The following is a 126,661-nucleotide window of genomic DNA, read 5'->3' on the forward strand; positions in this document are numbered from 1 at the left end:
GAGCGAGGTCTGCTAGGATGAGAGATGTGTGTGGTGGGGGGGTCAGGCTCAGCAGGAGTTCAGGGGAGCGATTTAGCTCAGACTGGTGTTTGGAGCCCTAAGTAGAAATGAGACGCTGGTGGGGGGGGCGCATTTAAGAGTAAGACCAGGAGGAAGCAGCAGAGGGAGATGCAGGGGAGAGCAGGGGGAAAAGACAGAGAGCAGCGCCCCAGGGTAAGAGCTTCTAGGAGGGGCCAGACCACTGCCAAGGGTCAATCAAGAAAAAGTCTGAGAACTGACCACTGTATTCAAAACACAGGAGTTGGTGATGATAGTGCAGGTGTGTGTGAGGGGAGAGAGGATGCTCAAGAGAAACTAGGAGGCAGAGCGGGGATGAGAGCTGCAGACTCCTGGCACTTTTGTAAAGAGGAGCAGGGAAAGGGACAGGTGTGAGGTGCAAAGCCTTTTGTTGTGTTTTACCAAGGGACAGATGACAGCGTCTTAAGTAGGTGAGAGGCGGGCTTTCAACAGGTTTCTCTGGGTCCGTCTCTAGGGAGAATACGAGTCCCATGACCATGACCGTCCACTTGGTTCTCCAGGCTCACCCCAGGAAGCGTCTGGGGAATGAGAGTGTGAGGAGTACGGGAAACCCTTCGGATTGTCCAGGTGAGGTGTGAAGGCTTGGCCAGGCCTGGAGTCCTGGGTCAGAGGTTGCCAGCTGGGTGGTGTGGGGAAGGGGAGGACGAGGGGAATGCAGACCTGAGTCTGGGTGCCTACCTGGTGCCCAGGTGAGGTCCTACAAACGCAGATTAGGGCCCTGTGGATGCAAGTAGGATGTGGCCCCTGAGGGCCGTGGAGAATGTTCAGACGCGGCTGTCAAGATCAAATGCCACCGTTATTAAGACCCACGGAGGTTGGGAATTCAGAAATGAAGGTCACGGGCGACGTGGGCAAATGCAGTGTCCTTGTCTAGGCCGAGGAATGAACTGGAACAGAGGGAACCCCCAGCTAGGGTAGACAAGACTTCCGTGCAATAGGATCTTGGATTCCGCAAGGAGAGGAGGGCAGCTGGGGCCGGGGAAACTAAGCTGAGCCGGATCGTCCGGGGACGTTGGCTGGGTTCTCTGCTCCCGCCCCTCAGGTCACCGGCGACCCTTTCCCACTGTCCCCTAGACCAGCGGCTCTCGGACTCGCGCTCACCTCCGAATTACCCAGGGTTTGTTCGCACAGACTGCTGGAGTTTCGATTCCGTGAGTTTGGGCTGGGGCATTTCCGACAGGTTTCCGGGGCGCTGCAGCGCATGGACCCCACCTGGGAAGCGCGGTCCCGGGAGCCCACTTAGACCGAGGGGCCACCGCTCCGGGCCGACCGGGCACCGCCTCCGGTTGCCGGGCAGAGCGGGGCCGCGCGCGCCTCCATTGGCCGCAGGTGGGCCGCGCCCCGCCCGACAGGTAGTCCGCCCCGCGCGGAGCCATTGGGTCGCCGCCGCGGGGACCCCCGGGGATTGGCCCAGGTAGCGGCCCCGCCTCACCCTCATTGGCCGCAGGTGCCACCGCCCCCGCCCCGGGACCGCCCGTCCCGCCGATTGGCCGCCCGCTGGGCCTCGGGTCGGCCATGTTCGGACCACCCCCCCGCATCCCCCCCCCCCCCCCCCCCCCCCCCCCGCCGCCGAGCCTGACGCCGGGATTCCGTGCGCGCCCCTCGCGCGTCCCCGCTGGCCGTGCCCCCGTCCCACCCAGCCCGCCACCCAAGTTCCGCGGAGTTGGCCGGACCCACGCCCCTGGGTCCCGGCGCCGCGCGCGCCCTTCCGCGTTCCGCCGCCGGCCCCACCTGGCGCCCCGGCCGGCCGCTGGGTCCTTGCGCCATGGCCCGAACGCCCGGGGTGCGGCGCTGACGGCGGCCGGCGGAGCTAGCCATGCCCAGCAGGACCGGCCCCAAAATGGACGGGAGCGGCTGCCGCGTCCGCCTGAAGGCGCACTACAGCGGGTGAGCGCGTTGCGCCCGACGGCGGGGCCGGCGGGCCGCGGGCAGAGCCGGGCGCGGGGAGACGGCCCGGACCGCGCCTGCCGTCGGGGACCGTGTCGCTGCTACTGCGGCGCGGGAGGGAGGGGGCAGCGAGGCCCCTGCGGGCCCAGGGGCGCCCCGGGAGGTCCTGACGCGCCATCGCCGTAGAGGCGGCCCGGGACGCGGCGGGTGCTCGAGGCGCCCTGGAACGTCACTCGCGGGAAAGCTCGCGGGGAAGGTGGGGTCTCCGGGTCCCCTGGCGCCGAGGCTCGGAGCGCTGCGGGTGCCGGCGGCCGCGCCGGTCCCTCCCCGCCCCGGCGAGGTTTCCCCCGGCTCGGACCCGCCCGGAGGCCGTTGCGGCTCGGGAGGCGGCCGTCGCCGCGCGCGCTCCACAGCCCTGGAAGCAGCATTGGCATGTTCCCTGCAAAGTTGGCTGGACGTTAAGGCCACAAACCTGTAAGGACTAAAGCTTTTGCCAAATGAAAACTGCGGGCAGAGTTTTAAAAAATCAGGTTTCCTAAACTTTTCCCAATTTACCCGGCCAGAGGTCTCCGTTTACGAAAAGTTTAACGACCCAGGGGAAGGTTAGGTGCCGTGAGCAGCCCGCGGTTGCGCGAATTGGGGCGGGGTGGGGGTCCCTGGAAGTCTCCAGGCGCGGTTCTGTTGGGACCGGATCTTTCGGACTCTGACCAGCTCGCGTCCGCGCGCGGCGCCCTGGGCTCGACTTGCTCGCTGTAAAATGGGGCGAGCGGGCACCTCACAGGGGTCAGAGGCGGGGAGCGCCTGGCCCCACCCGGGGAGCACGCCGCGCTTGGCTGTGGTGGGGCGGCGCCCCGAGGCGGGGATCCTGCCTCCGCCCCGAGCACCGGCGCTCGGGGGCGCTCGAGGGAGAGCTCAGCACCGCTGCTGCTGCTGCTTTACGTGGTGCATCCTCCAGGCTGAGGAGGGGCTTGGGGTTCTTGATTTCGCGAGGGCACCTTGTTTGGGGTCTCAGGTCGGAACGCTCTTGTCCCTTCTGCCATCCCCACCTGGGAGCGGGATATATGTGGGAGAGTTGGTGACAGGGCTCTAGGGAGGAATGGTTTCTGGGGGAGGGATGTCCAGCCCACCAGAAGAGGTCTTCTGGCCTGGAAGGGTGGTTTGCCTGTTAAAACTGGTTCTCAGACTCATCCGAGCGCCAGAACATCTTGGCTTGCTGGTTGGTGACTGTGGAAGGCCTGTCGCCGTATCAGAAATAGTCCTCTTACCACCCAGGAACCGTGAGATTGAGCAATAAGTCACTTTGTGAACAATCCGAGTTGATCCTCAGTGAGAGGAAGTCCACACCCCCGCAGCCCAGGGTGGGTGGGAACTGGACCCCCCAGCCTGCCCCCAGGCTGGGTTCAAGTAGGCACCTTCAGGCACTGAGGGAGGGATGGAGGCAGGCCAGGTGGGCCTTGGACGGAGTTGCCCGGGGCCCTTGGGGTCCTGGACTGAACCACCGCCGCCCCCACCCCTGCCCCTTCCCGGCCTCTGGAGAGCGCTTTGGTTACCGCCAGCAACGGGACCTGCTGCGTCTAGTGCCCGGGGCCGACAGGGCCCCACTCCTCCAGTTCCTCCCATTCCCTACCCCCTCTCCTCCCTCTCTCTCCACCCCTTCCCCCTTCCTTTCACTCTCCTCCTCTCCCACCCTTCCCCTCCCTCTTCCCCTCTTCCTTTTCCTCCGCCCACATTCTTCCTTTGTCCCTTTGTGGGACACCCCCCCCTTGTCTGCCCCAGGCTGCACTGAGGTTCCTGCCCTACCCTAGCTCCTCACTCCCTCCCAATGCCTCTGCCCAGGTCCCTCTGCCGGGGGACTTGAAACCTCGCCCCTCCGACGTGGGAGGGGTAGGCCTCAGTGCAGTAAACCACCCACCAAGATCAGCACTCCTGTATCCAAACCTCGAGGGTCCAAGTGGAGTTCTGTCTCCAGATGGGATGGTTGCTGCCGTCTCGCTGCTGGGAGGTGGTTTTGGGGCAACGGCTGCAGCTGAAGGTCAGACCCATTGAAGACGCCATTCTGAAAAATAGGGGGCCCCCAGCGTGGCCTTTGGAGGATGTGCCGACACCAGGGTCTAGCAGGGTCTGAGCGGGGTCCAGCAGCACCTGTGTTTTGAGGGGATTTCCAGGTGATGCACACTGGAGTTAGAGACCCTGCTTTGCCAGGTTGAGTCTCAGACGCCCACTTTTCTGAGCTCACAGGCACAACCACGCAGGGTCTTCCCTCTTTCCAGCTCAAGCCTGGGCTACTGTTTGTACCCTCAGCTTTGGGGGGAGGTCTGATGAAGCCAGTAAGCTTAAGCTGAGCACACTGTGTCCAGCCCCCCTGCACCCCTCCTCTGTGACCTTCTGAATTTGAACCTGGCGTCTGAGCAAGTGCTTGCCCGGCTTCCACTCTCTGTGCCTTCTGATACCCCTGCCTCATTCTTTACCCCCGCCCCCATTTAGGCACATCCAGGTGCAGGATAGATCTTTCTGTGCAAGGGCATTCATTGTAGTAATTAAAAAACAAGATTGTGGTCAGTGGTTCAATGGTGGGGGGGGAGGGCTGTGATATTTTGTTTGAGAAAATTTTCATCTATGTAATCAGTAACTCAGTATTTAATTTTATTTAAATGTGGTCCTTGGTGAAACATGTCCACCCTCTTTGCCTCAGGGACATCCTGATCACCAGCCTAGATGCAGCCATGACCTTCGATGAGCTCTGTGAGGAAGTGAGAGAGATGTGCAGTCTCCATCAGGGGCACCCGCTCACCCTCAAGTGGGTGGACAATGAAGGTAGAGCCCTTGGTCTTATGTCTGTCAGACTATAAATCTCTAAATCTTCCGTGTGTATGAAATTAGATCAGCCCCTCCCTGGGGAGATTGGAATTATGGAATTCCATAGTTATGGAACTACGGAATTAAGGTAGTTAACAGCCATCTTCCCTGGTAGGGACGCTGGGAATCACTTCCTGGAGAGGTTGGTTGAAAAAGAAGCTGGGTTGGGCGTGTGGGGAAGGGCACCCTGGGAGGGGCTGCGAGGGTCTCCCTGTCCCCCCGGGGCCAGCCCTTACCCTCCTTCTCTGCTGTTCCGCTCTCCTGTTCTGGGCTTTCCAGTGGGTGATTTGGAAGGATAGGCTCGTTCTTACTTCCCTCTTCTCAGGGAGAGCTGGGGGGTAAGTAGCTAGGGCCCCATTGTGCCCTTACCCCCCTTGTTCCCTCCCCCCCCTCAGTCAGACACACATCTGAGAGAGCTTGGGGGGTGGGGGTGCAGTCCGGCTGCCAGCCCAGGACACGGGGGAGCGGCAGAGTCGGCCCCCAGGGGCGTTGGTTCTGTGCGTTTCTATGTTCCCATCCAGGATGGGGGCAGGGAGCCTTTCTTTTCATTTAGGACTGACCTAAGAAGAATGTCCTTAATCTTGTCCAGGCCAGGAAAATTAGCCTGGTGTAGCTCTGCCAGTGGACTTCTCGGGGCTCATTCTGGGGATCTGCCGGTTCTGATGGGGCCCCCGGTGCTGCTAGCCGTTCTTGGGTCTCCCAACTCTGCAGTGGGCGGCTGGTCACGAGCAGCCAGACTTTGCCCTTCCCAACCTGAGTCGCACCCCTTTGCCTCAGGCCTTTGGTGGCCTCAGCGATGTCTTTTGCCCCGCCTAGGTGACCCCTGCACCGTGTCCTCCCAGATGGAGCTGGAGGAGGCCTTCCGCCTGGCCTGTCAGCGCAGGGACGAAGGGCTCATCATTCACGGTCAGTGGCAGCTGGAGGGATGGGGTGACCCCACTGTGGTCTGGGGAGATGGGAGCCCAGCATGGTTTCCAGACAGCCTAGGGGGCTAGAAAACACAAGGAGGATTGTGGTTTAAAGTCTCGGGATGCTGGAGAATTTAAGAGTGTCGAATATAGCGCAATTTGGGTTTGTTTCTTCTCTTACATCTTATTAACCCAAATAAAAATTGCTGTAGGTCGTAAAGAGTCAGAAAAGCTCCTTCTCACTGGACACAGGGGCCTGGGTTCTGGTTGCTGGTCCTCGTTGCCTCCGTTCCCTGGAGGCCGGGATCGCTGGGTGCATCAGAAGCCTGGGCTCTCCTACCGGCCTCCACTTTTTCAGAAGCTGGAAGGATCCCGGCCCAGAGCGTATGGGGGCAGGCGGAGGAGGAGGCAATCCATAGTACACTCGGGGGGGGGCGAGACCCTCCCTGTCCCTGTCTCCTGGCCCACAGCTGTCTTCAGAGAGGCTCAGAGCTGCGTTACAGATTTGAGTGGTGGCAAATACGAATTGTTGTGATTTCAGTATAGCCTAAATTGGGGGTTTCAGGCTGCCCTCCAGCACTCTCGGGGTTCTGTAGGGTGTCTGAGCATGGTTCTGACCAGCCATGTCTGCATTCACTCCTGTGTAGCCTAGACTTTTGGCCGGGCCGGTGGGCAGGGACGGCGAGCCCAAGCCCAACACTGCTGGAGCCGGAGCTCCCTACCCGCGGTGTTCTCTGGGACCATCATTCTCCCTGGTGTGGGGCTAGGCGTTGGTTGCAGGATCCAACTTCTGCAGCTCTGTATGTAAATGGGGTTTGCACTGAGAGCCCTTGCCCGGCCCACCTTCTTGATTGTGGTGCTGAGCCTCTCAACACTGACAGTGGGTGCTTTCAAAAGCCAGTGTTATTTTCCAGATAAGGAAGTGGTTGCTTCAGCTAAGTTTTAATACTTTTTAAGCTTCTGTTTTAATAAGCTGTGAGGGAAGCCCAGGGTATGTTTTAAGATATTTAATTTTGAACTCCACCTTGAGTGCAAAATGGAATCTAATGTGCTTTCAAAAGTCCATTTTGAAGTAGTGCAGCTCCTAACTTTCCTTATTAATTTACCACTGCGAGTCAGGAGGCTTCCTTGGGCAGCTCTGGTCTAGGGCCCCACACTGCTTTTCCCCTGGAATTTTTCAGTGCACTTTGAAGTCCTTTATTTATTTGACAGAGAGAGACACAGCGAGAGAGGGAACACAGGCCGGGGAAGTGGGAGAGGGAGAAGCAGGCTTCCTGTGGAGCAGGGAGCCCGATGCGGGGCTCGATCCCAGGACCCTGGGATCATGACCTGAGCTGAAGGCAGATGCTTAACGACTGAGCCATCCAGGCGCCCCCTTGAAGTCCTTTAAAAGGTGTTTTGGGCTTCCACGGTTTTGCCACAATGAGTGTCTCCTCAGAGCAGGTTGGCCAGCAACGTGGGCTTTGTGTGCAAGTCCGTCTGGTCAGCCTGACTCACGCTGGACCTTCCACAAGATGCACTGAGTGACAGACTGCTCTTTCTCTCTCTCTGTCCAGTGTTCCCCAGCATCCCCGAGCAGCCAGGCATGCCTTGTCCGGGAGAAGACAGTGAGTACTCCCATTTTCCTATGAGTCTTGTTGCACGTTGCGGCTTGAATTTCTTGATCCATTATGTCAGGACGGTGCAGACGGGTGCCTTTTGTGGCCCACGGCTTAGGAACATTTATCTTTGCGAAGCGACCGAAGGCAGAGTGAGCGGTTGATGCGCCCTGTAGCGGGGTTTTCACGGGTGCACCTGCCTTTGCCTGTGTGTGTGTTCTGGCTGACAAGTGCTACCGTCAGGACACTGGCTTGGTCTGTTAGTGCCATAATGAAGAGTGCAGGAAATGCCCTCATCTCCCCGAGCAGGGAGGGGCCCGGGCCGGGACAGCTGGATGCTGCTCCCAGGCATCCGCCCCAGCTACCCCCAGACCTGGTCATTTACCCTCTCCCCAGCCCACACCAGCCCCCAGAGATGTGGTGGGAACATCCTTTTCATCTCCACGTGGGTCTGTTGATACGGGAGGAAGTCCCAGGAGCAGTGGGTCCAGAACAGAGCTTCTGACCTTGTCCTGGGACCGTCGGACCCCAGGCAGGTCAGAGCCGTTTTGCCCGCTCTGTCCTTGAGGGAAGAGCACCCATGTGGGGCATAAATTATTCACCAGCCACCCAGACCCTCCTCTGGCCTGGTGCTGTGGCGTCTCTTATCACATGAGCAAGGACCTCGGGACCAAAGGTAGCTGTTGTTTGGTCTCAGGGACCTGGCTCAGCCCGGAGCAGATTCGGGCAGAGGCCATGCGGAGCTTGTTGTTCACTGGGCCCCAGGGGAGATGGTAAGTGGGCAGTCGTGTGCATCAGTCTTGGGTTTAGAAAAGCAGTGGGGCTGAAGATAGATTTGGGGGCCCTTAGCATAGAGGAAAGAGTGGCTGGGATTGGGGTCTGGCCCTGGGGCTCCCAAAGAGAGTAGGGGACCCCAAAGGAGCATCCAGCAAGGCCGTGGGGCCACATGGACCGCGGAATCCTGGCCACAGTGGAGTGGTGGTCTGGTGAGGCCAGAACGGCCCAGGCCTGGCTGGATCTGTGGCCACGGCCAGCCGATGTGGGGGGTGGACACGAGGGGCGGTTTCGGGGAGAGCGTAAGGAGGCGCAGGGACACATTCCTTCCTTAGTCCTGCTTTCCTGCTTGTGCCTCTGCAGGGGGCGGTGCACAGGCTGGGTGGGGGGCCACGGGAGCCCCAGGACGTCCTAGCTGGAAGGCAGATGACAGGCCAGATAAACACGCAAATGCTCCCTGTCAGACGGTGATCATTGTAGCCGGGGGCAGGGGAGGGTGTGGGGGTGGGAATGGCGGGGCCTGGGAGGGGGCTGCAGCTTGAGAGTTGGAGGCTGGGAGGCTGCACTGAGAAGGTGTCCCGTGGGAAAGAACGTTCTAGCAGTGGCCCCTCCGGGGAAGTGGAGGCCAGCCAGGCCCTCCTGGGCCAGGGCAGTGGACACTGGTGTGCTTGTATGGCTTTGCTGAGTGAGGGACTTGGGAGCTGCTGGGCTGTGGGTCCAGAGAGGTTTGTGAGATGGGACACGCAGTGGACGCCAGGAGGGCCTGGGGGCCACGAGGGGCAGACGTGGTGATGCAGAACGGCCTGCAGGGGCCCCTGGCAGCCACGGAGGAGCCTTCGAGGGGAGCCAGCCTGGACTCCCCACCACGGCTGGCCGCAGTACAGGACGGGGGCGCGAGGTCCCTGCCATGGGAGTGGCCGGGAAGCGACTGCGTCACTGGGGGGGAATGTAGAGAATGTGACCTTCAAGAAAGCACTGTCCTGGGCCCGCCAGCCGGTCCTCGAGATGCTTACCAGGGGCGGCTCTCAGGCTTTGGTGACCACTTGAGCTCTGTTGATCATTCCACCGGCCCTGGGAGGCGGCCGAGTCTCAGGGAGTGGCCGAGGGCGTCTGTCCCTGCTCCTGGATCCCTGCTCCACACGTCCACACCCGAGCACCAGGCGCACAGAACGGCCTCACCTTGCGGCCAGGGCCTACCTCAGGGGGATCCTGGACTCCTGGGCTCTTTGAGTGTAGGTGTTCTCCCCAGTACTTTACTCTTTTGGCTTGATTTTAACACTAATCTTGGATGATCAGGACAAGTCTGTTCTGGTCACTGATGGCCACGGTGGACAGGTGTGCTGTGTGGTTTTGGTGCCTGTGTGGGCATTCATGTTCAGTTTTTTGGCCTCGAGCAGCATGCCTAATGCCAGGGGAGTGAGAAGGGTCAGACAGTGCCACGTGAATGGCACCCTTGAGCTGTGTCAGGACCCCGTGAAGAGGGCTGGATAGACCCAGTCGGCTGACTGTGGCCAGAGATGGACAGGCGGCAGAAATGGAAATGGGGTCCCATGGTGGCACCTGGGAACATCCAGCAGGCCACCTCGCACCATCTGGGCCTGAGTCCACTTTCCCCTAACCACCTTCCAGCACCTTCTATCCAGGTTGTGAATCTGGATTTAATCGGTTCTATAGACCGATTGTGTAAAGTGGGGCACCTGGGTAGCTCAGTCGGTTGAGCGTCCGACTCTGGATTTCGGCTTAGATCATGATTTCGGGGTCTTGGGATCAAGCCCCGAGACAGGCTCTGTGCTCAGCGAAGTGTCTGCTTGGGATTCTCCCTCTGCCCCTCCCCCATGTGCATGTGCATGCATGCACACTCTTGCACGCATGCTCTCCCTCCCTCTCTGGAATAAGTCCATCTTTAAAAAATTGTGTAAAGTACACGTAACATAAAATGTACTATTTTAACCACTGTAAAGTGAATGATTCTGTGGCATTTAGTACACTCCGTGCTGTTGCAACCACCACCTCTACCTACTTCTGGAACCTGTCTGGAAGGAAAACCTCACACCCATCAGCGGCCACTCCCCATTCATCCTCCACCCAGCCCCCAACAGTCTCTTGAGGATTTACCTGGTTTGGACTTCCTATAAAGGAATCATATGGTTTGTGGAATTTTGTAACTGGGTTATTTTACTTAGCATGATGTTTTCGAAGTTCATGCCTGTGCTAGCATGTGTCACAATGACATTCCTCTCTTTTCCCAATTTTTTACTGTGGTAAATTACATATAACATAAAACTTACCATCTTGACCATCTTTAAGTGTGCGGTTCATTGATATGAATTACATTCGCATTGTTGTGCAAACATCACTACCATCCACCTCCAGAACTTTTCTCATCTACAACATTGCAGCTCTGTCCCCATTAAACCCTAACCCCCAGCCCCTGGCTCCCACCTTCTGTTCCGTGATTTTGACTACATTTGGTTTATCCATTCATCCATAGAAGGACACTTGGGTTGCTTCCCTGCTTTAGCTCTTGGGAGTCATGCTGCCGTGAATGTGGGTGTGCAGATATCTCTTCGAGACCCTGCTTTCGACTTTTGGGGGGGGTATATACTCACAAGTGGAACTGCTGTATCGTACAGTCATTCTATGTTTAACTTTTTGAGGAACCTCCACACTGTCTCCCATACTGGCTGCACCAGTTTGCATTCCTACCAGCAGTGCATGGGGTCCCTATTTCCCCACATCCTCATCTACGCTTGTGGTTTTCCTGCCACCCCTGTGGGTGTGAGGTGGTCTCTCATTGTAATGCTGATTTGAATCTCCCTGTTGGTGAGTGATGTTGAGCATCTTTTCTTGTGTTTATTGGCTATCTGTATGTCTTGGAGAAATGTCTGTTCAAGTCCTTTGCCCATTTTTGAGTTGGGTTGTTAATTTTTTTGTTGCTGGGTTTTGGGAGTTCTTTTTCTATTCTGGGTTTCAATCCCTTATCAGCTATATGATTTGCAAATATTTTCTCCCATCCTGTGGGTTGGTGTTTAACTCTGTGGATTGTGTCTCTTGATGCACAGAATTTTTAAATTTTCATGAAGTCCAATTTGTGTGTTTTTGCTTTTGGTGCCTGTGGTGTCACATCCAGGAAATCATTGTCAAATACAATGTGGTCAAGTTTTATCCTGTATTTTCTTTTAAGAGTTTTATAATTTTAGGCCTTACATTTAGGTTTTTGATGCATTTTGGGTTAATTTTTTTATATGGTGTGAGGTAGGGGTCCAACTTCATTCTTTTGCGTGTGGTTATCTGGTTTTCCCAGCACTGTTTGTTGAAAAGACCAACCTTTCCCCATTGAATAATCTTAGTGCCCTTGCCAAGAATCATCAGACACCATGAGAGGGTTGGTTTCTGGGCTCTATTCTCTTGGGCTTCCTATGTCTGTTTTTATGCCAGTATCACATTTTTTTGGTTACTGTGGTAAGTTTTGAAATCAGGGAGTGTGAAGCCTCCAGCTTTGTTCTTTTTCAAGATGATTTGGCTATTCTGGGTCCCTTGAGATGATTTTTAGGATGGGTATTTCTATTTCTGCAAAACATGTCTTCATAGGGATTGCTTGGAATTTGTAGGTTGGTTTGGGTGGTATTAACACAATGATAGCATTCAGCCTTCTAACCCATACACATGGGATGTCTTACTTTCATCACATTTAATTTCTTTCAGCACTGTTTTGTAGTTTTCAGTGTGCAAGTCTCTCACCTCCTTGGTAGGCTTATTCTTAAGTATTTTATTCTTGATACTGTTGTAAAATGGAACTGTTTTCTTAATTTCTTTTTTGGAATTGTTCATTGCTCGGGCATAAAAATGCAACTGAGTTTGTGTGTTGGCTTTGCATCTTATTTTACTTAACTTGTTTATTAGTTCTGACAATTTTTTTGTGGCATCGTTAGGGTTTTCTGTGTCATCTGCAAACAGAGATCATTTTACTTATCCCTTTCCAATTTATGTGCTCTTATTTTTTTTTTTGTCTTGTCTAATTGCTTCTGCTAGAACTTCCACTACTGTGTTGAATAGAAGAGTGGGCATCCTTGTCTTGTTCCTGATCTTGGAGGAAAAGCTTTCACTCTTTCACCACTTAGTGAGATGTTTGCTGGGGGATTTTCACATGTGGCTTTTACTCTGTTGAGGTAGTTTTCATCTGTGCTATAATGAGGCATGTATATGGTCTTCGTCCCTGGTTTCTGGCAGAGCTCCTAAATCCCTTGGAGTCTCTTGAGTGATAGGAGTGTCTTTTGTCATTCATTAAGAGTTCCTTTGGAACACACTAGAGTTTATGCTAATGAGGTGATTTAGGGTGGGACCTCTAGATAGCCTCAGGATGGAGTGGTGACCAGAAAGACCTTGTGGCTAGAAGATTGGAGCTTCCAGCCCTCCCCTCTGACCTCTGGGGAGGAGAGAGGGGCTGCAGGTTGAATCAGTCATGCCTATGAAAGGAACCTCCATAAAACCCCAAAAGGAGGGTTCACAGAGCTTCTGGGTTCATGAACACATGGAGATGTGGGGAGACTGGCTTGCCCAGAGAGTGTGGAAGCCCCGTGCCCTTCCCCCATACTTTTCCCTAAGCGCCTCTTCCATCTGTCTGTTCCTGAGTTAATCCAGCCACTCTAGCAAATTAATCACACCCACGAGGGGATTGTGGCGATGTCTAATCTATAGCCATTCTGTCAGAAGCACAGGTGACAGCCTGGATTGGTGACTGCCATCTGAAGTTGGGGAGGAAGGCAGTCTTGTAGGACTGAGCCCTTCACCTGTGGGATCTTCTACCATCTCCAAGTAGATGGTGTCAGAACTGAGTTAATTGTGTGGTGGTTTGGGGAGAAAAAGACACATGGTGACATCTGTGCCTTGTTTGTTGAGTATTTTGCTTTTTTGTTTTGGAAAGTTGAGGGGATCCTGGGTGGCTCAGTTGTCAAGTGGCTGCCTTCAGCTTGGATCATGACCCCAGGGTCCTGGGTCGGGCTCCCTGCTGTGAGGAGCCTGCTTCTTCCTTTCCCTCTGCCCCTCCCCTTGCTTGTGCTGTCTCTCCCTCTCTGACAAATAAATAAATAAATAAAATCTTAAAGAAAAAGAAAGAAAGTTGAGTAGCTTGTCAAAAGGATATGGAACTTAGTTGCAGTCAGGAACTCTGTCATTTAGAAATTCTGCAGCAAGTTCAGCCTTAACTCTTCCAACACTTTTAGGCCTAAATAAAAACTGCCTATTTATGTGTTTGTTTGTTTTTATTTTAATTTTATTTTTTTTAAAAGATTTTGTTTGTCAGAGAGAGCACAAGCAGGGAGCGGGGCAGAGGGAGAGGCAGGCTCCCCGCTGAGCAAGGAGCCCCGATGCGGGACTCGATCCCAGGACCCTGGGATCACAACCTGAGCTGAAGGCAGACGCCCAACCACCCAACCGACTGAGCCACCTGGCACCCCTTTTGTTTGTTTTTAGAGCGAGCTCATGCATGTGAGCAGTAGGGAGGGACAGAGGGAGAGGGAGAGAGAATCCCAAGCAGGCTCCATGCCCAGCACAGAGCCCAACTTGGGGCTCAGTCTCATGACCCTGAGATCATGACCTGAGCTGAAATCCAGAGTCAGACACCCAACTGACTGAGGCACCTGGACACCCCCAAAATTGTCTATTTAGATTGGAAACATGGAGTGTCCATTTCTGTAACATGAATCTGTCCAAACCCAGACGACAACTAGTCTGGTCTCCAATGACTAGAACTTGACATGTGTGTAACACAGATGAGAGAGATTCTGTGCTCAGCTGGAAGTCAGGCTGTGTGAAGGATCCAGGTTGCCCAGGGAATTCCTGACGTGGTTCCAGCGACCTTGCAATCCCCAGTGTCTCCATGAACCCCCTCAGCAGCCCTTTCTCTGCCAACATTTCCTCTATCCCCCCTTCTTTTCTGGCTCATCGCCCTTCGCTGTGTTGGTCTCCTCCTTGTTTAGTGAGTGTTTTTATCGTGAAAGGATTTTCAGCTTTTCACATACCTTTTTTGTGTCTGTGGAGATGATCATGTGGAGTTTTCCTCCGTTCTGTTCGTGTGTATTGCATCGAACCGTGTTTTGTCTATAGAGCTATGCTCGCGTTCTAGGGGCAGATCCCACTTGGTCCTGGGGTGGAACCCTTTCACTATGCTGCTCAGTTCTGTTTGCCAGTATTTTGCTGGGGATTGTTGCATCGATGATTGTGAGAATATTGGTCTATAGTTTTCCCTTCCTGTAGTGTCTCTATCTGGCTTTGGTATCGGGTTATGCTGGCCTCCTAGAACAAGTTAGGAGAGTTCCCTCTTCTTTAGTGTTTTGGAAAAGTTTGAGAAGGATTGGTGTTGATTCTTTAAATATTTGGTAGAATTCGCCAGTGAAACCGTCTGGTCCAGCGATTTTCTTTGCCTGGGGATCTTCGACTACAACCTCTACTAATTATAGGTCTGTTTATATTTCCTGTTTCTTCGTAATTTTGGCTGGGCAGGTTTTGTGTTTCTGGGAGTTTACTCATTCCACCTAGGCTGTCCGGTGTGTTGGAGGCAGTTCACATGCTGTTTTGCAACCCTTTTATTTCTATAGAATCAGTGCTAGGAATTGTACCACTTTAATTTCTGAGTTCAATAATTTGAGTCTTTTTTCTTTCTTAGTCTGTCTAGCTAAAAGTTTGTCAATTTTGTCAATCTTTTCAAAGAACTAACTTTTGGTTTCATTGATTTTTTTTTTTCCCCTATTTCTCTGTTTCCAATTTTGTGGATCTCTGCTCTAATCCTTCTTACTCCCTTCTGTCTGCTGGCTTTGGGTTAGTTTGTTCTTCTTTTTCCCATTCCTTAAGTCATGAAGGTAGCTGGCTGGCAACCGGTTGCGGTTGAGGTCACGGTTTACGGGTTCGCCGTCACAGCTGCAAGGCCCCCACCACCACCACCACGGTGGCCCCGCGTCCCAGAGGGGTGGTCACAGCGCTTCTGGTCTCATGTGTCTCTGAGTGTTTTATTTCCCTTGTGATTTCTCCTTTGATCCATTGGTTGTTCAAGACTGTGTTGTTTAATTCGTAGACATTGGTGACTTTTCTAGTTTCCTTCTGTGATTCCTATCTAACTTCATCCTGCTGTGGTCGGAGAAGACACTGTATGTTTATCTTCTTTTTTTTTTTTTAAAGTTTTTTATTTATTTATTGAGAGAGATAGAGAATGGTAGAGAGAGAGCATGAGAGGGAGGAAGGTCAGAGGGAGAAGCAGACTCCCCGCTGAGCAGGGAGCCCGATGTGGGACTCGATCCTGGGACTCCAGGATCATGACCTGAGCCGAAGGCAGTCGCTCAACCAACTGAGCCACCCAGGCGCCCTGTATGTTTATCTTCTAAAATCCACCGAGACTTGTGGCCACAGTGCATTCTGTCCTGGAGAATGTCCCCTGAGCTCCCGGGAAGAACGCACACGTGTGTGTCTTGTCAGGTCCTGTTGGTTTACTGTGCGAAGCCCTCTCTGTCCTTTATTCTCTCCGTCTGGCTGTTCCTTCCTTTTTATGACTGAATCATATTTCATTGTGTGGCTTTCCTGCAGTTTGCTTATCCCTTTGTGTACGGATGGACACTCAGCTGCTTCCACCTTCTGGCCTTTTTGAATCGGGCTGCTGTGGCATCATGTGCAGGTTCTAGGTTCGAAAGTACTAAACTGGTAGCCTTGTTTTGGCCACACCATGAAGACTAGTCAGTTTGTATATGTTGAGGCATCATCAGGATAAACTGTCAGCAGGGCCCCATGGGGGTCCCCCCTTTGAAGGGGGCCTGACTTCAGTCCAGTTCTGGGCACCATGTGGGCTGACTTCTGGGGGCCCCATGTTGCCTGTCAGGTGCCAGTGACAGAGGTGAGCGTACTGGGGAGGTTGGGCTGGGAGGCCAGGCTCCCTGCTGTCAGCAACAAGGGCCCCATAGGAGCCAAGAGACCCAGGAGGGTCCCTCCCACCATGCGGCAGCATATTTTCAGGGCATTCCGGGACTAGGTATATGGCATGATAAGGAATTGAGAATCCTGGCAGTTTGGTTGGCCAAGGCTCTGTGGGGAACGGTATTCCCTGATGGGACCCACGGTGTGGCAAGCCCGTGATGGCTCTGGGTAGTTTGTTGAAGTGCAGGAATAACGTGGCAGCCCTGGTGTCTGAGGGAGGTGCACCTGCTGGCTCCAGGCGGCCCACGACCCAGAGGAGGGTGGATGGCAGCACAGAAGGGCTTTGTGGCCTCATGGGTCCCCTCCAGGCCACGGATGCCTTGGGCCTTACTCCCTGTGTTTCTCCCTGTGGGCATGGTTGTTTTGCAGCCATGCCCATCCTCAGGCTGGCCTGGCTCTGCGGGGGAACGCGTGCACACTGCAGACCACTTCTTCCAAACCCTCCTCTGTCATGTGCCTTTTAATGTCTCTGGTCACATGGAAATGTTAACGTTTGAGTTTTGCATGTTCAAATCTGTTAATATTTTCCTTTCTGGCTACCCCCAAGGGTAGAAAAATTTTGTTCCTTGTGTTTTGGTCTTTGATCCATCTGGAATGTGAGTCTGTGTCTGGGATAGTGTTGGCCTGGGTGCCTGGTGGGACACATTTCTGTCTTGAGTGGTCAGAGCTCTTGGCCCCAGATTCAGCAAACCCAAGTCTTTGAGCTCGGCTGGGGGCTCAGAGAGCCTGAGTTTCTTCACCTGTAAGATGCAGCAAATGTCTTACTTGGGGGCGGTGGGGACGTTGGTAATGCACCACACACGCCTGGGCCATGGCTCCTGAGCAGTCCCCTTAACTGGGGGTGTCACCAGGTGGGGGGGGGTGGGGCCGGTCCAGTGAGGGAGAGGCCCGGGGAAAGGCAGCAGGTACTTGGCGGTGGGAGGGGTCTGAGGTCCCCTCCCAAACAGGGAGGCCCCTCCCTGACCTCATGATGGTGTCTGCCCCTGGGGCTGCTGCAGGAAAGGGCCACGAGCTCAGAACAGAGTTGCCCCGTATCAGTCTGGAGGCCGTCAGTCTGCGCGGGAGGCGTCTGTCCTCTGACAGAGGATGCCTTCCGACTCTTTGCTCCTGGTGGTGGGCGCAGGCCCGAGTTGGCACATCCCTCCAGCTCCACTCCTGTCTTCATGCGGCTCCTTCCCCTGTATGTGTCTGTGACTCCTTTCTTGCCTGTAAAGTGGGAATGATGGGGCTGTGTATAGAGTAGTGTTCGCCCGGGGCACCCCGGGGGGCTCAGTCGGTAAAGCATCCGACTCTTGATTTCAGCTCAGGTCCTGATCTCAGGGTTGTGAGTTCAAGCCCCACGTCGGGCCCCACGCTCAGCCTGGAGTCTGCTGGAGACTCTCTCTCTCCCTGTCCCCCCCCCAGCACCCCCCAGCACCCCCCCCCGGCTCACGTTGTGTGCGTGCTCTCTCAAGTAAATAAAATGAAATAAAATCTGGGCGCCTGGGTGGCTCAGTTGGTTAAGCGACTGCCTTCGGCTCAGGTCATGATCCTGGAGTCCTGGGATCGAGTCCCGCATCGGGCTCCCTGCTCAGCAGGGAGTCTGCTTCTCCCTCTGACCCTCTTCCCTCTCGTGCTATCTCTCATTCTCTCTCTCTCAAATAAATAAATAAAATCTTTAAAAAAAATAAAAATAAAAATAAAATGAAATAAAATCTAAAAAACAAACAAACAACAGTGTTTGCAAAAGCGCCGAGCACCAGACCTTCTGCAGAGCAAGTGGTTATTCGGTGTCTCTAAGGAGCGGCTGGTGGCACTTGCAGGTGGCAGACTTCAACGTCATTAACAAGAGGGTTCCCCACCCTGGCAGTGAGAGCGGTTCTGGCCACCTGGTGCCTCTGCTACGGCCCTGAGGGGGCCACCTGGAGCTGGACCCTGCAGCCTCTCCCCCTCGTCAGGCAGGGTTGTCTCCGCCGCGCCTGACCACAGGCTTCGGGGACCCTTGTGGGTGGCTGCTGGCCCCGAAGTGTGCGGCTGGGTAGGGGACCCAGTGAGACAGGGTGGTCCCATGAGCTGGTTCCCACCCCGGGTCAGGTCCCCTTGGCCTCCCTGTGGCCTGTGGTGGAGACTCAGGGTGCCTGCCTGGTAAAGGGTGTCTGCAGCAAGGCTGGGCAGGGGTGGAGTGGAGTCGGTCCTGATTCGGCTGGGTTTCTGGGTCCTGAGGGTTCGTGGAGAATAGACAGATCTGGGGGGTTCGGTGGCCGCAGCCCCTGTCTTCAAGGCCACTGAGGCCTGGCACATGCTGTGCTCTGTGTCACTGATCCTGGCCTGTCCCGCACCTGAGTGACGGGGCGTCCCTGGATGGGCGGGGGCTCTGCGGCCTGCCCTCTGGGGAGAGGATCCCATGTTCTGAGGAGCTGGCAGCACCCAGCATTCCGCGGCGGCCTGTCTCGTCACCCAGGGTGGCTGTGGTGGTGGGTTCTGGGGCTGAGCCCAGCACCCGGCGTAGGACCCTCTGCAGTCGCAAGGAGGTTGTCCCTGGGCTAGGACCCCAAGAAGTGGGCCCCTCTCCAGCTGTGCGGTGTCAGGCGAGTGGGTGCGGCCCCCCGTGCTTCCTTTCCCTGTAAAGGGGTCTGTAGTAATGGCCACCTTGAGGGGCTGTGTGAGCATTAACAGTTTCGAAGGGCTCCAGGAACATGCTAAGCGCTCAGGAAGGCTAGTTCGCCCCCACCCCCAGCTGGTCAGGTGTGTTCAAGCCCCGCGTTGTCGTCTGCGGGAGGGGGAGGAAGTAAGCGGAGCCCCAGGGTGTGTGGGGCTCTCGGTTGACCGGTTGGTGGAGCAGGGACTTGGGCGCTGAAGCCCTCAGGAGCATCCTCCAGGCCCCGGGTGGGTGGGTTACCTTGGAATCCTTCTGAAATACGCCTGTTTGTCCCTGGTGTTGATAGGTATGTCTGTTGTTTTATTAAAAATCCAGTTTCATTCAGCTTTGTCTCAAATTACTTGCAACAAACCGGAAAAGCTAGTTATCCACCTAAAATAGGCTTCCATTAAAATTAGCAACCTGCCAGCGGAGCCTGGGTTTTCTAGAGTTCTTTGGAACTGGGTGTTTTGGTCTGGATTGGAAGTGCTCACGCTTGGCTGGAGGGCGAGGGTGGTGCCATGAAGCTGGTTGTAGGTGAGGGTTGGCAGTGGGCTGGGGAGACGTTCGCATCTCCCGTGGGGTCCACTGCAGACATGGTGGTGCTTCAGTTATTTTACGATTTTGTAGTCTCAGGGGTCTGCAGACTTTCTGGGAAGGCTCAGGCAGTAAATGCATTGTCCGTGCTGTAGCAGCTCGACTACCATAGTCAAATAAATGAGCCATGATAAACTTTATTCACGGGCACTGAAATTTGTGAAATTTGTGTTTCGTGTGATTTCCATGTGTCTTGAGAACTTACAAGCCGCCCTTAGCGTCGTGTTGCTCTGAGCACTGAGCCCTGCTATTCACCAGGCCTCGCTTCCAGTGGCAGAGATTTGGGGCCCTCGGCCTCGAGCGGCGCCTCTAAGTGTTGTGTTCAAGAGGCACACAGTGGATGAAATGCCCGTGCACGACTGGTTGGCCACCAGGTGATTGGAGCTCCGAAGGGACTTCAGGCCCCACCTCGAACAGCTGAAGGAGCTGGAGTTCGAACCCAGAGCTTTGGCCCTGAGTCTGTGCCATGCACAGGAGTGAGCACAGATCTGGGAGCCTGGCGCCTGCAGATAAGAGATGGGCGGGGGTGGTTCAAGCCAGGAGCGTGCATCTCCCGGGCCTGCGGTGTGTTGACCACACTGTGTGTTTGCTGGAGGGTGGGGGGAGAGGTTTGGCCTGACCTCCCAAGCCCCTGGGACCACGTAGAGTCAGTGCCGTGCAGGGCTGGCAACTCCGGGGAGGCTGGATGAGCGCCCCGACCTAGGCTGCTCCGTCTTTTTCCTGGATTTTTTTTGGAATTGGAGGGAATTGGGGTTGGGCTCCCATCCAGCCACAATGGCTGGATCCGTGGCCTCTGCCCTCCCACCCCTCCCAGGCCACAGCCCCCAGGCCTCGGAGCCCGTGAGCATTTGTGTGGGTGCCTTCCCGGCCTCCGTGGACGCAGGCCGGAGGTCACCCGCACTCAGGTGGCCGCGCTTCCCCACACTCCACCCGGGGGCCTGATCCGGGGGGCCCGGCCGGCTGGGCTCTGTTCCCACAGACACAGCATTCGAAAGGCTCTCGGGCTGAGCCACCCTCCTTTGGGCCGCTGCCCCGTGTTCTCTTTCAGGACCGTCCTAATGCAGAGATGCTTGTTTTCATGTGACGTCAGCTCCTTGGTATCCAGGCCGTGTTTTAGTTGGTGCCTCAGCTGCCGGCTCCAGCTTCCCAGGGGAGCCGGGTACCACCCGGCCTGGAGACATGAGGAGGCAGGGATGTGAGAGGCGGGGGACGGGCCGGCCAGCCTTCCTTTAAATATCTGCTCCTCGCCTGTGCACGCACCCTGCCCATTGTGGGTCCGCGGGGAGTGGAGGGCAGCGTCGGCGCACTAAAGGGAAGGAAGATGCCTCCCTTCACGCCCACCGCTCCGTAGAGCATAAAGAACCCTGTGCGGAGCAGGCGGGAGAAGAAAGCCCGGTGAGTAATGCACGTCGCCTGTGCCTTTCTGCCCGGCGGTGCAGGCCGTGTGCACGGCGGCCGTGCTGCCCAGAGGCTGGGTGGGGGGCAGCGGCCTGGCCCGCAGCCTCGGCGCCGCACAGATGTCCCAGGCACGGGCGCCGGTGCCGCCAGCCTGGGGCAGGGATGCGGCCGCAGGGCTCCGAGCCGCGGAGGGGGGTGGGGGGCAGAGCGGTGAGAGGCTCTTGTTTCTGAGGTGACAGATTTTTAGCAAAACAGGCCCTGGAGGAGCGCGCCCTGCGGGCGGTGTGGCCGATGCAGGGGGTGCCGGAAGGAAACATGTCCCCGGGAAGCCAGGCCTGTCAGCGCGGCTGGGCAGCCCCGGGACCAGCGGTGTCGTGTGCCTCCGGCGGCCCCGGCGCGGGGACTCTGGCTGAGGGCAGCGTGGCCGTGGTGCGTGCTGCTACGGGGTGGATGTGTGCTCCTCCGTGGCCAGTGTGAGCCCCGCTCGCTCCTCAGTCTGCGCTGCTGCAAGCCGGGGGGCCACGGGGCCGCGATGCTGGAGGCCGGAGCCCCGGCACCTGCTCCCTGCACCGAGCTCCGCAGGGCTGCTCCCACTGTGTGCTCCTGCCAGTCCTGGCCCCGTGTTGGCGTTGACGACAGCGTCGTGGCGGAGTCTGGGTGGCACGGCCAGTGTTGACGTGCCCAGCTCACTGCACCGGGGTCCTCGGGTGTCGGCGATGAGCGTGGTGCTGGCGTCCGGTTTTCCGTTCTGAGATGGTCGGAGGTAGACCCAGCTGCACCCGGGGGCTGCTCGGTGGCTGGTGGGGATGTGGGCATGTGGGTGTTTTCTGACGTCCATTTTGCAAGGTGTTTTTGTAAAAAACCACCCCAGCAGGCACCCCCCCCCCCACCTTGGGCTGACGGGGAGCTGATGGCCTGGGTGGACGGGCCGCTGGGGCGGATGGCCCCTTGTGTGGACAGTGCTGGGGTGCCGGGGAGGCCTCCGAGCGAGCCCGCCCCTCCCCCAGGAGCAGGAGGGACCGTCGGCCGCTCTGCCGCTGGCCCGGGTCGCAGGGGTAACTCATTAGTTTTGGATCCTTGAATTATGAAATTCAGGGTGTGTTGATGGGTGCGTGGGAGAGAAGAGGGAGCAGGGGTGTTGGCTCACGTGTGTGCTTGCCAATGAGGAGAAATTAGCTGTGTCATAGTTTCTTGGGATGTCTGGGACATCTTGGCCTCTTTCCTTCCGTGTGGTCACGCGCTGCTAGTGCACGGCCGATGTGAACCCTCACTGAGCTGTGCTGCTGGGGGGACCCCGAGCATGGCCCGGAGCAGGTGGCTTCTGGGCCTCGGGGACTCGGCAGGGTTTCGAGCCACGAACGGGGCCAGGTTGGGGGAGCAGAAGCCCCGAAAAGCCCCACGGTGTGTTGCTGCTGTCAGGTGGGGCTGTGGAGTGTGTCACCCGTGTCTGTCCCGCTCAGATCCGCGTGGAGCCTCCTGTTCCTCCTGTCTTAGTGCATCAGCCACCAACAAGGTGCCTCACAAAGTTCAGAGCCGCTGACGGTTATGTAAGGAGTTGTATGTGCTGTTGGCCCCACTCTGAGGTCCTGCTAACCTTCCAGACGTCACCCCTGAGTCAGTCACGTGGAGCAGCTGAGAGCCTTGGACGGCTCCACCTGCCCGTGGACGCCATCCTCGGCCCTGTCCGTCGGTGTCAACATGGTGGGGACACGGGGTCGTCTGTGTTCTGGTGGAGACTCCCAGCTTCAGAAGCTGTCCCCCCCACACACACTTCTGTCTCGTTCCCTCTGGTGTTTGGGGAGTGGCGGGGGCTACGTCTCGTCTCCTGGGCGTTTCTGACCACCCAGATGTTACAGAGCCGAGCCCGTGGAGGTCCAGCCATTGGGTTGAAGCTCAGGTCAGCAGGTGCCTGGGGTCAGGCTCCTAACTCCTGCGGATCCAAAGACGAGGCAGCAGCTGTTCCCGTTACTGACCGGGTGCCGTTTCGGGGATGCGTTGAGCCGGAGGCTGTGCGTGGGTGAGGGCCAGGCCCACGGAGGGTAAACCCCACTCCAGGTTTGATGTGTCTTTGGTGTTTACATTCAGAGAATGTAACCTTCTGTGCCTCCCCCTCCTTGCTCGTGGTGAAAGAGGAGTTTAGGGTCTGGGGTCTGGGTAGGTCTGGCCTGTTTTGCCTAATCCCTGCTGCCACTGGGCCTTTGCTTGTGCTGTTTCCTTTGCTCTTGCCGGGTAAATGGCACTTAGGGCCACTGCCCCCGCAACCACTACTCCATAAGAGTTAGCTGGGCCTTGCGTGCCCTTGTAGGCCCCCGGCTCCCGGCCCAGGGGCCTGGTGCGAAGCAGGCCCTCTGTAAGTGTGTTATGGGAGGGACAGAAAAGCTTTTTCCAAAGTAAGCCTCCTGAACCAATTGCTCATCCAGTGTTCAGATTGCTTTTGGTAATAAAGTTATGACACAGAGATGGCACCGCAAAACCCCCACAGGTGTATTTGCAATAGCAGCTTATTTTTAGGATTCTCCTAAAGACGTAGAGTAGGGCACCTCACTACGACTGGCGTCTTTTCCCTTTTCTGTCTCTGAGGCCTCCAGGCTGACCCAGCCGATTACCCTCCACACTGGGTGACTGCGGGGCGGTCTGCCGTTTCCCCGAGCAAGGTTCAAAATCAGGCAAGGCAGGAGTGCCATGTTGAGAACTAACAAACCCTCTTCCAGAGGTTATTTCAAAGGTGCCATTAGTATTGCTCAGATAGCTGTGCGGGCTGACTCAGCTTCACGTTGGTGCATGCGTGCTTACTGCGTGAATGGGACATTGTACCCCCAGTGTCCATGGATGGAGGGGACCCCGAGTTAATGTTTTATTGCTCAGTTTGGTGGTTTGAATGTGTCTGGGTTTTTTGTGTGTGTGTGTGTGTGTGTTTTTTTTTTTTTTTAAGTTTGCTTCTCTTTTTAAGCTTCTTCTATGGGAAATTTAAAAAGGTTTGATTTGTGACAAGATGGAGACTCTCCACGTGTGCGTGGAAAGCGGGGGGGAGGGGTCAGTGCCCGCTTGAACAGCCTGTTCTCTCAGCCCCAGACGCTCCTGTGCCGTGCCTCTGTTTACTCAGATTGTAGAAGGAACTGAACAAAGTCATGTCGAGCACAGAAAGGCTGGGCGTGCCTTGTCTTGGTCAGGAAACCATGCTGTTACTGCTAAATGCGTGTGTATAAAGTTTGCGTTGTATGTTATTTTCATATATTGAATTTGATTTTGAGTTGACTTTTTTTAAAGATTTTATTTATTCATTAGACAGAGAGAGACACAGCGAGAGAGGGAATACAAGCAGAGGGAGTGGGAGAGGGAGAAGCAGGCTTCCCGCCGAGCAGGGAGCCCGATGCCCCAAGTTTGACATATTTCTATCTTAAGGTATTGAATAGTCCTATGTGGTTTAAAAAGAGAGAACAGATGTCCCTGCCCCTCCCTCCCACCTCCTGGAGGGGCTCGCTTTCAGTCAGCCTGAGCAGGTTCTTCTTGGCATTTTTTTCCAGATTGCTAAATAACACATTTATGCTGCTGTTAATAGACTTTTCTGTTTGGGACATTACCTGTTCCCCTCTGTCTCTGGAATGGGTCATCTCTCTCTTCCTCTGCCCCCAAAATAGGTTAGGTCACCATTTATTGTTTAATCACCCAGCGTTTACATTATGGTGATTTGCAAAAGTATTCATAAGCCACTAGCATTATATTTTTTTTTCTTGTGCAACTTTCAGTTTTTCTTGGGGATAATAATTGCCTTGCTTTTTTTCCCCCCTTGGTGTTTTCTGGAAGTCTTGTCTCAAATTGGCCCGTAATTTTTCCAGGAGGGCAGCCCTCCCTTGATGCCTGTGCCACATCCCTCCTGGTGCCCTGGGGCCTCAGCACAGTGTGTCCTGAGCCCTCCCTTTGACATCATCCTGGGGATCCCCATGCCCCTCTTCTCTGCCTGCTTCCTCCATCCCTGGATCCCCCACCCCCTTTCTTGGCTTAATCTCTGGTTCAGACATCCTCCCAGACCTTCCAGGAAAGGGGGCCCTGAAGATAGATTGTTTGAGATCTAGTTTGAAAGTGCTTTTACTCTAGCTGGACGTTTCATGGTAGTTTAGCTAGGTATAGAATCTGTACTGGAAACAGTTTTCCCCAAGCGTTTTAAAAGGATTGAACAGTGTCTTCCAGCCTCCAGTCTGATTGGGAAGTCGGGACCATTTTTACTTTTGTGTGTGTTATTTTCTCCAGAAAGTGTTCAGGATCTTTTTTTTTTTTTTTTTTTTTGTCTTTATTGTTTTCAGGTTTCATTATGCTGTGTCTTGATGTGGCCTTTCTTGTCTCTTGTGTTGGGAAGTTAACAGTGTGGGAACTGAAGGCATATTCAGGCGTGGGATGCTTTCGTTTATTTCTTTGATGATCTCCTCCCCTACTATTGTCTTTTTCCAAAGCTACCATGGGTCATTTGTTGGCACTCCCAGACCGGCCCTCTAATTTTCTTGTCTGTTTTCCATTTGTTTGTTTTATTTTCTGGAGATACTTTCCATTTTCAATGTCTAAACCGTCTGTTAAGTTTGTTGCCCTTCGTTTTTTATTCCGAGAGCACTTTCTTGTGCCCTAAAGGTTCCTTTTTTAAGATAGTGTTTTGCTCTTGTTTCCGAGGTGGGAGATCACACCGTTTCTTTGAGGTTATTAATTATGGCAAGAGGCCCCATGATATAAGGTAATTGTGTGAGTTCTCAAGCACTTGACAGTTCAAGGCTCCCCACGTGCAAGCTGGTGTCACCCACACAATGCCCAATGAGGGATTTGCTGTTGTCTCCATCCTGTGGTGAAAATGACACCTGAGGCACAGAGAGGTCAGGCGATTTTCCCAAATCACAGCCATGCACTGTGGAGCTGGGGCTCATTCCCCACAGGTGGGGCCCTAGTTCATGTTCTTTGCGACAGTGCAAGGTCCCCACTCTGCTATTTGCCAGCCACGTGACCTCGGTCACAGCCCTGTCCACCCTGTGGTTCAGACCGTGGTAAGTGGGGTGGTGACCATGGGCGTGGCTCCCCATCACTGTGAGGACTGACTTAGTGCAGCACCGTCTGAACTCGGAGTGGCAAAACACAGGCGAGGTGATGAGGTAGTGCTGTCGAGTGAGTGGTAAAGTCTTCTTTCTTGGTGTTTCCTTTAGCCCTTGACACAACTCTGTTTCCACTGAAGTTCTTTTTCTCAGTTTGTTTTGGCCTGGGAGGATTTCTGCAGCCCCTGGGTGACCTCTGGTCATCTGCCTGTGTTGACACGTGGGGTGCCGTAGAGCTGGTGGACATTGCAGTATGATGGCCAGGGCAGCATCCTGCCTGGGGAGGGGCTGGGGTGTCTCACCCCTGGGTAAGCAGACTGCCACCATCCCCCAGGCCAAGCCCGCACTCCACCGGCAGCAGTGGGTGAGGACGGGGCCTCCCTCTTTAGAGGTTGGGAACCCACACTGTGAGCACCCTACTTCCTGGTGCATGGAGCCTCCGACTCATGGGCCTTTTACGGTTCAGTTCTGCCCAGTCCCCTGCTGACCCCTGGGCCACCTGCTTTCCAGGTTCCAGCGTGGCGCTGCCCCCTCCTGTGCTTCTCTTTTTATTTGTGTTTTTCTCCCTCTGGCTTTGGTCTTGGGAGGGAGTGTGGGTAAATAATTGTGTTCCTGCTGCTGTGTTTATCTGGACACCATCTAGATTATACCTTCCTGAGGCTAAATTACACAGGAGAAGTGGCACTAAGAAAGGTCTTCACAGGTGGATGTGGGCGTGCGTGGATGTTGTGAATCAGCATGTCCGGAAGGCCCTGAATCACCATGGGACCAGAGGACGAGGGCAGAGCCTTAAAGGAAGGGGCTGTGACTTACTTTCCTTTGATGGCCAGTGGACTCGTGCAGGGCTGGCTCTCAAGCCCCTTTCCCCGAGTAGGTTTGAGAAGATGGAGCTAGGTGGACCCACAGGTGCTTCGGCCGCACAGGGGTGTGTGTGTGTGTGTGAATAAACTTATTTTGTAGAACAGTTTTGGGTTTTCAGAGAAATTGAGAAGATAATACAGAATACCAGCCTCCCCACGATTAGCGTCCATGTTAGTGTGTAGTCAGTTGCGGCAGACTACCCAGTACCAGTACGGCGTTACAGTTAGGTGAGGTCCACGCTTCATTCAGGCTTCCTTAGTCTTCCCGACGTCCTCTTCCTGTCCAGGGATCCCACATGACAGACATTCAGTTGTCACCTCTCCTTGGGCCCCTCGAGGCTGTGACAGTTTCAGACTTTACTGTTTTGGGATGACCATGATGGTTTTGAGGAGTGCTGGTCAGGTGTTTTGTAGAGTGCCCCTCAATTTGAGTTGCTCTGATGTTTTTTCTCACGGTTAGACTGGGGTGTGGGTTTCGGGGAGGAGACCCTTGGAGGTGCAGTGTTCTCTCATTGCATCGAATCACTGGTCCCTGCCCCCAACATGGCCTGTTACTGTGGCGTGATCTTGGTCACCCTGCTTGGGTGTGTCTGCCATGGACACTGCTGCCCCCTTTGGAAGGGTGTCCCCACAGCCCACACTGAGGGGAGGGAGGCATGCTCCCCCTCTTTGAAGGGGTGTCTGGAGGTCTGCATGGGAGCTTTGACTCTTCACCCACAACCTTTACTTCTGTGGACTCATGGATGTCAACCTCCTACTTGGGTTGCTCACGTTATTGCAGCTTTGGCCGCTGCAGTTGGCCCCAGGAGTGGTGACGGCCAGACCTGGCAGGAGGGGAGGGGCTGGGAGGGTGGGCCTGGAGCCCCTGTGGGGAAGGCAAGGTGGGGGATCTCTGGCCCCCCTTCCAGCCAGGCAGGAGGAGGAGCAGGGCGTGGAACTGCCCAGCCCTGGACACAGGCTCTCCTTCACATCGCGTCACCCCTGGAGCTCTGTGGGATGCTTAGTCTGGGGAGCGGTGACAAAGGCGGTGCCCTGATGAGCCTTCACGGAAGCTCAGTCCCATCACAGTGCCACTTCCAAACGGGGCAGTCTTCTGCTCTGTAACCCTGTTCGCTTCTCTTGCATTTCCTAATTCTGTGAAACGGTGACATAAAACAGGCTTGATCGAGGCTGTCCTGGTTCTAACTGAATTTCCCAGTTGGACATTGCATAGTTGTAGCAGGAAGGTGCCCAAGCATCTGTTCACACTGCTGTCCGGGCAGACACAGGCACAGGACTGCTGGAAGAGGTCCCATTTACTTCTGCGAGCCTGGCTCCCACCACTCAGTCTGTCCTGGCTGCCTGTTCCTGCTCTGGGGCCGTGTCTGGGGAGAGGGACCCCGTGCTGCGTGTCGTGAGGCGTACATGTGCAGGGCGGGGAGGCTGGGGGCTGCCTGTGTGGCCACTCAGGAGGACTGGGTCACTTGTATCTTTCAAGCGGCCGTCTGACCATCTGCCTTAAACGAAGGGGAGCGGATCTGGTATGCTGCGCTTACCTGGGCCTGTAAGGAAAACGGATCTGTGTGGAGACACGGCCGATCGTTTCGTGAATATGAGATTAATTAATCCTGGGATACAAGCAGCGGTGTGCTGGAAATGTTCTCTCTGGGGAGAGAGCAAGGCAGACCTGGTTTCCCTGGTGTAGATACTCCCACCTCCGCTGCTGGCACACGGTCGTCACGACATCACTGAGGGCAGCCCGCATGAGAGACGCACGCTTGCTCTGGAGAGCTGGACATGGCCCTACAGGGGTCCCCATAGAGGGGCTTCCATGGTCAGAGAAGGAGGTCGGGAAGGTGACGTGGAGACCGGGTCCCGTTCGGTGGGTCATGGCAGCTCTGAAAAGGACAGCTTCCGGATTGGCTCTGGGCTGTCCCCCTTCAGCATGGCGCCCATAAGGGTTCATAGTGAGCAGGGGAGCCGAGTAACAAGCAGCCTCCGGGGCAGACCCTGAAGGTGGCAGGTGGGGGGACAGTGTATTGCACCTGGGGCGCCCGCCCTGCCCAACTGTCTCTTCGTACTTTCCTCTTCCTGCATCTTACTAGGTCTGCATATGAAGGGCATTTAAGGCTGTCACACTAGCTGTACCTTCTTCCCGCGTCACTGCATCTGGGTCTTGGCCGGGACCCGGCGGCAGGCCCCTGGAGGGACAGGCGTTAGGGAGAAGGTGCAGCGACAAGCTTGGCCGCTGGGTCCGTGGTGCAGACCCGGGCTGCTCGGGGCCCGTCTCCAGCACAGAGCTCTAGCCCCTTCAGTCTCGTTCCAGCCTCCAGCCCTCCAGCCAGCTGCCACACGATCCTCCATGAGCTCACGAAAATTACCGAGGACCTCAAAGACCTTTCAGATATGTGGTTTTCATCGAGCGTGGGCTGTATTTGAAACTTAAAATGGGAAATACTAATTCATTCAAACATTTTAAGCCTGTCACATGTTAATATAAGTAATGTTAACAAAAGATTTAATTTTAATGAAAAATGACTCCTCTCCAAAAAAAAATAATAATAATAATCGCATGTGAGGGTGGCCATGTTCCTGGGAACCTCAGGGGTGTCTGGTGCAGGGCAGACGGCCGGATCCCCTGCATGCTTCTGCATCAGCCCGACATGTGGGGTTGAAGCGTACAAGGAAACTGTAGCATTTCAAAAAGCTTGGAGTGTTTGAATAGCCTTTTCAGATACACATGTGTATTCTTCTTTGGTATTTCTCTAAAACTCAACAAGTGGTTGTTTCTGACATGTTTGTTGCCATGTAGAATCTGAAACCATATCTTAGGTTCAAATCCTGCGATCTCTTACATTTGAATAAGTTCGTGACCCACGCATGCTTTTGTGATGTCACACGCTGGTCATCTGGAAAATGTCACTGAGTTATGCAAATCTCCTGAAGATGTGCAGGGAAACCCCCCTCCACTGTGTGGAGAGAGTGAAGGAGGCAGAGAATGTCCTACTGTGGGGAGAGCTTGCAAGCAGGGCTCTCCCATGGGGGTTCCCAGGACCCCCGGGGTCCCCAGTCTCCCTGGGCTCAGCCAGCTACATCCGTCCCCTTGCAGGGCAGGGCAGACATGGCTGGCCAGCCTGTAGCCCATGGTCTATGCCGGGGGTGTGGATGGGGGAGGAGGATGCTCAGGATGCTCAGGATCCACTGTCTCTGGGTGTCCCGCCCTCAGGTCACCCAGAGTTGGGTCTGCTTGGCCACACGTAATCGTTACCCCGGGGAGGTCAGATGTGGGGCCAGGTGCTGGACGTGGGGCGCTTCGCAGGTGTGCTGTTGGTACCCCACAGTGACCAAGCTGAGCCTGTGACTGACTCTCCGCACCCTACTCTGTGATTGCATGGGTAGGGCGGGATGGGGCGGGACGGCTCTGTCGCTGGGCAGGGATGAGAGGGGGGGTCGCATGCACAGAGGTTCTCCTGGGTGTCTGACCCAGCTCAGGTGGGCACAGCAGTGCCGTGGGGAGCCGCGTGGCAGGAGGGCAGGAACGGACTCGCGGGAGTGGCATGGGGGTCCTGAGGGAGCGGGCAGAGGCAGGCTGGGGTCTGCTGTGGGTCCCACCAGCCAGCCCTTAGTTTTGTGTCACTAAATTGCACTTCCTTGGATGGTATTTTGTTCTAACAAAAATTAATCAATGGTATTTTCGGTAATTTTGCATGCATACTTAAAGGGAAGACAAGGACCTGGGTCGTCCTGTGTTCTCACGACCCCCATGATTTTGGGGGTACGTGGCACAGTTAGCCAACACCTGGGGCCCAGCCGAAGCCGGTGACACACCCACAGAAGCCCGGGTAGTCGGAGTTGGTGCGCAGATGTGTTCCCAGAGCTTCAGAACCGGGGCCCCGAGGGATGGCCCTCTTGGGTCTTCCCTGTGGCCCCACAGCCCACCAGCAGGAGGGCCCAAACGCGCGTTCTTGGCCACGGTGCCTGCAGCCTCCCCCTTTACCAAACCATGCGTTTGTTTATTGTATTTTTTTGAAAATTCTTTTTATCTGAAGATGCCTGCTGCAAGCCGATGGCCCCGGTATTTTGTTTCAAGTACGAGGTCTTGCCGGTGGTTTTGGCATTCCCCAGCGGCTTTGCCAGACTCGGGCGTTCCTGCCGCCGTGCCGGGGTGTTCGGGGACCCTTCTCCAGCATCGGTTGGCGTTATGCCATAGGAAAGCGTGTCCCTTCTTCCCAGCCTATTTACAAACACCCATGCAATACCAGTGTGGCCTGGAAGATTTTCTAGAACTTCTAGTGTATTAAAAAACACTTCTGCCGTGATGGATGTTGAGGCTCAAAGCCTCCCACATCTGACCGCTGTGGTGTGCGCTCCGTGAGCTCTGACACTTCCCAGCGGTTTTGAAAGCCTTTCAACACTTCCCTGCCTGGTCGCCTCCGGGATCCCCACGCATACTGGGGGCCAGCCTGGAGCCAGCCTGCTCCTCAGGGAGCACCCCCTGCCACCCCCCAACCCGACCCCCCAGGACCACAGAGCCCCCACGCGGCCCTGGCCGGCTCCCATGTGGGCCCAGAAGATGTGGACGTGATGGGTCCAGAGCTAGGGGCCAGAACCAAGGTGGGGCTGGGGTTTCTCGGCTCACTGGTCTGTGGACTTTTTGTGTGTGTTTTTGGGGGTCACCTCGAATTCATCTGTTGTCCAATGAATGGTGGTGGTGTCAGCCTAGCCTGCTTCTGTTTCCGTAGTTTTAGGGTGTTTCCCCTGTCCTAGCTTGTCTTACTTATGGGCTGTGTGACACATTAACCTGACTTCAGACATAAAAACCACACAGAGGGATGGCTCCATTCCGTTTGCTCATTTCCCCGACCCGCACGTCTTCTCGTAAACACAGGAACGTGTGTGTTAGTGACTCTTGCTGCCTAGACGGTCTCCAGGTGTGTACGCTCTTCTGAACGTCCTGCACCCATCCGCGTTTCTAATAACAGGAATACGTGTGTGTATTTAGGATGAGAATAGAGATCAAAAGAAGTGATGAATTTTTAAATACCAATGAACACCTCAAGCACCGCAAAATCCAGAAAAATAGCATGAATTACACTCCTCAGTAAACATCTGCTTGGCGTAATTCTGTACTTCCTCACCTGGATTTTCGAACTGTGAACCCTGGCGGTGTCCTCAAGCGGCAGGTTTGCGGTGTTTTCTGTAGAGAAACCTCAGTGATGATGACCTCAGTATTCCCATGCCACCGTTGACAAAATTTTACTTTCTGGCCACTTACAAAATCCTTTATTTTCAGCCTCATAATTAATACTGTAATGTCACATAAATTTTGGGGATTTTTTTTTTCCAATGTTCAGTTTCCTTTAATGACCCCCATCTCCCTGAAGGGCGGGTACAGGCAGCTAGGCGATGGCAAGACATGTTCACTTGAAGATCTTGCCCTGATTAAAGGTTTTGCCCACATGCTGGAAGGCCCCCTCCCAGGAAAAGTACTCTCGAACCAGCGTCTGGGTCTCCTCGCTGCCAGGATCCAGTTTCTGCCATGTATATATGACTCGTAGTCCACCTGCCATTCTGGACTCAGCGGAAAGGCAAGCTCCTGGCCTCGGAAGACCCAAACTCCAGAAATGGAGCTGCTATTGTTGGTTCCAAAGAGGATGACACTGGCAAAGGCATTCTTCCTCAGCTTGTCCAACCGCTGGAACATTCCAGTGATGAGGTTGCAACTCATGAAGGTCTGGGTGAGCTCTTCAGGGAAGCAGTACTCAGCGTACCACAGAGACCAGCCACCCTTATCAAAGTGCTCCCCAAAATACGGCAGCGCCACAGAAAGAGTGTCCTCATTGGAGTACTTGCGCTTAAATTCGTCCAACACAAAGGTACTCTTGGGCAGGTGAGCAAAGGGGTCCTTGGCCTTCAGCTCAGCAGCCAGTGCCTGCTCACATTCATCCATCTCCTCCTCAGGAGCAGGGGCAGCAGCCTTTTTCTCCTCTTTCCGCTCAGCCTGGGGCTTCTGCTTCTCTTCCTGAGAACCCTTCTCTTTCCATGGGGTGTCCTTTTAGGCTGGCTCTCTGCAAACTTTTTAGCGTCAAACTGGGCCATCTTCTCGCAGAGCTTCACCTCCCCCAGGACGGCCCGGAACTGTGGCTGGTTGATGCAAGTGACGAACCAGCGGGTGGTATTGGGGAAAGCCTGGCAGAAAGAAGGCTCCAGGACCTGTTTATAGAGCCACACCAGGGTGCAGACGACTGTGATGTCAGCCAGTGTCACACGTTCGCCCACCAGGAAAGTCCTAGTCTTCAAGTGAGCATCCAGTAGCCCCAGAATTCGCCTCACTTCCTCCTTTGCATTCTCTGTGGTCTGCTTATTGTGGTGCATGATGCCCAAGGTGGGGAACACCCAGTTACCGGCTGGGGACACTATGTCACTATCAGCGAAGCTCACCCACTGCACCACCTGGGCTGCTGCCTCTGGAGTACTTCCCCGCAGCTCCTCATTGCTCACATAGTAGGCAGTGGCATTGCTCTCGAACACACAGAATCCATCGTCACCCTCAAATGCTGGAAACTTGCTGGCAGGCAATTTACGGAGAAATTCAGGGATGCGGTTGGTTTGGCCGAAGTGGAAGTGGGGTGGTGCAGAGTGCACGCGGACCTGAGCCCCACTGTACTGAGCAGCAATGAGAGCCTCGAAGGCCCTCCAGTTTTCAGGATATGTGTACAGGGTCCCAGCCGCCATGGTGATTCCGCAGAGAAAGGGGTTTTTTTGGGATTGTTTTGAAATTTGGGGAGAATCTCAGTTGCTCTCACGTGAGATCGGTAAGACTTTAGGACATTCCAAGTTTTCTTGTGGCGTGACTAGTCTGAAATGCTCTTTGGGATGACAATGCTGCATTGCTTTGTGTTCAGAGCCCTCCCTGGTGGGACACAATCTGTGAGTTTTATGTTCTCTGCATTCATGTTGTAATGTTTTAGAGAGGTGTGAAATGTAGGACCCGGTTTCGTAATTTTGTGGAAATGCACAAAACACAGCTCGCCACACAGAGGTGCCCACCAACACAGAGATTCTTATGTGTTCTAAGGCACGTAGTTCTTTATTATTATTAACTATCATTTGTTAAAAGATTTTATTTATTTGAGAGAGAGCGAGCACAGAGGGAGAGGGAGAAGCAGGCTCCCCACTGAGCAGGGAACCTGACGCGGGTATCGATCCCGGGACCCCGGGATCATGACCTGAGCCGAAGGCAGACGCTTAACGACTGAGCCACCCAGGCGTCCCCTTTTATTATTAATTATAATTTGTATTCAAAATAACTACTTCTGTTCAAAACTGGGAAGCAGTTGTTGGTCGTGCAAGGCGTCTTGGCGGACAGTGAGCCCCCAGCACGTGCGATGCCCCACATCCAGTCACCCTCCTCATGCATCTTCTTTGGTAATTGTGGCTTTAAAAGAAATCACGTAACATAAAATTTACCACTTAACCTTTTTTAAACGATTCTTTTGATATAGTCTTTATTGTTTTAGAGCGATGTAGGTTCACGGCAAAGTTGAGGGGAGGGCGCAGGGATTTCCCCTATATTCCCAGCCCCTGTTGGTGCACAGCCTGCCCCGTTATCTGCACCCCACAGAGGGTGCATTTGCGATGGTCGACAGGCCTGCAGGGACGCGTCGGCATCTCCCAGAGCCTGCAGCTGACTTTGGGGTCACTCTCGGTGTTGTGCAGGGTGTGGGTCTAGACAGGTGTGTGATGACACGCATCCATCACCGTGGCTTCACTGCCCTGTAAGTCCTCTGCTCCACCTGTTCATCCTCCTCTCCCAGCCCCTGGAAACCCCGCATCTTTTTACTGTCTCCATAGTTTTGCCTTTTGCCGAACGTCTTGTAGCTGGAATCCTACAGCTTCTCTCCCTTGGTGATATGCATTCAAATCTCCTCTGTCTTTTCGCGGCTTGCGAGCTCACCTCTGTGACACTCGATAACACCCACTGTCTGGATGGACTGCAGTTGTTTATCTGTCACCTGCTGGAGGGTATCTTGGTTGCCTCCCCGTTTTGGCAGGTGTCAGTGAAGCTACTCTTAACATCTGCGTGCAGGGTTTGGTGTGGACAGAAGTTTTCAGTTCCTTCGGGGAAATGCTGAGGAGCGTAGTCAGGGCACTGGATCGTATGGGAAGAGTCTGTTCAGTTCTGTAAGAAACCGCCAGACGTTCCCCAGAGCGGCTGCACCACGTTGCAGTCCACCAGCAGTGACTGGGCGTGCCCAGGTTTGGTGTTGCCACCGTTCTGGATTCTGGTCACTCCGACGGGTACGTTGTAACCGTTTCTGCATACGGTTCAGAGGGTTAGCTGCCTTTGTGGTTGTGCAGTAGGCCCTGGAGAGCTTTCTTCTTGTCGGTTGTCAGCACAGAGCAGTCCGTACGAAACGGGAAATAAAAGTGGGTTTGGAGCATCAGGGCTCACAGGGTAAGGCTTGGTCACGGGTAACTGAGTGGACAGCTGGGAAGGGGCCCTCCGCACGGAGAGAGCTGGACCGTCAGCCCCTTGGACGGGGTCCCGAGATGCCAGGGGGCTCTTGCGGCGAATGCACCTCAGGTGAAGCCTCTGCTCACGGGGATTGCAATGATGCCCTCGTTTTTGCTGTACTTATTTGGGTCTTATCCTACCGTCCAGAAAATTTTGGTGTTGTGTTACCCAAGGAATAAAGCAAGATATCTGAGTAATATGTGAATTATGTCATCAAAAAGATTCATCGTGTAAAGAACAAATGAGTGACTCAGAGGTGCTTTCTTCTGGACCGGCATTTTGGGAAGGGGGGAGGGTTTGCTGCTACGAGTGGTCTGCGGACACACAGCTGACTCTTAGGAACGGGGCACGGAGCGCCCTCCAGCCTCGGCGGGGCCCAGGGACAGGCATGCGGGGCAGGCTGCCTGGTGACTGGCACGTGTTGGCTGCCCAGACACATGGTGTGAAGGCATCCTTTGTTCGGACCAGAGCGGGGCTGGTTCTGAATAGCTGCTTTCTCTGCCTGCCCTGTGCAGTAGCGAGGGGGGCTCTGCCTCACATGCTGTCCAGGTCCACCTTGCGTTCTGCTGCTTCCCTCGGTGTGACCTCAGGAAGGTCACTTAGCTGTTTCTTCATCTACCTGATGGCCCTGGCCCTGCCTCCCTCACCTGGGTGACCCACCTCTGCAGGCTGAAGGAGCCTGTAAACAGGAGTCCTACTGGCCCTCTACCCACCCTTGACCCCCCTCCGGCCCCCCCACTTCTCTCTGGTCAGCAGCATCCCCTCACCGCCTTAGCCCTACCTCCCTCTGCCTGGACACAGCTTATGCCAGGAGGTCGGCATGCCTCCCCCATTCCCTGGTTTCCTACCCATCCCCCCGCCACCCCATCCCCCCGCCACCCCTCCCCCCTCCCTCCATCCCCCCTCACCCCATCCCCCCGCCACCCATCCCCCCGCCACCCCATCCCCCCGCCACCCCATCCTTCCCTCCATGTCCCCCCTCCAGTCTCTGCTCAAAGGCCTCCCCTTACATGAAAGCTCACCCCACCCCCACCCTGTGTGGCCTCTGCAAGGATGTGTCCTCTGTGGACGTTTACTGGACGTCTTTCAGTGAAGATGCTGCCAGGACAGTGGTGGATCTCATGACTCGACTCCCCCTCCTCCCACTGGGGGTGTTCCCAAAGGTCTCCATATCCTGGGACTGGTCAGGGGTGGGCTGCGTTGGTGCTGCCTGCTGCCTGGGTGGAATGTCACCTCTGCTGTCCGGGTCAGGCTGCGGGAGACCACATGTGCGGTTCAGCTGCTTGGGAGCCCCAGGGCTGCAGTATCTTCGCCCAGTGTCTCCAGAGGGACAGTGGTGACCGCAGGTGGACATGTTGGCAGCACCAGAAAGAAGGGACTTGGCACACGGTGCCTCTCCGGGAGGCCCCTCGCACACGTGGAAATGAAGCTTTGAGTCTTCGTTTCATTTCCCATCCCTGTTTCCACATGTGGTTCTGTCTGTGGGACCTGGGGTGGCCGGCCTTTGAGCATCAGGGGAAGTGCCTGGGATAGAATTTGCCCGGAACGGACCTCACAGCCCAGGACTCCGTGATTTGGGGGGAGGGGAGGGGGAGACAGGGGAGGGGCTTTTCATTTTTGCTTATAACATTTAGTTTCTTCGTGTTGGGTGCACTTTTTTCCATACACATATTTTAACCATATTAATTTCACTTTCTGTACAGTCTGCAGAACCTCATTTTTCTTGACATTACGATCTAATGTTGTGAATACCATTTTCAAAAAATGCCAAACGTGCATGATATGGATATGTTTTAATAAAAGGGTCAGAGAACCGTAGCTCATCATTGTTTTTTGGTTTGGTTGGTTTTGTTTTTGTTTTTTTTTGAATTGCGGTAAAACACACATGATATAAAACATACTGTTTTAACTGTTTTTAAATGTACAGTTCAGTAGTTAAAGTATATTGCCATTCTGGTGCAGCCATCACTGCCGTCTGTCTCTGGAACTTTCCGTCTTCCCGAACTAAGACTCTGCACCCATGGAACACTACCTTCCCCCACGGCGCCCCACGTGCCCTCCCTCCTTCCCTCCCTCCTTCCCTCCCGTCTCTTCTGGATTCGCAGACTCTAAAGTACCTGATGGAAGTGGAATCACACAGTGTGTGTCCTTTCGGGACTGGCTTATTTCATGAGCATCAGGACTCAGGACTCACCAGTGTGGCTGGTGTCAGCATCTCCTGCCTTCTGGAGCCTGGGTAGTGTTCCATGGATGGTTAAGCCACGTTTTGTTTATCCATTCATCCATTGGGGGACCCCTGGGCTGCTTGCACCTGTTGGCTGTTGTGATACAGGTGTCCCCTCGAGACCCTGCTTTCTGTTCTTTCGGGGACACACCCAGACGTGGAGGGCTGGACCATATGGTAATTCTGGTTTGATTTTTTGAGGAGCTGCTGAACTCTTTCCTGCAGAGGCTGCAGCATTTTGCGTTCCTACCCGCCAGCGTAAGCACTCCGGTTTCTTCGTATTTCCACTCAGCTGTTGGCTGTTTTTTCTTTTCTTTTTTTAAGATTTTATTTGTTTATTTTGAGAGAGAGCACAAGCAGGGGGTCGAGGCAGAGGGAGAAGCTGGCTTCCCGCTGAGCAGGGAGCCGATGCAGGACTCGATCCCAGGACCCTGGGATCACGACCTGAGCTGAAGGCAGACGCTCGCTGACTGAGCCACCCAGGCGCCCCTGCTGTTTTTCACAGTAGCCCCTGTGCTGGGTGTGAGATGCTGTCTCACTGTGGTTTTGATGTGCATTTCCCTGATAATTGGTAACGTCGAGCATCTTTTCGTGTGCTTTTTGGCCATGTGTGTATCTTCTTTGAAGAAATGTCTGTTCAAGACCTTTGCCCATTTTTTTTTTAAAGATTTTATTTATTTATTTGACAGAGAGAGACAGTGAGGAAACACGAGCAGGGGGAGTGGGAGAGGGAGAAGCAGGCTTCCCACGGAGCAGGGAGCCTGATGTGGGGCTCAATCCCAGGACCCTGGGATCATGACCTGAGCCGAAGGCAGACGCTTAACGACTGAGCCACCCAGGTGCCCCTGCCCATTTTTTAAATTAGGTTGTTTTGTGGCTTTTTTGTGGCTGGATTGTCCTGGTTGGGTTTTAACAACAGACCATACACCACACATGCTCATCTTTGCCTCTTTTGCTGGAACCCCCCCGATTCCCATGTGGAGGAAGCAGGACATACCGAAGGCACCGTGTTCTGGGGTGGAGGACAGATGAGCCAGTGTCTGCTGTGCCCTCGAAGGAAAAAAGCTTGTGCAGAGTAGAAACTGTGTGAGGAGGGGCCTCCGAGCGGTGGCGGATTGACCCCAGTGAGGTCCTTTCTTCTCCCGGACGCTAGCTCGCCTGCAGGGGCTGGCCAGTCCAGCTGCCCTGGTCGCTCGTCACTGGGTCTGTGTCCAGCCCTCCCCGTATGCTTAGTCATTGCAGCCCCCTGCCCCCCAGCACGTTGTCCTGCATGAGATGAGTCCCCATGAGCATAGGACGCTCTAGACCAGACCCAGCCCCGGACTCTGGCCCCCTCCGTGTGAGGGCGGCAGGGACGGTCCCCAGTGCTTCCTGGGATGATTCCACACAAGGGAAGACCCAGTTCAGCATGAAGAAGGGAGAGACACCCCTGGACACCCCAGCCGGGAGCAAAGCACTGGGTGGTCTGTGCTCTGAATGACTGGCCATTGCCCAATTGGCCCTTACCCTTTCTGACCCAGGTGCTGGGCCCCTGTAAGCCGAGGGTCACAGGTAAATGAAAACCACCTTCATTTTCCTAGCTTTTGGATTTTAAAAAAACCCTGGGGTCTGGTGGCCTGGAAGCTCTGTGGGTTTATTTACATAAAGCTCCTTCACATTGATGTTCTTGGAAGCAAACAAAACAAACATAATTTATTCACACATTTTAGCTGGTCTGGTTTTGTACAAAGGGAGCTTTTCAATTTAATTATTTTTTAGCATTAAAGGATGGTTCATCTGAGGAAGTGGAAGCCCTGGTTTTCAGGGTGCTCACACTGTGAGGACCACAGGGGAGGTGGGAGAGGGGCTGGGGGCTGGCGGGACACGAGGGATTTGGGGTGGGGGGGGATGGCTGAATTTCATTCCCAGCCAAGACATTAAACAGACCGAGTATCTTGAACCAACAGACCACAGACCTGTGCTCCTGACACACCTGCCTCCCTCGTGTGAGCGGGAGCCGCCTGTCACGCTCGCTTCCCGGTGTAAGAAACTGGGCCCTGCCCAGGGGCTCCAGTTACGAGCTGGCGCCTGGAGTCCGGGCTGGCACAGAAATGCCTGATGGCTTATTTTAACAGAAGCGCAAGAGAACATGCAGTGCCCTCCGTGAGGGAGGCTGCAGCAGCTGGAGCACCAGGACTGCCGGCATCCTCCCCAGCGTGATGGACATGGATGGGGCCTGGGTGCTGGGTGAACAGGTGCAGACAGGTGTGCATGTGGACAGGTGTAGATGTCGTAGAGACAGGTATGGACAGTGTAGACAGGTGGGGATGGGCCAACTCGGCTGCTCCCTGCCCCCCGCTTCCCGTGTCCTCCTTGCTGCCCCTCAGGCACTCACTTGGAGTCCAGCACCTCCTGGATCCTCAGGGTCCATGGGCACGTCAGACCTCCTGTGGGGGTGGGACCCCAACCTGCTCCGTGGGGGACCCCCTGGGTGTAGGCCTGTGGGAGAGCCCCAGTTAGAGAGGACTTGGGGTGTGTGGGGTGCCCTGGTCCCCCGTGTTTATCTCCCATTTTGAGTTTGAAGACCATGTCTCTTTCGGGATGCCCCTGCACCCCCACCCCATCTGTCACTTCCGGGGCAGCTCCCTCCCACAGGCACCTGCTGGCCCTCCGGAACCTTCTATCCGATGCCATCTTGGAGTGCTTCTCCTTTGCTACCACCTCCTGTCAGAGCAGCAGCCCCTCTCCGGGCCCCATCTCTGCCCAGAGATGGAAGGAGCCTGGCTGCACTGGGAGCTGTGTGGCTCTGGGGCCCGTGGCCTCCCTGTGCCGTCTCCTCCTGCGTGAAGGCAGCACGCACGCGCCATGCCAGTGCTAGCCCCGTGGGGGATGCAGCGGTCGCTGTGGCGGAGTCTCCGATGGCATCTTTCCTGAGGCTTCTGCTGCGGCCTCCCTTCCTGCCCCCTCGCTGCTCTTGGCCTCGAATTAACTCGTGCTGCTGTGGGTTTCTGAAAGCCCCACATCATTGATCTCCCTCACTCTGCCTTAGGAAAAGCGGTGTCCCGACTCGCCCATTTGTGTGGTGTCCCTGTGCCCCAACCTGAGCCAGGATGCGGACACGGGTCGTCTGCCCCGGCCTGCAGTGCCCAGTGGGCGGGAGCTCCTCCCCCGCGGTCAGGCTGCTGGGTGTGTTGGTCACCCGAGGGTCCGTGCACATCACCCCTGGACTGCAGGCCACCTCAGCCTGGCCCCTGGCCACACTGTCCCCGGGGGCCGTGCCGTGTGCCCTGGGGCTCTGGTTTCACACAGTGTGTGATGTTGTCTGCTTGACATCACTGTGCTTTCCGGAGCCGTACTGGTTCTGTGATGGTCCAGCTGTGAGTTCTGAATGTCTGGCACTCGGCTGTCCTGTTGGCTTCCTTTGCATTCCGGGTGGGAGCATTGTCAGCTCTCTGGGCGTGGACGGTCCTTCCATGGTTTGGTGGCTGCAGCGCCAGGCTGAGTGCTTCCAGGGGGAGGACATGCTGCTTAGGAAAGCTGCGCACCGGTGCGGGAGGAGGTGCCCGCTACGTGCTGGCCGAGGATTTGATGCCCACTGCAGGTGTGTGGGAGTGAGACCGCTTAAGGAGGTACAGAGGAAACACTCCTCCCAGAAGTGGCTGGGTTTCCAAGTTGCTCAGGAGATTCTAAGGAGGAAAAGGGCAGTTCGTGGTTTGTGCATTCCCCCTCAGCACGTGCCTTCTGGTGCCCACTGCCCGCGGCATCCGGTCTCCGCTCCACGGGTCCTGCTGTGCCCACCTGAACCTCCCTGCTCCTCCTGTCCCAGTGCCCACATGGTCAGCACTACCTGGCCAGCGTGTGTCAGTCTTCCGGGCCATCTGGCTGCCCAGGCCCTTCCTCCCGGGAGGCGTTCGGTGGTCAAGCAGCCGGGGTGGGGGGGGGTGGGGGGGGCTGGCTGGCCCTGAGGCAGGCTGGGCGGCACAGTCCTGCCTGCATCTCACTCCCTGGTGGGGGCCTGGGGGTGGTCGTGAAGATGCCGCCTCATGCTCCCTCCCTCTGTTTGAGGCAGGTGGTTTCCATGTGTGCCCCAGAGACTTCCGCGGAAGCCTTAGGTCACTGGGTGCTAGGGCAGCGCCGGGGCTGTGTCCAGCATCCAGAGCAGCCACCGCTGGGAGGCCTGACCTCCGGGAGCCTCCATGCACTGGTCCCAGCATCTACCAGGCCCCACTTCCTGCTCTGACCTGGCGCCTCACTCTCTTCTCTGGGCCTCAGTTTCCTCAGATGGCAGATGTGGACACAAAGAACTTAATCACATGGATTTTGAGTGGATTAAGTGCAACAGTGTAGACACGCGCTCAGCGCCAAGCTTGTCTTCTGTAGGTGCTCAGGAGTGGGGGCCAGTACGTGTCAGTGTTGGTAATGACTTCTGTGAAGGTCGGTAAGGACCCTCCCGGAGGGAGCACGCAGTGGCTTTGGTGCCACCACTGAGAGTCGGGAATGATCGGTTGTGCGGCAGAGTTCCTGAGTCTGGGGATGTGGATCGGAGCGTCTCCCACGCAGAGGGTCGTGTTTGCCAAACCCATGAACCTTCTGGACTCCTGGCTTTCCCTGTAGCAGAGGCTCAGGGAGCGCTACGCTCAGCCTGCGTGTCACCTCACGCTCGTGTGCACACACATGCACACTCACACTCACCTCACTCCCACGGTCACACACTCACTCTCACACTCAGACACATTCACACCTCACAACTCTCATGCTCACACACACAGTCACGCACTACATACACGCTCACACCTCACATCACACATACTCTCACCTCACACACACTTGCTCACTCTCACACTCACACACATTTATGCTCACACATGCTCACTCTCACACACACCTCAACTCTCATGCTCATACACTCACACGGTCACATACATACATGCTCACACCTCACACGGTGTCACACAAACACTCACTCTCACCTCACACTTGCTTACTCTCACTCAGACACACTCAGACACAACACTCATACGCTCACCTCACACACGGTCACACACATGGCCACACACTCTCACAGACACACTCACACACCTCACACTCACACTGAGACACACACACCTCACACACTCATGCTCACACACAGTCACACACTCTAACACTCACACAGTCACACACACATGCTCACACCTCACACATGGTCACACACTCTCACCTCGCTCACACATGCACACACGCTCTCTCACCTGGGAACGCTTACACGGACAGACTTGTTTGCTGGCAGCAGAGGGAGCCTTCAGTGCGGGAAGCCATTACTTACACTTGTGTGGTATTTTGCAGTGTTTGGGGGGAAAGAACAACCAGAAGGGTTGATCGGCTACTGTATATGCAGAACTGGTTTGTGTAAGTTATCACAACAAAGGTGGTCCTAACAGTGCCTGTCCCCAAGCATGTCCTTTGACATCACTCCACAGTGTCCTGACAGGTGCCCGTGTGCACGGAGGAGGCTCGGGGCCGCCAGCCTCAGCGACGTGTCAGCTGGCACGGCGAGCAAGGGTGGCTTGAGGCCCAGCCAGGGAGCAGCGGAGTGGTCAGTAGGATGCTGCAGACCTACCAGGAGAACTGGTTCCAGGCCAATGGAGCAGGGCAGGGCTGGCCTGGCCACTGGGGCTCCGCCTCCTGCTGTCATGATTCTGGCTTCTCTCCAGGGGAGAAAGCAGGTTTCTCTTCCTCCATTTTTGACCAAGACCATGAGCTCTTCCCTACATCTGTTGCCCCTTCTGGGTCCTAAGCCATCTCAGACGCTTTGGAAGGGGCTTGATGCCCTGAGCACCCCGGGTCTGGCGTGGACTCAGACCGGTCCTGGCACTCCAGGGCTGAAGCTGCCGGGGGCAAGGTCGTCAGGTGGACATTGGGGAGGGATGGCAGAGCTGACACAGGCTGTGGTTCCTCAGCCCCAAGGAGCTGGTGGTTTTAGAGAAAGTACTTCCTCTGTTAGCCCTGGCTTCCGCTCATCCTGGGAGGGGCCGAGATTTCTGCTTCTTGGGATTTTGGAGGCTCATCAGCAGCCTGTGTGTAAACGTGTGTGCTGGGCACATGGCTGCCCAGGAAGGGCTGGGCTGTCTTACGTCCTGGTGTGACCGAGGGTTCTCTGGCCTCTCTGTGGGACTTTGGAGAAGCCTGGAAACAACTGGGCTATTGGAGGATGTGGGAGGTATGGCAGGTTCCCCCATCAGCGGCAGGGGTCCCTGGTGAGACGAGGTCCCCCAAGGACAGAAGTCTTCACTGGCTAACCCTGGAGTAGGTGTTCAGTGAGCAGCTTCTCACTGGAATGCTGCAGGCCTTCAGACCATTTCTCCAAACTTAGGAGATGCTTCAATTAAAGAAAAACACCTCTGGGGAAATGTGAACATGAGGTGTGCTAAATTTCAACATGGGCTGTGGCCCTGGCCCTGAATAGAGAATCCCCTGGAGCCTTCCCTGTGCACGGCGGGTCGGGGAGGGTTGGGGCTGCTCTGTTTGCACCCAGGTGGGCGTCATGGTTCTGTGGTGGCGATCAGGACTTCAGGAGCTGTGCTTTTTCAGAACCTGTCTGAGAGGGAGTCGGAGGTCAGCTTGAAAACCAGCTCCCCACTCCTGCCCTTGAAGCCCCTGGTGGGACTCCTGCCGACTGGGGCTTTTCAGTTCTTCTCTATCCAAGCAGAAGTAGAAGGACCGGTGCTGAGGTCGGTGATGGAGAATGATGGCCGTGCCTACCAGCCTCCAAGAACTTATCCAGACCACCTCTGTGCTGTCACTTCTGGACCAAATAACCAGGCTTTCACTGCTTTCAACCTAATAACACAACCATCTTTGTGGGCGTTGTGGTTTGGGGTTCTGTTAGAAATCTCCTGGAGCCACATAGCTCTGTGTGACCAGAAAGCTTCTTCGTCCCCATATGGCCCAGGGAGGGATGCCCTTCTCCTGAGCGCTGGGCTAGTAAATTAGGAAATCAGGGTCAAGTGCAGTGAGAGGTAGCTAGCAAAGGGGCTCTTTTCTCACTTTCTAAGATATCCTCAGCATGGCATTCTGGAAAATCTCCTCAGAGCCCTGTAGTTTTTTTCAATCAGTAGTTTTTTCGTTCATTCATTCATTCATTCATTAGTTCCTTCTCTTGCACATTTCCTGCACATTAACGGTGGTCCCCGTATGTCAGGGCTGGGTAGATGTGGGGTAGAGACTGGGAGAGCACTGACCTGAAGGATGCACTCCTGATCCCCCCTTGTTAATGAGCAAACATGCAGAAACAGATAATTTAAAGTTCTAAGTTATAATTAGTGTAAGTGGCCGCCGCAGCGGAGCCAACACAGAAATGCTGGGTGGGGCAGGCAGGCCCACACACTCAGGACAGCCCGCAGAAGCCTGACTCGTGCGGTGAGGCTCCGTGGGAGGAGCGGGCGGCGGGGGGTGGGCTGGGGGGTGTTTGTCAGGTGGGGGGGCAGCATGTGCAGAGGCCCTGTTAGGAGGACCCAATGGGCAGAGCAGCCTTGAGAGGCAAGGGAGGGGAGGCTACACCGGGTCTGTGGCCATCTGTTAATCATGCATTTCACGAGCCTCTAAGGAGTTAATCCAACAAACCTGAAACATGGGTATGACCTACTTCCTGCTCCAATGAGATTGAACGTCTGTGGTCCGTGTCTAGCTAAAACAGACTTTCAAGGAGCAGAAAAATCTTAGGATGTCTTTTTGTGGGAAAAGACAAAGCTCAGTATTGAGCACCCTGGTAGCGATGAGCCATGTCCACCAGGTGTGACCTGAGTGCCGGCGCCCGCTTGTTGAAACCATGAGCTCCTTCTGTTTTCTCAGAGCCCCCGCCCCCCATCCCTGTTGAATATTAACTATGCCCCGTGTCCTCCTAACACAATCAATCTTTACACCCCAGCCCAGAGGCAAACGAGGAGACACTCTCCTCCCACCAGCTGACCCTCCCTCTCCTCTTGTGACCTACAACGCCATCTTCTCTTGGTTCAATTTCATTTTGAGGTGGTAGAGGTTGTTTTGCTAAAATTATTTCAAAACCTGCCGCATGGAAAACCATGCACGTCAGGGGGACCGTCTGCAGTAGTGAGGATTCCACAGAGGCAACAACTTTTGTGCTGGTGCGTCTCGCCTTGTCCCCTGCTCCCCTGGGCAGTCACCAGCTGCCAGCCGGGACCTCTCATCTGTCCCTGCCCCTGGTCGCCCCGACTGGCCGCCCCTTCCTTCTGGTCTTCGAGGTCTGGGTTTTCTCCCAGGGCTCTGTCTCTGGATCTAAATGCCACATCCCATCCTCTTGGAGGACAACCTCACCCGGATGCCCGTGATGGGGAGCTCATGGGCAGTTTGCAAGGCAGGCTCCCTCCACTTTGGAGGACGTGCTGTGTTGGGACCTTCTCCCAGCCCAGGAGGCTGGACAGCTGCTTGGGGTGAAAGTGGGGGGAAGGAAGAGGAGCAGGCATGCTGGTCGTCTGCCCTCAGCTCTGCCCTCTCCTCTGCCCTGTAGACTGGCTGCCCAGCAGGCATGTCGTGGGCACGCTCCAGCTCACCTCCTCTCTTGCCCCCACTGCCTCCACCTGCCCCAAGAGGCAGGTGCCCTGGTCAGACTCCTCCCTGATAAGGAGGGGATCCCAGGTAGGGCCTGGCCAGTGGGGGGCTATGGACGGCCTCTCTCCGGGCAGCTCCTCTGTCTCTCACTGGCCAGCAGGTGTGGCATGGCCTTTCCTTGCCTCAGTTTCCCACTCTGGTGTGACCTGCACAGGGGCCGGAACTCGGTCGGTTTGGATGAGCTGATGTGCAGACACACCAGCCCCATGCTGCACACGACAGTGGCCACGGTGGATGGTGGGGGCCATTGTGGCCCTCCCCACCGAGGGGGGGTGGGGTCTGCAGAGGCCCCTGTGGCAGGGAGTCTTATTTGGAGTTTTTGGTCTTGCTAGAATTTCCATTAAATAAAGGATCACACTTTTATTTTGTCATTATTGATACGTGATCTTTACAGCATGCTTTCGGGCGGGGGGGTGGGCATGGGAGGCTCTCCCTGCGTGGTGCCATCCTGTCTCCTGGAGGCCAGGGGCTCTGGTGAGTTTGCCTTTCGTCCTTACATCTGACTTTTAAAATAAACAGGACAAGGAGGAAATAGTTACTTCATTTTGTAAAAAGACATTAAAATGATTGTGAAGGAATCCTGAGGGGCCCTTCTGGGACTGGCCCCTCGAGGGATGGGAGGGCCTTCTTCCCAGTGCTGGAGTCCCTCGAGCAATATGGAAATCCCACCCCCCAACGCCAGCGGATTTTAGTTTTGGCAACGCAGGGCTCCCCCCCCCATAAATTATTAAAGCCTTTCAAAAGGCTAAATTTCTAGGAGAAACAGGCCCTTTGTGTGTTTAATTACTAAAACTATTTTGAATCTCCAACATAATTTAAGAATCTAAAAAAAAAATGCACTGGCTAAGTCTTCTAGCTGGAGGGGTGCTGGCGGGCACCCTCCCTCCTCACTCTTCCTAGCCGGACCTTGGATTCCCCGGTGCAGTGGCTGATGCCCCAGCCTCTGTCTTTCCTTTGACCTTGTCCTAAAACCCCAGGGGTAACCTTCAGTGGGGGAGCCTTCGATGCTAATTTACTTGTTATCTTTGTAGTTTGTCCTTTTTCTTTTGTTTTCTTTCTTTCTTTCTTTCTTTCTTTCTTTCTTTCTTTCTTTCTTTCTTTCTTTCTTTCTTTCTTTCTTTCTTTCTTTTTTTCTTTCTTTTTTTTTCTTTCTCTCTCTCTCTCTCTCTCTCTCTCTCTCCTTTCTTTCTTCTCTTTCTTCCATTCCTTCATTTATTTAAGTTCAGCTGTTATGACCATGAGCCCGGCAACTTCAGCTGCACTTGGCCTCTCGCCCACTGGCTGTGGGACCCAGAGCAAAGGACTTCAGGTTCCCCGTGCCTCAGTTTAGCCCTTTTGTGAGCCAGGGTGGTAGGAGTGCCTGCCTCTTCGGTCTGGCAGGGGGGGCTGGTGTGAGGGGTCAGCCCCGGCACCTGCGCCACAGCTGTGCCCTTTCCCTGCTGTGTGCTGCTCTTTTGCTGGCAGCATTTGGGTGCCCTCCTGTCTGTTGCTGTTACTTGGAGCTTAAGGATCAGGTGCAGAACTGACCAGGAGTCCAGACAGGCCCACTCTTCTTCCAGCCCTGCGGTCCTGCCTGGCAAACGGAGACCTCAACACCTGCCTCCCAGGAGGCCTGCGGCCGTGAAGAGACCCAGGTATCCTCATTGTGGAGCAGCATATAGCAGGCCCCGGTGGACAGATAGTAGATACAGAGCTACATGGGCGATATGTAACAGGTGTGTAGCGGATCCATAGTAGATGCATGAACGGTACATAGCAGGGACGGGAGAGGTACAGGGTAGATTTGTAATGGATATGTAGTATCTGTTATTATATATATGTAATAGATATAGAGCAGAGGTGTGCAGACATACAGATACATAGTACATGGCAGAGATACCTCATATAGCAGAAAGGCATTTGTAACACATACATAGGAGATACTATTATGTACTTATTACATAACAGATACATGGCCGATAGGCGGTTGACCCTTGAACAACGTGGGTTTGAACAGCACGGGTCCACCTACACGTGATTTTTTTTGGATACCGTACGCAGTGCTGTAAATGTATCTTCCTTATGATCGTCTTAATAACATTTTCTTTTTCTAGCTGACTTTATTGTAAGAATCCAGTACATAATACAGAGAGCACACCTAATATGTGTCAGCCGATTATTTGTTATTGGTAAGGCTTCCTGGTCAATAGTAGACTATTAGTAATTAAGTTTTGGGGGAGTCAACAGTTACACATGGATTTTTGTCTGTGCAGGGGTCGGCGCCCCTAACCCCTGTGTGGTTCAAGGGTCAGGTGGGTCATGGGTATGTAGCCGAGATGCATAGTCGATACATAATAGGATCAGCACATCTGATGCATCGTCAACGTTATGCATGGAGATTGGGATCGAGCCACGATCTGTGGAGTTCCAGGGCCCTTTTCCAGAAAAGATTGTGGATAAGGGGCTGGAAAAACAGTGCAATTTCCTTTCCCACTTTTCATTTTATCAGACATAGAACAGCCACTGTTCCTGTCCCTGCTGCTGGGGGAGCATAACTTCTGAGGGGGCCCTAACGTCAGGCGGAGTTTCAGGCCAGAGTGGGTGTGTGGCCCCTGGATCCACCCCTTTGCTCTGCCTCAACATCCCCCCTGCCCCCCCACCTCCCACCCAGGGTCTTATGTGGGTTTGCAAGTCCTGCCTGCAATTTTTTTATTCTGTTTTTGTTTGTTTGGGTCAACCATAGATTCCTAGAAACTTCGTGTCTTTTTTCTTTATTTCAACTTTGTAGAAAAGAAGTCAGAAAATGCAGCCCCCCCACCTCATTGAGGTGTCTAGAAGCAAAAGTAATGGCTGACCATGGGGGCCGATGGTCCAGAAATGGCCCCACCAAGGGATCATGGGACCCTCCCCACTTTTTTCTTGAACTGTTTTTCTCTGGGGGAGGGGCAAAGCTTCTCTTACAGGAAGACAGGTGTAAGGGAAGTGCCCCCTGCCGCCACGTGTGCGAGGGTTGTTTTGGGAGCTGCCTCCCTAGCTGAGAGCCTGTTGCCCCGGCGCTCTATCTAACCATCTCTTGAATTTGAATCACATCGATGTGATAAATACCTTTTTAATATTGTGACAATTAAAACCCTTTCTCAGTGGAAAGAGCTACAGTTTGATTTCTTGGGCCCCTGTTAGAACAAGGTGAGGTATAAACACTTGAAAGTCAGCTCTGCTTGTCTGTTCAATGCACGTTTATTGAGACCCATTGGGAGATGGAGATGCGACTGTAGCTCCTGGCCTTGCGGGACTCACAGCCCATGACCGAGGACGGCATGGCACAGTAGGTGATGGGGCTGTGTGGGGCCGGACAGTGTGGCAAGCGCCCGCTGCTCCTGGCCGTACCTGTCCTGTGCTTTCTGGTGTCTGCCTTCCTGGGGGAGAAGGGCAGACCCCCTTCCCTGGGCTGTGTACCGGTAGTGCATTTCTTCCCATAATGAGGCTTTCTGGGTCAGCAGGGCGAGCTCCGGGCTGGCCCCCAAATGGCTTGAGCTTTTGGGGAGAGAGATTCGCTGGGGATCTCAGCAGTGGCCTGGGGTGAGGCGGTGAGCAGGGCCAGCGCATGCAGGCTTTGAACTCACACCTGGTACTGAATGAGGTGGCATCTGGGCTTTCTCATCAGCTTGCCCAGGTGTGGGGAGGTGGGAAGGGAAGGAGGGGCTCAGACCATCAGCAGCTGGACATCAGAAATGGGGCCAGACTGTTAGACTGTGTGGCCCCTCTGAGGATGGTGGCCCTGGACACTGGGCCCTTGCCCTGGAGTAGCAGGGAAGATGGGGACTTTGCAATTTTCAAATTGCCTGTGTCCCAGGCCCTCCTGTGCGCAGGCCCCTGGTGGCCGGGTCTGGTTCAGGGACTGGGATGGCGCCGCCTGCCCACACAGGGTTGGTGTTCTAGAGGGGAGAGAAAGAATGGGCAGCGGAGTCTGCAGACACATCAAGCTACATAGTGGCTGGAGGGGCTGACGGGGGCTGCCCCCTCCCTGAGGAGGTACCCTCTGCTTGCTCAGAGAACAGGGAGTCGGCTCTGCCCAGGTGGGAGGGAACTAGGCATGACCGGAAGGATCTCGGACACTGAGGAACCTGATGTGGCTGGAGGTGGGCGGGGGGGGGGGGCAGTGAGAAGTGGGAGCCACATGATTGGACGTGTGGTATAGGAGGTCACTCCATGCCAAATGGGGCTGGGTGCGGCCCACTGCTGCCCACCAGGCCAAACACAATAGCAGGGTTGGGGAGAGGTGAGGTGTCCAGCACTGGGAGAACATGGGCGGGACCTGGGAGGGCTGGGAGATGGTTCCCATGTGAGCAGGTGGGGGTGAAGGGAGCGTGGGCAGGGGAACATGGACAGGTGGCTGTGTGCAGTCTTCAAGCGAGGGCACAGCCTGCGGGACCACAAGCCAACGCTTCCCTCGCAGCCCCTGTTTACGGTCAGACAGCACCTAGGTATTTTATTCAGTTGAGGATGGCTAGCCACATCCATGGCAGCGCTCGCTGGCCCCCGGCAGATCTGTGTTCATCTGTGGCTGCCCCAGAGTGCATCCACACTTGGTGATGCTGGTTCAGCAGGGATGCTTGAAGACACAATTCACGGGAAGTAATTTCTCATCACAACGTCCACTCTGCACTAAGGCGTTTCCTACCAGATGGCCTTAAAGACACAAGCAGTCATCGTGGCCTGCTGACCCTTCCCACCGGTGCCAGCACCGCATCTCCCCTCCAGAAGGAGTCGATGCTCTTGCCCCGTGCTGGTTCTTCAAGCCACAAGATGACCAGGGACAAGGGGCCTGCAGGGTGTTTGCAGACCCGAGCCCCAGTGGGGGCTGAAGGTGTGGGGGAGGTTGTCACAAGCATATGCCTGGGGCTCGCTGTTAACAGGGCTGTTTCCCTCTGGTTGGGTTGGAAGTGAGTGAGGGCAGTGGCCCATTGTTCCAAGGTCACGCTAGGCCTTTTTAAATGTCCGGACAAACTGGATTTGGGGTGAGGCAGCCACCTGGCTGAGAGCTTCCAAGAGCAGCCTGAGGGCCCTCTGGGTCTTGTCTAGGCGCTGCTCTGGGGGCCGTGATCAGGCGGCTCTGGGAGGATTTCTCCGGGACGTTCAGTAGTCACGGGACGAGGGTCCTTCCTCCTGGGTGGACAGGGCTGTGGGGGGGGGGCTAGGATGAGCCCTGAGGGGAGGGCCCTCCGCGGTCACCAGCCTGCGCAGCCAATTCTCGTGGGAGCCATTGCCCTGGTCCTCCTTGGTCTCGTTTGTACTTGGCTTTTTCCTGAGGCTAGAAGATGCCGAGCGCCCCCCGACCCCAACCCCTGGCCCTGAGCTGACTTAGTCGCCCCACCGACCTCCGGTTCTCATGAACGCAGAGCCCTCTCCCTCAAGAGCTGGCTTTGGAGAGATGGGGCCTCCAGCTTAGAGTGAGTGCAAAAGCCAAAAAGTGGAAATGAGTTTCTTGGGTTTTTTTTTTTTTTAAGAAAATTTTTATTATGAAAAATTCCAAATATCTACAAAAGTGAAGAGAATTGTGTAGTGAAGACTCATGCACACCCTTCAGCTCTCTCTGTAAGTTCTGGCCAGCCAGTACCCCACTCTTTCTCCTAGCCCACATCCTAGACATCCTATCATCCATGGACAAACATTGTAACAACAGTCTCTAAAAGATAAGCATCACGTAATAGCACCATCTCACCAACACAAGAAAACATTTATTGTCATTTTTTTAATATTGCCAAATGGATAGCCAGTATGCCAATTTCCTGACCTGCCTCCATTTTTTCAAGAGGGCTTAAACTACAATCAGTGAGGCACATACCTTGCATTTGGAAGTCGCGAGAACCGTAGAGGGTCATGCATCCTTTGCTCTGCCCCCCGTGGCTCTGCTGATGTACGTGCAGCTTCGCTATCAGAAGCAGCCTTTGCGTTGTGCACCCACGGTCCATGTCATCGATCACGTGTGCAGAACGCTCCATCTGCACCGGGCGCCCCCCCTCCCAGCCCCCACCATCCCTCACCACTGCCAACCACAGCCCCGCTCTCTGTCTCTGTAATTTTGGTGTCGTGTGAGTGACATGTAAGTGGAGCTGTTCAGTGTGTGGTCTTTGCTGGCGCTCAGCACGGTGGCTGCAGATCCACCCCAGGAGAGTTGTGCATGTCTGTGTGGCCACTGCATACCTTGCCCAGCCGCTCACCACCAAGTGGTGGATGCAAGTCGCACAGCAGATGCCCTGCACCCCACAGCGTGTCCTGCAGACCTTCCATAGACAAGCTCCCCACTCCTGTCTGCAGCGGCACCGAGCGCCCTGTGTGCATGGACCCGGTGGATCCATGGGCCTTGGGGTTCTTTCCAGCCTCTTTCTGCAGGTCGATCCTGTGCACACCACACTGCTTTGCTTCTTTGGGAATGATTCCTAGCAGTGGATCAAGTGGTAGATGCCGTGTGATTATACTCCATGTTGCTGACTCCTTCCATCGGGCCACGCACTCCTGTGTCCACCCATACTGTGCAAGGTGGCTGCCGCCATCTGGGACTTGGGCCAGTTGAAGCGAAGGAGCTGTCCTTCTGTGATTGTGGACCTGGGATGGCTGGAGAGCCCATCCTTTAAGTAGCACTCAGGGAAACAGGGATCAAGGTAGACCCCTCCCGTGAGTCCTTGTGTGACCCCTGGGAGGGTCTGTGGTCCTCCTGAGCCTGGCTGCAGCCTCTGGTGAGCCTGCCTGTCATTCAGTCTTTTCTTCACCTCCTCCTTAGAACTCAGCTCAGAGGGGCACCTGGGTGGCTCCGTCGTTGAGCGTCTGCCTTTGGCTCAGGCCATGATCCTGGGGTCCTGGGATCGAGCCTCCTGTCAGGCTTCCTGCTCAGCGGGAAGCCTGCTTCTCCCTCTCCTCCCTGCCTTTGCTCTCTCCATCTCCATCACTATCTGTCTCTCTCTTTCTCTCAAATAAATAAATGAAATCTTTAAAAAAAAAGAACTCAGCTCAGATGTCTCCTCCTCCGGGAAGCCTGCCTTTCTAGCTCCCTCAAGGTCGGGGAACCTCCATCCCTGGGACCACACATTGACCTTGGTGGCTCCTGGAGGCCAGGCCGTACCAGCTCTGGGTCCCTGGTCCTGGATCTGCTCATGTCACCTCTGGGTCTCTAGACCTGGGGCCCCATTGTCGTCACCTATGGGTGCTTGGTCTTGGCAGAGCACCGCTGTGCCGCCGGCATTCGCGGCAGTTTTGAATGGAGGAGGTGAGGGAGTTGGTGGTGACTTTGGTGAGTGTGGTGAGATGGGGGCGTCCGCAGAGCCGAGGCCCCTGGCGTGACCCTGTCCTGGAGTCTCTGGCACACACGTGGTTGGTTGGTGCCCGGGAGACGCTGAGGGCGGGGTGAGTGAGGGCTATGCCCCGTGCCCTTGAACCCTTGCACCATCTCTCTGACTCTGACACGCCTCCCCCCTTTTTCCATCTCACGGTCCCTAACTTAGTCACATCTACAAGGTCCCGCTTGCCTGTACGGTGACCGACTTGCAGGCTCCAGGGACTGGGAGGGGGACCTCTCCGGGGCCGTCGTTCAGCCGACCACAGGGGCTTCTGACTGTGTGTGTCCTGGAGGTTTCTGGCCCCACTGGTGGGGTTCCTGGAGTGGGAGCCTAGGAGCCACCTCTGGCTATCCCCGGGGGGCCCTGGGCCTTGGGTAGCCTTGGTTTGCTCATCTGTGGAGTCCATGCTGCCTACCCCTTCCTCCTCGCTGGGTTGTTCTGATCCAATGTGTTAGTGGGTGTCAGACATGCTAATGATAACCTCTGCACTGAGCTCCACCAAGTGTCCAGCAGGTGGGGGAGCCACACGGAGCCAAGCCCCTGGAATGGGAGTCGGTGGGAAGGAAGAGAAGAGTCCCAGCAGGGACCATGGTGGTTGATATTGGCTCATGCTCAGGGTGGTGTCAGGGGAGGTCCCGACACAGTCCTGCGGGCCATGTGTGTCCCTGAGATTTGATCCTGCTGGTTCTGGGAGCCTTGGGGGGACGCTGCTGGCCAGGGCAGGCTGGAGGTGGTGGGGGTGAGGATGAGTCCAGAAGGTCCAGAGGCAGGATCGGTGGACTTGCTTCCTGGCTAGGGTGCCAAGAGAGTGTGGGTTTGCTGCCAGGGTGGCCCAGGGAGAGGGAAGAACCCATCAGGACAGGGGCTCCATGAGTGACCAAGAACAGGCAGCAGATAAGCCCAAGCACAGAGATCTCCTGACACTGGCTCATTCTCAGGCCGGCAGGGCCTGCTTCTCTCCACAGCCCTGGCTTCCTTGGAGGGGCTGTACCCTCAGTCTTCCCGAGGTGACGTCCTCAATGACTTCCCAGGGTCCCATGGCCACTGGGTCGCCCCTTCAGGGAGCAAATCAAGCCTCTGGCCTGGTACTGAGGTTCCACTGGCCCCTGGATACCCTTGGTCCCTTGGGAACCCTTCAACCCTCCCTCGCCAGAAACCCCTGCGCGGGGATGGGGAGGGCTGCGTTGGTGGGGAGCAGAGCCCCGCGGGGCTGGGGGTATAAGCGCCTGTTTGGGGTGCTGGAGGCTCAGAAGCTCAGATGTGGCCATCTGGGTCCTCTCCTCAGGGGGCCACACCTGTCGTCATCACGTAGTTCCTGAGAGCACCTGTCCAAACCCTGGACAGGGAGCCAGTGTGTTTACAGAGCCAAGTTATTCCAGAAGGCTCCAGACATCATGCGTGTCGGCCCTGGTGCCAAGCACAGATGGACCTGGCCAGCGTGGTCCAGGAGGGCAGACGATGGAGAAACACCTGCCATGGGCCAGGGTGACCAGAATCCTGATGAGGGTCTCTCCTGTGCAGAGGCTGGGGTGGTTAGGGAAGGATCGCTTCAGCTCGTGTGCTTCAGCTTGGAGGAGGAGTGAGCAGGTAGCAGGCAGCCATAAATGTGTGGCTAAGGAAGGAGCCTTGTCACCTGGGGGAGGCGCTGCAGCAAGGGGGTGACCCATGGGTGGGTTGGCGGGGTCAGCGCCTGCCACAGGGGCTACACACGGTGTTAGGGGTTTATGGAGGAGAGTTAGGTGGGGAGCAGCTGAAATTGAGGGGGCAGGGGGGCTGTCCTGGTCAGCTCAGCAGCCCTAACAGCGCAGACCAGGACTTAGCACAGATGTTTCTTCCTCACCCCCTGGAGATGAGGTCTGGGAGCAGGGGGCCCTCCCTGGTGAGCACATGGCCTCCTCGCTGGGTCCTCATCAGGGAGGAAGAGAGCTCTGGGCCCACCCTCTTGTAAGGGTGCTAACCCTATCAGGGGGCCCCCTCCTGACCTCATCGAGACATAATCATCTCCCAAAGGCCCCCCTCCCAACACCGTCACAGGGGCGTGCCTGGCTCAGTACAGGAATTTGGCCAACAGAGATATTCAGCCCACGACGTGGGTGTGGTGGGGAAAGACTGAGAAGGTATTTTGGGGGGCCACCTGGGGAGGGCCAGGAGAAGACCAGACAACTGCGGAGAAGCTGGAGCTGGGTGGGGATGAGAGCCGGGGCAGTGAGGACTGAAGGACATGCCCTGCGGGCTGGAGAAGCTGGGTTCTCCGGGGGGGGGTTAGGCGCTGAGGGGGGGCTGGGTTTAGGGAGACGGGTGTGGCCGGAGCTTATGTCTAGTCCAGGGTGAGGAGGAAGGAGGGTGGAAGCAAGGGACTGACTGAAGGAGGGAGGGAGGGAGGGAGGGAGGAAGGGGCGGGGAAAAGGCAGGAGGTCTGCTGGGGGGTCTGGTGCATCAGGAGCCCGTCCCCCCACCACCTCTTCCCCACTTTCAGATGGGCTTCTCAGGGCAGAGAACCACCCCCCTCACCCCTGCCGCCGTCACTGCTGGCTGCCACCAGCCTGGATTCTGGGGACACTCGCACTTCGGCCCTGGGCCCCCTTAAGTCACTGTGTGGACCTCGACCCTGCCTGGGACATAGCCCACCCTTGCCAGACCCTCTCTGAGCTCCTGATCCAGGGGGTCCAGATCCTTTCCCTAAACCCTTTCTTCCTTATGATTTGATCCTCAAACACAGAATTTACAAAAATTTGGCACATGTGTGCATCCAGCCCCCGTCCAACCATCTGTCCATCAAGGTTTGCAGATTTCCACCCGGGAGGAGAAGACCAGCACCAGTTTTCTCCCGGAAGAGCCAGGAGCAGACCCCACCTTGTGTCCCCACAGACGAACCTCTCACTTCCCAGCGTCCCTGAGACCAGGGTGCGTCTTGCAGGCCCACGGGTCCTGGTTTACTTGGCAGTGCTTTTCTCTTGCTTTGGTGGCACGCACAGTAATGGTGTTTCTAGTCGCTGGCCTCTTAGATTCGATGAGGAATGGGCTGGCATCTGGGGCAGAGGGGAGGGTTGGGTGTGGGCACGGGATGCAGGCACAGAGGTCCAGTCCCAGGAGGTGGGGTGATTCTGAAGGATGGCAGGTCTGTGGTATGGCCAACGAGGAGGAAGGTCAAGGTCATCGGTGTTGAGAGAGAGAAGGCGACCCAGTGCCCAGATCTTTGAGGGTGGGGAGATGACGCACATGGAGAAGGGGGCGGGAGAGGCTGGGGGGCAGCCCACCGGCCATCCGTGGCCCTGGGAGCTGGGCGCCAGGTCGAGGGCCCCGTGGGGCCGGCTTTGGGGGGACAGGTACTCTTGCCACCATGCCCGGGTGGCTTGCAGGGGGCATGCAGTGAAGCACATGATCGGCGGCACCGCAGGACCGGTCATGTTTGTGGGAGAGTTGGAGACATCAGACAACCTCTTGTGATGAGGACATTCCGCACCAGGAGCCATGTGGGAGGACGGGAAGGGCACGCTCTGGGGCCGGACGGACCAGACCTGCTGACAGAGATATGCCCCAGGGGCTCCGGGAGCCAGGCTGGCTGTGTCAGTGTCCGCTGTGTGCTTTCCGGGCACCTGTGCTCATCAAAGTGACATCAGTGTGCTGTCTGGTGAGGGAGCGAACGAAATGCCTGTTTCATTGCCCAAGAAGAATACGGTAGACATTAGTTCTTTTTTAGAAGTCCTTTTACTTGGTACAGCTTACAAGGATAATCAAATAACAGGTCATGTTTGGAGAAGTTAATCTTAGCAAACTTAAAAAAATAATCATCCTAATAACAAGCCAAAGAGAAAGCTGAGAACGCAGTCCAGGAGGCACCTCCTAGGCCTGCCCTGATTTGGGGTGTTTTAGCTTTTGTTTAGGGAGGGATGTTACAATCTGGGGCCTCCATTCTCTGGTCCCGTTTTCTTTCTTCGTTTTTTTTAATCAAAATAAACCGTTCCAGAAACTGTAAACTCTAGAGTGTGCAGCTGGATGAGTTTTTACAGAGGAATCCGCTGGCTTCCAGTTGTTTAGGGGCTTCCACCTCACGGGTGCCCAGAATCGCCTCCACCCCCTCCACCCCCTCGCCTGCCCTCCCCCCATGCCCCGCCCCCAGGCAGCCTCTGTTCTGCCCTCTGCCACCCCCCGCGGAGTTTTGCTTGTTTTTGAACTTTTTGTTATGGAATCCTACAGGATCTCAGTCAGCATCCTGTTGGTGAGACTTTCCTATAGTGTTGGGTGTGGTTCTGGTTTATCATTCCCTTCGCCGGGTTGGGTTTCAGCCTGTGCCTTCACACGCGTCCTCTCAAAGGTGGCGGTTTTCAGCTCCTGCGGGAGGACCGCTGTGCACACCCGTGTACGTGCGTTCTGCTGGCTTGCACACACAGGTATGCGCTTCGTGTGCATGCACACGGAGCCGTCGGGTATGTGCCGGTTCAGGTTATTTGGTTCTGCCATCTCTCAGAGTTTGCACTCTGCACCACTTTCCGACATCACCTGTGTGGACTTTCTTCTGTACCAGCAACCAGGAGTGACCCCAACTGCGTGTCCTGCAGTTTAACTCAGTTCTGACGTGTCTGCCTGGCGTTAGTGCAGACCCCGCAGTGGGAGGGCTCGGTCCACAAGACTGCCCCAACTTCAGATACTGTAGCCTGTGCTCCTGACAACCCACGATAAATTGGCTGTTCCTAAGACCCCCTTCTCGGGTTCAGTGGCTCACAGAATCAGGAAAACACTTAAGTTTACTGGCTTGTTGTAAAGGATGCAGCTCAGGAACGGCCTGAGAGGCATTGCAGAGGGCAAGATTTGGGCCCTCTCCGCGCTCTGTCCAGGTACAGCGCCTGGAAGCTTCACCTAGGCATGTTCATGGAGGTTTCATTACAGAGGTGTGATGGATGAAATCATCAGCCATGGGTGATGGGCTCAACCCCCAGCTCCTCTCCAGTCCCCAGAGCGGGGGCATGGGGCTGAAAGTTCCAGCCCTCCAGTCACGCCTTGGTCTTTCTGGTGGCCAGCCCGCATCCTGAAGCTACTGGCGCCCAGGCCCTGAGTCAGCCCCTTGGTGTACAAAACACCCTCCATCACTCTAGGGGGGCGAGGGCTTTAGGAGGTGTGTGCCAGGATCACACCTGTGATAAGCGTGAATTCGTCATACACCCTTCAGGTTGTGGGGAGTCTCTCCTACACACCTTTCCCAGCACACGTGGTTGTCAGAAGCTCTTCTTTAGTGCCAACAGAGCCGGTGTAAGGCGGCATCACATTCTGTCCTTGATTTGCATTTCCTTATTGCCTCTGAGAGGTATCTTCCTGTGTGCTTCAGGCTTTCCTCCGGACCCACTTTGGTGAAGTGCCGGTTCAAGTCTAACGTCCAGTTTCAAAATCAGGGTGTTTAAAAAACAATTTCACTGGCTGTACATCTTTTTTTTTTTTTTAAAGAATTTTATTTATATAGAGAGAAAGAAAAAGAGAGTGCGTGACCAGGAGCAGGGGAGGAGCAGAGGGAGAGGGAGAAGCAGGCTCCCCGCTGAGGGCCATACCGGGGGCTCCATCCCAGGGCTCGATCCCAGGACCCTGAGATCATGACCTGAGCTGAAGTCATATGCTTCACCCACTGAGCCACCCAGGCGCCCCTAGGCTGTATATCTTTTTTATTGATTTGTAGGGCATTTTGTGTATTTTGGATATGAGTTCTTTGACACATCACAAATTTGTTCCTACAGTCAGCAACTTGCCTCTTCCATTCTTTTGATGAAGAAAATGGAATCTTATAGAATTAGTGCTTTTTGTACTGTGTTGAAGAAATGCCTCTTTGCCTCAAGGGCCTGAACATCCTCCCTCATGCCAAGATTGCAAGCTTTCATTATTCTCACGACTCCTGGGAGTGACCTCTGTGTGGTGTGAGGTAGGGGGTCCAGGTCATTTGCATCCTTGCTGATAACCAGTTGCTCCAGGACCATTTATTGAGAAGCCCATCCCTTTCCCACCACATTTCAGTGGCGTCCTTGTCATAAATCAGGTGACTGTCCGTGTGGGGACCTGTTTCTGGACTTCTGTGCCATTGATCTGTTGTACCAACATCACACTGTTTTAATTCAGCTTTAATAACTGTTAATATCCTGCGTCATAAGCCCTCTGGTGTTGTTTTCCTTCAAGATTATCCTGGCTGTTCTCTGCCTTTTCCATTTCTGTACAGATTTTCCAAGTGGCTTATAAATTTCCAAAAACCCAGTGAGGCTGTTTGTTTGTTTTTAGTTTGGATTGCATTTGAATTTATAGATTAATGTGGGAGAACTGACGTCTTCACAGTAGTGAGGCTTCCAACCCAGAGCGTTCGCTTAACTCTTCTTTCCATTCTCTCAGTAACATTTTATAGTCTTCTGTGTAGCAGTCCTGCACAGTTTTGTTAGAGCGCTTCCCTGGTATTTAATTTTTTATGCCATTTTAAAACGGTGTTACCTTTATGTTCGTTGATAGAAATGTATAGAGAAATGCGATTGTTTTATATTGACTTGTCCAGCAACCTTGTTAAATTCACATAACAGTCCCAGCTCTTTATCTGCAGATTCCCGTGGATTTCCTAGACTAGCAATCTGTCCGTGAATGGGTTTTATTTCTACCTCTCCAAGCTTGCACTGTTTATCTTACCAAAACAATGTGGAACAGAAGTGGTGACTCGAAATTTCACTGTTAAGGATGTTTGTGGAGTGATTTTTTTTCTTTTGTAAATCTCCACCCTGAAACTAAGGAGGTTCTATCTTATTCCTTGTTGAGAGTTTTCGTCCTGAATTGTATTGGATTTTATTAAATGCTTCTTTTATCTCTTGACATGCTTTTCTCTTTTATTCTATTAATAAGGTGAATTAGGGGCGCCTGGGTAGCTCAGTTGGTTAAGCGTCTGACTCTTGATTTCGGCTCAGGTTGTGATCTCAAGGTTGTGAGATTGAGCTCCGCCCCCCTCGTTGCCCCTCCCCCCACTCACACAAGTGCCTTCTCTCTAAAATAAATAAATAAAATCTTTTTTTTTTTTTTAAAGTGAATTAACTTTGAATGTTAACCAACCGTGCATTCCCTTCATGCACTCCATTTGGTTGTGATGCATTACCTTTTCTATATTTTGCCAGATTCAATTCGCTAATATTTTGTTTGGTGTTTTTGCAACTATATTTGTGAGAGAGATTGACCTGTAGTTCTCTTTTTGTAATGTCATTGTCAGAATTTAACATGGAGGTATATTGGCCTTATAAAATTAAATGAGCATTTTTTTAAAATTCTTGAGACAATTTTACATAAGATTAATATTATTTCTAACTTAATTATTTGGAAGAATTCACCAGTAGAGCCCTATGGGCCTGGAGTTTCCTTTGTGGGAATATTTTAAATTCTATGTTTAATTTTTAAAATAGAAATCAACTATTGAGATTTTGTATTTCTTCTCTTGTTATCTTTAGTTGTGTTTTTTTTTATATTTTTAAATTTTTATTTGAGAGAGAGAGAGAGAGAGAGAGGGCGAGCACAAGTTGGGGAAAGGGCAGAGGGAAAGAATATCCAAGCAGACCCCTGCGAGCACGGAGCCCGACTCAGGGCTTGATTCCATGACCCATGAGATCAGGACCTGAGCCAAAACCAAGAGTCAGATGCTCAACTGACTGAGCCACCCAGGCTCCCCAAGTTCAGTTGTGCTTTTAAGGACTTCTAAAAGTCTAAGTAATATTTATTGACATCGTTCATATCTTCATTGTGTTTCAAAATATCTTTATTTTTAAATTTTTTATAAAGATTTTTTATCTATTCATCTGAGATAGAGAGAGAGAGAGAGAGAGAGAGTGAGTACAAGCAGGGGGAGAGGCAGAGGGAGAGGGAGAAGCAGGCTCCCGGCTGAGCAGGGAGCCTGATGCGGGACTCGATCCCAGGAACCTGAGATCATGACCTGAGCCAAAGTCAGAGGTTTAACCAACTGAGCCACCCAGGCGACCCTAAAATATTTTTAATATCTATAGATGTTATCAAATTATTAGGGATTTGGGGCGCCTGGGTGGCTCAGTCGTTAAGCGTCTGCCTTCGGCTCAGGTTCATGATCCCAGGGTTCTGGGTTCGAGCCCCACATTGAGCTCCCTGCTCAGCGGGAAGCCTGCTTCTCCCTCTCCCACTCCCCCTGCTTGTGTTCCTGCTCTTGCTCTCTGTCAAATAAATAAATAAAATCTTTAAAAAAAATTATTAGGGATTTATCTTTCTCTTTCTAATTTTGTTACTTTTCATTTTGTGTTTTGTGCTATATTAGATGCATACAAATTTAGGATCATGATATCTGCTTTTTGGATTGACATTCTTATCATCATGAAATGTCGCTGTTTAAGATGAAAAATATTATTAGCCTGTGAGTCTCCTTTGCATGCGTGTGTGTTGGGGGAAGGGGAACTTGGTGTTTATGTTGGTACCCTTTTCCTTAGAACTATTCTGTGTCATATTTTGGAAATGGATCGTACTAGCAGAAGTTAGTTGTTTTTAGTGTACTCTAGACAATCCATGTCTTTTAATTGAAGCCTTTAATCCATTTACATTTAACGTCATACTGGTATGTTAACAGTTTAAATCTGCTATTCTAGTATTCGTTTTATAATCAATTCATCTGTTTCCTTTGGACCTTCCTTTCTTGCCTGCTTTTGATGTGGTCAAGTGTTAGTATTCCATCCTCCTGCCCCCCCATTAGCTTTGTTAAGTAATACTAAAAATTTTTTTTAAATATTCTGGCTGCCTTAAAAATTACGAAACACATTCTTGGAATGTGTCTTAAATACTTGTACTATTTCCCAGGTAAGACAAGAACCTTACAACACTTCAGTTATACTTAACCTCTATCAATTTTTATGCTCTATCTCCTCTATCAATTTTTGTTGTTGTATGTGAATGTCACATATATTTTTAACCCCGTGAATCATCATTAACATTGTTTTAGGGGCATCTGGGTGACTTATTCGGTTGAGCATCCAACTCTGGATTTTGGCTCACGATCTCAGGGTTGTAAGTTCAAGTCCCACGTCGGGCTCCGCACTCAGTGGGGAGTCAGCTTGAAGATTCTCCATCTCCCTCGGCCCTTTCCCCCACTCTCTCTCTCTCTCCAAAATAAATAAATAAATCTTTTTAAAAAAATACTGTTTTAAATGGTACCCATTCCGATTTACCCATTTATTTAACCTTCTGATGTGCTTCATTTCTTCCTGCATGATCCTGCTTATGTCTGAGGCCATTTTTCTTCTGTTTGAAATACTTCCTTTAGTATTTCTGCTGGCATAGATTTGCTGACAATTGATTTTTGTTTGTATGAAAAATGTGTTTCTTTTGTGTTCATTTTTGAGGGATATTTTTCACCGGGTGCACACTTGTAGGCAGTAAGCATTGTTCTTTCAGTGCTTTTGGTACGTTGTTTTCTGGCCTTTGTTGTTTCTGTTGGAAAGTCACCTGTCGATCTTGTTGTTCCCCTGAAGTAATGCTTCTTTCTCTCTTTTCTTTCTGGCTGCTTTTAAAATGGTGGTTGTTCTTCTATTTCAGCAGCCCTGTGAAAGAGAGGGAAGTATTGAATTTATCCCAACTGAGGTTTGTAGAGCTTTTTGGATCTAGGGCATAATGTCTTTTGTCTTTTTGGAAAATGTCAGTCAGTGTCTTTTCAACGACTACCCTGTTCACGCCTGTCTTCTCCCCCAGGACTCCGTACCCACATCTTTTCACCATACCCCATGTGTCTCTTAGGCTCTTTTCTGTGTTGTTTTTCCATCCCGGTTTTCTTTACCTTCTGTGCTTCCGTCTGGATATTTTCTACTGATGTGTCTTGTTTTGTCTAATCTGCTTTTAAATCTTTCTTCTAAATTATTGATTTCAATTACTCTTTTTTTTTGTTTTAAATTTCTGAAATCCTAGAATATTTAGGGCTTCTCTCTTTTTCTATAGGTCTAGTTCAATGGTGAAATCCTCTCATCTTATCTTTTTAAATACATTTGGGTATCTGGATCACCTGAGTCTATTTCTATTGACTATTCAGGATGCTTCTATCTCTTGGTCTGCCTGGTAATTTTTGATGGAATATCAGATAACTGTGTTTGAAAAACTGTAGGCATTCCAAACGATGTTATTTTCCTCATGAGAGGATTTAATTTTATTCTGGCAGATGGAATGTGGACAAATTACCTTGATTCAGCTCAAGCTGGTCCATTTCCCATTTTCCTTAAATGTCTTTCAGTAATCTCAACCTGGAAGGTCTGGGGGTTTACCAGGACCCCAATCTCCAGCTGTCTCCCCAGCACCACGAGTCAGCCAAAATCTCTACCTGGGCTGCCTTTTTTTTTTTTTTTTTTTTTTTTTTTTAAGATACACAGAGGGAGAGGCAGAGGGAGAGGGAGAAGCAGGCTCCCTGCCGAGCCAGGAGCCCAATGTGGGGCTTGATCCCAGGACCCCAGGATCGCATTTAGCAGCTTCTTAGCCTCTTGCCTTGAACTTGTGTGCTCAGGATCCAGCAGATGCCTCAAAGGAAAACCACATGCTGGGCCACAGGCTCACTTCTCCACAGCTTCCTTTTCTGAGGGGTCTTGAGATATCCTCTCAGGTGGGGGCGGCTTGGGCCTAGAGGGCAGAGCATCAGCCCAAAGGGGATTATTCTCCAGCCTTAAGATCTAATGGGATTTGCCTTGCCAAGCTGTGGGCTCACTTGGGACCCGTCACCTTTCCTTTCTTGTGTCTCCCTTTTGGAATGGGAGTGGCCATCCTAGGCCTGTCCCAACATTGTATTTTGGAAGCCTGTATCTTGTTGGTTTCCCAGGTTCACAGCTGGACTGGAATTTTGTCTCTGGGTGAATGGTACCTGGAGTCTCACCTGTGCCAGATTTAGATAAGACTGTGGACGTCAGAGCTGATGCTGGAATGAGTTAAGACTTTGGGGGCTGTTGAGATGGAATGAATGTATTTTGCGTGTGAGAAGGACGTGAATTGGAGGGGGGACAGCTGGGGCAGAGTATTATGGACTGAATGTGTCCCCTCAGAACTCCTGTGCCGAAGCCCTCACCTCCAAAGGGACGGTGTTTGGAATGAAGCCTTGGGGAGGAGATAGTTGAGGTCAGAGGGCGGGGCCCTCCTGAAGGATCGGCGCCCTTTTAAGAGAAGAGCCAGAGAGCCGTCTGCCCCGTGGACTCGCAGCGAGAAGGCCGCCTTCGAGCCAGGAGGGGTCCTCGCCACAGCTGGCCGTGCCAGGCATTCTGCCTCCAGCCTCCAGACGGTGAGAGCTCACTTTCAGTTGCTTGTGCCCCCAGTCGCTGGTGTTGTCACAGCGTCCGGGCTGACTGACACCTCCGTAGGCTTGGGTTGTCCTGGGCATCCTGAGCCCCAGTTTCTGTCTCTAGATGGATACCCGTGAGCTGCGTGCAGATCTTGCTTTCTCACGGCACGGGCTGAGAACACGAGGTGGGCCTGCTGACACATCCCTCCCCCCGGCATCGTCTGTTCCCCCCTAGTCCCGCGTCCGCCTGGGATGCCCCGGCACATTTTCGTTGTTGTTTTCCTGCTGTTGTGGTTTGTTCTTGGAGACAGAATTAGATTGAGGCCCATCGGTTCCTGGTGCCAGCGCACGTCTGCAGGGCCCATCTGGTGTTCTTGTTGGCATGGCTGTGCGCTCCAGTCCCGGGTGCTGGCCTCAGTCGTGGGAGAAGCGCTGGTCCTACGGCAGCCCCCTCGGTGCTGGGCGGCTCTGAGTGCTTTTCAGTTTCAGTGAATCCATGGAGGAAATCCTCCACACAGAAATGAGTTGCATTCAGTATGAATTTATTTAGAGTAGGTTACTTGGAAGTTGGTGTACATTTTTCCATAGAATCTTTGTGAAATACTGGTCAGCCATTTCATTAAAATGTGATTTATACCATGAAAAGTTAAGGTATTTGTGATAAAATGATTAGAAAGTTGAACTATTGAGGTGCCTGGGTGGCTCAGTCGTTAAGCGTCTGCCTTCGGCTCAGGTCGTGATCCCAGGGTCCTGGGATCGAGTTCCGCATCGGGCTCCCTGCTCCGCGGGGAGCCTCCTTCTCCCTCTGCCTCTGCCTGCCACTTCCCCTGCCTGTGCTCTCTTTCTGTCAAATAAATAAATAAAATCTTAAAAAAAAAGTTGAACTGTTATAATTCCTCCCCCTTAAAACACCTCTTAGGATTGGTTTTCTTAACGGGTACTGACAGTATTTGGTGAGGGAGGGGCAGCTCTGAGGAGCCGCAGGCAGGGCTGCAACCCCCTCTTCCCACCCCCACCGTGGTGCCCCCGTTGCCTGGCAACCCCCTGTCCCTGTGCACAGCATGCCACCAGCCCCTCCCAGCCCCCCGAATCCCGTCCCAGGTGGCAGGCTTTCTTTACGTGAGCATCTCTGATTTTAAAAAATCAACAGCCCGATCCCCAGACACGTGCCTGTGCACGCTGGCTCGCCTCACTAGGTTTCTTAGTGAGGGTGAGTCAGAGATCAGTTTCCAAAGCAGGCGACCTGTGTTTGCACAGGCCCTCCCGCAGGCCGTCAGCACCTGTCTGTCCTCCACGGGGCCTTTTCCCCCCGAGGAGCGCTTCACACCCCCTTCCCTAACCACCACTGCCTCCTCCACGATGTGTTAGCCCCTCTCCCTTCCGTGGCAACCTGGCTTTCCCCACTCTGCTGGTGTGGCCTCGCGGAGCGCGTGCCCGATGCCCACTCTGGCTGCTGGGAGAGGGGGTTGGCGGGAAGCTCCTGAAGGGGATGCTGAGCCTTGAGGACCGCGTGCCAGCCACTGGCACACAGGCATCCTGCTGGGGAGATGCTTGGCAGAACGGCCGCACACTGGGTGCAGAGAAACAGGAGCTGAGTGCGTCCCCTGTTCCCCTTGGTGGAGGGGTTCACCGTTGTGTGTGGCCTTTACACACTTTCAGCTTTGAAACCACAGTCTGCCAGCAGGTGTGGCCCCGTGACTTAGCCTGGACCCTGGGTTTGCCTTGGTGCTGCTGGGTGGCAGTGCAGGAGGCGCTCGGCAGACCGCTGTGGCTGCAGCAGACGGGCAGCTTGCCCCAAGGGAGGCCCCCACACAACGTGTCCAGGGGAGGTGGTGCCCGGGTGGGTCCAGCTGAGCCCGGCCCAGGCTCATTCTGTCTGCCTGCGACTGCCCCTGCCATGTCCACCCAGCCAGCAGTGACCGGGCCTGATGCCCCTACCCCTGCCCCCCGGGGGGACGGCGCATCCTGGCCTGGGAGGGAAGTCCCTCTCTGCAGCCTGGTTGGGCCATTTCGGTTGTGGGACTGCCCTGGACCAGTGACATCACTGGGGGTTGCCCCGCTCCCTAGTGCTTTAGAGCAGATGAGGTCAGCACCCCACCCCCAGCAGTGCCAGGGTTGGGGGGGCGACTCCAGGACCACATGGGGGGTGGTGCCCATTTGCTCCCAGTGAGGAAGCCAGGACAGGTGCCTTGCACACACCCTGGGGGTGGTTCAGTCTTGCCCCATAGGCCCACCGTCTGCGGTGCCCACCCGAGGGCTCTGACCATGTGGCTGATCCGCCCCCCGCCTGGGGCACCACTGCCCGGCTGCCCCCTCTGAGTCCCCGCATCCACCTGACTTGCGCTTCCCTCCAGCACCGGCCATTTACATATTCATCGTGTTTCCCATCATTTGCCATCAGTTCCAAGAGGACAGAGACTCTTGTTGTGTCCCCCATGCCTGCTAAGGGTGCTGACTGGCATCCAGGATGAGCCAGTGTGGGCAAGCCGGACGGGACGCCAGCATGGAGCTGGGCAGGGCCTCGCTCCCGTACCGATGGTCGAGCACCTCTGTTGTCTTCTGTGTACTTCCCGAGACTTCCGTGGGATCGTAGTGACAAAGGCCGTGTCCTGTGTGCGGAGGCCTTGGGGGGAGGAGGGTGCCCCTGGGGTGCAGGCAGATGTCTGTGGGAGCAGGGGCTGTGGCCGACGTGACCCGAGAAGGCCACCTGCCTTCCATGCTGCATGGTCCCCGACCAATCCCAGGTCCCCTTCTGTTACCGTGGTTCTTCATTCCCCTTTCAAAGCCTGGCATATTTTAAATGACATTTTCAGCTGGGAAACAGGATGGTGAGAAGCAGGCTTGTGATCGGGGACGTCCCTCCGTGGAAGAGGTCTGTGTCCTGGTATCCTGCTTCTTGCAGGCCTGGGACACGAGCCATGGCTGGGTCTCCTAAGTCACAGGGATGCTCCATTGTCCCTCGGAACCTCCCAGCCAGGTGCCCACTAGGGAAGTACCAGATACCTCCCCTGCAGCCAGGCTCAGGTCCCGCCCGAAACCCCAGACTGCTGGTTTCAGAAGGTCACGTGGTAGCACGTCGTAGAAGCCTGTGGGTGGAGTGTGCATCTGGCAAGAACAGGGGGTCCTGGGGGAACCAGCTGGGCGAAGTGATGCGGAGCTTGGCCCTGCAGGGCCCCCGGCCACCACCCTTCTCCCCTAACACCCACATCTCTGCACACAGTCCTGGATGACTGAGTGACCAGGATATCTTCGACATCTTAGCCCTGGGAATGTGTTCTTTGTCATTACTGTTTTGTGACAGAATGAGTCAGGGTTGAGCCTTGTACTGAGGAGACCTGCTCAGAGAGATGGGAGGTCCCTGCCCCGGGGACACCCAGTCCAGTCAGGGGGCCGTCGGGGAGGGAGCTGGGCCTGCGGGTGGCGGCACCCGCTCTGCCCGAGCCCCTGCTGTCCGCTGCACTCCACTTTCCACCCTTGGGTCCAAGGCCACCTCACCAGCTCCTTGGCCCTGCTTGGGGCCAGGTCACTCAGTGGGACACCCCCCCGGGGGGGACGGCATTCGGCTGTCCCCATGCAGTGTGCCCTGACGTGTGCCGCATCAGGGGGGAGCACTCCCTGCCTGGCTCAGAGGCTCCGCGGGGCCGTCCTTATGGCATGGCACAGGGCTGTGCTGGTCACCCTGGGCTGTGGTCCATTTCCCGTGAACAAGAGAGGCTTTGCCTGCCATGCTGCCCTGCCCCGGAAATTCGGCACAGCCCACGCTCGTCCCCGTGTCTGCAGGACGTGGGGTTTCTTCACACTGTCGCTCCACGTGCTCTTCTTGTCAGAGCCCTCAAGACGCTGCATTGCCATAGAAACTGAGCTCGTTAAAATTCCCTGCAGCCTCCTAATTATAGAATTTCAAAGACAAGCAAAGAGCTTCTTCCAAGGGTTGGAGTTGAGGCTGAGAGGAGGGGGAGAGTAGCCCACGCTCCCTGGGCACCGCTGGGAGCTGGCCGGGCTTCTCCATGATTCCCAATCCAGGGCACGGGGAAGGTCCCCTGGCGGGCACACTCTGACCTCGGGGCCCGGCCTTGGCCGCGCAGCTGAGACAGAACCTCAGACCTGCCAGGACCCTGGGGCCCCGACTCTCCCATGGAGGCCTTTCCTGCGCACCCGACGTGTGTGGGGGACCCTCTTCTGCGGGCACCGAGAGCAGCGGGGATGAGGCGGACACGCAGTGGGGGCACAGGGCCGGCGTCATTCCCAGAGCACCCGCCTGTCCGCACACGCATGTTCTCTGAGGACACGTGCCCTTTCTTCCTTTTTACACTGCGGCTGTCACTTCAGATCAGGGTTAGGGGCTGTGACTTTCCAGGCAGAAACCCAGAATTTGCAAATGTGTCAGTTGTCTGAGCCAGTGGCCCACGAGGCTGATTGCCCTGGCCTGGGAGGGCAGGGGATGGCCGAGCCCCCGCCGAGCTCAGGGCCTCAGGAAGGCAGAGCGGGCATCATCCAGCTGCATCCAGCCCTGCACTTGGGGAACCTTCTAGTAAACAGTCCGAGGTTTGAAAGTTTTGGTGGTTTTGGTGGCTGCCATGGTGGGAATGTGGGTTTTTCAGGAAAGGTGCTCAGTTGATTCAGAAGTTAAGGAGGTGAGGGGCACCTGGGTGGCTCAGTTGGTGAAGCATCTTCCTTTGGCTCGGGTCATGATCTCAGGGTCCTGGGATCGAGTCCCGCATCGGGCTCCCTGCTCAGTGGGGAGTCTGCTTCTCCCTCTACCTCTTCCCCTGCTCATGCTCTCGCTTGCTCTCTCTCAAATAAATAAGTGAGTAAATAAATAAATAAAATCTTAAAAAAAAAATTAGGGCGGTAGTAATCCCAGTCCAGTCTTGAGAGAAACAGCAAGCAAACCCCAGGAGAGGGCTGTTTGACACAGCGTCTGACCCGCACTCCATGCCAGCAAAGTCGTCAAACCAGGGACAGCTGGGAAGCTGCACTACCCAAAGGGGCCTGAGCAGACAGGGCTGAAATACCATTTGGGATTCTGGGTGGCACCTGGGTCAGAACGAATACATCGGGGAGCAGCTAAGGAAATCTGAATAGAGTATGTGCCCGAGTTAACAACGTCGTGTCAGTACTGCTTCATGAGCCGTAACAAATGTGCCACACGCTTGTAAGACGTCAGCCAGAGAGGACACCAGGTGGGCGCTCTGTGGGGTCCCATCCTCTCTCTGCAGTTTTCCCCTAAGTCTGGAACTGTTCTCAACCGTGAAGTATATTAAAAAGGCCGTTGAGGGGGAAGCCGGCTCCAGCTGGAGTTTAGGTGACAGCCCTGGTGTTCATCTCTGTCTTGATGAATACGTCAGAGGGAAGTCAGGTGTTAACGGGAGGCGAAGCTGTGGGCAGGTTACATGGGAACCCTCTGGTCTGCCTTTGAACTTTCTGCAAATCCAAAATAAATAAATTGCGTGTATGTGTGTTTTTTTATCAGTGAGGGATGTTCCGCTGTCCCTTGTGGTTCTTTATAACTCACCTGACCGCTGCTTTCCAGGTAGTGGCCTGGGCGTGGATCGGACACCCCAGGGGCTCCCCTGCCTTTGCCTGGGGTGGTGCCAAGGACGTGGCACCTTGCCGGGATCTGCAATGCCAGGGGCTCTGAAAACGCCTTCCTGTCTCTGCATAGGGTGGGGGTGATGGTAAATACCATCTTAAAGGCCTCGTGTGAGTCAGGGGTCGCCAGAAAAACAGAACCAATAGGATGTGTACATAGAGACAAGGACCTCTGTTTTAAGGAACTGGCCCGTGCAATTAAGGAGGTGGGCAAATCCAAAATCTGTAGGATCGGTGGGCAGGCTGGAGACCCAAGAAAAGCCTAAGCTTCAGTTCAAGTCCAAAGTCTGGCTGCTGCAGAATTCCCTCTTGCTCAGGGGATGCCCATCTTTTGTTCTAGTCAGGCCTTCGACTGATTGGATGAGGCCCACCTATGTCAGGGAGGCCAGTCTGCCTCATTCAAATTCCACTGATTTAGATGTCAGTCTCATCCAAAAACACCCTTGGGGCGCCTGAGTGGCTCGGTTGGTTAAGTGTTTGAGTCTTGATCTCAGGCTTGTGAGTTCAAGCCTTGCATTGGGCTCCACGCTGGGTGTGGAGAGGACTTAACAAACAAACAAACAAAAACAAACAAAAAAACCAAACACCCTCATGGGAACATCCAGAAAAACATTTGGCTGCATATCTGGGTGCCGTGGCCCGGCCCAGCTGACACCCAGAATGCACCACCCTTGCCCAGAGGCACACATTTCCTGAAGCCATACTCAATCTCCAGTTAACCAGCAGCAAGTTCATACTTCTGCCTCCCGTGAACCGGCAGGCGGGCAGGCAGTGGCAGGGGGCGTGGGCCGCCCCGGGCAGGACCACAGCAGGGGGCAGGGCCTTTCTTTGCCTACTTAGAGCTTTGTTTCATCTTTTAAATTTGAGACACTTTATTTAAAATAAAAATTCAGCACCCGTTCCTGGCCCCTGTACCCCCGCCAAAAAAAGTTTCAAATGAGTCCTTAAAGAAAAAACGAGATGGAATTATTTGAAGATGAGTCAGAGGGAAATACCTGAAATTACTTTGTAGCCATCCTGTTGTTAGTACCGCCAGCCCCTCCGTTTTTACAGTTTTGCCTGTTTAGGGTTTAGTGTGGGCTGAGGCACCTGCGGGCGTGTGGCTCGGGCACCTACAGAAGGCACAGCGCAGTGGGCACGTGTGCCCGTAGCAGCTGGGCAGGACAGAGCTCAGCCAGCACTCAGCCGCCCAGGGGCTGCCTCCCAGAGGCCACACCGTCCCGAACTTAGCATTGGTCTTCCACTTACTAGGACAACTTCATCTCATGACTGTGTGTCCTGAAACGATTCGTTAGCCCCCCTCTAGTGCTCTGAGCCTGTGGGGGCTGCATGCAGCCCTTGGTCCTATCCCCTCAGTGGGTTTGCCTGCCTGCTGTGCACCCCCTCATAACCCTTGGCCTCTGCTGGGGCATCTTTGTGTTTCTTATTTCGGGCGGCTTTAGTCAAATTTGAAGGATACCTAGTCGGGCGTATTTGTGGATTTCCGTGTGGTGCGTGCGCTGGGCACAAGAAAACCAGAGTGTTGGCTCTAGGCCGGCTCAGCTCCCTCTGCGTCTCTGTGTCCCTCCGTCTGTCTGTCACTCAGTGCCTTCTCTCTGCAGGACAACTGGGGGTTGTGAATGCCACATACAGGGAGGATCGGGGGGCATGCGTGGGGACATGGGGACGGTCAGTCCTGTGGACGTCAGCATGGACCCGCCCCCGGCCAGGCTTCCCCCGAGTCAAGCCAGGTCGGCTGGATGGGCTGGAAGTGGCGGGACACACCCTGTCCATCTGGGCAGAGGCCCTGGGCATCACCAGGGACTCCTCAGAGCTGAGGGGCCGATGGACCCCAGGCCTGCAGCCCAGGTGTGAACTTGCCGGTGGGGGTGCAGGAGGGTGAAGGCAGGTGCCACCTCCCACTGGCTCTGCTCCCGTCTAGGTGTTGGCCGAGAGTCTGTGGCAGGACACGTTTGAGGGGTCCTGGGCGATGCGTGGGCCTCTGCCAAACCCCCAGCTGCCCACCGGCTGTGGGGCTCCTGCCACAGAGGAATCTGGATGTCTTGTTTCTGACTCAGTCTCCCATTTAAAGGGAGAGAAGCAGGCTCTCTGGTGGCTGTGACCTGATTTCAGCACGAGCTGGTAATTTGCTTGTTTTGAAAACATTTTGTTAGTTTCCACATTGGTGTATGTTCGTGGCACTTCCACGACTCATGAAAGTGGCTTTCACTGCGGAACTTTATAAAAGCACAAAGCTTCCTGTTGTACCCTGAGTATTTTGTACCAGCGTTCGCTTCAGAGTGTTTGGAAGGAGCAAAGTTACGAGCATTTTTAGGGACGAATGAAACCAACAGTTCTGGTTAAACATGTAACTCTAGCAGTTTTGCTTAGTGGTGTCCTTCTTACAAGTTTGGATTATTGAATGCGTTTTTTTCGTAAGCAACGTGTTTGGTAATCCTCGACTCAGCATAAGTGCTTGTTGTGTCTGCCTCACCTCTGCCCCAAGATCTGTCAGGTGGCTGGGGGGGGGCGGGGGGACACTGGGCGGGGGTCTCTCATGTCTGGGTGGGCAGGACGCCTGGCTGCATTTCGGGTGGACCGTGGACTCCATGTGTCGGCTGCTGCCCCTCCATGGACGGTGAGGCATGAGCTCACAGCCTGTGTGCACCGCACCCCAGTGTGGAAAAGGGGGCCTGGTTTCCGTGCCTGGAGGGAAGGAGGGTGGAAAGGAAAACAGGGCGGCGGGCTTGGAAACTCATTGGCCTCCGATGACGTTCCAGCCAGACCCTCACGGGGGCTGCCCAGCTGCTCTCCTCCCTGCCAGGGTGGCTGTCCCCAAGGCACCTCGGGGGGGGGGGTTCGAGGCCACTGGGCTGTTTCCTTACCCCTGTCTCCTGTCCCACCCTAGAATCCATCTACCGCCGCGGAGCCAGAAGATGGAGGAAGCTGTATCGCGCCAACGGCCATCTCTTCCAGGCCAAGCGCTTTAACAGGGTGAGTGCCACCGCCTCAGCCCCCAGCTCCCAGGCTGTCTCCGCCTGCCCTGCCCTCACCAGCCAAGGGAGACCCTGGAGGCTGGGTCTTCCTTCCCGCTGAGAGTGGGACAGGCCTCAGAGGCCGACAAGCCTGGTCCTGAAGCGCTGGGCCTTTTCTGCACGTGGTGGCCGCCTGGCAAATGTGGTGTGTGCGTCTCTGTGTCTCTCTGTTGGCCCGGGTCAGGCCGCCCTTGCCGGGGGCGCGGGGGCTCTGAGGTCCTGGCCTGCTTGTGGTCAGAAGTGGGTCTGAGAATTTGACCGATGACACTGGGGTGCATGTTGTGCGTCTCCTCTGAGCCCCGGCACCCCGACAGCCCCGTGTCTGACACCCATGGGGCTCCCAGCCCATCCTTTCCGTCCGTTCTCTTCAGAATGCTCTTCTGTTCTCTAGAAATGATACGATTCAGGTGGCTTTGTGATGGTCCCACCTCATAGTGGAAAGGGTGGTACCTACAGGTGCCTCGCTGGCCAAGGACTTTCGTGTCCTGGGGCTTAAAGCAGAAACTCATTCTCTCCCAGTTCCGGAGCCGGAGGTCCAAAACCAAGGTGTGTGCAGGGCTGTGCTCCTTTGGTGGCTCTAGAGGAGGATCCTTCCTGCTCTTTGTAGCCCCTGGGGGCTGCCGGCGGTCCTTGGCTTGTAGCTGCAGCAACCCCATGTCTGCTCTGTCCTCACATGGCCTCTGCTCTCTCCCAAGGACACCGGGCATGGTTATGGCCCGCCCAGTCCAGTACGACTTCATTTTGACGGTACATCTACAAAAAGTTTTTTTCCAAATGAGGTCACATTTGGAGGTTCTAAGGGGACATGAATTCGGGAGACACCATTCAGCCTACTCCCACAGCCCAGCACATGCACACCTGAGGGCCTTTGCACATGCTGAGACTCTGCCCTGCCCACCCTCCCCCTCCTCTGCATGCTCAGAGCTCATGCTGTGCCTTACTCCGTCTTGGCTCAGACAGTCATCCCTGTAGCCCTTTCTCTGCGGCCCCCATTCCCATGTGCAGCTGATGTTCCTCACAGGTCTGTGTCTGCTCTCTCCCACCAGGCGTAGTGCTCTGGGCATAGGGATTCTGAACACAGATTTGTTGTTTATTATAACTAATGACTGGAAGAAAGTCAGCTAGGGGAGACCTAGGGGCACTGTGTTAGGGACCAAGAAAGAATGGAGCATGTCTGTCAGGAATGAGAAGGAACCCAGGTGGGTAGCAGGAGAACAGGGGGTCCAAGGAATATCGGATGCCTCGGGGAGCTCAGGCATCACCAAGCAAGAAGGTATGAGAGGACCCTGATGCCAAGTGCTGCTGGAGGGTGAGGACTGAGTGGGGAATGCGTGGGAGATAGACCTTTGTTCCATCTCTGGGTGGACTGATGGGGTGTGGATGGGAGATGCCGTGGTGAGCCAACCAGATAGGATGAACCCTGGCTGCTGACAGCGTGAAGAGATGGAAATGTCCCAACCCCCAGGATGCGAGGCACCTGCCGCCCCCACCCTGTGTTTATTTTTCCAGCCAGCTGCGTGGCCAGGTGGCTTCTCTTTCTGCACATCTGGGCACTGGCTTGGTTCTGGACAGAGAGGGGTCTCAGCCAGATGGGACTGGCCAGCCTTCGGGATATCAGACAGAAGGTTCTGGGAGGCCCCCCCCCCCATGTTGACTTTCAGGGAAATGCTGTTTCCTTCATTACCACACACTCACTGGTCCAAGATGAAGCCCACCCACCCAGCAAGACAGGCCGGGGCCCGGGCAGCACAGAGGGACCTGGCTTCTCCCACTCTGCAGATTTTAGGAGAAAAACCCATTTCCCTGATTGCAAGGTGCAGACCGTCACCCTCTCCCTCTGCCTGCCCTTCCTGCCCCCCGCTCCCGAATCAGTGAGAAAAGGCTTTTCCTCCCCGTGGAGGAGTGGGGACTCTCAGGGGTGCCCCTGCCACCCCATTCAGCTGTCCCCAGACCACCAAAAGTAGGTTTTCACAAACACGGGGGGGGGGGGGCTGGGAAGGGGGCCAAAGACCCTCGACTCTTAGACTGTTCAGTTCACAGAACGAGGATCCTGCAACGTGTTGCCAAGTTTGATTTCCCACCTGATTCTCCTTGGTTCCAAGTCCTGCGTCTTGCCGGGACCCTGGAGGCTGGGTCTGCACCATTCACTGTGTTAATCACAGGATTGTGCGGGTCACCTCCACCTGTCACTTGAAAGGATGTCTTAAGAGCTACACACTTGGTTCTGCAGGAATCAGCAAGACTTACAGGGCAAGAGCCCACAAGAGATCATTTCTCATGTTCTTCATCGGTGACCCGGGCAGAAAGTGAGTGGGTGTCAGTCATATGGCTGAGTCTCCCCACCAGGATCTTTATTTGTCCTTGACACGACTTTTCTTCTAGAACAGTGAGAAAAAGTTCCACTGGTGAATCAAAGGGAGAGATCCAGCAAGTTTCTGGAGAAGAAGTGAAGACCTCCACCCTAGAAAAGGAGACACCAGTGCCATGGATGGGGTGGGGCATGAAGGCAAGGTCAGAGCCTGGCCCTGGGAACCCCAGGGCATGAGCATTTCCCGTAAATGCTGGTCGAGGGTTTCTCCCAAGTGTTTTGGCCCAAGCAACTAGGACAGAGTTAGCAAGCAATTCACGTCAGGGCCAAAGAGTAAATATCTTAGACTTCGTGCACCACCAGGGCTCTGTTGCAACTGCCAACCCCATTGTAATGTAAAAGCAGCCACAGACAGGGGTAAGGGGGTAAACAGATGAGCGAGGCCGAGTTCCAATAAAACTTTATAAAAAACATGGCCGCATTTGGCCCACAGCTGTAGTTTGCCTGCTCCTGGAGTAGAAGACTGGAGTCAGCACTTGCTGAATGGATCAAGGCCTCAAGAGGAGCACGTTTTGGGCCCAGCATGAGACCCCCTCCCCACCCTGCGCTAGCATGACAGCAGGATTCAGAAGATGCAGGACGGAGGGATGAGGCTACCCCTCCCGCCCCAGGAAGAGCAGTAGCTTCTCGGACCTTGTAGGAAGAGGCAGGGACGCATGGAGGGTCTGCAGCCTCAAGCTGGACCTCCCACGCTCCTGCAGCCCCTATGGGCAGCCTAACGGGCCAGCCCAGGAGGGCTCCCCAGGAGCCAGCAGAGGTGCAGCTCCTCGACAGCCCAGCCTCAGAGGACCCCACGGTTGAACCAATAGGACACCTGAGCTCACCGTCAGGAAGCACAAAGCACAGTGGAAACAGGGCATCCGAGCAAGAACCCACAGAAACCCAGACCAAAGGCTTAGACGGAAAAGAGTTCAGGGTGACTGAAAAGTAGAATGTGTGATTGAAAACACGAGCCAGGAACCAAGTCAGCAGCGTGTAAGGAGGCTTAAAAATATTCTCACTCCATTAATTTATTCATTCAGGTGAATTTCAGAGTATTGAAGCTTGGGGTTTAGGTTTTGTTTTTTAGTGTCATGTTTCCCGAAGTGTTAACAGTTCAAACAGAGGTCTGAGATAAAGGGCCCCTGGCAGCCTGTCCTGAGCGGCGTGGGCATGTGGGTCTCACGTCCCTTCCACGTCCCTGGTGTGGAGCCCGGGGAGAGCGTGCTGCTGTCCGTCAGCAGCTGGCCTACCAGCCCCTGCTTATCTTTGGGAAGGAATCTGTGAATTTGTGAAGCCACCGAGTGGCCGATGGAAGAAGCATTGCAGATTAGTTGTGCAACGTGACCGTGGGAAAGCTAACCACGTTAGCATATTATATAAGAAAGGTGAATTGTTCTTAATGGCTTCACAAATGGTTTGACGCAGCCGGACACACCCAAGAGAATGAAAACTGGTCTTCATACCCGAAGCTCTTCTTTGACTGCCGAAGTTAGGCGTTCAGCGGTTGCCCTACTTGGGCAATGCTGGTACGAAACGAGGGCGGCCAGAGCTGGAGGCGCTGTCAGGGTCCCCTGCGGCCGCCCCTCCCCCCCCCCCCCCCCCCCCCCCCCGTCCAGCCCTCACTGCTGTCCGCACTTCAGCCCATTCCCTCACGGCCCCACAATTTGCGTTTGGCTGGTCATGGGAGGGATGCTTTAGGCAATACAGACGACTTGGAATAAATGCTTTTCTGTCCTGTTTCCAAAGTTAAAAGTAATGGGTGTGTGTGTGTGTTTGCTTGACCTTAGCGAACATGTATTAGGCACCGACTGTGTGCTGGGCACAGCCCCAGGCATTGGCCGCAGAGCTGTGACCAGGACCTGAAGCTGTGTGTGTGGGGACCGGCTCCCGTGGGCCCTGGTTTCCCCGCTCGGCGCTTCGCTGATGAGAAGTCGGCTTCTCGGGGCCTGTGGCTGTGAGCTCCGGGCACACGGTCTGTCCACACCGCCACACCCCACCCCCACACGCCAAGAGGATTCCATCAGGCATAAATGAACTCTGCTCAGTACAATTGTAGTCCTTTTTATTGTTCTTCAGGAATAATGAGAGGCTTTTTCAAAAGAACAAAATTTGTTAAACATGCATATGAGTAACAGCTAGAGAAAAGATGATCACGGGAACCCGGTGCCACTCACGTGCACCTCCTGCCACGTGTGAACAGATTTCTGAACACATTCATCTTCGTGCACTTTGTAACAGTTAAAAATTAGGGAAACATCACTGAACAAACTCATAGTTAGCATTAGCTTCAGATGTTTAGAACCTTGAAGAACAAAGATTGACTACTTGAAAATCTTTAAAAATACAAAAAACAAAACAAAACACCCAAGATAATCGCAGACTGCCCCTAGCAGTTCAAAGTTATGGCACGTCAGAATGCCAGGTACAGTCCCTGTCTCCACGGTCGTCCAGAGGCAAACCCGGACGTCTCTCATGCCTGTCTCAGCCTGGGTCTCTGCACACAGCCCAGCAGGAGCTGTGATCCCCCTCCGGCCCCTGCAAGCAGGGGTGGGTCCTTGCCCGAGGAGGGGTCTCTTCACCCCTGCCAGAGCGGGGTCCCAGCCCCCTCCTTGGGGCCCTTGGTTCCCGCAGCCTGGGGGTGGGCGCCAGTGGGCTCCTGGGCTTGGGCAGAGCCCTGTGTCCAGATGTGACCAGCTGATGGGGCCACCTCTTGTCCTAGCTCCCTGTCATTTTCTGAGAAAATCAGGGAAGATGCCGCATGCCCCGGCGCTGAGCTGGGTCCCTAGTGTAGCGTGGCTTCAGGGGACACCCCGGCCCTCGGCCTGACGGCTGCTTTTCTTGCCTGCAGAGAGCGTACTGTGGCCAGTGCAGTGAAAGGATATGGGGTCTCGCAAGGCAGGGCTACCGGTGCATCAACTGCAAGCTGCTGGTCCATAAACGCTGCCACGTGCTCGTCCCGCTGACCTGCAAAAGGCATATGGTGAGTATGGGCCAGATAGGGCCCTGGGGGCCCGTGAGTTGGGGTAGCCTCAAGCTCATTGTCCACACTGACCCTGGTGACCCTCAGGCTCCCTCCGTCCAAATAGGATCCTGCCACCAATGAGACAAAAGGAGGGGGTGCCTATGGGTTGCAGAGCCATGACCCCAGCCAGCACCCCAGGTGGGGCCCCTCTTCCCACGCCCTGTGAGCCCCCAGCACTCTTCGGGCGGGCGGCCTCTAGTGGGGCCTCTAGGGCCCTCTCCCACACTGGGACGAAGATACAGGAGCAAGGGGAGGCTCATCTGTACCCCAGGCATGAAGTAGCTCTAAGGAGCCACAGAGGGAAAGCCCATGCCGCCCTGAAAGTCGGAGGATGCACCCCGCATGTGCCCCTCAGCCTGCGACTGTGGACGTAAAGCACCCTGGCCCTTTGACATGTTGTTCATTTCCCTCCTGAGCATTCAGGCTTGGTAGTGCTCGTGGGACCCCTGAGCAGGAGCCTGAACTGGATGTTGAGTTCCTCCTGGGCCTCTGGCAGGCACGTCTGGGCGGGTTGGCTCATCTGATGTCTAACCCTGATTGAGCACTGGGAAGTGGGGTCCCTGCACGGACTGGTGTGGGGGAAATGCACACGGTCTTCCTAAAGTCCTTCCAGCCGTGGCTGCCAAGAACCGAAAGGGTGCACATACCCTTTGACCCCATAGGTCCACGTTAGCCTGAGAAATAAGGCCAGCCCCAAAGATGTATCAGTCAGGGGCTGAGGGATGCCAACGCCTGGAGCTTAATGTCGGCCAATAGGGGGCTGCCTCAGCTGTGACATCAGCCCCCAGGACTCTGTGATGCGGCCGTGGGGGTGGGGGAGACTACTAAGCATTATATACAAAGGCCCCATTTTTTTAAAGCACCTGCCGGAAAGGTCACAGCCTGAGGTGCTGAGTGGTCTTCCGCAGGAGATGTCCGTGTGGGTCTTCCTGTCTCCAGTGTGGTAAGGTTAGCAGGTGATTTGTGGAATATGTATTAGGACACAGGCTACAATGTGTATATCACAGGAGGTGGTGATAGAAAGTCACACAGTGTCTCCAGAAGCTACATTGTAAAGCCTGCCTGGTCGCTTTATAATGCCTGTCTCTTTGCAGGATTCTGTCATGCCTTCCCAAGAACCTGCAGTAGATGACAAGGACGACGTGGACCTTCCTTCTGAGGACACCGATGGAAGTAGGGGCTGCTTTCTTCCTGCTGGTGGAGCCCAGGCTCTCCACCCTGGAGCTCCTGTGTGCCTCCCCTTTCTGAGCACGAATGCTTTTTAGCTCCCATCTGCTCTCTGAGGGTCAATATTGGCAAGCATGTGCCCCTCACTGCGGGACTGGGGACGTCTCTAGGGCCTTCCATCATCCCTGGGCAGAGATGGCAGAGTGGGGTGGCCTTCCCTGGGCACACACATCTCTGAGAGTGGCTGCCATAGGAGTCCAGGTGGGCGTTTTCCCTCGGCACCGACTTTGGGAGTTCTAGAAGATACTGTGGCGGCTACCATAGGCAGGCCCTCCCACGGGTGGGCTGCTGCATAGGCTGGTCTCCATGGAAAAGCCTGCTGTCAAGTTGGTTCTTAAGTTTCTGTGGGATTTTGTGGGGTTTTTTTTGGTGGAGGAGAGACATATTTTTTTTAATGCTCAGAAGCATTTGGAGAAAGATTTTGAATACTAGTTGGACCGATAGCCCAGCTCTGAGCTCCCAAAGTCTGTGCACTGTTAAGAGCATGGTAAATGTGAGTTCTGTGCCCTGAGAGTGCTTGAAGGATGAAATGAGATCACAGAACATAAAGCATTTAGCACAAAACCTCATACAAAGGAGATTTCTAATAAACAACAATGGCGCACACCCACCACACACCTACCCAACTACTACCCATCCGGCCATCCAGCCATCTATGTATCTACCCACCCACCATCCACCCATCCAGCCATCCTCTCTTCCACCCACCTGCATACTCTAAAAACAACATCTGGAAGGCTAGATACCAAACTCTTGTGAATACTTACTTCTCGATGAATCGCTGAAAAAACCTGTCACAAATGCAGGTTCCCAAGCTCTACCCCCAGAGGTGCAGAGTCAGGAGGCCTGGGTGGGACCAAGAAGCTACATTTTCTTAGGGCTCTGCAGTTAGGTGTGGCCGCTCCGTGATTTGCCCTCAGTGTGGCTGGCCTGGCGTGGGCCACTGGTGTCCGCAGAGGGGTGAGGGGCCGTGGGAGCCCCTGTGTCTCAGGCTGCGTTCCTGACAATGCTGCGATGTCCTGTTGCTTTCTTTCTCTCTTCACTAGTTGCTTACATTTCTTCAACCCGGAAACATGACAACATTAAAGATGATTCTGAGGTGAGTGTATAAAATGGCTCATTAGTGTTTCCAGTTTCTTTTTGGAAGTTCATTAGCTCATTTCTGGGGCAATTATGGAAATTTAAATATGAACTAGACAGGCTTGGGAATTGTTGCTCACTGTGAGGGCATGGTCTGTGGACCTCTCAGGTGATGCACACTGAGGGGTTCAGGGCAGAGTGCCATGGAGTCTCCAGTATTCAGCACACAAGGAATCTCCGGATTGTTAGGTGGACAGAGAGCAAGCGGGTGCGGCCGACACAAGCCAGTGCTAACTCTCAGACGTGAGGATGTGGTGGTGGTGTACTATTCTCACAGCTCTGCAGAACTGGGAGAACTTGGCCAGGTGAGCCCAAGTGGCAGGCCTGGTCCGAGCCTGGGTCAGGGGCCTCTCTGACCTCAGAATCCTCTTGGGTCATGTTGGATAATGACCACAGCTTTTTGTGAGGGTGAACTGAGAGCATTTGTATGAACCCCTACCCCATGGCTGGCACACGGGAAGCTTCCCACAACACCGGTCGTCAGTGTGGCTCCTCCCATTTCAGTACAGGGTGGCTTGGGCCCGCACAGTGGGCTGCACGGAGCACACGGAGACCCCAGGCTCATGTGCTTCGAGAAAAGGTGGGAAGGCTGGTCCCTGGAGAGTGGGATCACTTCGTACTCTTGCACGGCTGCCGTCGTCTGCGGGGATCCGCGTGGAGGAATCACCCTGACCCGGACTTGTCCTTTGTCCTGTTTTGGACAAGTTTATGGCTGGGTGGGCCAACGTCAGAGGTAGATTGGCAGATGCTCACCACATTTGGTAGTAACTTGATTCTCCCCACTCCCAAGGTGCAAATGCTTACATTTTCTGCAACTATCTTCTGTCTCCTGTCACAGGACAAGTGTTCCCATCCCTGGGATATTGGTACCTCATGAAGCAACAGGATGTTGGCACCCATGGGCATGGCCCACATGGGGCACGGGGCCCTCCTGCTTTGGTGGGTGGGCTGTGCAGTATGGTGAAGTTGGTCTGTTGGGGGGCAGAGAGGAGAGGGCGTGCACCAGCCCAGGACCTGGCTCCAGAAACATGGGCTGCTGCCGTGGCACAGCTCACTCTTGTCTGGGGCACATCCTTTATGACTCTTCCAGAGGCTGCCATCCCAGAGACTCTTTAGGGTCCAGGTGTGGCACTGTATCTGCTGTGGGTTCAGTTCCCGAGCACCCTCTCTGCCCAAATGGCAGAGTGGGTCCAGGGCTGGCTCTTGAGCTGCAGTTTTTGTCAGATTTTATTTTCATAAAACCCTTTATTTGTCTGTTGTACTTTTTCCACATCACTAAGCAGTTCTCCGATTCTTGGAGGACACTGACCAGGTGTCCCACAATTTCGCTCAATTCTGACCCCGTCTACCTGGAGCTAGCATCAGACCCCAAGGGCTTAGGCCCACAAGACTGCCCCCCGTCAGAGGCCACTTGCAGGCTAGGTGGTCCCCTGTGCTTCTGACCGACCAGCTATAAATCAGGTTCCCATGACCCTTTCCGCGGGTTCCATTAATTTGCTTGAGCAGCTCACAGAACTCAAGAGAAACATTTTACTTAATAGATTACTAGCTCATGGTAAAAGGCTGTAGTTCCGGAACAGCCCGAAGGAAGCGCTGCATGGGGTCAGGGATGGGGGGAGGGTACGGAGCCTCCATGCCCTGTGCAGGCACACCGCCACGTGCCCACCGACCAGAAGCTCTCCAGCCCCCGTCCTTGGGGTTGTTTGGAGACTTCGTTACAGAGCCATGATGGATTAAGTCATTGGCCGTTGGAGAGTGCACTCAATCCCCGACCCCTCTCCCGTCCCCGGAGGTCAGGGGTGAGACTGAGTTCCAAGCTTCTAATCACCTGCTTGGTCCCACCTTTAGGTGGCCTGGGGCTTCTCAAAAGTTGTCTCATTAACATAACATCTGCATCTGGGATGAGTCGGGAGCACTTAGGTACCTCCTGCCTCCACCACAGATACCCTTGCCAGAAATAATTCGTAGGAGGGAAGCTTCTGTTCTTAATCGGATCACCTTTCTCTTTCGTTCTTGTAGCCCTTGCGCGGGGCTGTGGCTGGGCTTTGCAGACATCAGCTAGTTAGGCGTTATAGCCCCCAGGAAAGCGCTGGTGAGGGAGCCTGTCCTGGGAGCCGGCCCCGGGCACCCACATGCTCTGTGGTGGGCCACGGGCTGTGCGTGGGGCGTCTGGGGTGGTCGTGGAGTCAGAGCCTGTGAGCGGAATTGCTCGCAGGGACTTAACCTCCGCAGGGAGGAGTCTTTCCTTTCTCACTTCTCTCTTGTCCTCAGGACCTCAAGCCGGTTATCGATGGGATGGATGGAATCAAAATATCTCAGGGGCTCGGACTGCAGGACTTCGACCTAATCAGGGTCATCGGGCGTGGGAGCTACGCCAAGGTCCTTCTGGTGCGGCTGAAGAAGAATGATCAGATGTACGCCATGAAAGTGGTGAAGAAGGACCTGGTCCACGATGACGAGGTGAGCGTGGACGCCGGCTCGCGCTCCACTTGGGGTCTTCATCCTGGCTCCCATGCTTCTTTCTTGCCATGGAAGTAAAACGCACATAACAAAATTCACCATTTTAACCATTTTAAAGTATACGTTCATGTGGCGTTTGGTGCAGTCACGATGTGGCACTGCGTCACCGCCGTCTCATGCCAAGACACGGTCATCCCCCCCCAGAAGGGAACCCTGTGTCCGTGAGTGCCCACCCCCCACGGCCTGCCCCTGGCACCGCTCATCTGCCTTCTGTCTCTGGACTTAGCTTTCCTCGACATTTCCTGTAGAGGGAATCACACTGTGTGGCCCTTGGTGTCTGGCTTCTTGCAATGAGCATCATGTTCCGAGGTTCCTCCACATAGTACGCCTATCAGAACTTCACTGCCCCCTTTTTTTTTTTAAGATTTTTGTTTGAGATAGAGAGCACGTGTGCATGAGCAGGGGGAGGAGCAGAGGGAGAGGGAGAAGCAGAGTCCCCGCTGAGCAGGGAGCCCAGTGCAGGACTCAATCCCAGGGCCCTAGGATCATGACCTGAGCCGAAGGCAGGTGCATAACTGACTGAGCCACCCAGGCTTCCCAGAACTTCATTGCTTTTTATGCCTGAATAATAATCCATTTTATGAGTAGACCACATTTGGTTCATCTCTTGATAGAGATTGGGGTTGCGCTCACCTTTTGGCGACTGTGAGCTCTGCCGTGGTGAATGTTCACGTGTGGGTATTTGTTCAAGTCCCTGTTTCTGGTTCTTGAGGGGTTTGCCTAGGAGTGGAGTTGCTGGGTTGTAGAGTTATTCACGCTGACCTATTTGAGGAACCACCGAACCGTGCCGGGCAGGTACACCGTTTCACGTTCCCGCCAGCAGCGTGTGAGGGTCCCAGCTTTGCACACCCTTTCCAGGGCTCGCCATTTTCTGGTTTGTGATTATCGTGACCCTGGTGGGTGAGAAGTGGCACCTCATTGGGTTTGATCCGCATTTCCATAACGACTAGTGATGTTGAGCATCTCTCTGGGCTTCTTGGCTTCATGTACTTCTGGTCTTTTTCTTTCACAGTTGAACGCAGACTCCGTGTCTTAGAAGCAGAGGAAGCACTGACGCATAGGCAGCAATAATGCTGTTGGGCCCCGTAGTACAAGGCAACCTGGTGTCCTTGGGCCCAGCAGACCACAGGAGGGCTCCCCAGCCCTGGCCCAGGCTCATGGTTTGGAGGAAGGAGCTGGGGCTAAACTAGAACTTTTACTTGCCCTACCAGCAGGGTGCATTTGTGCGAGCACAGACTGCCCAGCTGGCCCCTGAGCGCTGAGCTCATAAGTGAGTGGTGGTACCCACACCTCACAGCTGAGGAGACTGAGGCTCGGGAGGCAGTGGCTTGCTCACATCTTCACTGCTCGTCAGCAGTGCAGCAAGATGATTCCAGATCCCCTTACTGGAACCCTGGCCAGCTGGAAAGTTAGTGGAGTGTCTGAGGTCAAGTTTGTAGAACTGAAAGAAAAGGCATTCAGGACACACTCACTGCTTTGGTTCATTCTTGGCATCTTCAGATTGTCCCCTGTGGGCCAAGATGTGGAGGTGGGACTTTTAGGTGATCTCTTGAGAAAAATGTGATTCTAGGAGTCAGTGAGTAGAAGCTGTGTGTGTGTGTGTGTGTGTGTGTGTGTGTCCGTCCCCATGTCTCCATGTATCATGTGCATGTCTTTGTGCATCTGTGAGAGACCCTGGTGTCTGTGGCCATGAGTCTGGGCAGTGGACGTTAGGCCGTAGGGGCACGGCAGTGGGCTGGATGGTGGCCTGCAAAAAGTTATGTCCACATCCTAACCCCTGGAACCTGTGAGTCTGAACTTATTTGGAAATGGGGTCCTTGCAGATGTAATTAAGTTAGGATCTTGGGGAGATCATCCTGGATTATGTAGGTGGGCCGTGAGTCCAATGAGAGGTGTCCTTTTAGAGAAAGGCAGAGAGGAGTTGAGATAGACAGAAGGAAGCAGAGACACACAGGGAAACCCCAGTGTGTAGAGGGAGGCACAGACTTGACTTTGCAGCTTTCCCCAAATTCCAGCGTGGATTGGGAGGGAGACAGCCCTGTGATAGGAGCTGGTGCTCTAGAGATGGGCATGGGACACTGGGGAATCTGCTTAAGCATCCATCCTGTTTCCTTATGTCTTAAGTGGAGATGAAACCCAGCCTCCCAAGGCTGTCACGGGGAGCACATGAGGCAGTGCTTGGAGAGCTTGTAGCTCAGAGGCCAGCACACAGCTGGTGATGGGGGTAGAGATGGTGACAGATGATGGTGATGGTGACAAAGATGGTGATGGTGGTGATGGTGATAGTGGTGATGATGACGATGGTGGTAATAATGATGGTGATAATGGTGATGGTGGTGGTGGTGATGATGATGGTGATGATGATGATGGTGATGGTGGTGATGTTGATGATGGTGATGGTGGTGGTGATGGTGATGGTGATGTTGGTGGTGATAGTGATGGTGGTGATGGTGATGATGATGATAGTGATGGTGGTGATGATGATGATGGTGATGGTGATGATGATGGTGGTGATGGTGATGATGATGGTAGTGATGATGGTGATGATGGTGGTGATGATGGTGATAGTGGTGATGATGATGATAGTGGTGGTGATGGTGGTGGTGATGATGGTGGTGGTGATGATGATGGTGGTGGTGATGGTGGCGGTGATGGTGATGAACATGATAGTGAGGATGGTAGTGGAGATGGGGATGGTGGTGGTGATCTATTTCTTAATGGGCATTTTCCTTTCCTGTCTGCACTATCTACTTACAAGTAGAGGTGAGAGACATTTCTCTCTTTCCTCCCCTTCTCAAGGATGAAGAGTATTCAGGAGCCTCATTAACATGACCTGGTTTCTATTTCAGGATATTGACTGGGTACAGACAGAGAAGCATGTGTTTGAGCAGGCATCCAGCAACCCTTTCCTGGTCGGCTTACACTCCTGCTTCCAGACAACAAGTCGGTAAGAAAAAAGAGCATATTTTTAAGATTCTCCTGATTTCTGAATTGAACTGTATGGCGGCTGAGTAGGCATGAGGTTTTCACCATCGTATTAGGGTTCTCTCCATTGCAAGTATGGGTTTGTTTGTTTGGTTTGGTTTGGTTCATCAAACTAACTTTGTTGTTCTCATCAGCTGGTATCTTGTACTAAGTAAATTTTGTGGATTTGAACCTAAGTTATTTAATTGCATTTATAAAATATTTATTGAAAACATCCTACTGAGTATAGGAGTAGAGGCACTGGGTTAGGTGTTGGGATGCCATAGTGGGCAGGAGGTGGGTTTCTGTGCTCATGGATATTACCAATAAGTGGAATAAATTAAAAAATACCAGCAACTGTACTTAATAAAACTTTATATTGGAATCCTACTGTTTCAAAAGGCTTGAAAACCACTGGTCTAGGATAGTCATTATATACTCTGTTTAGAATTCTTTTCAGCTCGCTGACTTGAACTCACCCAGTTTGTTTATTTGAAAAAATACCGACTGTGTCCTGTGTCGGGGTCTTCAAGACCACCCCCAGGTTCAGTGATTTCGCAGAACTCACAGGACCAGCACATAGTAGGACTCAAGGCTAAGATTTCTTGCCATGAGAGGGTATAAAGCAGAACTGGCAAAGGGAAGAGGCTCCTGGGGTGGAGTTGAGAGGAAAGCAGGTGGGAGCTTCCAAGAGTTGGAGTCACACAGACCACAACCGGCCGGCAAGGAATTGTGACCGTTGGCGGTTTTACTGGGGGCTGGCACGTGACAGAATATTCCAGACTCCCAGAAGGAAAACGGGTGTTCAGCATAAACCATATTGTGTACGCACAGCAGACCACTCTTAAGATTCAGGGGAGGTTTTTATCGGTGGAGGGAGCTGTCTACCAGTCAAGTTCCCAGACTCCAGCCAAGGGCCACCTTGCAAGCAGGCCTTTCTGAGGACAACAGTCTCGGTCCGGCTCGTGGTAACTCAGCTCAGCTATAAATCAGACTGGTGACTGGTACGCCCCCACGAACACGTGCGCCCTCACCTCCCTCCTGACCTTCAGTCCCTTGACCCACCTGACTTGGCTGCCACCTGTGCGTGCAAAGCAGCTGTGGGATGAATGGACTTTCCCCCCGATCTGTAGTTGTCTCCTCCCTGGATCTCACTGATACCGCCTCCTAAACGTGTCTCAGATTCCTCCCTTCTCCCCTGCCTGAACCCTGACCACAGCCTCTTTGGGGCATCTGGTCCCTGGGGCTCCCCAGGCTGTCAGTTCCCCCATGTTGGAGTTGAGCCATATTTTGAAAACACAAATCTAAAATGTCTTTCTCCTGCTTCGAAGCTCCTCTGATTACTTCCCCAATTGCTTCTGGGATGCGGTCCAGGCCCCTGGGCCTGTGGCTGAGGTTGCTGCGACCAACTCCATCCTGGGTCCCTTCACTCTGTCCATCTTTGTCACGCCGCCAGGTGGGCCCTGCCCTCCCCCACCCCTCCTGCTTCAGAGCTTCTGGAAAGGTCCTGTGGTTGTGTTCCGTGCATTCTCCCCGTGCGTCTGTGTAGCTCTGACCAGGGTCTCGGGGAATTCTGGAATATGCCCGAGGGCAGTCGACCCATCCCAACCCCACACTTCCTGAATGGTGAGATTCCAGAAGACTTTGTTTTGTGGTTGATGGTTGATTTTACTGTATGAACTCGTCAGGGTGTGGGTGTAAAAGGGTCAGACTTTCAACGTCACGCATGTCTCTGTTGCCCAGAGCATAGCACTTTCTGCCCCCGGAGATGGTCTGCCTGTCACGTTCCCAGGTGCACTAAGTAGAACTGAAAACAAGTTCATCCCTTCGGTGTTTGTGTGTGATCCTATGACACAGCCTCTCTGCTTTACCAGACTGACGCGTAGATTTGTTTACAACGTTCACGAGGGGAGGTCACATCCCAGGACATCAAGTTTGTCTCTTTATTTTTACAGGATCTGTCAGTCTGTCTAGAAGCTCTAAACACCTGGTTAGTCGGGATAGGGTGTCTCTCCTGGGCTGTTTTTATGTGCCTGCTTTGACCCCAACTGTGTGTATGTGCCTGTGTCCCCAGCCCGTGGTGCACTCCTGGAGAGAGCAGGGTGGCGCTGAGTGCACTTGTGCCCCGAGCATTTGCTTGGTACCTGACACCTTGTAGGCAGTCACGCTGCTTAAAAAATACTTTTTAAGGTACAGTCATGTTCTTGGTACAAGTACACAGTGAACACATGTCGCATTCTTTGTGACTCATGAATCAGTGAGGGTTGCAGATGTTACAGCCAGCTCGGAGGGACGCTCAAAGTCCTGCACGTGCCTGAGCAGGCTGCAGCATGGGGACACACATGCACTGGCCACAGGGCTGGAGCCGGGAGCCAGGGTGTCGGGGGGCTGGACCCGGGGTGTCTTGGTGGGGCTGGAGTGGGGAGCCGGGGTGTCCAGGGGGCTGGATCTGGGAGCCGGGGTGTCTGGGGGGGGCTGGAGTCGGGAGTCAGGGTGTCCAGGGGGCTGGAGCCAGGAGTTGGGGTGTCCGGGGGGCTGGAGCCGGGAGACGGGGTGTCTGGAGGACTGGAGTCAGAAGCCGGGGTGTCCAGGGGGCTGGAGTCGGGAGTCGGGGACCCCGGGGGGCTGGAGTCGGGAGTCGGGGTGTCTGGGGGGCTGGAGTCGGGAGTCGGGGTGTCCGGGGGGCTGGAGCCGGGATTCGGGGTGTCTGGGGGGCTGGAGCCGGGAGCCAGGGTGTCTGGGGGGCTGGAGCCGGGTGTCCGGGGGCTGGAGCCAGGAGCCGGGGTGACCCTCTGGCAGACGGGCTACGCTGCGTGGCTGTGCACAGGCGTCTTGGGCATGGCTGCTCACAGAGTCAGGAAGTCTCTGAGAAGCCCACAGGAACAGAGCCTGGGAGGCGCTCATGCACACAGCACTCAGTTTTTCCTGAGGTCTGGAGCCACAGCTGGGGTGCAGGCCCAGCCCTCCTCTTGTCAGCTGTGCGACCTCGGAGTAACCTGCCTGTACCCCAGTCTCCTCTGGGAAAGGGGAGCAGCAGGGACACTGCCTCTTAGGGTCGCTGCAGGGATTAGTAAGATGTTAAAATGTTAACAGCAAGGCCCAGCTCATGGTGAACCGTTGATAGAATGCGCCTCTGTGGGCGCCTGGGTGGCTCAGTTGGTTGAGCGACTGCCTTCGGCTCAGGTCATGATCCTGGAGTCCCGGGATCGAGTCCCACATCGGGCTCCCTGCTCGGCGGGGAGTCTGCTTCTCCCTCTGACCCTCTTCCCTCTTGTGCTCTCTGTCTCTCATTCTCTCTCTCTCAAATAAATAAATAAAATCTTTAAAAAAAAAAAAAAGAATGCGCCTCTGTGAGGGCCTTGCCCATGTTGGCGCTGGGCCTTTGAACAGATGCACCGCTGGGCTGTGTCCCCCGTCACGGTCGGGGGGTGATTAGCACTGTGCCCACAAACCCTCACGGCCAGCAGGACACCCACAGGGACTGGAGTCGTGAAATGTGATGAGGCCCCAGCAAGCAGGGGTGTGGGCAGCTGCAGGGACCGGACACGTGGGGGGGAGCTCCGCCTGGCGGGGGTACGCATGGCCGCCGCCTCGGCTCCTGGGCTGTGGGAGGGGTGTAGGCTCCGCCTAGAGCACGCTGTCCTGAGGCCTTGCCATGGGCCTGTCTCCAGGGGCCGCGGAGCCCGACCTGCCACACCTGCAGACAGACAGGACGACCAACCACCAGAGCCGAGCCTGGTGCTGGGGGGCAGCTGCGGTAGAAGTCTGCCAAATGAGCCGGCAGCTTGCACTGAGCGCGATCATTGCCAGGGCCTCAGGATGGGGAGAAAGAAAGGTTTCTTTTCTCTCCCCTTCAAATCCAGCGCCCACCCTGGTCGGCTGCGTTCTGTGCTCACAGCTACATAGGATCCCTGGGTTTTACTCAGCATTGTGTCGCCACACACAGCATAAAACAGGTGTTTCTAACACAAGATAAACATCTGCGTTGTGGAAGAACGTGCTCCACAGCACACAGACGGCCCATCCTTCCCAGACAATGGCCAGGATGAAAATTAACTACAAAATTGCTTCTGTTTGAGCTATTCTGGGAAAAATGGGCTAAAGATTGTAGCTGAGGTGACTATTTTAGCAAGTCCCCCCATAAAATTGCAGTTTGGGGACATTTCTCGCACTTAGCATGATCTCAGATCTCAGATGAGCAAGCTGCCATTAAAATATTTACAGTTGGCTCACTGCTCTGAGATATACGACCTTTTAACTGTGTGCCTCGAGTTATCATATTACACCCATTTCGTGTGGAACATGTGCTCACTGTCTAAAAAAGAGCGGACCTGTTACACCTTGTTTGTTAATGAAAGAGCTCCATGCGCTGTGTGCTGACTTCAGCACTTGAGTGAATTGTTCTTGGTTCAAAGTGGCATCTGGATATTAAATGCCACTTAGCCGGTGCTATTCTGTGTGTTCTTCCTTATAAAGGACACCTGAACACTTGCCTGCAGTTCCAGAGAGACTTCAGCTGGGCTCAGGCACGGCCCCGGCCCAGGGAGGGACCCCGGTGCTCCAGTGCGGGCGTGGGAATGTGGTGAGGGAGCAGCGTGTGGCGAGGCGGACAGGGATGAGTCCCAGAGGAGGTGGTGTGTGTTCACAAGGAGGAGACAGGGGCTTCGAGATGTGAGGGGTCATCCTGGAGCTATCCACAACCGCGTAGGCTCCAGGGAAACTGAGGCCCCGGTGGTGTTCTGTTGGGGAAGCCCGCTGCCCGGTCCCTAGGAGGACTGGCAGTGTAGGGTCCAGACACGGGCACATCGAGGCCTGGAAGGAAGCCTCAGAGCGGAGCTGAGGACGGTATGTGTCGCCTGATGCCAAGGAGTGGGTGGCAGGATGCCCCAAGCAACACCGCGGTGGAGATCTCGGGGCAGAAGTGAGGGTCTGCACACGGAGAGCTGGGGGACACAGGTCGGCGTGAGCACCTGTCCAGCGGGTGGTTGTGGATACGGTGGCCGCTGGAGGAGGTCAGGCCTCGAGTGGGGGTGATAGTAGACATGCGGAGAGGCAGGTGAGCAGAGACATGGCCGGGTCAAGCCTCCCGGGGGGCTCAAAGGAAAACCGAGTTCTCTCGGGGCCTCTGCTAGTGGAGGGAGGCCATGAGCGCAGCAGGAATCATCTGAGACCTTGGGAGTCCGTGTGAGCACATGAGTCACTGCACCTTCAAAACACAATAAATTTGTTAAAGTCATAATTTAATTGAAGCCCAGAATAGAAGGAGCAGACGTTGAGTGACAGGCAGCAGAGTGCGTGCGGGGTATCGGTTCAGCCTCTGTTCTGAGGCGCGGTGGTGATGCCAAAGCCCTGAGTTTGCTCCCATTCCATCTGGCTTGCCTAAAACGGCTACGATTCGGTCCCAGCCCCCAGGCTCCCAGGGCAGGGTGGCTAGGGCCGCGGACAACCCAGCCCGGGCGGCGGCATGGGGAGGAAGGATTCTTCCGTCCCAAGTGGCCTGGGACTCACTGCGGCAGTTAGGAGATTTCGGAGGGGTTTGCCTGACTTCTGCAGGTACATGTAGACGGCGCAGCTCTTAGAAACACTGCGGTGGCCGTCGACGCATTGTCCCAAAACCCTGAGCAGGGACGGACCCTCGGGGACTGGCCTCCATCCACTGGGGACCGCACACCACTCTCACGTGCGAGCAGGTGGTGTGTCTTCCTAATCCGGAGGCAACTGGCCGCACTGGGGCAGACGGGTTATTGCCATATGCGTGGAGCGGAAGAGCATGGCTGCGGGCCCTGCTCTGTAGCGTCCTGGGACTGTGCCGACCGGGCGTGGAGGCCTGACTGGGGTGAGGCCGTGGGCCCCCTCGTGTCCTCACCCAGGACAGGCCTCGGGCAGGCATGAGGGCCCAGACGCGAGGGGCTCCTCTTGTTGAGGAAATTGTCCGGGCGGACCTAAACTGTGCTTTTGCCAACTACCTGGTGACATCAGAAACCCCATGAAAGAATAGATTCTTTTAAAAACTTGATGCAGTTTTATTTTTGTTCTTCTTTATTTTAAGCAATCTCTACGCCCAACGGGGGGCTCAGACTCACGAGCCCGAGGTCAAGCATCGCACGCTGCTCCGACCAAGCCGGCCAGGCGCCCCTGTGCAATTGTACGGTGCAGGGAAGTGCCCAGGAGGAGGTCCCTCTGCAGATGCGCGGTGCCCGGTGTGTCGCGGCCCTTGTTTTGCATCTTGTGTCTTCCTTGTTGCTCCTTACTTTTCAATGTGGGTAACATTTTAGTCATGCAGAGTCTTCACTTCCTGGCATAATGTCTGTCCTGAGCACTCGTCACTCATTTCCGCTGAATTCTTTCCTCCCAGCAGAGCGGCCAGCACCTCGTGTGCGGCTCCCGTGTCCGCGTTGTGCTCGGTGCCTCCTGAGCCGGGCGGTGGTTCTCCTGGGTTTTCAGGTGTGCGGTTAGGACGTCGGTAGACGGATGAACCCTCCTTTCCAGCCCATGCCTGCTTACTGGTCTCCGATGACACGGCCTGTGCCTACTGCGTGCGGTGGCTGGTGGTGGCCGGCAAGCCTGGCTTCTTCCTGACCTCGTGGGAACGTCCTGGTGTTTGCACCGTGAGTGCACCATCGGCTGTGGTGGGAAAAGCAGAACCAAACAGCCCTGCAGGTTTTAGACAGGCAGCCTTGGCATTTGCTACCACAAGAGGCTGTAGGAGGTTGGGGACAGCAGAGACCCATGTCCCCACCTGCGGCTGCCACACTGGGATCCACAGAAGAGGTGCGCGCCCCCTGCCCGCCAAGCTGCTGGACACAGGAGCCATCCCCTCCTGCCCCTTGAACGCCTGTCGCCTGGTCTCCTCCAGGGCCCCCTGTGGCCAAGGAGCCGGGGGCGGGGGGTGCAGCTTGCAGGCTCTCAGCCCCAGTAGTTGGCAGAAGGTTCTAGATAGGCTGAGAGAGGACAGGCCAGGACCCGGCTGGGAGAGTCATTAAGGACATTTACATCGATTTCTCGTTTACTGTCAGGAAAGAACGTGGAAGTGTTTCCAAAGTCTTCTCGCCTGGAGGGAGGTGGTTGTGATGGGTTTGAGTCCTCAGGGCTCCTAAACCCGTGAGTTGCACCATCACGAAGTGTAACTAGTGTTGATGGATGCTCGACTCCCTGGGAGGCTGGGCTGCTCTCCGCATATCGTTCCCCTTCTGTGCTTTTAGACTCTGTTTACGGATGGTTCATATGCGGGTTTCCGCTAATGCTCATTCCGGTTTTGATCTGTACGCTCTCTCTTGTGCAGTCTTTACTGGATTTTTGAATTTTCTCATTTATTCTCTAGAACATTCTAAATTGCATTGGGACGACTGGGGCCTGCGGTTTGGGGAGAGGAGCTACCCCTCTTGCCTCCCAGTTTTTGTGAACATGAAGTTTACGTTTTCCTGGTGCTGACGTTCCCTTACCTCTCTGGTGCCCCCGCTTCCCCGTCTGGCTCGTAGTCTCTGGGTTAAACGTTAATGCACAGACGTGCTGAGTCTACAGCCTGAGGTTCAGGGAGGGCTGTAAAAGCTGTTCTCGTGTTGTGTACTAGCAGTTAGCACTTTTTCTCAAAGGGCCAGATAGTATTTTCACCTTTGAGGACCACGCAGTTTGTGTCGGAAGTATTCGTCGTGGTGCAAAGACAGCCATACACGGTCCGTGACGATAGACACATGCAGTAAAACTTTATTTACAAACAGGTGGCGGACTGGACATGACCAGCTCCTAGTTTATAGCATCACCTGTTGACCTGAGCATACTCTTGTCTTACGGTATCGGTCTTTCCCTCTGAGCCGATGTGTGGGGGCTGGGTACTTTATTCCATGGGGGGGAGGGGGGCAGGGGTGATGTGGGGGAGGGTGTGGTAGGTCCTCGGCCCTAAGGAGCAAGTCCGCGTCCGGCTCTCGCCCGGGGGTTCTGTGAGTGCCCTCCTATGCCCACGTTTATTCCAGCCAGCAGGGGCCGCAGCCCCCAGGTTCCCGTCTGGGTGACCAGGGCCGGGGGGGTTAGGAACTGACCCCACTCCACAGCCCTGCTTCTTTCCCTTCCTGGTGCAGCGTCCGAGCAGACTGGGGGAGAGTCTGGCCTAGTGCGGCCATCTGAGCTTGGCGGGCAGCCCTGGGCCTCTGGACCCGTCACCCTCCTCCTTCCGGGTTGGGTGTGGCCACGTGACCCAGGGCCATGGGTACAAGGACACGTGCCGTTCCCAAGCCACGCCGTGAACTGCCGCATACGCCAGGCGCCCCCGAGCAGGAGGTGGACCCCACGGGGCTCAGCCGTGGACACGGCAGCCAGCCCTGAGTCACAGGGAGCATCATCGTCAGAGAATGAGCGTCGCATGGTTCTGGTACAGTTTTGCTCTGAAGAAATGTCAAAAGTAGTCTTAAGGTTTATCTGTAGACCAAAAAAAGAAAAAAAGCAAACCAAAAGCCTTACGTCTGCAGCCTCCGTGGAAAGAAAACCAAGGTCCTCCGCTGTGACTGGGCGATAAACTTTGCCAAGTGAACAAATCCCTTGATCAGGGGCTTCCTGGGACAGGGGACCAACCCCCCCAATGCCCATGGTAGGCTTTCCCCCAGATAGGAAACAAAACTACCTTTGCTTCCACTTCTAAATTTATTTATTTTTTTTAAGATTTATTTATTTATTTATTTGAGAGAGAGAATGAGAGATAGAGAGCACGAGAGGGAAGAGGGTCAGAGGGAGAAGCAGACTCCCTGCAGAGCAGGGAGCCCGATGCGGGACTCGATCCCGGGACTCCAGGATCATGACCTGAGCCGAAGGCAGTTGCTTAACCAACTGAGCCACCCAGGCGCCCTGCTTCCACTTCTCTACATTTTGAAACGCCCCCTTCATTTTTCAGCTCCCTGAGGCTGTCGATATTTTCCCAGAATTTGTGTGTTTTGTTATTTTCTCTGGAAGTGGTGTCAGGTTTATCCCTGTTACGGAAAGGCACCACCAAAGTGGGCCAGCAGCCCTGGAGGCGCTTCCTGGGAGCGCAGCGTCGGGGTGCACGCCTCTCCTCCGGGACGGCAGGTTCTCAAGCGAGCCGCGCCAACTGGGGACACAGTTCCTGGTCGTTGTGGAAAGTCTCTGTCCTGTGCTCTGAAGTCACTCTAAGAGTTTTGAATAAATGCACTCTTTTTAACACTTTGGCTAACTGTTAGGTCCAAGGTCTCTCCGCGGGGGTGATGACCACCTCGCTTCCCCACGGTGGCTGACAGGATTGGACGTGCACGAGCAGACACTCTGCCAAGGGCAGATGGTACATATTTTCCGTCTCTCACGCCTACTGTCGTGTGAATGCCGCCACACACAACACGTATGTGAGCGGGCGTAGCTCTGTGCCGGCAAAGCTTTACGGACGCAGGTGAATGAATCCTGGGGAGGTCAGGCTCTCTTTGCCCTTCCAGACACATCCTCTGGAGGCGGGGTAGCAGAACGAGGGCCGAAGGAATTGCTCCTCGCTGGCCGAGAGGGTCACGGCTGCTCGCTTGGGGTCTAGGCCCGTTTCCATCTGCGTGTTGACGGATTTCAGGTCGTCGCTCTTGTAAGCATGCATGAGAACCTCCGTGGGTGGCCTCAGCTCGTGTACTCACTCAAATAAAGTGACCCCCGTCTTCCCGGCGGCCGAGAGGGCGGGGCACCTGTGACCCACCAGCCGACCCCGTCAGCTGTCTGCACTCACTCCGACTCCCCACCCAGAGGAACCGTGAGCTGCCCTCAGCAGGATATTTCTGGAAGAGTGTGCCTGAATTTAATTTTGAAAATGGCATCTCATTGAACTCGAGAAAGATGTCGCATAGAAGGATCCACGTGGTAGAGTGTTTGGAGACGGGGATGGTGTGTGGTCCCAGTTCCTTAGTCACGGGGTCACACAGGGTCACAAAGGGTCACATTGGCCCACCCTGGCCCCAGCTGCCCCCAGGCCTTCTCCCTGCCTCCAAGTCACCCCTGCGCTGGGACAGTCCATCCAGTGGCCAGGCTCCAGCCTGCAGCCCCACCCCCTTCTTTCCGCCCTAGTGTCCAGACCTCTGCAAGCTTGTCGGCTGTCCTCAGTGCCTCCTTAGTGCCCTGCCCCCACCCGAGCCACCGGGGCAGCTCTGGGGACAGAGCACCTCCTGTGCCTCCCTGGGGTCCATCCAGACTCGGTGGGCAGAGCAGTCACTCGACAGACATGACCACCCCCTCCCCTGGCCCGTGCACCTGCTCTCCTGGGCCCCGCGGCCTCCAGGGTGGTCCCGCAGCTCCGTATCCTGCCCCTGCCCTGCCGGCCCCGTGGGGAGAACGTGGGCTTCTGTGCTGGGGGGCATGAGCGGCTGAACGGGAATTGTCATGTGTGCTCTCGGTCAGGTTCCCTACGTCAGGATCAGAACGATCAGAACAAGAGACCCAGCGGGTAGGATCTCTTGACGTCCTCCGGGATGATGCCCCAGGGATCTGGGTGCCGAGCCCGACTTCTCAGTCTGGGCTGCTTTCCTCACCAGCCTGGGCCGGGCTCGGCGACCCTGGGCACCTCCCTGCTTCGGCCTCACCGGAGGAGAGCTGACCTGCCAGCACCAGGCTTGGTTGGTCCCGGTCATGGGGCTTCCCCACGCTGCGCCTGCTTCCAGCAAGGTCCGGTGGGGGCCGCATGGGGTCTCAGCCCCCACTGCTCTCTCTCTCTCTCTCCCTTCAGGCTGTTCCTGGTCATAGAGTACGTCAATGGCGGGGACCTCATGTTCCATATGCAGAGACAGAGGAAGCTTCCGGAGGAGCACGCCAGGTGGGTGCCATGCTGGTGGGCGGGCAGGCACAGGCCGGGCAGCGGGGCCTCTCCTCGGAGGCCAGCAGTGAGCTGGAAGGGAGGTGGAGTCCGGGGGGGCATGGCAGGGAGGACGCCACTGTCCCCTGCAGTGTGGCTCAGGGGTCCGCAATCATGGGAGAGAGGAGGATGCTCCGGGGGGAGAGAGTGCACAATGGCACCGCACATGGTTCTGCCTTTTTCCTGTTTCCAAAACCAGGGAGGGGCGGGGGCGGGGGGCATACATTTTGGCTGTAAACTCCCCTAAGTGGGCATTGGGCCACTTCTGGTTCTGGTTACATGGATGCAAAGCAGGGCCCTGGCCCTCGGAGAAGAAGAACCTGTTTCTGTTTAGGTGACAGTGACCCTAAGGGCCACCCGCCCTCCGACCGCCGCCGCCTCGGGGCCCACTCTGCCTCCTTTCCATGGTTCTCCCTGCTCCTTGCTTCCTCGCCTAAAACACCTCCATGCGGTTTTGTGAGTCACCTTAGGTCCTTTCTGGGAAAGGCAGGTAGTAAGTCAGGCATCGCTCACTCCCCACACACGAGCATTTTCATTTTTAATTGTGGACAGAACGTAAAATTCACTGTGCTAGCCCTTTGCGAGTGCACGGCTCAGCAGCGTGAAGCACATTCACACAGCGGTGCGCCTGTCGCCACCGTCCGTCTCCGGAACATTCCATCTTCCCGGACTGACGCTCTGCCCCCATGAGACACTGGCCCCCCGGCCTCCCCGGTCCCCGCTGCGACCTCCTGAGGGGGAATCCGACAGCATCTGTCCTTCTAGGACTGGCTCATGTCACTGAGTGGAGCGTCCGCAAGGTCCATCCGTGTCGCAGCAGGGCTCAGCACCCCGTTGTGTGGAGGGGCCACGCTTGCTTGTCCGTCCGTCCGGCGATGGGCACCTGGGTGGTCTCCACCTTTGGCCACAGTGAACGGTGCAGTTATGGACGGAGCTGTGCACATGTCTTCAAGACCCTAGCTCATGTGTTTAGTTGTCCTAATAGGCACAGGAACGTTGGTGATACTATTCCCATTTTATCGATGACAAAGCCGAGGGTCAGAGGGTGTAACAACATGCTCTTGGTCACTTCATCAGCGGCGTCCCCCCAGCTCCTACTCTGCCCGCACGGGCCTCCCGCCCAAGCTCCCTGTTGGGCTCTCTCTGCTGCCCCCAGATTCTACGCTGCTGAGATCTGTATTGCTCTCAACTTCCTCCATGAGCGAGGGATCATCTACCGGGATCTGAAACTGGACAACGTCCTCCTCGACGCTGACGGCCACATCAAGTTGACAGACTACGGCATGTGCAAGGCGAGTATGCGGTCCGTGGGCGACGCCCCTGCGTGGTCAGAGGTGCCCAGCGCCCGGTCACCGCGGCTCCAGGGGGCCCAGGGGCCTCGCGTTCAGGGTCCTGAGCCGGCTTTCTCTGAGACACATCGTCCCACCGATGAGGGGTTAACCGACTTTGTCCCCACAGGAAGGCCTGGGCCCTGGTGACACGACCAGCACTTTCTGCGGAACCCCAAATTACATCGCCCCAGAAATCCTGCGGGGGGAGGAGTATGGTGAGTGGGGGGCTGTCGGGCGGGCGGGGGAGCTGCTCGCCGGCACGCGGCAGGCAGATGCAGGTGCAGATGAGGACAGCCCCTGGGCCCTGGAGGCATGCTCTTCTCAGGGATGTGGTCCCGGAGCAGAGGGGACCAGGTGGCCCGGGGCTGACCCTGCCGGGGGTCCTAACCCGGACTCTGGGCCCCGAGCCCAGTAGCCAGGGAGAGCGGTTTTATTGACTGATGACACCTAAAATACACACCCCTCACTTTGTTCCCGGCCCCTGTCACCATCTGGCCTCAGCCCTTATTCGAACCTGTGTGGCCCCTGTCTGTCCTCCTGGGTGTCCACTCACGCGTCCCCAGCTGGAGGGACTGGATGGCATTCCTTTTATCAAGGAGCCCTAAGCGGTGGGGAAGGAGGCAAAGCCACACACACGTACACGAGTGCCGCCGGCTTGCGTGCCGCCCCCATCGGTGGGGGAGTGACCGAGGGGGACAGGTTAACCCGCCTGCAGCGCCTGCGGACCGCGTGTCTGCCCCTCCGCTTTCTCTGGGTTCGAAACAAAAATGAGATCGCTCTGTGTGCACGTGTGTGTGGTGCACGTGCATGAGTGTGAAGTGCCCTGTGCGATGCAGGCTTATGCGCGTGCGCACACCCCACACACTCGTGTGTCCTAGTGTTTTCAGTGAAGCATGTCACAAATACACCATCAGATATTTTTAAACATTTTCTTTGCATTAAAATGGGGGCTTGCTAGGTGGGCAGGTCACTTGCGCTCTCGGGTCAGAGGCGCCCGCCAGGCTGCTACCCCCGTGTCACTGAGGAGCCAGACAGGGAGGGACAGATGGCAGATGGGCAGACCGGGATCGGGCGTCCAGAAGCCGGCCTGGGCCGGGGGGTTCCGTATGGGATGGGGCGACAGCTCCGGAGAGCCTAAGGGGCCGCGGGCACAACTGAAGCCAGGCTCTCCCACTCCCATTCCCCGGTGCCATAAAGTACACCCTGAAAGAGCAACTGCAGGAGAACGTGGGAAAGACTGCTTGCGGCCTTCAAGAATTTAGGTAGGAAGCCAAAGGAGAGTGAAAGGGATGGGTGCCCCACAGGCTCGCTCAGCTTCCCAAGTCTGCGCAGCCAGAGGGTGGGCCACAGGCTGGATGAAGATGCGGGATGACAGTCTGGAAAACCAGCAGAGAGGCAGCAAGAGGGTTAACGGCCCTGATGTGGAAACAGCGTTGCAACTAGTTAAGGAAAAAAAAAAAGACACAGGCCCCAGGACGGTGGGCAGAGGGGAGGCCAGGCCGCCCAGGGCACGTCGGGGCACCGGGCCCAGCGCTGGCCAGAGCTGTGCCCGCGGCCGCGCTCCCCTGCCTCCCCACTGCGTAGAGCCCCTGCCGACCGCCCGCGGCCGGGCCTGTGCCGTCCCTCCAGGCTTCAGCGTGGACTGGTGGGCGCTGGGGGTTCTGATGTTTGAGATGATGGCCGGACGCTCCCCCTTTGACATCATCACCGACAACCCCGACATGAACACCGAGGACTACCTTTTCCAAGGTGTGTGGGCCACCAGGTGTTTCCCGAGGCTTCAGGTGCCACCCCCCGGGCTGTGCGTTCAGGTCTCCCCCCCCCCCCCCCCCCCCCCCCCCCCCGCCGCCCGACCTGCCCGTCCCCACACACCCGCTCTCAGGGAAGCAAGGACGGGGTTGGGGAAGTGGGAGCGGCCATGGTGTGGGGGGCCGGTTCACCGGTAAAGACAGCCTGTCCTGATTTAGCCCAGACTCCTTCCTGCCGCCGCCAGGTGTGCGCCCTGGAGGCGTGGGTGGGCGGGGCCCCGGTTAGGGCTCCTTGCCACCTGCAGGTGCCGAATTCCCTGCCCCTGGGATGCGGGCGCCCAGGAACGCGGTCGTCCCCGCAGCGCCCTCTGGTGGTCCTGTGCAGAGGCGCCCTCGTCCGTGAGGCCGCTGCAGGATCCGGGGCACGTCCGGGGCGGGGGGTGGGGGGGCCCTCTGAGGCAGAGAGACCCTGCTGCATGCTGGGAGCAGGGGCCAGGGGCCGCTCCTGCCCGGAAAGGGTTTCGAGAGCCCTGCAGACCGCCCAGCTCTCGGCTGGGCAGAGCAAACAGCAGGGAGCGTCGGGAGGGAACCGGGCTTCTCACCAGGGCCCCACTCATTGCAGTAATCCTGGAGAAGCCCATCCGGATCCCCCGATTCCTCTCCGTGAAAGCTTCCCACGTCCTGAAAGGATTTTTAAACAAGGTACACACCTGTGGCCGCCGAGAGGGCCGTCCCTCCCGCGTGTGGCTGCCCGGGCTGCTGCGGGACCCGGGGCGGAGGGAGGGGGGCTCTGCTTCCCGACCGGACCTCTGCCTGTGCTTCGGCGTCTTCGGTCATACTTGCCAAAACAGAACGAGAAATTGTGCCCAAGAGAAATTCAGTGAAGGTACCGTCTGCTCTCAGCTGGGTGCTGAGGTGGCGGAGGGCATGCGGTGAAGCCCTTACGTCACAGAGGGAAAGGAAGCTGCGTGTCCTCTGGCTGTGAATCTGGGCTGCTTTGCTCCATACTGACTGGTCCTTATTGAACTCTGACCCCTAGGACCCCAAAGAGAGGCTCGGCTGCCGGCCACAGACGGGATTTTCCGATATCAAGTCTCACGCATTCTTCCGCAGCATAGACTGGGACCTGGTAAAGCACGGGGACCCGTTTGCTGTCCCCCCCCACCCCAGGGAGGGCTGGGATGAAGGGTGTGGCGGGGCCGCCCTCTGGGGCCCTGGGAGAGGTCCTGCCTCGGTGTCCCCACCACGTGCTGTGCTGCCCGGGGGTCCGGTTGGGGAGGTCCTTCATCTGTGACCACACCGCCTGGTTGAGTCTGTGTAAAATCCACTGGTGGGAGCCGGTTTCATGGTGGGTTTCCCAGAACCTACCCTTCTTGGTCCCATCTTGGGCCGCGGTGAACAGTGAAGGATACAAGCCCTTTCCACTTTAGCACCCTGGTTCCTGGTACTAAAGGAAGATTGAACTGAATTTGGTTCACAACATATAACTGGCTGCAGAGTTACTGAAATATAACCTTTAAATTGTGCTCCTGAGACAAAGGAGATTAGCTAGCTAATTAAGTGAACATTGACCTTTAGCTCAAACTAGATCGGAAGCCAGCCCCGCTCTGGGCGGTGTTGCGTCTCCCCCTCCCGAGGCTGCGGTGGCCTGCGGCCAGTGCTGAGGCCCGCCGGGGGCGGGGCAGCTCTCATCCACTCCCTCTGGTCACTGTCACTTTCCACCCACAGGACTGTCGTCTGCGCATTTGTGGGGTCGCGGTGAGGAGCGCGCTCAGACCACGCGCCCACCCCGCCCACACCCAGCCCTGTCCAGGCCGCGGCTGGGTGATTTCAAAACACAATCCAGCGTCCTCTCCCTTGGAGTTATTAGACACAAATACTTAGAACAATATTCAGAGCACAGGTACTTTTTAATTAAGAAAAAGACTTTGAGGGGCGCCTGGCTGGCTCAGTCGGTGGAGCGTGCAGCTCCTGGTCTCAGGGTCGTGTGTTCAAGTCCCACGTTGGGTGTAGAGCCTACTCAAAAAACAAAAGAGAAACTGACTTTGATTGGTCCACTAGCACAAGGGAGGGGAAATTAAGACTTGGGCTGGTTTCTGACCATTATCTGTACAGTTTGGGACACCTGGCCTGGAGGAAAGTGCCTGGCGTCCACAACCCCCGGGCCACACTGAGCCTCCGTGGCCCACGTATTGACGGGCCGAGCCCACGGCAGTGCCTCGGGGGTTCTGCAAAGCGCAGCCCCCAGCACTCGCTAGGCAGGTGTCATCCCGCTGAGCTGGAAAAGGCCTTCGTAGATACCTCGCCCACTGTCGCGGGGCTCTAGCCAGATGCCGGGCCTCGGTGAGAGTCCTCAGTGGCCTGTGACGCCGCATCCGCTGAGGGTGGCATCTGGCCATCTCTGGTCAGTGCATCCTTGCTGGAAACACTGTTCTCAAGTGCACCCTGCATTTGCCGTGATCAGAAGGCCAAGGGTTGATGGCGTGCGTGTGAAATGATGAGAGTGCTCTTCTACGAGCAGTGTCCACATTCATAAGCCACATCCAGACCCCAGTCGGTCGGGGAAGGCGCAGGTGGTCCCCTAGGGGACATGGGGGCCTGCGGGCCCCCCCGTGGCTCTGCGGAGTGAGTGACCACCCGCTCGGCCACTGCCGTTGCTGACGTGCCTGAGCGAGAGGACACGTACTGCATGAGGCGGCCCGCGGTGCTCGAAGGGATGCTGTTTTCGGTGGGAGGGACGTGCAGATAGTGGAGGGGAAGAAGCATTTTGATAAAATGGGTGCTGGGGTCCCTCTGCCCTCACAGGGCGGCTCCTGGAATTCCCTCGCTGCCCCCACGGCCGGGAGAGCAGGGTCCAGCAGTCTCTGGCTCGCACACACCTGGTGGGGCGCTCATCACCCGGAGCTGGGGAAACAGACTAGTGGACAGGAGAAGCCCCGCTGGGAGATGCGGTCACCCTGGACCCCACTCTGCCTCTCCCACCCAGGCCTCAGACACTCAGCCTCCAGTGTCTGGGCCGCTGCCCCCCCGCAGGACGGGACCGCTCCCTGCCCAGCCTTGCCAATGGCAGCCTCCTCTGTCCAGGGACTTCCTGCTTCCTCTCTGGCTTCACGGAGCCCCCGAGGCCCCCGGCACCCTCTGCGGGGCAGCCCACCACCCTTGCCTCCTTCAGGCCCTCAGAACTGGAGCCTGCCTGGCCGCCACGCACGTCCCTTCCAGCATCCTCTCTGCTCACACCGACTCCGCCCAGTGGCGGCCTGTCCCGGGGCGACATCCAGGTGGCACTGTTCTTGCTCACTGCTTTTGACTGAGGAAAGGAGGTGACGCTTGTGAGACACTTGGAGGGAGGCTGAGCAGCCTCACGCCCTCAGACCAGAGGATGGGGCCCTGGGATGGGGGGTGGGCGTGGAGGACCCCGGGAGAGCTTCTTGCTTCAGACCCAGCTCCACTTGCTCCTTGGGTCTGCTGCGACTTGCTATTTAAATCTTAAAGCAGCTGAGGCCTAAGGTGGGGAAATGGCTTAAGACGTGCCCCCCCGCCCAACTTTTTATCAGAAAAGATTGCATATAAAAGAACACGGGTAATTGTGTATAAAAGGTGAGAAGCAACAAGGACAGGGCCTTGGTCCCCACGCACACGGGTGACCTGCTCTGCCTGCAGGGACAGCCCGTCCTCTCTGCCACATGCCCTCTCCTGCCCGGGGACCGGATGCCGTGCCAGCCACATCCCTGTGCACGTCGGGCAGCCGGCAGGAAGGACTTGTCCGTGTCTGGGACACACCCATGTCCTCCACTTGCCAAAGTGGGGCCCGAGCCGCTCATGTCCCACGCCCACTCTGCTTCTGTTATAACTGGAACAGCTCGTCACGTCGGCCTTGGACGGTTCCAGGCCTGTGCGGGGACGTGTGGAGCCCCATGCGGGCCGGCGTGTCCAGGCTCAGCCCTACCAAGGGCCCAACAGGCCTGGGCAGCGTGCTGCGTGCTTCCTCTCGCTTGGCCTCACGCGTGGTTATGCGGCAGGGAGGGGACCCAACACGATGGCTCCACGGGGCAGGGGCCCGTGTCTCTTGCTCACGGCTCAGTGTTCTCGGGGACGTGCCTGGCCCAACACGGGCACAGCACACACCCGTGTGTCATAGAGGGACTGAGCGAGCAGGCCCTCACTGTCCTCGCCCGCGTGACATGCCGCTGAGGGGTCCCTGGCCTGGGCACTCCACCCTCTGGCACAAGCGTGTCTTAGCCCCATAAAGGGTGAGTTGGAAGTCAGAGTCTGGATCCTGAGAAGCCCTGTTTCCTGCCTGACGAGCATCCCTTGTGACTAGAAACAAGAGGGTCAGTTACGGCTTTTCGGGGAGGAAGGTCCCGGCCGGACAGGGGCTCACCAAGCAGCGGCGTGGGCAGCGGCGTCCCTGCCGAGTCCGAGCTCCCTTACGACCAGGGTTCCAAGTTGTAGGAAAGAAAACACTCCCGAGACCAGCCTGGTTTGGCTTCAGGGGCCGGGCTGTGTGGGTGCAGACGCCCAGCTGGCTCTGTCCTGGGTACAGGGCCCACGTGGCCCGTGCTGCCAGCATTTCTAAACTCAGGATTTTTCTGGCTTCAGATGCTTTCTCCTAGACTTGTTTTAAGGGAAGAGAAAACTAGCCTTCAAATACAGGACATGTTTAAACACGGAGTGTCTTCCTATTCCGTTCTGTGGTTTAAGTCCCTGCGAAAACCCAGGAGATGACAAACAGTATCAATCTGACTTCTTGCCTTGTTCTTCCCAGTTGGAGAAGAAGCAGGCCCTTCCGCCATTCCAGCCCCAGATAACCGACGAGTACGGTCTGGACAACTTCGACACCCAGTTCACCAGCGAGCCTGTGCAGCTGACCCCAGATGATGAGTAAGGCCTGGGGGCGGGTTGGGGGGGGGGCGGCCGGGAGGGTCGGGGTGCCCTGTCCGCCGTCTGCCCTGTCCGTCCAGGTCGGCCGCGGGCTTGGGGGGGCGGGGGCTGACACCAGCCCCTGTGCTCTGCCTGTGCACACAGGGACGTCATAAAGAGGATCGACCAGTCTGAGTTTGAAGGTTTCGAGTACATCAACCCGTTACTGCTCTCCACCGAGGAGTCCGTGTGAGGCCGTCTTCTCTGTCATGGACACGTCTGTGAATGACCCCTTCACTCTATCCTTAACCACAGCGCATGCATGCCAGGCTGGGCGCAAGGCTCCAAGCGCGGCCAGGAGGGACACTTGCCGCTGAGACCGCGGACGGGGCGTCCAGCCGGCGCTTCTCGGAGCCGAACAGTCTGGCGTCTGGGCCCGCGCGGCCGGCTTCGTGATGGAGGAGTTTGCTTCTTGTGCCTGCGCCGCGGAGGAGCCGCGGTGACCGTGTCCGAGGGAGAAACTGCCCCACGATTTCGAAGGTGCACACTTTCCACAGAAACAGAACTGACCTGCTCCACCAGGAGAGTTAGCCTGTAATGTCCTGAGGAATAAAATGTGCCCATGATGTTGAAGCCTCCCTGGTGCCTTTTTTCCACGTGCGACACCTGCCCAGAGTCTCAGGCGACACCCACCCGGAGGCCCCGGAGCAGGCGGGGTCGTGCGCCAAGTGGCGGCTGGGGACTGGGTACGGGAGTCCGAGTGCCCACGGGGATGCACTGCGATGAAGAATTTACAAATTTGGAACATTTTCTAAATCCCGGTAAGTTTCTGTTGTTAATATTTAACATGTATGTCACACCCGTGTGTCGCCGTGGTCTAGCGCGGGGGCCACGCGGCATCCAGACGGATCCTGGATTCTAACGCTGCTCACCGAAGCACCCGGAGACCAAAAAATGTTAGGAAGTTGAAAACGAAATCTGCACAAAATATTTCTGCAAACACTAAGCTCCGTGATATCTTGTATTAAATCTTCAAAAAAATATTTTTATCGGTAATAAGGATGCTCAGAATTAGAAAAAATTTTTTTAAAGATTTTTACTTATTTATTTGACAGAGAGAGCGAGCGAGAGAGGGAACACAAGCAGGGGCAGAGGCAGAGGGAGAAGCAGACTTCCCCCGGCACAGGGAGCCCAATGCGCGGTTTGATCCCAGGACCCTGGGATCATGACCTGAACCGAAGGCAGACGCTTAACGACTGAGCCACCCAGGCGCCCCTGGAACTAGAAAATTTAGTAACATCTGTGTATAAGTGCCCCTAGCCTTAAATAATAAATCTAGAAGACCCACGACCATTCCACGCCGGTTGCAGAGTAGCTTTTCTACAACAGAGACTTGTCTCAACCAGCACCACAATTGCAACCAGGAAGACTTGCCTCCAAAGACAGAATTTAGGGACCTCAGAGCAGATCCCGAGAGCCACCTTCTGGGTCTCACGGGGGTCACAGCCCAGTGCTGACATCCAGTAGCACAGCCTCGGCCCGAGGGCTAGGCGGTCAGTTGGGACTGGTGAGCGGAGCCCTGGGACGGGCTGATGTCACACGGGGAGGTAGAGACCCCCGTGTGCCCAGGAGGGGATAACAAATGGCCACTGAGAGCCCCCCTAGGCACAATGACAGTGTCTGTTCCAACAGGACAGGGGCCCTGGGTTTGTTGAGACTGAAAGCATTGATTTATTGTTGCCAAACAGCGGCTCGGGTTCCAGTTGGGCGGGTCTTGTGCAGACGTGCACATGGCCGGGCTGGTGGCTCAGGGGGACACGTAGAGCCATCTGCTTTATAAATTCAAGAAGGGGAAGGTAGTACTGCAGTGGGGGTTGGAAGCAGCAGCCCCAACATTTGTGAGCAGCATGGGTTGTCTGGATGGTCCGTGGATGGAGACGCCGTGGCCATGGCCGGCGCGGTCTGTGGTTGGCGTGGTGAGCAGGCAGCGCCCGTCCCCGGCCGTCTTCCTCCCACAGCCAGCGTTCGCGGGCCAAGGCAGGGCAGGCTTCTCACATCTACTAAAGAAAGACTTGGAGGAACACGCATACTATTATTTCTGATAAAAGTAGGTGTTTCCAGGAAATAGCAGTTTTGGAAGGCGTTATTTTTTTTAAGATTTTATTACAGAGGGAACACAAGCAGGGGGAGCGGGAGAGGGAGAAGCAGGCTTCCCGCGGAGCAGGGAGCCTGATGCGAGGCTTGATCCCAGGACCCTGGGATCATGACCTGAGCCGAAGGCAGACGCTTAACGACTGCGCCACCCAGGCGCCCTGGAAAGCGTTTTCTAAAAAATAGACTTTATATAGAGCATTTTTCGGTTCACATCAAAATTGCGGGGCATCTGCAGAGATTTCCCAGTGCCCCTGCCCCCACGTACTGCCACCCCCACCCCCACCCTTCCTTCCCAGGGGCCACTTGTGACCACCGACGAACCGCACAGACCGTCATCGTCCCCAGGGTGCTCGGTGCACATCTTGGGGGCACAGCGCAGTTTGGGCAAAATGATGACATGTACCCACCAGTGCAGATTATGCAAAGTGGCCTCACTGCCCGAAGTCCTGTGTGCCCGTCCGTGGGTGACCACAGGTCTCTTTACTGTCTCTGTAGTTTTGCCTTTTCCAGAAGCCTCTACAGGGCATCATGCAGCAGGGGGTCATGCAGCAGGCGGTCTGCAGACTAGCGTCTTTCCCTTAGTCACGTGCAGTTAGGTTCTTCCACGGTGTCTTCGTGGCTCGTGACCCACTCCCTGCTGCCACAGCTCTGCGGCCACGGTGGGTGCCACGAAAGCCCAGCTCTTCCAGAATCTGTGGGCTGTCAGCACTGGAAGGAGAGCTACCCTATGGGTGCTCTTGTGCCCCATTTTCCACTGGTCCCGGAAGCCCAACACCACCTGGCTGATGTGGAATGTTCTGGCACACTGGCCTGCCCACTGCGATGGCGCCTGGCCCGATCCTGGCACTTAAGTCCCCACCCACCCGTGGGTGGCCGACACTGAGTAATGAGCACTTCATCTGGGGAATTAAAACACGGTGTGAGCGGGGTCTGCGGAGGCAGGAAAACATGCTGCCCCCGCCTGTCCGCAGACGTGGCCAGTTCTGCTCATGAGTCTCAGCTCATCCACCTGGGCCTGGTCCCTCTGCTGAGTGACGACTCTGTCCATCCTGGATGGCAGGAGAGCACTCTGCTTAGCGTCAGCCAAAAAGGGAGAGGAGCCCGGGTTTCAGTCCCGATACAAACACACCACACCAGGAGTCCACACTGATGTTTTAACACGTGGCTTCCATGACGGAGAGGACACGGTTCCAGCAGGGCGAGGCTGGGCCTCCGCACTGGCTAGGCTCATCACCACGCCACGTCTTCCGTGCTTTCCGCCAGGCACTGAGCAAGGTGGCCATCAATGTCCAGCGGGGCCAGACTGCAAGAGGGAGGAGAGTCACCCAGGCACGGGAGCACTGACCACATGCCACCTGGCCGGGGCACCCACCACGCACCTTCACGCCCTTCCCTGGTGTGACCACCTCACCAAAGCTCAGAGAACCCCGCGACGGTCTCCATAGCTGGTCAGGAACGGGGGGAAGGTCCGGGGGGGCCACACGAGCCAGAACAGGCCTTCCCAAATCCTGTTCCCCAGGGCTGTGTCTCTGGGCCAGGCGCTCAGCGCACCTGGACACACGTTCTCAAGGCTCACCCAGGCGCCTGCGTCTGGGGGGAGGGGGGCTCCCTGTGTCTGAATGAGCCTCCCAGGGATTCTGGAACCCACTCGGCTTGAGCCTCACAGCTCCCAGTGAACTGCTTGTCCTGGAGCCCGAAAGCCCGCCCGGCGGTGCACAGGACAGCGTCAGAAGCTCCTCTACAGGGCCTCAAGGTCGAGGGCAGCCCTTCCTTGCTCCCCAGCCTGCCCACAGCTCGGCCTCCGTCAGGGGTCCGTCAGAGGGTCATGTCCTCTCTTACGAAAACCACCCCACTTGGCCCCCCAAAAAGGAGAAGCACGAAGGCTGGGACCCCAGGAGCACACTCACTGTCCGTCCGGAGATGCAGGGAAGTGAAGTGGGTGGAAGGTGCGTGCGCAGCTCAAGTCTGAGATTGTTTTCTTGACGTGGAGGGACCAAGCCCCCTTAGGGAGGGAGTTCAGTGAACCTAGGCTGCCAACCTACAGCTCTGGGGGCTCCAAGGCCTGTGGGTTGGCCTCTCGGTGTCCAGTGGGGTGTGCAGACGGGTCTGGATTCGTGGCACAGAGCACTTTCCATCCCTGATCTCATCTGACCACATCAAGGAGGGCGGACCAGGCAGGACCATCTCCGATGTGCTTGAGAGCTGGGGGTCGGCAGCTTCTGGCTGGGCCCCAGAGAGCGGCAGAGCTGCGGTGCTCAGCAGGACCGCGGGGGACACACTCCCACAACGCGGCCGGGCCCACCGGCTGCAAGCGGCAGCGCTCCTGTGTCCACCCGTCGGCTGGCCTGCCCTCAGCTCCTCGGCCTCCTGCCCTCGGCCAAGGCCAGTCCAGACCCCACTCCTGCAACCCTTATGCTCCAGACGGGCCCAGGCCTCCTCCCTGTATCTCCCTGGGCTCGGCAGCAGGGGTGATGACCCCCTTCCTGCTGGGACTTAAATGTCCCCCACAGCCCGTCCCAGGCCGGCCCGTGTCACGGTGGCCAGGGCCCCACCTGCCCTTACAGAGCGCAGCTCAGCGCACCAGTCTTGCCCCCGCGGCCTTCCCCAGTGGGGCCCCTGGGGCCTCTGTTAGCAGCTGACAGAGCAGACACCCCCTTCACCACCATGGGCCCCGCTAGAGACGCCTCTGCGCCATGGCCTCTGAGGCGGGTTTGCCCACATGGCTTCTCCCTAGCCCCAGAGACCTCCCAAGATGTGACCCTTCCTCTGTCCGATCTAGAGCCATCCTGCTCAGCTGGCCAAGTTCACAGACCAGAGTAGAAAGGCCCGTCCCTGGAGCATCACTGCAAGATGGTGTGGGGCACAGCACCGCCTCTCACCCTGCTGCTCTGGGTGCCTGTGCCCCTTCTGGTGGCCGTGAGCTGCCCTCTCAGACTTCGTAGGGCTGGGCAGTGTGCTCCCAAGTCCCTGGGGCCCCTGCCTGCTCTCTCCAAGGCTGCCAGAAGATTCTAAGGTCTGGACCGGGTCACCTTGTCTGGGGTTTCCAGGTGGTACCCCTTGGGTGGGGGGGGCACCCACTGGGACCCTTCAGACCTCCCCCGAGGAAGCGAACTCGGTCTCGGCAGCCCTGTCCCTCACGCAGTTTCTGCAGCAGCTTGCCCAAGACGGGCCTGCCTTCCATCACATCGAAGCCCCGTGTGTGGCCGTAGGCGCGGCTGCAGGACAGGAGACTCGGACCAAGAGCCTCCAGGCGTCTGCCTCAGACACAGCAACCCGCAAGGGCCCCGAGCTGGCACAGTGCCAACAAGCCAGGCCTCCCCCTGGCACACATGGGACACAACTCAGCTTCTGGCTTCCCCATCCCCACGTCAAGTGGCCCGTGGGAGCCCACCCTCCCAACCACCTCCTGAGCCCACAGAACACGCAAACTCAGCAGTGAGGGGACGGGGTTTCACACCCCGTTTGTCGAATCCACCACGTAACCATCCGTCGCATCACAGAATAAAGCCGTCCTGAGTGACCCGGAAACGCTAAGGCTTTGAGAAGAACAGTGCGCTCATCCCACAGCGCCCTGTCCCCAAAGCACACCCGTCACCAGAAGCCCTTGGGTCACCAGTCGCCCCCGTGGCCTGTCAGAAGGGCAGAGCACAGCTTCAGCCTCTGAGTCAAAAATTTCCCAAGTGGGGCGCCTGGCTGGCTCAGTCAGCAGAGCATGTGACTCTTGACCTCAGGGGTCAGGAGTTCAAGCCCCATGCTGGCTGTAGAGTTCACTTAAAAATATTCTTTTAAGGGGCGCCTGGGTGGCTCAGTTGGTTGAGTGGCTGCCTTCGGCTCAGGTCATGATCCCGGAGTCCTGGGATCGAGTCCCACATCGGGCTCCTGGCCCAGCGGGGAGTCTGCTTCTCCCTCTGACCCTCTCCTCTCTCATGCTGTTTCTCTCTCTCTCTCAAATAAATAAAATCTTTAAAAAAATATTCTTTTAAATAAAAGATATTATATATTAAAACAATTTCTCCCAAGAATCACTAAAAGCTGACAGTTTTCTAGGGAAAGTCACAAGACAGTTGGACATTTAATTACTGCGTGCACCTGCCACACTGGACCCTCCCACGGCCCAGGCTGTCTCCCTGCCCCACGGTCCGGAGCATCCCACCAAGGGCCCGCGCCTTTGTTTGCAGCGACCATGTCTCCCCAGTCACTGCGCAGACCTGAGGGGTGTGTCCTGGCCCGAGGACCCTCTCCTTTGCAGTCACATGGAAGAATGCGCTACGAGCATTTCAGACACGCTGAGGCCCGGACCCCACTGCACTGACACCTACTTTGGGAAAAATGAGGCACTCTGCCAAGCCTTAATTTAATTGCTTAAGAAACTCAAAACTGCAGTTTTTTCCTCCGTCTCTGTCATCGGGAATCTTTCCTTTAGACTGTATAGAAACACCAGCATCCCAAGGACGAGCCCCCTCCGAAGAGGAGGAAAGCTGGGGTACCCTGACAGCTTCTGCCAAGAAAACACATTTCCCGCCAGGGCCTGCAGTGGCGTCCTCTGCCCCTGCACTTTGTGGACTAGGCGTGAGTCAGGAAGACCACGGTGTTTAGAGTGTTCACCACATTCTCAAAACTAGCAAGCCGGTCAGTATTTGCAACTCACAACCATCCCAAAACACGAAACAGGCAAGAGGCAACGCAGTGAGATGCTGGGTCTGGGAACATTCTGCCAATTCCCCGGTGCTCCCGTGGGCCACTGAGCCACCTCCTCCAGGCCCCGCTTGTGGCTCCGCCTGCCGCGGCTTCACCCACATGCACCGTCCCTGTCCCTGTCCCCATGCGGGACAGCCACCGCCTCGCCCAAACCAGGCTGCTCTTGCCTCCCCAGCCCTCGGCTGTGTGGGCACAAGGAGGTAAATATGGGGGTACTGGGCTCACCCCAACACTGGGCTTTCAAAGCCTTGTTCCCATAACAACGGTGCCGACTGGAGGAGCCCAGACAGTTGACCACCGACCGACAGGATCACGACGGGATCATAAGATCTTCGTGGGCAGCCTCCGTGTGCTCACCCGAACCAGGGGTTTGAGAGCGTTTGGTCTGCCGTCAGCTCCGTCGCCCTCACTGTCCAGGATGGTGTTTGCTTCTGGACGACCAGAGACGCGGCCTGTGACTTGCACACCATCGCTCAGCCACAGGAAATCTGGAGCTGGCGCACTCACTGACATCTACTGTCCGTTCACTACACCTGAGCCCTAGGACCCCCACACCTGTGTCCTTACCTGTGCAACGACATGGCCGACAAGCTGGCAGTTTGGGTTTAACATCTCAGCAAAACTGGATTCGATTCCCCTTACTTAAAAAACGATATAAAGAGGGGCACCTGGGTGGCTCAGTCAGTTAAGCGTCTGACTCTTGGTTTCAGCTCAGGTCGTGATCTCGGGGTCATAGGATCAAGCCCTGCGTCAGGCTCCATGCTCAGCAGGGAGACTGCTTGGTCCCTCGCCCTCTGCCCCTCCCCCCCATCTGCACTCCCTGCCTCTGTAAAATAAGTAAATACATCTTTTTTTAAAAAAGGAATATAAACAAGTTCTTAAAGGAAAACAGCATCTCTAGGCACAAAAAGTCTTCATTTTTAAAACCTACCCCTAGGAAGATACCCGTGGGGCACTTTAAACAGGAAACTGCTTGGCGACCCACAGCCTGGGGGGGCCCTGGAGGAGCCTCAGCCTGGAGATGGCGGTCACCACCAGGTTCCCTGTGACTTAGGGGTGGGGCTCCAGGGAGACTGCCGGCTGTCCACGGGACTCCACAGGATGAGTGAGCGGTGGACCCCCAGACCATACACCTGCGCCGACTGGCTAACGGGTTCAGTCACTGCGCCCCGCAAACTCTGCAGGCACCAACTACCACCTGAAGAGGCCGAAGCTGAGCCCGAGCACCCCTCGGCCTTCTAAACGTGGCTGTGGTTCCCAAACAGGGCTGGGGTGAGCGGAGAGGAATGGAGGCCCAGGCCCGGGCGCGCTCACCTGGGGGCGAAGTTGGCCTGGCACATGGGGCAGCTCCGCAGGGTCGCCTCCCACAGCTGCTCCTGGGGACCAGGGATCCCGCGGGGCTGAGGCGCGGGGCGTCGCTGCGGGGACCTGGCAGGGGACCCCGAGCGTCCCCGGGCCCCAAGCAGCACCCGGTAGGAACGGCTTGGGTCCCCGCCTCCCCTCGGGGCCTGTGGGAAGGGCGTCCAGGAAAAGGTCCGGGCTCCCACGGTGAACACCTCGGGGGGCGCGGTGCGCTCGGGACCTCGGCCGTGCTCCTGCCAAACGGGGTCGTCGGGCCGCGTCAGCGGCGCCCACCCCACTCCACACTCGGCCGCCCTGGGGGCCCCCCCCCACTACGCACCGGGCCGGGGAAGGCGGGCAGCGACGGCAGCTCTCCGTCGGGGCTCAGATCCGCGCTCCCAGCTCGCAGCAGCTCCGCCCACGGCCGCGCGCACTCGCCGCCATCCCCCGGGAGGGGCCCCCCGCGGCCGCTGGGGGGGTGCAGGGAGAGCTCAGCGGGGAACCCGGCGCGGGGGGGGGACCGAGTCGGGTTCCGGGAAGCACGTGGGCGCGGGGCCTCGGAGCGGCCGGGGGACGCTGGCCTCCCCCCTACCCCCCCACGCCTCCCCCCGACCACCTCTCCCGGCCCCCGGCCTCACCCGCCCCCTGAGGACGGCCTCCGGCTGCGCAGCCCCGACCGCGGCCTCCGTGCCGCCTCCATCCGCCCCCAGCCGCGCGTCCGGCGGAAGTGAGCGGCCCGCCGGGCACCACGCCCCCGACACAGACCCCGCCCCGCCCCGCCCCTCGCCGACCCATCCCCCCGCCAACCTCCTGTCTCGAGTGCGCTGTGGACCTGGCCGCCCCCCACCCCCGCCAGCGCGCCCCGACCCCTCCCATGTGCGCGCTGGAACCCGCCCCTGGCCACGCACCCCCGCCCCACAGGCTGCCCCTGGGAGCCCTTCGTGACACTGTCGGAGGGGAAGGTGTCCTGACCTCCACATTGGAGGAGACGCAGGCCACGGTTCCTTCCTGCACCAGAGGCGGGACTGAGGTGGGGGAGGCCGACCGGCCCTGAGGGGGCTGATTTCCAGCTGAGGAAGAGATGTGGGGGGACCCATCTGCTGTCATCCAGAGGCTTGGGGTCTGCAGAGGCTTAGGAGGAGGAACTGGGCACAGAGTCAGGCCGCAGGATCCCTTCCCCCTCTGCCCCTGGCAGCTCCCCTCAGTTAGCCCACCTGCCGCACGTCCAGGCCTGCCCTGGCTCCTCCACCTCCCGATGCCCCGGACAGCTCCCAGCCTCCGTTTCCAGCTGTGTGGAAGGGGATTCGGCCTGTCCTTCTTAGGACGATCGTGTTTCCCTACTAAAGGGAGGAACTTGGTTTTCGGAGTTAAGAAAAAAAAGAAAGGCAACAAAGTCCAGGTGGCCAGCCTAGACCGGGGGGGCGGCGGGGGGGGGGGGGGCCTGGGCCAGGGGCCGGTGCCACCCAGGACCCGGGCCTCTGAGGGGCTTCCCTGAGACTCAGGGCTCAGGGGCTCTGGCCGGGCGACCACTCCATCCACCACTTGGTGGCAGCAGATGCCCAGGGCACTCTTGGCTGCTCATGCTCTTGCAGAGCCTGCGACCGGTGGGCCCCAAGGTGGGCCCCTGGGTGACCCCCACCCTCACCAGGGCTGGAGTGTGTAGGGGGCTGGGTGGCAGGAACTCCCCTCCATAGACAAGCAGATGTCACTTGGGGTTCTGGGACTCCTTGGCTCTTCCCAACCCCAGCAGCTTTGGGGCTCTGCTCTGCACCCGCTTCCTCAGGGCCTCCCACAGCCCTGTTCCAACCTCCTCACCTTGGCCCCTCTGCAAGCCACTGTCCTTCCCTCCTCCAGTCCCAGGTCTTGGGCACCCCCCTCATCACTGCGCACTCCAGTCCCAGGGCCCCCCATCCCTGAGTCAAGGTCATCTGCCTGTGGCACTGAGATCACCCTTCATCCGGTTGCCAGTGCAGACCTCCACAGCGGGGACAGACTGTGTCAGGGATTGTTCTAGACCTGGAGACCTCCAGGGGAAGGAGACGGGGTCCTCACCCTCAGAACCTGCCAACCAATCGAAAACAGAACCTACGTGCATAAACGAGCAGACCCACCACACAGGGTGGTCCCAGGAGCCCCTGAAGGAGGTGGCCTGCAGCTGGGCCTGCTCCCAGGTGAGGGCAGCCCAGATGTGAGGCCTCCCAGGTAGGGCTCAGTGCAGGTGTCCGGCAGACCCAGGACTACCAAACAGCTTGTGTCAGGGGCTCCCAGACACGGGCCCATGGGCCTTGGCTTCAGCTTTGGCAGCTTCAAAGCCTTAGCGGGGGGGTGCCACCGCACACGTCCGCAGTCTGGCCATGGGGACACTCAGAGGGAATGGCGCCAGGCCTCCCCGAGGCAGAGGAAGGCACAGCCGGGCCTCAGAGAGGCAGCGTGCACTCAGCTCTCCGGCCATGCTGGGAAGTTGCATGGGGACATCTGTGTGAGCAGCTACTGCGCCTGAACGGGGCTCCGGGAACTGGACCCTGGAGTCTTCAGCGTCCCAACCACTCCTGCCTCTTCCAGTCCCCTTCTCTACGGGCCTCACACAGCCCCGCTCCCTGACCGAGAAGGGCAGAGCAAGGCATTGGCAGGGAGGGGTCCCAGATGGGCCCCGGACGAGGGCTGGCCTGATGAGCCTGGCTGTGCCCTATGGCACGGAAGGAGCAGGTGGGGGGGCACCCTGCTCCTTAGCCTTAGCCAGCCCAGGGGCCCTTGTTTGCCCTTGACTGCCGAGGGCAAAGCCCGGGCCCCCAGGCCAGGCCTGCACTCACTGGCAGAACAGAGGCCCTCGGGGCCTGGCCTTCTGGGGGCAGCCGGAGCCATGTGTACAAGCTGTCCTCCCGGGGGTTTCTTCTCTCTGGCTTCACCCGGCTGCTGGGGATTAGCTCCGCCAACATGGCTGGCACCCACGGCCTGGGCCACCTCCACGGAGTACAGAGCTGGGGTGAGGCGCCAGGCGTGTGGCAGGTGCGGGCGCCCGTCAGGAAGCCCCACCCCCGCCACCCCTGCCTGCACCAGAGCCGTCTGGAGGTGGAGGGCGGACGACCCCGACCGACGGGCCCACCTTGTCGCAGCTGTCCCGGCGTCACGGGCAAGACGCAGCAGCTGTGCCGGGGCTGGAGGCTGAACGGTTGAACCTGACTGAAAGCCACCTGCGGAGGTGACTGGCAGTGAGTGGGGCTTCCCTGGAAAATAATTTCTGATTGGTTCTGATGCTGGAGCTGCAGACACAAATTTTTATGAGCCAAAATTCATGTTTACAAAGACCATTTCAGCCATTCCCGAGAGGCCCCCCTCGGGCAAAGCGACAAGTGCTCCAGGGGCAGGGGTGGGGGGGCCCCTCCCTGCAGCGCAGCTGCAGCCCACTCTCTGCTCTCCCTGGCTTCATCCACAGGGAAGTGAGGATGCTGTGGATGATGACCTAGAACCCCCTCCCTGCCAAGGCGCCCGTCCCAGCATTGGGCATGTGTGGCCAGCCGATCCGGGGCCCCTCCCTGCCCAGCACCTTCCACTACCAAGGAGCAAATGTCTCGGCTCCCGGTGCTCTCAGAGCCAGGGTGGGGATGGGCTCCTTGCTCCTCTGGCCAGTGCTGATGTCCCCAGGAGCCCGGCTGGGGCTCCCCATCAGCTTGAGCCAGGGAAACCCTGTTAGCCAGACCCTGGCCTGGGTCCGGCTGGAGTGTGGTCTAAGCCCCACTTAGCTGCTCTGCACCCTCCTCAGACTGTGGCGGGGGGGCTGGTTCAGCCCTCAGGCCACTGCAGTTGGGGTCAAGATGGCAAAGGATGAACAAGAACGGGGACTGAGGCCAGCAGGCATGACCTGGAAAGCCCTGGAAAGCAGAGTGGACTTCCGACTTCTAGGTGACCCTGGCAGCGTGCTCACGGCGGGGGTTGCCGCCTCTCGCGCCGTGCGGCCCTCAGGCTGCCCTGGCTGGGCCTGCTCACCAGGTGAGTGCGCCAGGAACGCTGGGCTGCCTCCTCCCCAGAGCCGGGCCTGCGGGCGAGTCCAGGCAGTGGGCTACCCTGGGCCGCACCTGCCAGCCGGTGTGTGCCAGGCGGGCCAGTGCACTGGCAGCCAGGCAGCGGCATTCGTGGGAGTGTGCGGTGCCAGGCAGACGGGCCAGATTAAAACAGTTGCCTGGGAAACGTGGCAGGACCCGTCGGGCAGCAGAGTGCGTGTGTGGGGCCCACTCACCGGCTCGGGAACAAGGGCTCCGCAGCCTCCTCAAGGCATCTCTTCCCCACGGGGACAGGCGTCCATGGCCAAGACCCACCAGTGCTCGGCAGGCTCAAACCCTGGGCTGCCACAGCCTTCAGCCGCACCCCAAATCCCCAAAGCCAGGAAACAGCTGGGGAGTTGGCACAGAAGAGATGGCAGCACTGTCCCCACACCCCCATCCCAGCCACCGCCTCTCTCCTGGACAGCCCCCTCTCCCAGCGGTCCTTTAGAAGCTGGCCGAGAGGTCCCCACCTGCCCCTCCTCGGTGGCTGCCCTCTGCCCAGCCACACCGGCCCTTCCTCTGTCCTGATCCAAGTCTGCAGCTCAGGCTTCTGCCCTCACCAGTTCGCCTGCAGGTGGTAGCTCCTGCTGGCCCTTGGGCTCTGCTCTGGTGTCGCCTCCACGGAGAAGCCTTCCTGACCCATCCAAAGCTCCTCTGCAGGCCCTCCCTCCACCTGGCGGGTGCTGCTGGGTTTTTCCGCCCTGCGAGTGCTAATTGTAGGCTGGGGTGTTGTCTGCCTTCCCAGGAGGGTGAGCCAACACTCTGCCCCCAGAGTGTCCCCAGAACTTCAGGGAGTGCCAGCCCAGAGGGACCCAGACTGAACTAGTCAGCCAATCCTGAGGGTGAACTGGGGGTGGAGGGGGTGGAAGTCAAGCAGAGACCAAGCTTTGGGGATACTGAGGGTTAAACAGCGTTGAACGAAATTCCGTGTCTGCTGGGAACCTGTGACTGTGACCCAGTTTGGAAGCCAGGTTTTCGCAGATGGAATCCAGTTAGGATGAGGCCGTATTGGATTAGGGTGGGCCCGCGATCCGGTCCGACTGGTGTCCTCCTAAGAAGAGGGGAGCTTGCACACAGAGCCACGAAAACACAGAGGCAGGGCCGGAGCCGTGCAGCTGGGAGCCCAGAAAGCTGGAAGGGGCAGTAAAGACCCTCCCCGGGGCCTTCCGAGGGAGCAGGGAGCGCGGCCCTGCCCACACCTTCAGGTTGGACTTCCGGCCTCTGGAGCCGTGAGAGGACCGGTTTCTGTGGTTTCAGGCGGCCAGTCTCGGGTCATTCATGCAGCAGGCCCAGGATGCTCTCCAAGCCGCCAGCACCAAGTTCGGTCTGGTCACCGTGCGGGGGAGGGGCGCAGCTGGGCATCCCGAACCCCACCCTCACCCCTGGGTCCCGCCAACGGCCCCGCAAAGCAGAGAGTGTGGCCCAGAGCAGAGCCAGCCCAGCTTCAAACCCATGGCTTTCCTGGGAAGGGGCCAGGATGGGCGACCCTGGGCCGGAGCCCCTCCCGGAGAGCCTGGCTTCCCGGCTCCACGGTGGGGGGGGCAGCTCTGCCCCCCGTCTGCCTGCTTAAGGCAGATCTGCCGGCTGGGGCCTCAACTTCCTGAGATGCCAGCAGGTCCCTGTGCCTTCCAGGCCCCGGACCGGGACCGCGGCCCCCAGGAGCCCCGGCCGTGTCACCCCTCTGTCTGTGTGTGAGAGCTCGGACCTGGAGAGGTCCCATCCCCTCCCCTGGAGGTGTCCTTGGGCTGGCTGCCCGCGCACCTGCTGTGGCCCACAGTGCGGGGGGGGGGGGGGGCTCCGTCAGAGGAGCGGCTGGGCCCCAGCCTTCCCTCCTCCCCTCCTCTCCCTCCTCACTCTGCCTGCCCCGCCCCTCCCCTCCTCCCCTCTCCTCTGCCCTCCTCCTTTCTCCCTCCTCCCCCCCTTCTCTTCCTTCCCCCTCTGTCCCTCTCCCCTAGTTCTGCCCCCCTTCCTTCTTCCCCCCAACCCTAACCCTCCCCCTCTGCCCCCTTCTCTGTTTGAGGGCACAGAGGCCTGGGCCCCGCGTAGAGACACAGAGGCTGGGTCAGGGGTCAGCGGATGGTTATTTGACCTCCCTGGCAATAACAGGTAGAGGTCTTTGGGGGCAGGGGTGGGGGGCACAGACGGGGAGAGCTGCCTCCCTCCTACCCCACCCCCAGGAGTTATGGACCTGGAGTAATTTCACTGGCCTCTGGGTCTTACCGGGACCCTTTGGCCAACCAGAAGGCCAGGCTGCAACCAGGGGTCACAGGGTCATCAGCCTGCAGCACAATGAGGGACACCAGTCCCAGCACAGGGTCTGTGTCTTCCCTTTTTCCACTTGCCAGGTTTGGGGCAGGAAGCTGGTAGGGACATAACCGGTTTTTGTCTGGTTGGGGGGATTGGGCTGGCATTTTGACCTGAGACCCTCGGCTTCACCCTCCAGGAGGCAGGAGCAGGGACAGCCCAGCCTCCCAGGGGATCCCATCTGAGGCCTGCAGGGGCCATGTGGACCGTGGGAGCCTGTGGACTCCCCAAGCAGGAGGTGGGCACCCAGGCAGGCAGCTGCCGCAAGCGTCCTTGGGCCACTGAGATGGGCCTGCCCTCTGTCCTGCTGCTCAGTCACCCCCCCCCCGTCCCCCCCCCGGGGGGCCTCCAGCCCCTAAGCCGCTCTGCAGACCTCAGTCGAGGAGGCATGGGGGAGGGGTCCCAGCCAGAGCAGCAGCCCCGGGAGACAGCCAGCCCCCCAGTCCCCAAGGCACCTTTAGGCCCATCTGGCCAGTCAGAAGTAGGAGGAGGGACTGGTTGGAAAAACCCAGAGGGGAGGGAGCAGAGGGAGGGGCCTGCAGAGGGAGAAGGGCCCTGGGGTCTGGAACGCGGGACCTGTTTGGGGTTGTTCTTGGAACTCCAGGACGGCACCCCCACCCCCACCCCGCCCCCAGTCAGAGCTGGAAGGATGGACAGAACCAGCTGGGCCACCGCAGAGGCCGGGCCAGGCAGCCCCTCTCCTCCCGCGCTGCCTCCCTCGCTTCCCCCGGGAATGCTGGCACTTCCGTCGCCCAGACTCTCCTCACACACACGGCTGGTCAGGTCTCTGCCGCTGGTCACCCCACCCAGGCCAGGGCAGCTGCGCCGGGTGGTCCCGGCGGCCACGGCACACGGGGTCACCCTCACGGGGGCCGGCTTACCCCAGCACAGTCCACCCCCTCAGGGAGGGGACGGTGGCCCGCCGGGGTCTGAGCAGCCCTGTCCTCCCAGCGGTGGGGCTGCTTGCCCCAAGGCCCTGCCTGAGGTGGAGGTGGGGACAGGTCCCTGATTCCTCAGAGCCCTGCCAGGTGGCAGAGCCTGAGGCTGTGGCAGGGCTGGGTGGGCCAGAGCTGCTGGGCCTGTCCTCGGTGAGCTGCTTCCCCCACACCCTGCCCTGAGAGCAGCCACACTGAGGGGCCTGGGACCTCAGGCCAGGCTCACATCCGGGGCCCAGCCCCATCGCCCACATCCAGCCCCATTTACCGGCAGGCCCCGGAGCCATCCGTCCCCGTGTCCTAGACCACAAGACCGTGAGCACAGAGCTGGGGCTTGAACCTAGCCCTCCCTCACCGCTGCCTGGGCTCCAGGTCTCGCTGACTCAGGGGCAGCCAGGGCCCTTGCATAGGAGGGATTGAGGTCACAGCGTGAAGGCAAGCGTGGGGTACTGTGAGTACCCAGGAGACCCAGCCCAAGGCTGGGCAGACCCCGAGGCCCACTCTTCCCGTCCCGGGACTCCTGAGCTTCTGAGGTCCCCCTGCTACCCCCCCAGACCCTTAAGGGATGACCATCCCCCCCCGGCTCTGCCCACCCCCAGCGGCCCCCTCATCTGCCGCAGTCAGCCTCCTGAGGCCCACACCCGGCAACCCCAGCGGCCCAGGGTCCACTGACTTGCAGCCCACAAACGTGGCTGACGATCCCTCCGCAGGCACAGCCCTGGGTGCCGGGGGGTACTCCGCCTGAGAGCCTGTCCTGGCTCGGGCTGCAGTCTGCAACAGAAGACCCTGAAAGGAGTTGAACTAGCACAGGCACCCCCGAATCTCCTTCTTGAGGGGCTGTCCCCCACTGGGATGTGCGCTGGGATGGTCAGTCCCCCCGAGGAGCAGCTTCTCTTCCCCACAGAACGAGAGCATCTGGCTTTGGGGGGGGGCGGACAGAGCAAGGAACAAGCCGCCAAGCGCAGTGGCCAGGGAGGATGCTGCCGAGGTCCTCGTCTGCCAGGGGTTTAGGCCATGGGGCCCCTGTGGGGACAAAAAGAAGCCCCAGCACCCTGTCACTGCCCACAGCAGTCTCACGGAGGGCCCCAGCCCCAGGCCCCCCGACCACCCAGCGGGCCCAGGAGTGGGTGGGCGCATGGCGCAAGGTGACAGCTGGGGTGGGTTCCTGCCGCGCTTGTCCCCACTGGCCCGCGGTTTGGGGCATAGCAGGGACGGATCTGTTCGCCCCTGGTCGCTGATGCCCTGTGGCAGGGAGTCTGTGACACCAGCCTGGGCCGCACCGCTTCCGCCGCCGCCCCGGCTGTCACCTGCAGGCCCTGGCCTCTCTCTGCTGGTCACTTGTCCCTGAGCTGCCTCCTGACGCGCCCCTTCCTAGACCTGCCTTTACCATCCCAGCTTTTGCTGCCCCAGGTCGCTGGGTGTCTACAGCAGGCCCAGGAAAGCGTGAAAGGAGGTGGGTGCGGTTCATCGTAACAGTGGGGGTCATTGTAACCCAACATGCCCAAAACATCATGTTTCGACAAGGAACTCACATATAGATGATTAGCGTGTTGTCGCCCCTTCTCTGGTTCACATGAGACGCCTGGGATCCAGTGTGTGCTTGGCACATGGAGTGCAGCTCCCATCAGCCATGTTACAGATGCTCGGGGGCCACGTGTGGTGGGGGGTGGCCGTGGACGGGGGTGGGCAGCGGCATGAGGAGCCTGAGGAGGCTCTTGCCACGTGCCGACTGGAGCCTGTAGTCTCCCTCGGGGCATTTTCTGCCACATCAAGGCTGCAGGCTCCAGCAAGGGTCTCCTGACTGTCCCCCAAACACCACATCAATGTGCAGGGATGTTTGCCCCCCATCTCGGCCTTCTGCACCCCACCTGCTGGTGGGCCTGGGCCCTGGAAACGCCGTCCTACAGGAGACACGGGAGTCCTGCTGGCCTCAGTTTCTCCAGATCTTCTCAGCCTGGCTGAGAGCTGGTGCCAAGGGCAGGGGCGTGGAACACAGCTGTCCCAGTAGGTGTGGGTTGCTATCACAGACTGTGGGGGCTTGTGCCCCACAGAAGTGTCTTTCTCATATTCTGGAGGCTGGAAGTCTGAGACGAGGGGGCTGGCAGGGTCAGTGAGGTGAGGACCCTCTCCTGGGCGACAGGAGACCAACTTCTTGCTACGTCCTCACATGGAGGGAGGGCCAAGGGAGCTCTCTGGGGTCCCTTCTGTAAGGGCACTAATCCCACCGTGGGGCTCCCCCCCTTATAACCTACTCACCTCCCACAGTCCTTACTTCCCCAGTTGCAGAGTAGGCTTGGACATGTGAGTTTTAGGGGATGCACACATGCCGGCCATCTAGCCGGCTTGGCCCCCAGGTACTCTGCCACCTCCCACTCAAGCTGGGAGCAGGGCCCCTAGACCCCGGCGTTGATGCGCAATCACACGCACATCGTGGAGGGAATACCCTTATTCTGTTCAGGCCCCCCCCTTTTTTTTAAGATTTTATTTATTTATTTGACAGAGAGAGACACAGCGAGAGAGGGAGCACAAGCAGGGGGAGTGGGAGAGGGAGAAGCAGGCTTCCGACGGAGCAGGGAGCCCGATGCGGGGCTCGATCCCAGGACCCCGGGACCATGACCCGAGCCAGACGCTTAACGGCTGAGCCACCCAGGCGCCCCTGACCAGGCCCTTTGCCAAGCTCACAAGACAGGTCACAAATTCAGAATTCTCAAGGAGAAAGTTCAAAGCGAAACAGTTTATCTTTAGTGAAAGGACAGTGGCCGAGGTGGGAAAGGGCCTCCCTTTGAGCATCTTCTATCAACTGGTATTACTCGGTGAGGGCGAGCCCCCCACTCCACCTGGTGCTGGGAGACCCACCCAGCAGGTATTCAGGCGCCCCAGGGGTAGAGCCAATCAGAAAAAACTCTGAGGTTGGGGAAGGGTGGATTTTTCCCTGGGAAAATGCATGTTTGTGGGAAATACATTATCTTAGATTTGCTAAATGGGTGAGGGGTGGTGGCAGCTTCTCGCCTGGTGTGAGGATCTGGGCCCTGAGCTCAGGGCAGGGTTCTGGTGGGGGAGACGGGCAGACCCCACGGAACATGGGGACCCAGGGGGGCCTGTCCCTGCTGCAGGGTGGAACAGAAGGCCTCTCCCCTTGGTCATTCGGCGTGGAGCCCTCCCCAGAGCCCCTCAACCTTCTGAGGTGTGGCTGGCGGATGCCTGGAGCCGGGAGACCGCAGGATGGGAGCTTGGGGGACCCTGTCCTGGCTGCAGCCCTGCCCCCCTGCGCCCCCGGCCCCCAGGGCTTCATCCTTGCTCCCTGTGTTCAGGCCTCAGCACTGCAGGGGCCGAACAGCCACAGATGGGGTGTGCGTGTGTCTGCATGTGTGACGCGATGTGTGTAGATGTCTTGTGCTCTCTTCCCCAGACCTGGATTCCAAGGCTCCTCCTGACCAGGGTGTTTCCCACAGGGGAAACTGAGGCTGGAGGGGCTCAGCCACGTGTCCAGTATGTGTCTTCCGGCCATTTGGCCTCCAAGCTCCCGTTCCCATGGGCTGGGCGCCGTGACGGGGCGCAGGCTCTCAGGGCAGGTCCCCGGGGGGAGCCTCCCTGGTGAGAGCCGGCCCTCAGACCCACCTCCTGCCCCCCTTCCTCTCTCTCAACTGTGCCCTCTCTCCCTGCCTTTCTCCCTCTACCCTTCCTGGCAAGCAGATTGCAATCCAAACTTGTTAACTTCTCCCCTGCAGCCCTTCCAAGTTAAACATTACTCACGGAGATGAGAGCTGCTGGGCAGCGCTCGGCCTGTGGAAGTCTGTGGAAGGTGCTGGACCGAGGCCAGTGCCAGGCCTGTGGCCACAGGACCCTCCCTGCGGCGTCTGTGGGGCTGCAGGAGGGGGACCTGGGGGGTGGTGGCAGGCCGGGCAGCCTGCACCCTGTACCCACGTCCCTCCAGCTGCTCACCCAACTTTGAAGGTCAGGGGCAGGGCCGTGGGCAGGGGGTCCCTGGGCCAGGTGGGGAGGGGCTACCTGGGACCACAGAGGGGCTAGGCTCGGGCCAGGTGAGGGCCCTCCTCTCTTGGCTGTCCCTCCAGCCCCGTGCCAGGCTGGGGTCAGGACTGGGGGCAAAATGTTCAGAAGAGCCGTCTCGGCTGCTTCAGATCGATTCTCTGTACCCAGGCCTCAGTGTTCCCAGCAGCAAAGTGGAGGCAGGGGGTGCTCTTTGCTGAACTTCCCTCCCATTCACCCCACCCACAGCTGTTCTGCCCCAGCCTGTCACTGATGGGCTGTGGTGCTGGGGGCCTCTCAGGCTCAGAGCGGTGCCCCCCAAGACCCCGTCCCCTGGAGGAGCTAAGCTGGGGGTGAACAGCAGGCTTCGTGTCATCTAAGGGCTTACCCCATCCCTCCTCCTTACTTCCCTGCTCTGCCCCTTCCACGTGGACCCTGACCCAAGCTCCTGCCTCAGGGCCTTTGCACCTGTGGTTCCCTGCTCAGAATGCTCGCCTCTTACCCATTTTAGGACTCTGCTGAAGTGGACCTCATAAGGAGTCTCCTCTTGACTTGGCATCCTACCCTCCTCATTCTGGTCTATTCTTTGGAAGAGTGCATGTCGTGTCTCATGTAGAACATGCGGAAATTTCATTTTTCATGGTCTCCCATGAAACTGTAAGCACTTGAGGACAAGAACTTTCTTCTGCTCCTCTGCCAATAAATGCAGGTAGGTTCTGGATAAACTTGGTGGAAGAAATCAATTCCACATCCACACCTGGCGTGGGGCCTCCCCTGTGGACACCACTGCCCCTGGGGGCCGGAGCGCCCTGGCCGGCACCTGGATCTCAGCCTAGGCAGGACACGTCTGGCTGACCAGAGCTCAGCCCAGGGGCCTCCTGTGGGGCCTGGCAGGGGCCCAAATGGTCAGGTCAGGAGGAAAGGGTAGGGGCAGTGGTGGCCCCAGGAGCCTGTGCTGTGAGGGGGAAGAGCAGAGCCACACAAAGTCCGGGCACAGCTGCCTGCAGGTGCTGGGGGTGCCCTCACCCCACCGTTCCAGTGCCACGAGCTGCTCATCCTCGAGTTGTACACCCTTCACACGATGTCTGCTCTCCCGCCCCTCCCTGTCCAACAGCTCCCCAGACCCAGGGTCCCCCTGCCTGTCCTCTGTCTGGACAGAGCCTGTTGGAATTAGGTGTTTCACTGGGCAAGCCTCATCCACCTCCTGCTAGAGCTACCTCCGCTTCGGGGGACGTGGCAGCCTGGGAGGGCCTCCAGGGCCTCCCCCCAGCTCCGTGCCCTGGGACGGGCCATAGGACGGCGAGCCCCTGGGGGTGGGGTGGGTCAAAAGGCCCACCTGCGCAGCTGGCTGCGCCCTCCACACGCCTCTCTGTGCGTGTGTGGGGGGGGGGCCCCTCCGGAGACAGGGCCGCCCACCTGTGTGCCTCGTGCCCGGGCCTGCGAGGGTGCCTGCCCACGTCAGACAGGGGCGAGTTGGGGCTTCGTACCTCCGATGGAGCAGGAGCACAGGAATGTGAGCCTCGAAAACACCTTTCAGTACCGTTTCTGGGAGCAGACGGTGGATAACAACACCGGGATGTTGCCAGGGTGGAGGGTGGCCTAGGCCAGGGGCTGCGCCGCCCCCACAATGCCCCCTCTGCTTCACCTACTCCGCTCCCTTCTTCGAACCCCAAGCCCTGTGTCTGCTTTCAGGGAGGGGGAGGCTGCTGGGGGTGGGGCTGGGGTTTATTTTGTTGTGACCCTTTGGGGTGATGGGGAAGAACAGACTCTGCTTAGGGATGGGACCCCGGCATCCCGGCAGGCAGCTGGCAGACCCGCCCAAGCCCGTGGGCTGCTGGCCTGGAAGGAGACAAAGGTCCTGGCCCCAGCAGGGGGGTGGTACCCCCCAGGCAGAGCTTCCTACCCCCACAGGCCACTGAGGATACTTCCAGCCACTTCCACTGGGGAGAAAGTGAGTCCCCAGCGCAAAAGAAGCAAGCCCCCAGGGTGAGGTGCTTCTCCAGGCGGGGTCCCCCGACTCAGGTAGCCCACACTCCCAGCCGGTCCCAAGCGCCCTCGTACTGGGTCAGGGCTGATGACAGACCCCACGCTGGGCGTTACAGGGAACAGCTGGGTAGAGTGTGGCCCA

At 56.6% G+C, this 126,661-nt stretch overlaps 2 protein-coding genes and 1 pseudogene across 8 annotated transcripts; 1 reads left to right on the plus strand and 2 right to left on the minus strand.

The window, feature by feature from the left end:
• The first annotated feature begins 1,666 nt into the window (after nucleotides 1-1,666).
• PRKCZ (protein kinase C zeta) lies at nucleotides 1,667-105,707 on the plus strand. 7 transcript variants are annotated; one of them, XM_027599166.2, is made up of 18 exons: nucleotides 1,667-1,965; nucleotides 4,658-4,779; nucleotides 5,638-5,727; nucleotides 7,286-7,336; nucleotides 72,964-73,049; nucleotides 78,289-78,420; nucleotides 79,557-79,635; nucleotides 80,736-80,788; nucleotides 83,101-83,289; nucleotides 86,199-86,296; nucleotides 97,010-97,096; nucleotides 98,292-98,427; nucleotides 98,594-98,681; nucleotides 100,096-100,215; nucleotides 100,837-100,916; nucleotides 101,254-101,343; nucleotides 101,943-102,117; nucleotides 104,980-105,095. In XM_027599166.2, the coding sequence occupies exons 1-17, from the start codon at nucleotides 1,895-1,897 to the stop codon at nucleotides 102,096-102,098; spliced, it is 1,728 nt and encodes a 575-aa protein (XP_027454967.1). In that variant the 5' UTR covers nucleotides 1,667-1,894; the 3' UTR covers nucleotides 102,099-102,117; nucleotides 104,980-105,095. The 7 variants fall into 7 exon arrangements, with proteins under 7 accessions (XP_027454967.1, XP_027454960.1, XP_027455003.1 ...); XM_027599159.1 differs by lacking the exon at nucleotides 101,943-102,117 and adding an exon at nucleotides 105,240-105,707 and having other exon boundaries at nucleotides 1,673-1,965; XM_027599174.1 differs by lacking the exons at nucleotides 1,667-1,965; nucleotides 101,943-102,117 and adding exons at nucleotides 2,314-2,439; nucleotides 105,240-105,707.
• Nucleotides 31,925-33,315, minus strand: LOC113924886 (annotated as a pseudogene).
• A 1,988-nt stretch (nucleotides 105,708-107,695) lies between the features above and the next one.
• Nucleotides 107,696-113,967, minus strand: FAAP20 (FA core complex associated protein 20). Its single transcript, XM_027599230.2, has 4 exons — nucleotides 113,906-113,967; nucleotides 113,608-113,737; nucleotides 113,241-113,521; nucleotides 107,696-108,531 (listed from the first exon to the last, which is right to left on the minus strand). Exons 1-4 carry the CDS (start codon nucleotides 113,965-113,967, stop codon nucleotides 108,459-108,461), a joined length of 546 nt encoding a protein of 181 aa, XP_027455031.1. The 3' UTR covers nucleotides 107,696-108,458.
• Nucleotides 113,968-126,661: the final 12,694 nt, after the last annotated feature.

The sequence above is a fragment of the Zalophus californianus genome, chromosome 4, assembly GCF_009762305.2.
Source record: "Zalophus californianus isolate mZalCal1 chromosome 4, mZalCal1.pri.v2, whole genome shotgun sequence".
Taxonomy (NCBI): domain Eukaryota; kingdom Metazoa; phylum Chordata; class Mammalia; order Carnivora; family Otariidae; genus Zalophus; species Zalophus californianus.

What these genes read in the sequence shown, in the direction of transcription:
- PRKCZ (XM_027599159.1), top strand. Translation starts at nt 1,895, where the DNA reads ATGCCCAGCAGGACCGGCCCCAAAATGGACGGGAGCGGCTGCCGCGTC. An exon ending in CAAGTGGGTGGACAATGAAG is followed by an intron (nt 4,780 to 5,637) that starts GTAGAGCCCTTG and finishes TGCCCCGCCTAG; the next exon opens with GTGACCCCTGCACCGTGTCC. An exon ending in CAGACTACGGCATGTGCAAG is followed by an intron (nt 98,428 to 98,593) that starts GCGAGTATGCGG and finishes TTGTCCCCACAG; the next exon opens with GAAGGCCTGGGCCCTGGTGA.
- FAAP20 (XM_027599230.2), bottom strand. Translation starts at nt 113,967, where the DNA reads ATGGAGGCGGCACGGAGGCCGCGGTCGGGGCTGCGCAGCCGGAGGCCG. An exon ending in AGGCCGTCCTCAGGGGGCGG is followed by an intron (nt 113,738 to 113,905) that starts GTGAGGCCGGGG and finishes GCACCCCCCCAG; the next exon opens with CGGCCGCGGGGGGCCCCTCC. An exon ending in TGCCCGCCTTCCCCGGCCCG is followed by an intron (nt 113,522 to 113,607) that starts GTGCGTAGTGGG and finishes CCCGTTTGGCAG; the next exon opens with GAGCACGGCCGAGGTCCCGA.